This window comes from Bubalus bubalis, chromosome 6 (assembly GCF_019923935.1).
Source record: "Bubalus bubalis isolate 160015118507 breed Murrah chromosome 6, NDDB_SH_1, whole genome shotgun sequence".
Taxonomy (NCBI): domain Eukaryota; kingdom Metazoa; phylum Chordata; class Mammalia; order Artiodactyla; family Bovidae; genus Bubalus; species Bubalus bubalis.
Genome location: NC_059162.1, coordinates 117664573 through 117807287, shown reverse-complemented (window position 1 = coordinate 117807287; position 142715 = coordinate 117664573). Strand labels below are relative to the sequence as shown.

The 142715-nt window shown below is 51.4% G+C and overlaps 1 protein-coding gene and 2 long non-coding RNA genes across 4 annotated transcripts; 2 read left to right on the top strand and 1 right to left on the bottom strand.

The window, feature by feature from the left end:
• Positions 1-57984: 57984 nt before the first annotated feature.
• LOC123334187 lies at positions 57985-62242 on the top strand. Its single transcript, XR_006552022.2, has 4 exons — positions 57985-59217; positions 59597-59698; positions 61515-61600; positions 61841-62242. It is a non-coding gene; the product is annotated as an uncharacterized LOC123334187 (long non-coding RNA).
• A 16-nt stretch (positions 62243-62258) lies between these two features.
• Positions 62259-65165, top strand: LOC102407924. Of its 2 annotated transcripts, none has more exons than XR_003110322.3 (5): positions 62259-62691; positions 62849-62939; positions 63030-63114; positions 63879-64814; positions 65037-65165. It is a non-coding gene; the product is annotated as an uncharacterized LOC102407924 (long non-coding RNA). The 2 variants fall into 2 exon arrangements; XR_003110319.3 differs by having other exon boundaries at positions 63879-64018; positions 65037-65154.
• Positions 65083-117752, bottom strand: TWIST2 (twist family bHLH transcription factor 2). The gene is made up of 2 exons (XM_006066772.4): positions 117042-117752; positions 65083-65847 (listed from the first exon to the last, which is right to left on the bottom strand). The coding sequence occupies exon 1, from the start codon at positions 117557-117559 to the stop codon at positions 117077-117079; it is 483 nt and encodes a 160-aa protein (XP_006066834.1). The 5' UTR covers positions 117560-117752; the 3' UTR covers positions 65083-65847; positions 117042-117076.
• Positions 117753-142715: the final 24963 nt, after the last annotated feature.

Sequence of the window (142715 nt, the reverse complement as noted above, 5' to 3'; positions counted from 1 at the left end):
CTGCCACCCCATAGGGTGGGGCTCAAAATTGGGCTTAAGCTGACATAAGAAGATAAAGAAATGAACTTTCTGGATTTCTGGACAACATGGCACTGTAAGTTAACGCTCTGTGGCTTCTTCTCTGCTCCAAATCCATGGCAACTGCACACAGAAGTTACAGCCACACTGCGGAACATGCCGAGCGCCTCAGACTCAGGAACAGAAGACAGGAAGCAGTGATAGGTGCGGGCTGGAGGCGTGCTGGGCTCCGGGTCCAGAGGCATGAAGGTGGCAACAGTAACAGTGACTGAAAGAGCCCCACCTGCGGGTGAGGACAGGACGACAGAGGCGGCCCCTGCGTACAGCCCCCCACCCACGAGAGGGAGTGGAAAGTTCCAGCTGAGTGCCTTCTACAGATGTGAGGACCAGTGTGGGGAAGCAGCCGCATATCTAGAACCTGGGTGGAGAACACCTGCTCGGTGACTGTGGCCAGCGTACCCAGTGGGCCCCTCCAATCCTTTGGCCTCCTGATGCAAAGAGCTGACGCATTGGAAAAGAGCCTGATGCTGGGAAAGATTGAGGGCAGGGGGAGAAGGGGACGACAGAGGACGAGATGGTTGGATGGCATCACCGACTCGATGGACATGAGTTTGAGCAAGCTCTGGGAGTTGGTGATGGGCAGGGAAGCCTGGCATGCTGCAGTCCATGGGGTCACAAATAGACATAATTGAGCGACTGAACTGAACTGAACCAGAAACCTGGAGACAAAAAAGATGATCACTGAAGTAGAAATAGCCAGTAGACAGGATAAAATCAAGCCAAGTGCAGTCAGAGAGATAGTAGATGAATCGGAAGGTAGATGGAAGGAATTCACCAAGAATGCATCCGAGAAAAACAGAGATTCAGAGGTCACCCAACGTGAAACAGCGACTTAGAGACACTTGGGTGTGGCTGGGCAACTCTGGCAGGAGGAGAGGAGCTCCGGAGAACAGGAAGAGGGGAGAGGTCATATTTGAACAGACACCAAGAGGGACCCCAGACTGAAAGGAAACACAAATCCTCAGACCGCAGCCACCTCTGACAATCAAGCAGGAGGATAAAATGAACCCTTGGTCATCTCTGTCATAGATTATAGGGGAAACCCCAAAATGAATTGCTCAGTGTAATACTATTCCATATTTTTTGCATTGCGTAAATAATAAAAATAACAAAGATGCAATAAAAGATATCAAATCTCTTTTCTGGTTCAGAGAGAAGATGTAAATACTTTAGACTTCATCTGAGAAGACTTGGAGTTTGGAATGTCGACTGAAAACAAAGCCTAGCCAGCACAAGACTGGAAATAAAACCTGTAGCCTCCCCAGCATTGTGGAGAAGAGAAGGACTTCAAAGAATTCCATCATGCCAGGAAAGGGCAGACAAGATCAAAGGAAGCAAAGGAAATTCACAGTATGTGAACTATCAGACAAAATAGGAAAAATCATCCCACTATTTCAGTATCCAATGTACATAAAAGGGATTAAATTCAAGTGTAAAGGCTGGAGACTGTAGGACTGAACCTCTATCCCCCAAATTCAACTAAATGCCGCTTCAAAGATACACATAAAATGGATGGCAGAGACAGGTTTAAAAAAAAAAGAACGAAAGAAGCAAAGTGAACACAAAGAAAAGAAAGTCATTAGAATAAAAAGTTAGATTTAAGACCAAGCCTTCACAGCGCCATGGACAGGATGGGCTGATTACGCTGAGCGCCCACTTGGGTAGCTGGCAGCCTGTACCCTGTCATTCTGGCTCTGCGATCAGGACCCGGGCGGTCGGAGGGGCCTCTACCTGGGCCGTCACTGGACAGAGACCCCCCCAGAGCCACGGGCTGGCTCTGAGCACTTCTGCCTGAAAGCGTCCCGCTGCTGCCCAGAGCTCACTGGCCAGAGCAGGTGGCCCACGCTCCTGAGCTCAGCAGGGGGGGCACTCAAACTCACCTTGGAGAAGGTAAACAAAATACTGCATATGGTGACGATCACACCCGCCCCACCCCCAGTGACCACGTGCGAAGAGGGTCCAGCCGGCCTGAAGGTTGAACACATACCTAAGAACATGCATTCATGCACAAGCAAGATTTTTCACCCTGTGGGGCCTGGCAGTTTGGGAGGGGTGCCCTTTCTTTCCATTTCCTCTGCTGACTGCTGAAGGTCACCCTCAGGGAACGTCAGAGCACCCACTTGTTTTCCTTCTGGGGGCCCACCCTGCACAAAGCTTCCTCCCAGGCATGTGGACCCCCAGACAGAATGACACAGGCTCTGCCACGTGGGTCAGGATGAGCGCCGACCTCCCCTGAGAGCTCTGCTCCATGGGGACATCCCACAGAGGGTCACGACAATGAGACCAGCAGCCATCCATGGGGGCAGGGTGGGTAAGACCCCAAGACACGAGTTGGAAGCTGGAAGCTGGGCAGAGGCCGTGTGCGGAGACCGCAAGCCGTGGAGAAGGGTGGTCCGTGGTGGTCAGGGCCTGGCCGGGGAACCCCCACAGTGAGCAACAAGCAGGCATGGCCATCCAGTCCTGAGAGGTCTTCCCCGACCTGTGTCCCGTCTCTGCTCTCCCTCCCTGGGTCCCGCCAGCATCAACCCTCCTTACCTCGTACCTGGAGCTCGTCTTGTTCCCAGACACCACCGAGGGCTGCAGATAGCAAGCTCGGTCTCTTCATGATCCTAATATTACACTTCAGGGCCTTCCGGTGGGAAGATTTTTCTTAGATTGTATTGAAGCAGAGTTGGGTTACAAGGTTGTGTTAATTTCTGTGGTACAGCAAAGAGTCAATTATACACACACAGATACTCTTTTCCACTAGGGTTTACCCCAGGTCATTGAGTGTATTAATCGTCCCCTGGGCTGTGCAGCAGTACCTGTTGTTGACCCATCCTGCACACACTAGTTTGCACCTGCTGGTCCCAAACTCCCAGTCCTTCCCTCCCCCACGCCCCTCCCCCGTGGCAGGCAGCAGTCTGTTCTCTGCGTCTGTGAGTCTGTTTCTGCTTTGGAGGTATGGCGGGAAGATACTTTTGCGGTGGCTCAGGGGACTTCACTCTCAGCTTCTCGGTCAGACATCAGTGTGCAGGGTTTCTGGAAGCCCCGGGGGTGCAGCAGGAGCCCAGGGCTTGGAGTTGCCCAACTTGACTACTCCAGTTCCTCCAGCTTTTAGCTCATGACCTCGATCAAGATTTAAACTTCCAGCTTCATTTTCTCTTGTAAAGAGAACACCTTCCCCGCCTGCTTGAGGGCCCTCAGAGTGGCAATACCGGGCAGACGCAGGTGCGATGGGGCTGTTTGGGGATGGCGAAGCTGGGGCCACCAAGCCTGCCACTTCCCTGCTTGCCTGTCGCACAGAGTATTTCTCTCCAGGGCTCCCCCTTCTCAGAACCCACTCCAGATTCTTCTCCTCACCCTTAAACTGCACTTAGAGGATATATAATGCTTAGAAAGTATTAGAATATTTTAAAATACCCATTTTAAAAACATAAACCCACATCTTTACTATGCATCACGGACTCGATGGATGTGAGTTTGAGCAAGCTCCGGGAGTTGCTGATGGACAGGGAGGCCTGGCGTGCTGCAGTCCATGGGGTCGCCAAGAGTCAGACACGACTGAGCAACTGAACTGAACTTAGGAAGCACAGGTAGGCCCCCGCAGGGGTTTGGGGTGGGTTTTGCCTGGTTTGTGGGGGGCGCACACATGCATGTGGAGCCTGGCTCTTCCGTGGGGACAGGGACATGCCGCCGGGGTGACCAGGCTCTGCTCCCCCCATCCCACCCAGCGACACTGAGTCCAGTCCTGGGGGAGTTAAAGAGAGTGGGCGGCCGGGACCCCAGCATGCAGGGGTTGGCTCCCCCGACCTCCTTCCTTAATTTTTATGGAACTGGCCTCCCCTCCCAGGCTCTTGCCTTCATGGGAGGTTTTGCCATTTTATTGCTCAAAGTTTGCGAAATGTTTCAGCCTTTGACTTAAGAGCCTGGAGAACCCCTTCCCGCGCCTCTGCAGCGGGCCTCTGGAACAGTCACATCCTGTGGGGAGCCAGGGGGTGGGCGCCACGCCCCCAGTGAAGGGTCCACTGGGCTTTATTTCACCAGCGCTTGTTTACCTACATCTCCTGCCTCCATTAACGACTCTCACTTTGTGGTTCTGCAGCCAGGAGCAGCAGTTTCGGGTCCAGGACGGGATTAACAGTTTTAATCTCCTTGGTGTTCCTAGAGAATTCCAAAAGCAAGGCGCTGGGTGTATCTGGGGGATGTGCTTCCCTACAGGGCCATCCAGGGAACCCAGTCTTCGTGGGATCCAGGCTTTGGCCGAGAGGACCACCAAGGTTTCAGGGTTGGAGGAGAAAGGTAAAATTTTCAAGAGCTTCTGATCTCTCTGAGTGTTAATTTGAAGTCATAGAAAGGTCAAGAGGGCCCTTTCCAAAACAATAAAGATGTTACGAAACCTCCTTGCTCGGCATGCTGAGCACAGGAGCTAGCTGTGGAACGTCGTCTGTAGGCCTCAGACGACGTTCTGTGAGTCCAGAAAGTTTTCCTATTAAACGTGGTGGGGCCTTGAGCCTCCAGGCCTGGGCGAGGCTGCCAAGAGGCTGGCACGGTTTTTACAAGGCGGCCAGCAAGCCGCTGGGGACCAGCACTTTGTCATCTTCTATTCTTACATCACATGTTCCCCCCTTTCATCGTGGAAAGGAATTCAGCCCAACGGCCAGGAAGATGCTCTCGGTGGAGTGTGGATGCGAAGCCCTGAAGCAGAGCACCCGGGGCTGGTGCTGAGTCTCCTGAGAACAGACGGGGATGGTGGGTGAGGGGCTCAGGGGGTGCTCTCTGGCCCTGACGGGGCGGGGACCACAGAGCAGGGCACACGTGATCAGGTGATGGCTTTCCCAGCATGGTGCTGTTCCTGAGTCCAAACTCACTCTGCTCACCGCATCACAGGCCAGTAAATCGGGAGACGAGCTGTTGGGCAGGAATAGCGACTCTACTGGGAAAGCCAGTAGGTGAGAAGATGGTGGATTCGTGCCCCATAGACTATTTTACCTGAGTTAGAATTGAGGCTTCTTTTATACTTAAAGGACTTCCCTGGTGACTCAGCTGGTAAAGAATCCACCTGCAACGCGGGAGACCTGGGTTCAATCCCTGGGTTGGGAAGATCCCCTGGAGAAGGCAAAGGCTACCCACTCCAGTATTGTGGGCTGGAGAATTCCATGGACTGTATAGTCCATGGGGTCGCAAAGAGTCAGACATGACTGACCGACTTCCGCTTCGCTTTTGTACTTACAGAGGGGAGGGTGTGGTTGACGTCGCAGATCCTTTGGTGTTGGTATCCTCCGTTCTTGCAGCTGCCCTTGTAGGTCAGGTCTCCTTTCTGTTCTCTGTTCTGAAGCTTTTTATCTCCCTATGAATGGAACAGAGTTATACTCTTAAAGGTCAGAGCCTTGAGAATAGGTTCTTCGGTATATTTCAGGCTCTAGGCAACATTGAGCTTCCCCGGTGGCTCAGAAGGAAAAAAAAAAATCTGCCTACAATGCAGGAGACCTGGGTTCAATCCCTGGGTCGGGAAGATTCCCTGGAGAAGGGAATGGCAACCCACTCCAGTACTCTTGCCTGGCGAATCCCATGGACAGAGGAGCCTGGCAGGCTACAGTCCATGAAGTCACAAAGAGCCAAACGTGACTGAGCAGCTAACACACACACCGGAAACATTCTTTTGCAAAACGTGCGGAGCCAGCATGACTACACACGTGCAGCAGAGCACAAGGTCACAGTAAAGGGACAGACCCCACACGGAGCTGGATTCGTTCCTCCCCATCACCGTGCTTTCAGGAAAAGAAACTCAAGGTACATCCTGCTCCCCATGCACCCGGGCCACTCACTCCCTATGTGGTTTCTGAGCAGCCCCCATAGAAGCCTCAGCAATATTCAAGCTGCCCGGAGATCTTTGGAAGGGCTGACGTTGGCCAGGCCCAGCAGGATGTGGGCTCTGGCAGCACCCAGGAGCCCCGCTCCCCTCTCCAGGCTGCCTCCCTGCCTTCCTGGCCTAGAGTAGCCCAGGGTCTCTGCTCAGACTCCACCTCTGATCTTCAGCGTGGAGGGAGGGGGTGGGGAGGAGATTTGGGTGTTTCAGAGACTGAGTGCAAAGTCAGCGCTGTTGCTCACTGGGTAGGTGTCTCAACCTTGAGCAGACCCCCTCCTCTGAAATTCAGCCTCACTGTTCTATTCCTCCCTGGGGGCTGTGAAGACACCACAGTTCTAGGATGTGAAGCTCTAAACAGACCCACAGGGTGCTCATCCACGAGGGAAGGAGCTGAGACCTGTGGGCCTGCTTCTAAAGCTGGAAGCCCCCATCAGCCTCCGAGGGCTGCAAAGAGCTAGGTGGGACCATCTGGGGGCTTCCACCCTGTGGTTGCTAGGAATGATGGCGCTGTGAACATGTCCTTTATTTCCTATGACTTTGACTTTTCTTTTTGGCTGCCCCATGAGACATGCAGGATCTTAGTTCCCTGACCAGGAATCAGACTGATGCCTCCTGCAGTGGAAGCACAGAGTTTTAACCACTGAACCACCAAGGAGTCCCAATACTGACATTTTTGAAGAGTGCAGATCAACCATTTTGTAGCATGTCCTTCAGCCTGGGTTTGTCTAATGTTTTCTTTGTGATTCAGTGTATGTTCCGCATTTCTGGCCGGGATATAATAGGATTGGTTTGTCCTCGGCGTGTCACTTAAGGAGGGCTGTGAAGTCACCTCGTCCCGTGGTTAGTGATGGACCTCAGTCACATGGTGAAAGGGTGTTTCCAGGTTTCCCCACTATAAAAAGACCCATTCCCCCTAGCAGTTCATAGTCTGTGGGGGGTACATTGAAACTCGGGGATGACCCGTTTCCTAACACACTTTGACTCACTGACCTTAGCATCCATTGATGATTCTTGCATGAATCATTTTTTCCATGCCATATTGATGGCAAAATTATGATTTCCTAACTCTTGTCATTCCTTCCACATTTACTGGTTGATATTCTACTATAATATGAGGCTTCCCAGGTGGCACAGTGGTAAAGAATTCGGCTGCTGATGCAGGAGATGCAAGAGCCTTGGGTTAAATCCCTGGGTCGGGAAGATCCCCAGTATTCTTGCCTGGAAAATTCCATGGACAGAGGAAGCTGGCAGGCTACAGTCCATGGGATTACAAAGAGTCAGACACATCTGAGTGACTGAGCACACACACACACATTCTACTACAAAAGGGAAATTTCCTTCTCTTGCTTGCTTTCTACAATTTATATGGAAACACGGTCTCTCTCTCTTGCTTTAAAAAATGTCATGCATTATAGCCCATCGCTGTCAATAATTAATCTCTCTGCTCAAATTGTCTTAGACTCAACACTGAGGGTACCTTCCTCCTATTCTGCTTTCATCATATCCTGAGCATTTTTTAACCTTCGGGCGGAACAAGACACTCTAGGCTCATCGTGTTTGCTTCAGTCCTAGAATCAACCATTTTCTCAGGGAAACCTGGTTTCTTTCAGTGGAGAAAGGTTGATATTTAAGGACCAAATCTGACCCTAGCATGTGCATTGCTGATAGGCATCACTGTTTCTAGGCCCTTTCCATGGACAGAGCCAAGACATCCATACAAAAAAGAAAACACAGATATTTTAAAGTCATGATCTGACTCTGACATGTCTATGTAAGCCCAACACCACAGAACTCTTCCTTGCCTCCTACTGGTCTACATTTATTCCTCCCCTTCTCCGCAATATCAGTGTGATTATTCATTTACACAAATAGAATACATATGATTCAACGATAAACGTACTGAGTAATGTTCAAGATTTATACCCAGCAAAAATATCTTTTTTCTCTTTAGACTGAAGTTATCGTCAAAAGTTTACTTAAATAAATTCCTATTTCCCTGCTATATGGTTATTGTTATGCTGCTATGTAACAGACCAGGCTTCCCAGGTAGTGCTTGTGGTAAAGAACCCACCTTCCAATGCAAAAGACATAAAAGAAACGGGTTCAATCCATGGGTTGGGAAGATCCCCTGGAGGAGGACTTGGTAACCCACTCCAGTGTTCTTGCCTGGAAAATCCTATGGACAGAGGAGCCTGGTGGGCTACTGTCCACTGGGTTGCAGAGTCAGACATGACTGAAGCGACTTAGCATGCAGGCACATGTAAAGAGACCACACAAAAATGTAGAGGCTTAGCAGTTTGTTATTATTATCCCTAACAGTTGTGTGAATTGCCAGTGTTCAGCTGAGTGATTCTGTCTTGAGGCTTCTCCTGTGGATGGCCAGATAGAAGCTGAGGTTGGTGTCATCCACTCAACAGGGCTGTTCGTTCAAGACGGCTTCTGTGGTTTGGGTGAACATGTGCACACCCTCTGCTGGCCTCTCTCCCAGAGCGGCTCAGCCCTGCAAGAGGGAGAAGCTGACAGCTGCCAGGTGAGCTCTCAGTTACGGATGGAGCCGGCCCAGCATCACTTCTGCCAGATTAGGGCTGAAGCTGGGTTCCCTGTGGGCTGGATGTCCAAGATGGCTTTATCACTCACACATTTGGGGCCTGCCTCTCTAGCACGGGAGCCTAGATTTCTTACATGGAGGCTCGGGCCTCCAAGAGAGGAAGTGGAGGCTGCCAAGCCAATTAAGGCATATTCCAGAGCTGGCTCAGCATCACTTCTGCCATATTCTATTCATCCAAGTAGTTACAGGAATCTCCCCGATTCAAGGGGGTAGACAGATAGATGCCACCTCTTGACAGGGGCCATATCAGGGAATATTAGGCCATTATCTGCGAAATGTGTTGCAAACATTTCCCTCCATTGATTATCTTTTATTTATTTTATTTTTTAAGTTTTTTTTAATTCTCTCTTTTATTTTTTGATTATATCTGTTTTTGTCTTTTTTTTTTAACTTTACAATATTGTATTGGTTTTGCCATACATCAACATGAATCTGCCACAGGTATACACGTGTCCCCCATCCTGAACCCTCCTCCCTCCTCCCTCCCCGTACCATCCCTCTGGGTCGTCCCAGTGCACCAGCCCCAAGCATCCAGTATTTGATTATCTTTTAAATTCCTCTTTGCCTTGATTGCATGCTCTCCCTAACTGGGTCTGGATTTTTTAGTCATGGCTAGAAAGCATTTCCCCACCCACACTTATAAAGAAAGCCACATGTATTCTTTTTTAGGGCATTTAGATCTCTGCTGACTTCACTCCCTCTTCTCCATCCCTCCCTCCTACAGTGAGGAAGGAAGCCTAAGGACACCTCACCCAGCTGGAATGCTAATGAACCAGGAAAGGCCCTTGGGGAGACAGAAGGAAGTCCAGGCAGCAACAGCCCACCCCTCCTTCAGCCAGAACCTGTAAGATGCTCACAGGTGTGAATTCCAAGTTGCTGCCTCCTGATTGAAGAGAAGAAGCAAGTTTGCCTGAAGCAGCAACAAGTGACATCTGAGGAGCGTGACCTCATGGTTTTCCCCAGAAGTCAGGAAAAACTGTACAAAACATGCTCAGTCTTGTCTGAGTCTTTGTGACCCCAAGAACTGTAGGCCGTCAGGCTCCTCTGTCCATGGAATTCTCCAGGCAAGTATATTGGAGTGGGTTCCCATTCCCTTCTCTAGGGGATCTTCCCAACTCAGGGATCAAACCTGGGTCTCCTGCACTGCAGGCAGATTCTTTACCACCTGAGCCACCAGGGAAGCATACAAAATAGGAAAACAATTACATTTTTTATTATGAAAAACTCCAAATGTATAAAAGTAGAGAATATCATAAACCCCCCACATACTCATTACCCAACTTCAACACACATCTCTAGTTTGGGATACTGATTCACAGAAAAGGATTCAGGAAGCTCCCAGCCAGGCCTCCCAGTGCCCAGCGTGTCCTGAGGTCTTGGGCAAATCGCCATCTACCGAACCCTGAGAACTTGCTGGGTCTCAGTCCAATGGAGGGCCTGTCTTCATGCTGGCAACCTTGAGTCCTTGGAGGGAAGGATCCTGGTTAGTCTTCTTCCCTTAAGAGGCGGGAGAAGTGGGTATTCCCTTTGAAAAGAAAGATTCCTACCGAAATGCATCACAGTTTTGATGCTGAAAGTGACGGGTGCCCAGCCGTATGGAATCCGTCTCACCGCAGAGAGCTCAGCATCACTGACGTTCCCCTGTTCTGTTTCCCCGCAGACCTGGGGTCCTCTACAGCTTCTTCCACTCTTCCTGCCCTTACAGGTTTTGGAGTTAATGCTGGTTTTCTGGGTTATCCTCTGACAAGCCTGAGGTTTCTACTGAAAAAACTAACAAAACCAAAAAACAAACAGAAAATAAACATGTGCCAGCTGCTCAGTGTTGATATATGAGAGAGCAACGCCCACCAGCCCCAGGTCGGGAAAACGCTGCCTTATCCATTCTGGGGGCTATGACAAATGCCTCTGCTGGACGGCTTGTGGTGGTGATGGCGGTTTAGTCACTAAGTTGTGTCCGACTCTCGCAACCCAGTGGACTGTAGCCCTCCAAGTTCCTCTGTCCATGGAATTTTCCAGGCAAGGATACTGGAGTGGGTTGTCATTTCCTTCTCCAGGGGAATCTTCCAGACCCAGGGATCAAACCTCTGTCTCCTGCACTGCAGGCAGATTCTCATAGACCACGGGAATTCATCGCTCACCATCCTGGAGGCTGGGAAGCCTGAGACTAAGGGGCCAGCAAGGTCAGGTTCTGGTGGGGCCTGATTGCTCGGTCAGCCAGCACTTTCTCACTGTGCCTTCTCACGTCGGAAGGGGCCGGGGAGCCCTGGGAACCACTGTGATAAGAGTACCAATCCCATTCAGGAGGGCTTCACCCCTTATGACCTAATCACCTCCTAAAGGCCCCACCTCCTAACACCATTGCCCTGGACTTTAGGCCTTCAACATATCCATCTTGGGAGGAAACAAACGTTAAGATCATAGCAGCTTCACTTAGCTGTCTTCATGTTTTCTCTTGATTTCTCTCCACAGGAGGACGTGACTTCCACGTATCTTGGGCATCGGGCTTCCCAGGTGGCTCTGTGGTAAAGAATCTGCCTGCCAGCACAGGAAGTGCAGGCGACGCAGGCTTGATCCTGGGATTGGGAAGATCCCCTGGAGGAGGAAATGAAAACCCACTCCTGTATTCGTGCCTGGAAAATCCCATGGAGAGAGGAGCCTGGCGGGCTACACGGGGTCGCAGAGTCGGACACGACTGAGCAACTACACAAGAAGAGTGCAGCCCCTCCCAGGGAGCACTGCTGGAGAGAAGACGGCAAGGCACCACCAATCGCCATCCGGGGAGGGCAGCTCGAAGGGGAGCGGAGAATGGGGAGAGGCTGTGTCCCTGGGGAGACGTCCTTCCCTCTCAGGTGGGTGGGGGCAGACCCAGGATGCCGGGTGGAGTGGATGGCGAGAGCCAGAGAAATAGATCCCCAAAGTCAGAGTCCACACGCGCCTGCTCAAAAGACACACGCGCGGGGGCACCACCACGGCAGTGGGCAGAGGGTAGCAAGACAGAGGAAGGGTGAGGTCAACCTTCAATCGTCTCTGGGGAGTGTGGCTGGGGACAGCAGGGTGTGCGAGCCAGCCTAAGGCTGAATAGGGACCTTGGGTGGTGGGGATTCCCAGGGAAAGGGAAAGAAAGACCCAGAAGAGCAGAGGAGCGCTGGGCCTGGAGTAACCCTGGGCCTGGAGTAGCCCTGGAGGCGGCACTCCTGGGCAGCTGGCTGGCTGCGGCTTCCCTGGGGCTGTGCTGTGCCCGCCTCCCCTGCACCCCTGGCCGTCTGTGTGACCCGGGACGGGCCGGGGCCATCTGCGTCCACAGCAGAGTCTCACTGCCCCGGGGTCTGAACGCATTGCCAAGGTGGGGAGCGCAGTAAGGCCCGTCACAGGACCATCAGGTTTTCTGGCTTGAACTGGTCACAGGGCTCGGGTGCTTCCAGCCTAAAGCCTCTGTGCCCTTGCGGGTTCTCGGGCCTCTGACGGCGGCCTGGGGCTGATGCTGGGTGTATCAGATTCTGATACAGGCAGCCTGAGGCCTGCCCCAGAGCAGCCCCATGTGCAAGTGGGCTGAGGTTGGAGATGAGGCTGGAAATGAGGGACAGACGTGTTTGCAGGACCCTCGGGGTGCTGGGAAGCGGCTTATCACTGCTGAGGGAGGGCAAGGCTACCCTCTGGGGACCAGCGCAGGCTCTGCAACCCCGGGGGGTCCAATCAGCCAGTGGTCCCCACCCCTTTCATGCCACGAGTCTGCAGCCTCGTATCGTAAAGAAACAGACCCTTAATTTCCAATCAGACGGCTGCCGGTGCGGGCAAGGAAGATGCGGTCAGTCGACCTTCATTTTGGTTAGTTTCGTAACAGCTGTGTCGCTTACTTGGTTGTAAATCTGGCAACTCCAGGGTCTGCCTCTGATGGGAGCAGAGGCTTTGGTTTCTTCTTTGAGCCTCTGCAACTCCTGGAGTCCTGACTGAGCGAGCAGAGCATCCTTAAATCAGAGGAAACGGGGTGGGGGGGGGTGAGGCATGAAGGACGATTCCACAGCTTTCCCTTTTAAACAGCTGGCATCGCTGGTCCATACTGGGGGCCAGCCCCGCAGGGGCCCACGGGGTGCCGCTCCCCCACCCACCCACCCGGGGGGAGAGGACTGGCCTCACTCCTCGCTTTCTGCTTGATGACAGACCTCAGAGAATTTCTGGAGCAGAGGAAAAGAGTATAATAAGCTTAATTTTGGAATTGCAAAGGTTATTATTATAATCATTTCCCTCTGAAGAATTGTAAATAATTCATTTGCAAAGCTCCAGTTGAAGTCTCTAATTAGCCTCTCGTTGGGCACTTACAAAGCTGCTTCCTCCTGCAGTTGCGAAATCTATTCTGTTTGGGGTTTTTGCTTTCTTATGACCCTCTCCATGCAGCAGGCTAAGGAATCAGCCTCACATTCTACTTTATGATTGCAAATTGTGCTTCCACAGCGCCCGGCCTCACCCAACACTCAGGCGGCCCTCCTGATGGCAGAGCCCGCATAGGATGGTGGGGCGGCCTGGTTGCTGGGTGATCTTTGGGGTCTTCTTGCACATAAAGCAGACCCAGTTCACAGGATCAGAGGGGCGCCAGGTCTCTCAGAGATCAGCTACTGTGTGGCCCCTGCTTGCCCCCAGCTCCACCCCAGAATCCAGGCAGATGAGAGCCCTAGGTGGCCAGACAGAGACTCCCCAAAGGTGGTCAAAGCGCTGGCTCTAAAGTCCAGTGGGGGTGAAGGGGGGCGGCGCGGGCCTCTGGGGCATCACAAATAGCCTGCCTCCCTCTTTCTGGTCCCACACAGGTGATGGGCCCCGGGTACACCTGGAAGATGGCTCAGGTGCCAGCCTGCAGCTGGAGGAGGGACAAGAGGGTTTCTCAGGGTTGTGCCCGACTCCACCCAGCTAGATTCTGAACCTCATCTGCCCGGAACCTGGGACGGAGGGGTCAGGGAGGCGCAGGGCGTGGGGCCGAGGCGACAGAGTAGTCGGCTTCCAGCCCAGAAGGACAAACGTAGAGCCCGTCCTGCTGACCTAGCAGCACCCGAGTCCAGAAGGGGCCTCTGGGGCAGTCCCCTGGAAACATCACCCCTGTTGGGGGTCTAGTGCCCCGTGTATAGGGTTGCCTCCTGTGCGGGTGCAGGGCCCGCTCCCCAGGCCCCCGCTGACCACGCCCCCACCCCACCCCACCCACCTGAGGCCCCGCCCCTCTTCCTGACCCGCCCAGTGCACTCCCCAGGGAATGCATCTCAGGCCAGGGCAAGCGTTTCTCCCTAAATTACCCGAGGCTGTTTTTAACTGGGGGCTTTAGGGGTTACCTGACCCGTCTGGACTGCGGAGATACACGTGTACCTCCGAGTCTGGACCCGGCATGCAGTCTACCTGGGCCGGGGCTCTGCCGGACCACCGTCCCGGGTGGGAGGGCCTGGTGTCAGGAGAGGCCAGCTGAGGACGACCCTGGTGGGCTAACTCAACGACCCCTTCCCACACCTCCTGCCAACCGGGCAGGCAGAGCACCGCCAGACTCCCGCAGCCCACCACCCCAGCCCCGCCACCCCCAACGCTCCCACCAGCTGTTTTAATGGGGGGAGCTCCTGTGTATTTACATCTGGAGGGGAAAGGCCCCAGGGGGGTGAGATGGGACATGGTGGAAGAGGCGGGAGGTGGTAATGGAAGAGGTGAGCGAGGGAGGGACAGCGGGAAGGGCCAGGGGGCACTGGCATTTCTAGGGGGTCCCACATGCCAGGCTGTGGACTGTGTCCTGGGTCCTAGAAGCCTCCTGGGAACTTTGTCCAGGATGGCCCCCTTGGGCTGGCATTCCATCGGGCCTGGGGCAGGCAGCCTTCCCCACACCCTGGGCGGGCACCCTGACCCCCTCCCCTCCCCGCAGACTGTGCCCAGGGAAGCCCCTGCAGGTCTGCTGGTAGAGCTTAAGGCCCCGCCCCTGCACTGCAGGCGGGGAGCACACTTGGGAGGAGGGGCCCTTTCTCTCGCTGCTCTCCTGGGAGACACCCGCCTCTGGACCCCCACCTGAGCTCCCCGTGGGACCCAGGCGGCATCAGATGGTGACCCACACGCCATCCAGAGGAGGGCCGCTCTCTTCCAGAAACGCACAGGCCGTGTGGGCCCCTGGACTGTGACACCTGGTGGGCATGGCAGAGGAGAATTAAGTTAGGAAGTTCGTATATGACAACAGCCTCGCAGTCTCTTGAAGCAGCATCAGGATAAAATGCAATACTTTCTGGAGCATCAGTTCTCCAGGAGCCCAGACCTGGGCGGGCCCCAGCACGCCCTTTGGGAACAGGCCCCAGGGTCCCTGCACTTGGTGGGTGAGGCGGAGAAGCCCTAGAGCTGGCTCCCACAGGGAAGACGAGAGCAGGAGGGGCGAGACCCTCCACCAGGGACCACGTGGGCTGGGAGCACCAGGCTTCCCCAGCCCATGGGACTTCTGGGCCCAGACTCCAGGTGGGGCCTCGTGCCCAAAGGTCTGGGACAGGCTGCCCGGCTGACCCCAACCCTGCTTGCTTTCCGCACGGAAAGCTTCCATCTGTCTGTTTCTCACGAGGCCTGCCCCACTTGAAATGCCTGGGTCTGGGGAGGCAGAAGCTCAGAAGCTGACTGTTTCTTTCCCGAGTGAAGGTAGCTGGCATTGTGAGGCGCTGAATTCATAAACTTGGCCTTGGAAACACTGAGCACTCCAGATGTGATTTCACCTCTATGGACAGACACCTTCTTAAACTCACACACGCAGAACTGACTCCTGAGCAACTGCCACACAGACGGGATCAGCTGGGACCGTGTTCATCTGCCGTAAGACGGGGCGAAGGTGCCCTCTCTGGGTGCCCCTCCCTCTAATTACGCTTACCCCTGATTACTGCTCTGGAGGGACCTCTGAAGAACCCTAGAGCGGCCTTCTCTGGGCTGATAGACTCCAGGAAAGTTGGATGAAAGCTGAAGTGAATGAGCTCAATCCAGATTTGTAGAAAAATGCTGTGTGATGTTTAGAAAAGAATAGAAGATGTTTGCGCAAATCGAAATATGTATTTTAAAATCATAGTTAAGTACCTACTCATTTACCTGAATTGTACCAGTCTCAGTGATTCCTGCACTTTTGTTTTTAGGAAAAGCAGCTTCCCCCTCCCCTCCCCACAGAAGTGAATGCTGGAGTCAACGCTGGAGATTTACCACACTGCAGCTTACTTCAGTTAAGTGAGAGACCTTGAATATTTGACTGCCTCAAACTTCAATCTGTATTATTTTGAAATATTTCACTAAACAAAGAGCCTATCTTCAAATCACTCAGACCCTTTCTTGGAAATCATGTGAAAAACATTTAAATGAATTTGGATCAATTAGTCATTATCTTCCCCATCTCTGAGTCAGATGCCTGATCCTAACTTAATTTTATAGCTAAGAACACATGAACCAAGCTGAACGCCAAGGGGGCTTCACGCTTTCTTTCGTTACCTGCTAAGAAGTGACAGGCTGATCACACAAGCCGGCGATAGCTTGGCCACCCATATACGAAAAGAGGACTCTGGTTCATGACTTGCAGCAACCAGCCCAGGAAACCGACCCTTTCTCTGAAGTAGCCATCCCAGGAAGCTGGTTGCTGCCCACTATTGTTTTAGGAAGGCAGACCTCTGTCTCTAGAGACAATTCAGAAAGTGAAACATCCACGCCTGTAACAACTGGCCCCAAATGACCGGGATGGGATTAGTAACTGACAGCTTCCCCCACGTTTGCCCTGCAAATCACGACCAACCAGAGAAAGCCAGCGATGCACCTCAGCCAATGACATGGGTGCCCCACCTGTAGTTGGTCCACCCCCGGCTTCCCCGGGGCCCCAGCCTCTGAGCGGGGTGCTCCGGAGCTCTCCCTCTGCCCACCACAAAGCTCCCCAGTCCTCTGCCTGCCCCGAGTCTCCACTGATCACTGGTGGTGGTGGCTGACTCTCTGGCTCGAGCCAGACTTTGCTTTTTCACTTGGGTGGCCTTTGTTTATTTCCACAGGAGGAAGTTCTCCGAGGAAACTGGGGGACACATTTGCTAAAAATAGCAACATTTTGGGGGCTCATCTAAGAGCAGAATTGATGGGTCAGGAAATAACTGCAATGAAATGACTCCCCTTCGTGTGACGTTTACCTTTGTGCCAACTTGACTAGGCTATGGTGCCCCCACATATTTGACCAGGCGTTATTTTGGGTGTTTCTGTGAGAGTGTTTTCAGTGAGCTTAACATTTAAACCAGCAGACTGAGTAAAGCAGATTGCACTCCCTTAATGTGGGTGGGCCTTATCCAATCAGTTGAAGACACTAACAGGAGGAAAAAATGGATGAGCCTCTCCCCAAAAGATGGAATTTCTCTTGCTTGATTGTTTGCAAACTGGAGCATCATTTTTGAAATAGGGAAGAATAAATCTAAATTCATATTTGATCTGTTTCTTTTACTTTAGCCTTTAACTGCTTTTGGTATGTTAAGAATGTTGCCTATAGCTTGAAATAAACAGGAAAACCCAGTCCCAAGGTTCTGACCTTTAAAAGTATAACACTTTCCCATTCATATAGAGATAAAAAATTGCAGAACAGAAAATAACATTTGTCCCATTGGAGGTTTACAGGAACATCATGACCTGACCTACATGGACAGCTGCAAGGACAAAGGATTCCAATACCAAGAAGTTTGTAACCCAACCATACTCCACCCCCTCCTTTTAATATAAAAGAAGCCTGAAGCCTAACTTGGGTAAGATGGTTCTTTGGGACACTAGTCTGCCATCTTTTTGGTCTGCTTGCTTTCTGAATAAAGTCATTATTCCTTGGCCCCCCAAAATCTCTCGATTTATTGGCCTATTGTGTGGCAAGCTGTACAAGTTTGGACATGGAATTAGAAACAGTTTTCTCCATACTTTTGGCTTTTCCTGGGACTTGAACATACTGGCCTTTGGGGGAGGACTTGCATCTTTGCCTCTCCTGGGTCTCCAGCTTGCCTTGCAGATCTAGGGACTAGTCAGCCTCTACAGTTGCATGATCCAACTCCTTATAATAAATCTCTTTTATAAAAGCATATGTAAATACACACATACACAAGACAAGGTATAAAATTTTCAGAGGATGATAGTGACATTATCTTCATGACCTTGGAGTAAGACAGAGAAAGAATTAACCATTAAGGAAAAGATAGTTATATTGCTCTACAATAAATGTAGGACCTTCTACTTGATCCTAAGATATTACAAAGGGAATGAAAAGAAAAGCCAAAAAGTGCGACAGCCTGTGCCACATACATAAGTTTTTAATTGAAGTATACTTGAGTTATGTTTCAGATGTACAGCAAGGTGATTCAATTACACATATCTATCTACTTATTCTTTTTCAGATTATTTTACATTATAGGTTATTATAAGATATTGAATAGTTCCCTGTGCTTTACAGTAGGTCCTTGTTGGTTATCTATTAATATTTTATATATCGTAGTGTGCATCTGTTAACCCAAAATTCCCAGTTTATTCCTCCTCTCCTTTCCCCTTTGGTGACCATAAGTTTTCTCTCTGTGTCTGTGAGTCTATTTCTGCATTGTAAATAAGTTCATTTGTATCATTTTTGTTTAAATTCCACATACAAATACTATATAATATTTGTCTTTGTCTGACTTCCCTGGGTATGATAATGTAAATCCATCCATGTTGCTGCAGATGTTGTTATCTCATTCTTTTTTTAAGGCTGAGAACTATTCCATCGTGTGTATACACACATACATACACACAAACACACACACATACACACACACTGCATCTTCTTTATCCATTCACCAGTCAGAACATTTTGTTTTCTTCTGTGTCTTGACTATTGTAAATAGTGCTGAAATGAGCATTGGGGTGCATGTGACTTTTTGAATTTGAGTTGTCTTCAGATATATGCCTAGGAGCCACACACATAATTTCCAAGGGGCTCATACCTAGGCTACACAAAGAATTTCTATGAAGTATTAATAGTAAAACCCAGAAAACCCATGAGACAAAAATGGGCAAAATTCTTAAGAGGCACTTCATTAAGGAAGACATTCAAATGCCAATAAATGAATGAGAATGTGCTCCACTTCCTCAGTGGTCAGAGAAATCCAAGTTAAACCACAATGAGATACCATCACACACCCACCAGATGGACAGAAATAAACAAGGAAGATAGTGCCGGATGTCGCTGAGGGTGTGGGCCACTAGGAACTCTCGCACGGGGCTGAGGGAGTGCACGCTGTTTCAGCCACTTCTGAAATAGTAGCATTTTCTAGTAAGATTGAGTCTATACATCTCGGGGAACTGCTTTGCACTTCATGTGCCCTAGAGAAACATGTGCCCCTGGGTACTAAAAGGAAGTTCCAGAATCTTCAGAGCAGTACTCATAAATACCCCAAATATCCTTCAGCATATACAGGATAGATAAACAAACTGTGGTTTAAACTGTGACATATTTATTCAATGGGTGAAGGACTCAGTGAACTCCAGTGACCTGCAGCAATACAGAGGAACTCAGAAACATCATGAGCCAAAGAGGCAAGAACCAAGTAAGTACCTGAGGTACAATTCCATTAACACAGAGTTCAAAACCAGATTAAACTGTGCATGTTTGGGGATAAACAGAAAAGCAAGGGATGCTCTTTGCAAAAGTTAGGACAGTGGCCACCCTAACAGGAGGGTGGATGGAGGAGGTTGGAATTTAAAAAGGCTTCTGGGGGCTGACAATGCTCTATTTTTTTGGTTACATAGGAATTAGCTTTGCAATTTTTTTGCAATTACATTTGTTTTTTATTAGAACTAATCTCTCTCTTTTAAAAATAAAAGCAGTGTATTCCTTTTGTAGAAAATTAGCAAACAAAAATAAATAAATGGAAACCTTATATTCCCATAACCTAGAAATTGCCACTGTTAGTAATTTATTACATATCCTTTCACATTTTTTCTAAACGTGTATAAGACACAGATGCATTTTCTACCCATATGAGATCATACTGTTACGTAACGTGTTCAGTCACTGATTGCAAAATTCTGTGGGGTTTTAATACATTCAGAAAGTTGTACAACCATCACCCCTACCTAGTTCCAGAACTTTTTCGAGATTCTGCAGGGAAACCTCATGCCCAATAGTAAGTACACTTGCCTTCTCCCTCCCCCAGCCCCTGGTAATCATTAATCTAATTTCTGCCTCTGTGGATTTTTCTATTCCAGATGTTTCATATACACAGCATCACAATGCTATGCTATGCTATGCTAAGTCACTTCAGTCGTGTCTGACTCTGTGCGACCCCATAGACGGCAGCCCATCAGGCTCCTCCGTCCCTGGGATTCTCCAGGCAAGAACACTGGAGTGGGTTGCCATTTCCTTCTCCAAGGCATGAAAGTGAAAAGAGAAAGTGAAGTCGCTCAGTCGTGTCCAACCCTCAGCGACCCCATGGACTGCAGCCCACCAGGCTCCTCCGTCCCTGGGAGTTTCCAGGCAAGAGTCCTGGAGTGGGTGCCATCACCTTCTCTGAGCATCACAATACGTGGCCTTTAATGTATGGCTTGCTTCATTTTGTGTAATGTTTTCAAGGCTCATCCATGTGGTAGTATGTATCCATTTTTACTTCATTCTTTTTAAGGCTGAATAATATCCTGTTGCTACAGTCCTTGGGATTGCAAGAGTCAGACACGACTTAATGACTAAACCCCCACCAGTGATGGCAGCAGAAAGCCTGGCAGAATATCCTGTCATATGGATAGACCGCATTTCATATTCCTGTTCCTCACTCCTTGGAAGAAAAGCTATGACACACCTAGACAGTGTATTAAGAAGTAGAGACATCACTTTGCCAACAAAGGGCCATATTGTCAAAGCTATGGTTTTTCCAGTAGTCATGTATGGATGTGAGAGTTGGACCATAAAGAAGGCTGAAAGTGAAAGTCGCTCAGTTGTGTCCAACTCTTTGCAACCCCATGGAAGCCCAACCCTTCTTTGCAGCCACCAGGGAAGCCCAAGAAAACTGGAGAGGATAGCCTATCCCTTCTCCAGTGGATCTTCCTGACCCAGGAATTGAACTGGGGTCTCCTGTGTTGCAGGAGGATTCAGCACTCAAGAAATGATTCTTCTGAAGTGTGGTGCTGGAGAAGACTCTTGAAAGTCCCTTGGACAGCAAGGAGATCAAGCCAGTCAATCCTAAATGAAATAAACCCTGAATATTCATTGGAAGGACTGATGCTGAAGCTGAAACTCCAATACTTTGGCCAGTCCACCTGATATGAGGAGCTGTCTCTCTGGAGAAGACCCTGAAGATGGGAAAGACTGAGGGCAGGAGAAGTGGGCAACAGAGGATGAGATGGTTGGATGACATCATCAACTCAATGGACATGAGTTTGAGAAAACTCCAGGAGATGGTGAAGGACAAGGAAGCCTGGCATGCTGCAGTCCATGAAGTCACCAAGAGTCAGCCACCACTTAGTTACTGAATAACAACACTATGAACATATATGTGCAAATTTTTATAAGTACATGTTTTCATTTCTATTCAGTATATACCTGAGTGAAATTTGTCTGAGTTGTATGGTAACTATATGTTTAACATTTTAACTGTTTTTTGAAGTACCTGCATCATTTTACATTCCCACCAGCACAATATGAAGGTTCTAATTACTTCACATCCTTATCAATACTTGCTATTGTCCATCATTTCCATATAGATACCTTAGTAGGTATGATATCTCACTGTGATTTTAATTGCATTTTCAGAGTGACTTATGATGTTGAACATCTTTTCACATGCTTATTGGCCATTTGTATACCTTCTTTGGAGGAATGTTTATTCAGATCTGTTAACTATTTATAATTGGATTGTTTGTACTTTTATTGTTGAGTAATAAGAATCCCTTATCTATTCTAGATACTGGTCCTTTATCAGATAGATGACTTGTTACTATTTTCTTCTATTCTGTGGGGTTTTAAACTTTATTAACAGTGTGCTTTAGATCACAACAGTTTTACAGGTTGATGAGTTCAATGTATCTATTATTTTCTTTAGCTACTTCTGCTTTTGGGGTCATAGCTGAGAAACCATTGCTTAATCCAAAGTCACGAAGATTTGCAGGTGTATTTTCTTCCACATGTTTTATAGTTTTAGCTCCTACATTTAGGTTTTTTAGGTTAACTTTTAAATAACATTTTTAGTTAAGTTTTTGTATATGACATGAGGTAGGGCTACAATCTTATTCTTCTGTGTGTGACTATCCAGCTGTCCCTGTATCCCTTGTTGCAATGACTATACGTTTCCCACTAACTTATTTGGGAACCTTCTCTATACATCTTATGTCTTTTTGGTTTCCCTATTTCTGCCTTCTTTCATGTAGTAAAGAGGTGTTTTTCCATACAGCATGTTAATTCTCTTGTCATTTCTTTTTCCATATATTTTTGAGATATTTTGCTAGTGGTTGCCCTGAGGATTACAATTAACATCTTAATGTATAGCAATCCAGTTCTGATTACTGCAAAGTTAATTTTAACAGTAAGCAAAACTTTGCTCTTATGTAGAACCATGGTTTTCTTGTTCTTTGTGCTACACAGTTCTCATACAAATTACCTGTGTATACAGTAACACTTTTTTATTGTTATTGTTGCATGCTGTTATATATTTTTAAAATAAGATAGAAAAAATAAACCAGTTCCAAGATACATGCATACCATCTTTATATTTATTGATGTGATTGCCTTTATGAGTGTTCTCTATTTTTTCATGGGGATTTTGGATACTGTATGTTGCCCTATAATTTTAACCTGAAGAATTTCCTGTAGTGTTTCTTGTAGGGCGTTATATCACTGAAAAATTCTCTTAATTTTTTTCTATCTAGGAATGTCTTAATTTTTTCTCATTTTTTGAAGGACAGTTTTGCTGGATATAGAATTCTTGGTTGACAGCCTTTTCCTTTCATCACACTGAGTACGTCATCCAAATACCTTCTGACTTCTATGGTATTTGATGTGAAATTAGCTGTCAGTCTTGTTGAGGATCCCATATACAGGATGAATTGATTCCTTAGGACTGTTTTCGAGGTTTCTTTTTGGCTTTGAGATTTTGATTATGATGAGTCTATGTGTGGATCTTTTTATTCCAATCTACTTCAAGTTAATTAAGCTTCTTGAAAGTGTAGACTAAGGGTTGTCATCAGGTTTAGAAGTTAGACATGTTTTTCAAATGTTCTTTCTGTCCCCTTTTCTATCTCCTTCCTTCCTGGGACTACCTTTAAGTAAATGTTATGCTTGATGATGCCACTTAGGTCTCTGAGGCTCTGTTCATTTTTCTTCATACATTTTTCTTTCTGTCCCTGAACTGGAAAAACTTTATTGACCCATCTCCAAGCTGGTTTATTCTTTCTGCGTATACCCTGAATGCGCTGCTGTGTTCTTCTAGTGAAATTTTTCAGTTGTGCTTTTTGACGTCATAATTTTTACATGGCTCTCCTTCTTTTAAAATAATATGAGCTCTTCATTGGTCTCCTGTATTTGGTGAGACAAAGTTCTTTACTTTCTTTTAGTTCTTAGGTTTCCTTTAGTTCTTTAAACACATTTAAAACAGCTGACTTAAATTTTTTGTCTAGTAAGTCCAACGTCTGGGCTTCCTCAGAGACAATTTCTATCAGCTGCTTTTACTCCTCTGTATTGGTTATACTTATTTATTTACTTGCCTCATACTTTTTTTTTTAACTGAACTTTTGAATAATATAATATGGCAGCTCTGGAAATCAAATTCTCCTCAGGATTTGTGTTGCTATTTGCCTATTTATTGATTCTTCTGAGTGAATTCTGTTTTCTTTATCATGTGTGAACACCCAAGTCTGTGTTTAGTTAGCTTAGAGGGCAGCTTGTGATTAGACAGAAGTTTTCTCAAATTCCTGGAACCAACAAGTCTCACAGCCTTCTCTGATGGACTCTGTCTGTGTTTTAGGGGCAATTGTTCAATTCTTAGGCAAACAGACTGCAACTCTGCATAAGATTTCACTCCCTGCTTGCACAGAGCCTCAGTCCAGCCATGGGTGAGACCTAAGTCCTTATCAGGTCTCTCTTGGGCGTGTGCCCAGGTCTGAGTGTGCACACATCCCTGCACACTCATGTGGACTTCCAGAGTCCCAAGAACATGTCAGAGTTTTTCAAAACCCCATTCTGAACAACTCTTTTTCTCTAGTTTTTACTTTTAATTTTTTTGGGGGGGGTCATCTTATCGTTTGCCCTAATGGTTATCACCACCTCAGGCTGCTGTGTTGCTAAATAATCGCCCTTTTCTGGGAAACCGGAGCAAACAGGCTGAGGGATGGCAGTTCTCAGAGACTGGGGCCCTGGAGGGGCTCCGGCTCAGCTTTGCCACCTGCAGTGGCTGCCAAGTGGCCAGTTTTCACTGGACAGGGGGGCTGTTGGCTCTCAAGGTTGCCACCGAGCTGGGGTGAAGAAGCTAGGAACAGGGCAACTGAAAACACCACCACATCTCTGTTTTTACTGAGCCTCACCCATTTTATTGAATAAATGCCCCCCCCACCCCAGATTGCTGCACATCTTTGATTAATTTCCAGAGCTCTGAAAAAATTGATTTTGATACATTTGCCAGGGTTTTCATAGCTTGTACAGAGAAGATTTTTCAGAGGTCCTTGCACTGATGTTCCCACTGACATCACCCTGCAATTATTCTTAATTTTATGTATGGCTTATGTAGTCATCTGTGTTTATAAGAAGAAGAACAAAAACAAAATCTGTGTGATGTCTTCTTGCGCCCAGACACAATAATAAATAGTGTCTTTCTATCTTTGGGGTGTTCAAAGGAATCTGCAGTGCTGTAGGATAGCTAATCCAAGTTTCATTGTTAGATACTGATGCCAGCAAATAATCCGGACACAGGAAAGCCTGGATGTACAATGACGCTCATTGCGACCTGAGTCATAAACTGAAAAACTAGAATCAATCTCAAAGTCTGAATTAAGAGAAAGGGTAGGTAAATGACCCTGTATTTTCTCACTAGATAGAATGGCGTGTCCCATTTTCTGAAGTAATTATGAAGACAAAGTAACATGGAGGACTTTTGAGAATGTCTTTATTTTTTTAAAAAAGGGAACACTCCTAATTGCACCATATTTATAACTCTGGAACAATTATATATGTGTATGCACAATGGCCAGAAGGCAAGAGAGAAAAATGAACACAATTTGTTAGGGTGGAGAGAACTGTGGGTGTTTTTAAATTAGATGTTTTTCCATCTTATTCTTATGCTGTGAGTGCAATAAATGTGAAGTTTGAAAAATAGGTCAGCATGTCTACTAGGAAAAAACGATTTTCCCACAGCCCTTCCCTGCTGGATGGGGCACAGGTCAAAGGCATCCTTGACAGGGTCTGTGAGAGGCCCAGGTGATTCCTCCGCGACACGACCCAGGGACAGAACGCTGCCTCCTCAGCCATGGTGATGGGCCCCGGGGACCTGGGATGGGATGGAATGCAGTTCCTGGCCAAGCTGCCGGGAGGAGGGGAGGGGGAGGTGGGGACAGGGAGGAGGGGAGGAGGAGGAGGGAAGAGAGTGTTCTCTTCCTCCCCTCCTGGAAGAGATGTTTTTCCAATAAATAACTGTGAAGTCCCAAATGAAATATAAGCCTTGAATTATTTGGCCTTTGAGGGATCCAGGAATCTCTCAGTGTCTGCACAGGGTCACCGAGGAGGCTTCTGAGAGACGCCCATGTCTCCCCTGGGGAGGGGGCGCTCCCTTCCTGATGATAATGGGTGACCAGCCCATTCCACCTCTCCTCCCATCCCACTCCTTCCCCCTGAATCTAGCGGCTTCCAGCTTCGCTCAGTAGTCCAGAGCTGTCCTCCTGCGTTTCTGTCCTGTTATTTATTTATTTGTGTCCAAAGGGGAAGGAAGAATCAAACAGAATGAGCTGCGGAAATAATTTGTCAGAGCATTTTTCCCAAAGAGGGTTCCATGTAGGCTGACCAACCATCGTGGTTTGCCTGGGCTCAGGTGTTTCCAGGACACAGAGGTTTTCCTGCTGAAATCAGCAGGTCCTGGGCCAAGTTCTGGGATGAACTAGTCTCCCTGGTTCCATGAATCTCTAGTTTAGTGGGAGACTCATAAGTAGTATTTGAAAATGGTTCCAGGATCACACTGGTTGGCAAAATACTGGCCTGAACAAAGTCGCACAATGTCTTTGCTACAGGACTTATCAGAGCCTTACGTTGTGTGCTATACGCCTATACACATCGTGGCTTGGTGTGAAGGATCCGCTTGCTAATGCAGAAGGTGCAGGTTCGGCCTCAGGCTTGGGAAGAACCCCTGGGGGAGGAAATGGCTACCCACTCCAGTATTCTTGCCTGGCAAATCCCGTGGACAGAGGAGCCTGGTGGGCTACAGTCCTTGGGGTCGTGAAGAGTTGGACACGACTGAGTGTGCGCACACGCGCATTCGAGGTAGGTGCCCCTGGTGTAGCGGGTGGGGAGCCTGAGACGTGCCAAGATGCTCGGTAGGACGGGGCGCCCAGGGCCGAGCAACATGTGGGAAGAGTGGGCACCTTCTGGGGCAGAGAGGACAGCGTTAACATCAGGCGCAAGAGAGTCCCTGTCCACCATCTGAACCCCAGGGGCTTCGGGCCAGCCACAGAAGAGTGACTCAGCTTCTGTTGGCGGCTGGGGGCAATGCTGCCCAGGCTGGGGTGAGCAGGGGAGCCCTGGGTCAGAGTCACTGACCTGGAAGTGGACCACAGGGTCAGCGCTTGGGGCAGTGCAAGGCTGTTGCAGTTGCAGATGGCAGCCGCCAGGTGGCACAGGAGCATCCAGCTCGGACAGCTGTGGCCGAGTGCCCTGCGAGCTGCCCAGAAGGACTCCGGAGCCCGGGGCTCCAGACCTAGCCCCTCCCTGCCTCCAGCCCACCCCACGCCATCTCCAGGTGAGGCGAGCCCTTCTGTGTGTTCCGGTGGCATCTGATTGACTGTGGGTCCTGGCATGATGCGATGCTAAAGGGAGTGGGACCGAAAGCCCCCTCCTCTCACTGGCACCAGAGGCTGAGGCAGGAGGCCCAGGAGCAAAATGGAAAAGCCCCGAAACTGCAGGAGAAGGAGGGACAGGAGCGGGGACAAGTAGGGACCTTCGTCCCGGATGTCCAAGTTCATGTCGAGCTCCAGTCACGGAAACGAACCCTGCAGAACCCTGTTCTGATTTTCCACATTATTGGACATTTTTATCAAGGATAGGTGGCACCTGTCAGTGCAAATCGCTCATTCTTGGAGCAGTCTTCCCTCGGGTCCGGAGGGCCCTTCTTTCACCAGGACCCTGCGTGTGTGTGTGTGTCTGTGTGTGTGGTGTGTGTCTGTGTGTGTGGTGTGTGTCTGTCTACACCCACGTATGTGTCTGTGTGTGCATGTGTCTGTGTGTGTATGTATCTCTGTCTGTGTCTGTGTGTATCTGTATGTGTGTGTCTGTGGTGTGTCTATGTCTGCGTGTGTTCCTGCATGTGTGTGTGTCTGTATCGTGTGTATATCTCTGTCTGTGTCTGTCTGTGTATGTATCTCTGTGTGTGTCAGGGTGTGTGTATCTGTGTGTGTCTGTATGTGTCTCTGTGTGTCTGTGTGTGTGTGTCTGTATCGTGTGTATATCTCTGTATGTGCCTGTGTGTGTGTCTGTGTGTGAGTGTCTGTGTGTGTGTGTCTCTGTGTGTACTTATGTGTCTGTATCTGGTCTCTGTGTGTATCTGTGTGTGCCTGTGTGTTTGTTCCTGTATGTGTCTATGTGTATGTATGTTTGTGTGTCTGTGTCTCTGTGTGTGTGTGTGTCTCTCTGCGTGTGTCTGTGTGTGTGTCTCTGTGTGTCTTTGTGTGTACTTACTTGTCTGTGTCTGGTCTGTGTGTATATCTGTGTATGTTTGTATGTCTGTGTCTCTGTGTCTGTGTGTGTCTGTGTACGTCTGTGTATGTTTGTATGTGTCTCTGTGTGTGTGTCTCTCTCTCTGCGTGTGTTTGTGTGTGTGTGTGTGCATGTGTGTGCCCTCAGCTCCATGCGGGTCACAAACTCAAGTACAGTTTATAGGACGTACTTCTCTCTCTTCAGGTCCAGAGTCCCTTGCGTGAGCCACTCTGCACGTGGTTTCTGGGAGGTGCTTCACGGTCCTGTAAAGTCGCCGAGAGCTGGTCACAAGGTGAGGAGCGCCTTCTGGAGCTGCGGCACCTCCGGGGGGCTCGATGCGCCGGCTGCCCTTCCCAGCAGAGGTCCCCGGGCAGACATGCCTGAGGGGGCTGTGTCTGTAGGGAAGGCCTGGGGGAAGGCCGGGAGGAAGCTGGACCCACCCCGGGGTGGGGGACCCGGAGCCTCGAGGGGACCCGGGGAGCCGGGGCCTGTGGCCGCGGCCCCATCTGCCCTCCCCAGGGCCAGGGTGGCAGAGGTGGCCAGGCTGGCCCCAGCTCGATGAATTCACTTTTAAACAAACTCGCCACAGCCCCGGTTCTTTCCTGGAAGGCCTCGTCACATAAATTTTCATTTAGTGCCATTGCGTTCTCATCCAGGGAGCTGTCAGGGGTATTTTGAGAAGGAACTGGGAGGTCAGCTGGTCGGGCTTCAGCGGCGGCGCGGATTATGGCTCGGGCTGGGTGCCAGACTTGGGGAAGACTAGGGGGGCTGAGCCGCAGGCTGTGACTCCTGTGGGGTCCTCAGGACGGCGCTTCCAGGGAGCTGACCCTGCAGACAGAGAAGCGGCTGCTGGGGTTTTACGTCAGAGGGCCGGGGCTGTCCCCCTTTCTCCTGGGTGTGGGACCTACAGAGGGGAGGCTGGCGAGGCCTTCAGAACGTCCTCCTTCTCCCTCAGGGCTGTGGATGGTGGCCTGGACGTGCGAGGGTCCGTCTGTGCGGAGTTCCGTCTTGCCAAAGCGCTCTCGTGTACATCACCTCACTCGGCTCTCACGCGCACCTGGAGTGACGCAGGCCAGGAGCTCGGCCTTCTGTACAGGACTGAGGCCCCACAGGGCTGGCAGAGGCCCCAGGATCACTCAGGCAGAGGAGTCTACAGGGACCAGCCACCCCCTGCCTATCTGAGAAGCACCTGCTCACCCCAAGTCACTGTTTTATGTGCATATGAAACCTTACAATACATGCAGAAAGGAATGACTCCTCCCCTCACCAGAACTGAGGCAGATGGGGCTGGGGGAGGGGGAGGTTGTCTGACATCCTCCCCGCAGGACCCACAGCCACTTAACTAACAAGAGAGCCTTCAAGCCCCCAGGTGTCAGCTCTCTCTACCACATCAAACAACTCCTAAAGATCTGGGCCTCACCTTGAACATTGAATCTGCTCTAGAATTTTCAACCTAGAAGAAAAGAGGCATTAGGATTTCCCTGGTCAGCTGGGCCTCTCCAACATAAGACATTATATTCACCAAATATTTATGGGGATGAACAGGTACCGCAGGCTTGGGGCAGAGCTGGGTGCAGTGGGGAAATGGAGGCAGTCTCCCAGCAGAAACCCAGGAGGGCCTCACAGAGCTGGTGTCCCGGGAGCCCAGCCTCAGAGGAGCCTGGCTGTGCTGGCAGAGACGGGCGAAGGCTGGGCAGAGCCCGCAGTGCGAGGGCAGAGCGGGCGCCCCAGGAATCATGTTTTTATTGGCAGCCCTGCTGCTAGAGGCATTCTGCATTTGGATGGCTGTGAGATAGGAGAATGTAGGTCAGTGGGTTTAAAAAAACACGTCTCCGGACGTAGAGTGCATGTGAGTGTGTGTGCAGAGAGGCTGAGCCACTTGCCTGAGAGTCAGTGCGTATAAACAGTGGGATATCCCAGTGGTCCTGGCAGGGGACGGGAGGCAGACGAGGGCGAGAGACGCTCGCGCCTTCATGAGAGAGTCACGGGCGCAGAGCGTCCCCCGTGAACACGTCCGCCTGTGTGCCACAGATACCAGTTCAGGAAGCTGCAGAGGAAAGAAAACGCCAACTGGTGAGAAAGTACAGAGACTGGTGCACCTGGATGGTGGAGAAGGGGGCAGGGGCGTGGAGGGGACCCTGGGACCACAGACCCCAGACCCGACGGGTGAGGGAGGGAACTGGGAAGGGGAACAGCAGGGCACGTGGGCCGCGCCCGAGGAGCTGACGCCTCCAGCCTAAGGTGGAACCGAGATGTTTGAACACTGACCACAATCACGATCTCAGGGATGAAGTACGGGACACTTTATCTCGGTTCGGGTGGATTTTCTAATCATCTCCTGGCAATAGCTGTGGTTCTGGGAGGTGCACACCAGCGCTGAGGGCTCGAAGCACCCTGGGTGGCCTCAGGAACACTTAATTAAACGGAGAGCCAGTCACCAAGGGCCGATGACAACCCCCTGCTGGTTCCAGGACTCAGGACACTGCTGATGCTGGCAGAGGTGGTCTTGACCGCAGAAGCCCCAAAGACCCTGGAGGGTGGAAACAAGTGGGGGTCGTGGGGGGCTCACCGGGGCTGCAGATGGCCCAGAGCACTCCCCTCGGCAGGGGCATGCCCTGGGGTCACTGTAGGAACTGGGAGCCACGTCCTGGGTTGACCACTTAGCATGCAGGTCTCGGCCTCTGCAAGCCTGTCTCCTAACTTCGGGTTGGGGCCATTGCAGTCCTCTGCCTTGGCCCCTGCAGGAGGACTAGGTCCCGGCTCCATGGGCCCCCTTCCTGATGTTAGCATGGAGCTCCCTCCCAGGAGCTCGGAGGGACAGGCTTTGCTCCCGGGCACCTGGGCGCTTTGCCTGCCTGTGGGACTCCAAAGCAGCTCCCCAGCCTCCCCCTTCTGAGGAATTTCTTGGCTGCAGAGGGGAGATGCTGAGGATAAGAAAAACACCTTCCCGAATACCAAGAAGCAGCCCTGAGAGTTAAATCACCTTGGTGGGAGTCCTGAGCCGGCTTCCTCCGCTGAAGTAATTAATGGCATGGAGAGAGCAGCGGGGCGAGCCCGCCCTAGCTACAGTGAGCACCAAAAATTTACAACACGTTATTTTAGCTGTAAAGAGCCCTTGGGGCCCTTCCACTTGCAGGTCAGCTGGCATGGACGCCTGTCCCAGCCCCGATCGGTATTTACTGAGAAAACATCGCAAGCCTCCCCATCTGCTCTTACACTTAATATATGAAACGGATCCACACAAAAACAAGGGGATATTTGGGAAGGGGGCAGGCTTTCCCTTGCACACACAGAACATCTGATCTGAGTGCGTCTGCGGGTCCAGGAACCTCACGCAGGCTGGTTCCTCCTCCTCCCACCGGGAAGCAGCGGTGATAACCCTCGGGGCATCGGAGAGCGAGGCAGGGCCAGAGAGCCAGCGTGGCCGGGGGCTTCAGCCCTGACCTCTAGCCTGCCCTTCCTTTCTCTGGGCTCTCCCAGGAGAGCCTGCTTTTCTGCCCTCGAAGGTCTCATTTGTTCGTTCACCAGTATATGGTGTGTACCTCCTAGGAGCCAGGTTTTGTTCCAGGAATACATCAGTGAAGAAAGGAAACCATATCAAGGTCTCTGGCCTGGTAGACTGTGTTCCGGTGGGTGGAGGGGGTCGGCTCACAGGCAAAGGGCAGCAGTGAGCTGGACGGTGGCCACTGTGGGGACGGAGGTGGGGTGGAGCTGCTGAGGGGTGCAGGTGGTCTGCATTTTGGCCAGGGCGGGCCAGGTGGACCTTGGTGCGAAGGCAGCCACTGTACAGAAATCTGGGTGGGGCACTGGGGTTGGACGTGGGCCCCTCGTGGTGGAGGAAGGCGGCCGTCAGGGTGGGAGAAGAGGTGGTGGGCCAGGACCACCAGGGTCCATGTATCAGTGTCCTGGCGCCGCTGCGACAGGTGACCACAAACGGGCTGGCCTGAGACAACAGACATGTCCTTCCTCGCTGTTCTGGGCCAGGAGTTTGAAATCAAAGGTTCCACAGGGCCATGACCCTCCAGAGGCCTCGGGGGAAGACGCTTGCTCATCTCTCACCAGCTCCTGGTACATGGACAGTCCTCAGATGCATTGCTCCATCTCTGCCTCTGGGTTTCTCTTCTGTTTCTTTCCTGATCTAGTCTCTTGTCGTTGGATTTGGGGCCCATCCAGTGAAACCAGGATAGGCTCATCTCAAGACTTTTAACTTAATCCCATCTTGTTATCATTGAGTCGCTAAATCGTGTCCGACTCTCTGCAACCCCATGGACTGTAGCCCACCAGGCTCCTCTGTCCATGGGATTTCCCAGGCAAGAAGACTGGAGTGGGTTGCCATTTCCTTTTCAAGGGATCTTCTGAACCCGGGGATCAAATCCACATCTCCTGAATTGGCAGGTGGGTTCTTTACCACTGAGCCACCAGGGAAGCCCATCCCATCCACAAAGACCTTTCCCCAAACATGCTCACATCCACACGAATCAGGGGTTAAGACCTGGATGTATTTTGGGGTCCCCATTCAATGCAGTGCACCTGTAGGGCAGGCTCATGGGACGAGTGGGATTGGAAATCTGGGCGTCCTGGTTGGGGGAATCATGGTGCAGTGTGGAAACCCAGATTCTCAGCACAAGAGAAGGGCCAGGAAGGTTCTAGACCAGGCTGCTCCAAGGCCCACACCCCGGCGTGAGCTGGTGGTTAGCAGGCCTGCCTTGGGCTGGTCCCCCTCCTGGACGGGCACAGTCAGGATACAGGGTGGGCGGGGGTGGACTGTGCTGCTCACCAGAGGATCTGTGCAGTGAGAGTACTTAGGAACATGCTCAACAGGCATCAGAAACTCCACCGCGTGTGGGCACTGTGGTTGGAACAGAGGGTGGACAAGCCCCGCGCAGCCGGAGATGCACCCACAGCTCACTGGTGGTGGCGAGGGAGAGGCCCCGGGGCAAGGAGGGGAGGGGCTGAGCCTGCAGGAGGCTCGAAGGGGGCTCAGCATCAGAGCCCCACAGAAATCCCCAGGGTCGAAGCCAGCTCTGCAGGGGCCAGCACGTTGGCAGGGCGGGTGGGGAGGGAGTGACGGGGGGGATGCGGATGCAGGCGGTGGGGACAGAGCATGGAGCTGGAGGTGGGCTGGAGAGACAGGCAGGGCTGATTTGGGGAGACTGACTGGCAGGGCTGGGATGGGCTCCTCGCTGGGGAGCGATGTGCGGGTCCGCTGTGTCATAACCGGGTCCCCAAGAAGGGGTGTCAGGATGCATTCGAGGTTAAAGGCACCTGAGGTTGGTGGTCCCATCAGTGTTTAGTATCAGAGCACAGACGCAGCACAGCTGATGTCCGAAGCACTCCCCCCACCGTGGTCTGACTTAACCTCCTGAGCCATGCTGCTGGGCGGTGGGGAGGCCTCCCTGCCTGCTGTGGGAAGTGAAGGCAGGAGGCGACGCATCGCAGGAATAGTTTAAACTTTTCTTTCTCAGACACCTGGGTGTTCCAGTCGTGGCTGGAAGGTTGAAAAGGTTCGAAGTCCCATCCCTGGTTCCGGCCAATTGCTGAGGTCAGGAGGCTGCCAGCAGGGGCCCGGGGCCTAGACGGGAATGTCTGGCGCGTATTCTGTGCTGAGAAAGCAGCGGACTGCCTTCCTAATGGCGAGAAGAGGAAACCTGAAAAGAAACAGAGAAGAAAAGGTTACAGGTTGCAAAACAGGGCTGAGAAAGGAAATATTACTGTATTATTTGAAGCCAGGACAGAAGAGAAGAGACACCTCTGTGCCCTTTCCATTTTAAGTGGGGAAAGAATCGGTTAAATAATTGCAAGATAAAATAACATGTTCTCATAAGAACACCCAGAGCCAAGGACGTGCAAACGCATTTGCTGACTCATTAAATATCAGAACAGGTAGGATTTAAGCCTGCATCCCAGCTTTCCCACTTACTGGGCGACCCCCAGCTCTGAACCTTGGTGATGTCATCTGTAAAACGGGGCTGAAAGAGTGCTGACTTCTCAGGGCTCTTTTGAGACGTAAATGAGATCATGTGCAAGAACGTCTTAGCATGTCGCCTGGTAAGCACTGAATAAAGGTTATGGTTATTACTCTTATCACAGTTGCTTAAATACCAGTCACTGTATCAGGGGATTTATGTCTAATCATTATAAGAGCTTCCTTCTACAGTGTGACATTTGGTGGGGTACACAGACAGGAAAAAGTCAATACAGTTGCATATAAGTTACTCTGTGCTTTAAGATAGGGAAACAATGGATGCTTTTGGAGAGGGCAAGAAAGGGCTCTAGGGCAGGCCATTTGTTGTTGCTCAGTCGCTCAGTCGTGTCCGACTCTTTGCGACCCCGTGGACTGCAGCACGCCAGGCCTCCCTGTCCATCACTATCTCCTAGAGTTAGCTCAAGCTCATGTCCATTGAGTTGGTGATGCCATCCACCGTCTCATCCTCTTTCGTCCCCTTCTCCTCCTGCCCTCAGGCTTTCCCAGCATCAGGGTCTTTTCCAACGAGTCAACTCTTTGCATCAGGCGGCCAAAGTATTGGAGCTTCAACTTCAGCACCAGTCCTTCCAATGAATGTTCAGAGTTGATTTCCTTTAGGATGGACAGGTTTGATCTCCTTGCAGTCCAAGAGACTCTCAAGAGTCTCCACAATTCAAAAGTATCAATTCTTGGGCACTCAGCCTTCATTATGGTCCAACTCTCACATCTGTACATGACTCCAGGGAAAACTATACAGACTTTGTCAGTAAATTGATGTCCCTGCTTTTTAATATGCTGTCTAGTTTTGTCATAGCAGGCTGTGTAGAGAAAAATAAAGTTACAGTAGACATGGCGATTTCAGTGTGTTATCTAAACGAGCCAAAGACGGCCCTTTATCCTAAAACTCACTACGAGGTGCTGAGGTCAAAGCTTCACCCACAGAACAATCCTGGGGTTAAACAACTTAAATATCAAATAAAGAAGACCTTGCACAAAGAAATTGAACATAGAAAACACGAAAACTAGAAAGGAAAAGAATAAAAGAATTTAGAAATTCCAATTTGAAAAATGTAATGGAATTGAAAACAAAATCGAGAGCTGGTTCTTTTTAATAAGATTAAAAAATGGACAAAATCACTGGCTAGTCTAACTTTTTAAGAAAGAGAAAAAAGAGAAAATTAGGAATGGAGAAAACAAATTATGATACATGGTGGAAAATGACGTAAAAATTTTTAAGTCTTAATGAAATGGATAAATTAAAAACATACAAATCACAACATTAGTTTCACAAACACTAAAATCTAAATAAACCAAAAGCATTAAGATTTGAAAACATTGTGAGGGTGTTATTTCCAAAATAGGCACCGAGTTTAAATAAACTGGGTTGAATTATTTCAAGCATCAGTAAGACATATGATTCCTGTGTGTTCCACAATGATGTAAGATATGGAAAAAGATCAAACATTTCTAATATATTTTATAAACATATCTATATAACTTTAATTCTCAAAATTAACAAGAATAATGCAAAAAAACACATACTGTGTTGTTTAGGAAGGGAGGCCCAAGAATACAAAATAAAATACTTGCTAGTCAACCTCTTTGTCTACTAAACGAATACTGCATCCACAGCAGGAGGGATGTATTGCAGAAATGCAGGATGATTTTCTATTAGAAAACCTGTCTGTTCCATTTTATTTAACAAGTCAAAAAAGGAAAAGAATGTAGTAAAAGTCTGTGCAGCATGGTCAGGAAAAGCCAGGAGTACAATAATACGGAACGTACAAAACCTTCTCAAATAGAGTCTCAGGACTTTGTTAGGAGCCGGCAGGACCCTGCAGGACCACAGAGCAGCCCTGCCCTGAGCGGGGAGATTCCAACTGAAGACACAAAACTCACCTACGTTGAGTGCGGGGAGAGCGGATACGTGTATGTGTGTGGCTCAGTCCCTCCACTGTTGACCTAAAACTACCACAGCATTAGTTGTTGATCGGTTATACTCCAATACAAAATGGAAACTTAAAAAATTTCCCCAAATTAACCAGTAGATTTTCTATTATTTGAATTTAGGTTGCAGTGCGCTCGAGAGAAAGACAGAAGGAGAAATTTGATGATTCTGGAGTTCATTACTCTCTCTCTCTCTCATATATATATATATATATATATGAACACTTCTCATATATATATATATATATGAACACTTCCTGCAGTGTTCATATATATATATTTGTAGGAAGTGTTCATTTCCCATCAGGACTGGAGATTTTGTTTAAGGCATATGTGAGGAAGAACCTCAGCGCTCCTGGGACACTGATGGGCAGATAGGAAGCTGTGAAGGGATGGAGCCAGGAGGCACCATGAGGCCCTGGGGCTGCGGCGGTGGTGTCCTTCTCTGACCCTCCGCCCTCGGGGACCCAGCCCATGCGCGTCCTTGCCTGCACTGCCCCTCGGTTCCCGTCAGCCCCTACCGCACCCTCTAGGCCATGCTTCTCCCCTTTCCCCATGGCCTTTGCTGACTCCTACAGTCCGCTCTGAAGGTCAGCTACATGAGGTGGTGGGAAACAAGGCATTAGGGATATGCAAAATACAGTCAGAAGGGGTTGGGTCCAAGCTTAGGAACGTACCTCCATCAGGAGAGCGAGGGGAAAACTGGGAAGAGCTTCAGACAAGGAAAGGACATCAGATGATGCAGGTAGAGGATGGGGAAGAAGGGCTGGGGCCTGCCATGGCTCCAGGAGATGGGATGGTCCCCAGGGATGCTTCCAGCGGGAAGGATGGTCCCCAGGGATGCTGAGACCTCCTCTGGGAGCCCTCTTTCTGCCTCTCAGCACATTTCATCATTCCTGAGGGTTCGGGGCCAGATTCCAGGACTGTGACTCATGGGGTCAAGCTTTCCAAGGGTTAAAGGTTGGGTCACTGGGGCCTTTCCCGCTGACACAGACAGGCAAGCTGTGGGTCTGTGATCCTCGCTTCCTCTGAAAGATTTTGGAGAAAGTGGGTAGACCTCACACATTTTAAGTTTACATATAAACATTTTAGTCATGTTTTCAAAAGTTGCCAAGTCTATAATTTCCAGGATATTATAAATAATAAATTTAAACTAAACTGTTACTTCTATATTCCAAAAGTGTTTGTTAGACTGTAAATATCATAATGAATCCCTTACTAATATTAACTTAGAAAGTACATCATAAGCATTACCTGTCAGAAAATGTGCACGTTCCCTTTCTTCCTTTTAACTCCTAATTCTTTTCCATTTCCTCCACCTACGTCTGTCTTAATGTAATATATTTTCATGCTGAAAAGCGTCTTATGGATCACCCTGTTATTATTCTCTCCTACTAATCCTATCACAAATGACAATATTTACATATATTAAAATTAAAAAATACATTTTTCCCAATAACCATGAGTATTAAACCTCTAGTATTAAAACATTTTTCTTTCTTTTTTTAATATTAAAAAAAATTGACCACACCCAGGGACCAAACCTGAGCCCCCTGCACTGGAAACTGGAGCCTTAACCACTGGACTGCTGGGGAAGTCCCTAAAACTTTTTGATTAAAACAATTAAATTAAATGATTATTGACTAAATTAATTAATTATTAAAATATTATTGCTGTTAATATTAATTATTAATGATCATAATTATATAAATATGTTTTAAATTTGGTAACTATTAAGCAAAAAAGCAACATTTTCTCACAAATTGCGCTCAAACTTTTTCTATGCATTTAATAAAGGAAAGATATATGTTGCCAAAATGAGTTGGCCAGACAGCTGGACTATTCTTTTATCCTTTTGCTAATACAAGACAGAAAATCTGAACAATTTTCTAAAACAGACAGGGTGAAGAGTAACTGATGCAGAATACATATTTAATAAAATGTTATGAAAAGTATGTTTTAAATATCTGATTAAGGAGCAAACATCCCATCTGAAAAAAATAACATGAAACATTTACCCATGGTGTTCCAGAAGTTGTATTTGTCAGCTTTTGCTGGGTTAGGCTGCATAACAAATGAGCTCAAAATGCCCAGGGCCCACAGCTCTCATTTCTTGCTCAGGCTCCTGGGGGCTGGATCTCTGCTCTGTGGATCTTCACTGCCCAGGACCCAGGCTGGGTGAATCAGTCACTTTTCAGGATACCCATCCTCCTGGCTTAGGACCTGGAGCAGGAGACCTGGTTTGAGGAGGCTGGGGGGGGCACAGCTCAGACGACTCACACCTGAGGTGGGCAGCGTCTCTGCGAGGAAGGAGCTGATCACACCTGATGACATAAGCTGCCATAGACGCAGCTTGAACAAGTGGGTCACCCTGGACCAGGCACCAGGTACATTTGGGAGAATCAGCACGTCTCATCCACACTCCGTAACTGCTTGAAGATGCTTTTTCCCCAGCTGGGGACACATCCTAGCCAATTGCTTTTGCTTAATCGGGTGGCATAAGACCTGTGTTCAGTACCCAGTGTTCCTAGTGATGCTTCCTCTGCTTTGCCTAGATGCTTTCTCAGCAAGAACACATTATTTGATATTGATCGAGGGATGAAAGAAGGAAGTCAGGAAACAAGAGCCATCATTGTTTCTGCCCCCAAAAGCACATCTCTACCCACACCTCACATTTTACAGAAGTGTGTGCCCGGCGGGAAAAGGCTTGGTGCCTGAGGGCTGATGGTTCCCAGAGTCATCATTAAAATAGGCTTCCTTGGGGGGATGGGTCCAGACATCTTCCCACTATGGATGGGTGAGCACCTTGGTTTTATTTGCAAAAGGGGAAAACAGCTCCCCGGGGCTCAGGTAGGGTCCAGGCAGGTCCCTTTCAGTCTGGAGGCTCTGCTTTGAGGGACTCGGTAGTCAGGCTTTCTTCCTGTTGCCCTCAAGGTGAATCTATCAGGGGCCGCACCTGCCCACAGCCTGGGACAGGTCTATTCTGAAGAGTCTTCCCTGGCAAGTGCCCCCACCCCGGGAAATGTGGGCCCTCACCCAAGTCCAGCTTCAATGGGTCAGACAATTGCCCACATCACACAGACCCCTCCAACCAAATCTGGGCAGGAGAGGGAGTGGCAAGTTAGTTGGGGAGGGTGCCAGGAAAGACATATCAAAGTCACATCTCAGTAGATGCAGAGAAAGCCTTGACAAAGTTCAGCATCTCTTTATGATTAAAAAAAAAATCTCGGAGAAAGCTAAGATTAGTAAAGAACTTTTCAGCTCAGCAAATGAGGCTTACTAAAAACTGTGGCAGGTGTAAATTTATGGTAAAAGTAAACAAGATACTTTCTTCCTGTGATTGGGAACCAGGCAAGAATGTCTGTGTTCACACTTCCATTTAACATGGTGCTGGAGGCTTCACTGTGGCAAAAAGGCAGCGAAAAGAAATGAAACTCACACCGATGGAAAGAACGAAGAAAGCCATCTGAACGCACAGGTGACAGGTTGTCTGTAAGGAAAATCCTGAAAGATCTATAAGAGAGCTATCTGAAGAGTGATTAATTTTGGCAGGTTGAAAAATAGATCAATGTTCAAAAATCAACTGCATTTCTATACACCAATAAGAATCAAATGATAATCGAATTTTTTTTTAAAGTAGTAACCATTGACAATGAAATACTGTAAATACATTTAACAGAAGACAGGTGTGCTGAAAAGCAAAAAAAAAAAAAAAAAAATCAGAAATTAAAGGTGGCCCTCTTAGTGGAACATTATATCATGTTCCTGAGTCAGCAGACTCAACACTGCTTCAGATGACAGTTCCCAAATTGATCCAGGTTTTAAATGCAACCCCAATAAAAATTCTAGCAGCTTTGGACTTCCCTGGTGGTCTAGTGGTTAAGAATCTGCCTGCCAATGCAAGGAACACAGGTTCAATCCCTGACCAGGAAAGATCCCACATGCCGAGGGGCAACTAAGCCCACGATCCCCAGTAAGAGAAGCCACCGTAAGGAGGCTAGAGAGTAGCCCTGATCGCCACAGCCAGAGCAAGCCTGCGTGCGGCAACGAAGTCCCAGTGCAGCCAAAACTGCCTAAGTGAGTAATTCTAGCAACTTTTCTGGGGGTAGAAACCACAAAGCTGATTTTCAGTTTATATGAAAGTACAAAAGGCCTGCTGCTGCTGCTAAGTCGCTTCAGTCGTGTCCGACTCTGTGTGACCCCATAGACAGCAGCCCACCAGGCTACCCTGTCCTTGGGATTCTCCAGGCAAGAACACTGGAGTGGGTTGCCATTTCCTTCTCCAAAGGGCCTACGATAACCCAAATAATTAAAAAAAAAAAAACATTAAAAGAACAGGGTTGGAGAATTTAGACCACCTGATTTCAAGGCTTTCTATAAAATCACAGAAATCAAGACTTTGACACTGTCATACAGATGACCATACAGAGGTATAGAATAGAACAGAGAGTCTAGAAAAAGGCTCAAGCAGATATGGCCTCTTAACTGAGATGAGAGCAGATCATGTTCCAGCAAGAGGTTGGTGCCTTCTCCCTGGTGGGAATTTAGGACCGATTCTTATTTTCGATTTTTTTATTTTTAAAGGAAGGTCCTTTTTTTTTTTTTTTTTTTTTACTGTGTTCTTTGAACATCACTGGAAACAAAAGAAACAAAGTTTGTTCTGAACAGGAATGTCTTTTACGACAGGAAAAGGCCCCGAAAGAAGGAGCCGCCAGGATTCTGGCCGCAGGGCTGACCTGAGAGGAAAGAAAAACAGAGTGAGTCAGGCTGCGGGGGAGCTGGGGAGAGGGGGGCTCTGCCCTCGCAGCCACCTGGGAGGTGGGGACCCGTCCTGCCGATGGAGGCAGAGCCGGGCGGGGACACTGGCCAGACGCCCCCCACCTGGTGCTCAGCCCCGAGTGGGTACTGCCCGCAGATGGCCATGAGAAATCACCCGGTCCCAGGGACAACTGGCCCTTCTGAGGGGCCTCTCGTTTCCAAAGACCTGTAAGTAGCCACAGAGAGAGAGAACGAAACCCTCACTGCAAATCTCCCGGAGGCTGCCTGCCGGGTGGGGAGGAGGGCGGCCGTGGGAGGCCGGGTCAAAGCCCCCAGGAAGTTACGACTGAGGGGCTGATGCTGGGTGATCTGGAAGGTTCTCTGGGGCAGAGCTGGACTGCGAGTTTTGTTGTCCTTACCTCGGGCCAGGAAACTGTCCTGGCTTGCAGAGGGGCAGAGCCTCTGGGCACCGACCCTTGCTCAGGCCGGGGGCACCTGCTGGGCGTGGCCTGGGCTGGTTGCCAGGGACCCGGAGTTAAATCTTCAGACATTTGGGTGACAATGAGAACTGACCGGTCATGGAGGGAGGAGGAGCTCTTTCCTGTGTCACCCACCGGGAGACAGTCTGGGTCCAAGGGGGTCAGGAGTGCAGGGGCGAAGCTGAGACATCGCCGAGGGGACCCTCACGGGAAAGTGGATCGGATCTCAGCAGCACCGTCTTTGTTCCCTCGTCTTCAGGGATGTTCATTTCCTGGGGCTGCTGTAACCAGTCGCCACACCAGAGACTCAAAGCAACAGAAATGCGTTGTCTCACAGCTTGGAGGCCAGAGCCCCCAGATCCAGGGGTCGGCAGGCCACTCTCCCTCCTGCGGCCCCAGGGGAGGGTCCTTCCCTCCTGCCTCTCCCAGCTTCTCGCGGCTCCAGCCATTCATCCCTTGGCTCGGGGCTGCAGCCTCCAGTTTCTGCCTTTTCTTCGCGTGGCCTTCTCTCTCTGTCTGGATCCCCGCCTCCCCTGCTAAGGACCCTGTTTACTGGATTGAGGACCCAACCTACATCAAGGAGGGGCTTCCCCAGTGGCTCAGCAGGCAAAGAATCTGCCTGCAATGTAGGAAATGGGAGATGCGGGTTCGATCAGGAAGATGCCCTGGAGGGGAAATGGCAACCACTCTAGTCTTCTTATCTGGGAAATCCCACGGACAGAAGAGGAGCCTGGCAGGCTGCAGTCCATGGGGTCACAAAGAGTCAGACATGACAGAGCATGCATTCCCTGCATCTAGGGTGTTGCCATCCCAAGATTCTCACTTAACCGTGTCTGTGAAGACGCTCTTGCACTCTGGTTCTCGGAGGACGTGAATCTGGGGGAGGGGGTACTATTCAACCTGCAGCACCAGGTACCTAAGTTTGTTTGCATCTGTTTCCCCATTTCTGTATCAAGATGGGGAAAGTGATATCTGCACAACATTTTCTCAGGGACACAGTTCACGTAGCTGGTGGGGACACATTGAAACCAACTTGGGCAGACAGTGAGAAACGGGGCAAATTCAGCATCAGCAACCAGTAATAATAAGCTGCTGGTTCAGGGGGCTGGGGAGATTTCCTTCAGGGTGTTTCAGGGCTGGGACCAGGGTCTAGGAAGCAGCCGATCTCAGGCTCCAGGAGGGAGCAGAGGGGAGGGGAGAGGCCCGCCTCATGGTGGTGCAGGAGAGCGAGGCAGGAAGGGGATCTTCGGGACTCGCACCTGGAGACACTGGCGAGTCCTCTCCTCTGCCTTTCCCTACAAAATGCTCAATGAGAAAAACGATCAACAAAATTCACCCCTGATGCTTGGTGGCGAGTGCTGTTTCTGGAGAATTCTCTGAGGGAGCTGCAGGACAAGAACGAGGTTTGCATGGAGGGAAAACCAACATCCCGGACATAGCTCCTCTCTCCCAAAAGGAGGTGGGAGCTTGCAGCCTGCACCCAGGGTGCAGAGGAGGTCAGCTACTGACCGACAGCACCCCTCACCTTAGAAGAAAACACGTGGACGAAGCTCTTGGTCTCTGGGAAGACGAGGCCCAGGGCCATTTGTAGTCGGGACTGTGGGGAGCGTGGACGGCAGTGGCCACGTCCTTCAGCTCTCGGAGGGACAGGCCCTCCTGACTGCTCTCCAAACCCCACTCACCACACGTTTGTGTCCCAGCTTCTGACCCCCAGGACTCTTCTATCCCTATTGCTGTCTGGGAGCCCAGCCCTGGAACAGCTCTCCCCACCCCCAGACCCCCAGAGGTCAGCCCCCAGCCCGAGCCCGGTGACACAGGGCACCCTGCAGCGGGTGCATGTGGCTCCCCCCGGGGTGGGGGGAGGTCGCTGGCCTCAAGCTCCTTTGCTGTCCGCGCCAGTCCCCACAGCAGCCCCTGCCTGTCTCCGTCACTCGTGAGGACCGGGGCTTCTCCGAGTTTCTGGAAGAACGCAGCCTCGAGGGTCTTCTCCTGAGCACTCCCGTCACTAAGCTCGCTCTCCCTAGGACACTCCCCCATCTACCTCGTGGTCCAGCTGCCCCGGAGCCTCCCGGCCCCTGGGGTCATGTTGGCCGAGTTCCATGGCCCCTGTCGGGTGCCACTGAGACTTAAACCTACTTATTGCTTTGATGACCAAGGGGGACAGTGTGGGCCCAGGGCTTGTGCTGTGTCAGGAAGCAGGGGACCCTGTGTCCTCTCAGGCAGGGGGAGCACTCGTGGTTCACAGGCTGGAGGGGGCTCGTTGGCAGGAATTGGGGGGCTGGACGCTTTCTAGGGTATCAACTTGGCGGTCCCCATCCTGTATCTCAGGGTCCCGGTCTTTGCTCCCTGCAGGGCCCTGACCTGGGCTGAGAATGGAGCGCTGGCCTGGGTCTAGGTCCTGGTGGACAGGGCCTGTGGTGGGCCTGCAGGAGGGGTACGCATGACCTGGGTGGGACTGGGTCACAGCGAGCGCTTGGCAGAGGGAGAGGAGAGGAGGCCGGAAACCCTGTCTCCACCCACGACACGCAGTCTCGTAAGGGCTACGTCAGGGTAACTGCTGGAGAAGGAAGAACAGCGGTTCAGAGAAGATGAAATAGGATGAGGCCTCCCCCAGCTGATGGACACAAGTGCACACACGTTCCTACCCTCTCCCCTCCTAGATGGACCACAGGCAGAGGCTGGAGCCACCCTTCCTTCTCTGGACACAGACAGTAAGACACGAATGAGGCCAGGAACGTAACCAGAGACGGCGGGTCCACGAGGAAGTGAAGAGTACAATGAAACTATAAACATAACGAGAATGCAATCTGACTTCTTACATGAGAAGATACTGAAAAAAATTACACATAAAATTCGAAGGATTATGGTCACGGCAGCACCTGATAAAGAAATGATTTCTTTATCAAAATAAGAATATGAGCATACTGAGTCTGCAGTGTATGATCCCAAGAAGGTCTAAGGAAATAGGAGAGAAAATAGTAAAAATGGAAATAGATCACATTAGCAGAAACATACATGGCGTGAAGAGTAGAAATAAATGTATTTAAAATATGGAAAAAGCTAAAATCAGTTACAAAAACCAAGGGCTCATCCAAACAAAACAGATGAGAGGATATTTGGATAAAACCTAGAAGGGGGTTTCTCAGCCTCTGTTATTGACATTTTGAAGCAAGTCATTCTTTGCTGGGGGTAGGGTATGCACCACCTAGGGTGTTTAGCAGCATCTTCTACTGGAAACACCCCCAAGATGTGACAGCCTAACATATGTCCAGATATCACCAGATGTTCCTGGGGGGTGGAGGGGAATGGCCCCTGGTGGAGAACCGTGGCTCTAGAATAAGATCAGAAGCCCCCAGACCCTTCTGATGGGCTTTAAGATTATTATTTAGATAGAGTGTGAGAATCAGCAAGTGATGAAGGGAGAGCAGAGACCGACCAACTGGTAAATTTTGCTTCCTTTTTCAAGAAAAATTGGGAAAAGACCCAAGGTTTTGAAACGAGGTGACAGAGGAACGTCTCTTGTTGATGAGTGATGACAAGAGATGTCTGACAACACAGCGTCTCCTAGATGGACCACTTTTTGGAAGAGAAGGCTAAGAACTTGTCACCCAGATGAGGCCAAGAACCAGTAGGTCGCGGATGCCAGCTGAGCCACGTTAGTGTCAGGAGCGCCAAGTTCCAGACACGCGCCTGCTCTGCAGGGACCTACTACCCCTCCCAGGCCTTGCAGGGCAGAGTCTCTGGTCACGAAGACCCTCACCGGCTGCTGATGCACCTGGGGTCTGTCCCCATGGCTGCCCCGTGCCCTGGATGGCGCTCACCTCCTTCCCCAGGACCCGGAGAGGTCTCCCCTTCAGCCTCAACCCCTGGGTCCCGGGGGCTCCAAGTGCCCAGGCCTCCAGGCATCAGGGCCAGGCTACGCCCCAGCAGATGTGGGCAAAGGGGCGCCTCCCCACCCAGCTTGAGCGGCTGCACCTCTGGGGCCCTGGTCGGCGGAGTTCCTTCAGGGGGAACCTGACTGGCAAGGGCACCAGCAGGGAGGCCAGCTTCCCATCCTAGTCTTCCCGGTCACTGTTGCACCTGTTAGCAGCCCACAGGTGTCTCCCTGCTTCTGCACGAAGGCTGCAGCCAAGCTCAGGGACCCTTTACAAAATAGAGTTCATTTTCAAACCATTCCCATAGTTAACTGCACAGAGAGCGGCTCACCTGTCTACTCAGGTGGCCAAATAGGTGAGTGGCCACGATTGCGGTCTTTGTCCTTTGGCCCCGTGGGATCCTTACTACCCCCAAGTCGTGCACACACAGAAATGGCACCGGATCCCAGAAATCCTAATCGAGACGCCTGGCAGACTTTATCCTTTGGAGTAGCAGGCCACGAGGACATTTTAGGGCCATTGTGTGCAGAAAGCCGGAGGTCACCTGGAGTCTGTCTTCTGAAAGGGGATCAGGAACTGAACAACTCAGGATTCCCCGCCCTCCCCCTCCCTCCTCCCCCTCCCCCTCCCCCACCCTTCCCCCGCCCTCCCCTGCCCTGCGCCAGCCCCTGGACTCACCAGTATTTCTTCCAGCGCTTCTACAGCTCCATCTCTCCATCTACCACCCACCACACTGCCCACCTGAGTTGTGTCTGTAGGGTGAATCCCGGCACATCCCCTGTCTAAAAGCTGCACCGCCAGCTGGACGGGGGGTGCCTTTGACCCCCACGGGTGGATGCCTGCTGTCCCAGCTCAGACGGGGCTGAAGGTGCCGGCGTGGTGTAGGCCGTGTGATCCTCACCTGGAGGTGGACAAGGGCTTCAGGAATGGAGTCCTGGCCCAGACACGGGAGCATGCGGGGGCTGTGGACACATGCAAGGCAGGGGTCCCGCTGAGCTCAAGCACGTTTCCTGGAGGAGGGGGTGCCCAGGCTGAGTCTGCTAGGGTGTAAGGAGTATCCGGGGAAAGACATGGGGCCCTCCCTGCAGAGGGGCCAGACTGAGAGCCAGCACGTGGCAGGCAGGTGTGCTGAGCCCGTGCGACCTGGGAGGGCTGGGCCCGGGTGGACCTGGTCACACGTGGGCACACGCGCTGTGCAGGGGGCTGGGGAGGCCCGAGCTGCCTGAGAACTCAGTCTGGGGAGCCGGAATCCCCTCTTTCTGGCCCCGTTCCACCAAGAAAGGTCTACTACAAAGTCACAGCTTGCCTTCCAGAAACATTAGCTACCAGGTTAGGAGAACCCCACAGGACAGGGGAGCAGAGACCCCACAATACAGGGGAGCAGTCCAGCCTGGGACATACAATGGCTCCTGAGAGGGGCCCCTGGCAAGTGCGGAGCGCCAGGCATGCTGCCTGGGACTCTTGTGGACCAGAGTGTGTGGACTGAATGAAGACCACCCAGATGGGGACAAAGCCTGCCCCAGTAGAGCTGGCTCTAGCGAGGGACTCGGCCAGCACAACCTGGTCTGGCAGAGACGCTGGGCAGGCAGAGGCCAGGGGAGCTGCCCGGTGGACAGAGAGATGGCTCCCCAGTGCCCCGCTTGGAGGTGGGGGCCCGGGGAAGTGGGGGTGGGCTGACTAGCAGTGGGGCACCCCCATCGTTCGTTAGGGTGCAGATCCAGATCTGGCTTTCTCTGGGAAACTGGAAAAGGGGACAGAAATTAGAGATGCTGTTGGTTATTAATCAAGTCCCTGTTGTTTGGGGCCAGTTGTTACAAGGGTTATTGTCTCACTTCCTGGACCGGTTCCTAGAGATAGTTGTCTGACTTCCTACATAAGACAGCCTGACTCAGAGCAGCTGCCTGCTGGCTGGTTAGTGCAGGGATGGGGTTGGTGGTCCGGCTGGTTAGTGCAGGGAAGGGGTTGGTGGTCTGGCTGGTTAGTGCAGGGAAGGGGTTGGTGGTCCAGCTGGTTAGTGCAGAGAAGGGGTTGGCCTCCTGGCTGGTTAGTGCAGGGAAGGGGTTGGCCTCATTGGCTGGTTAGTGCAGAGAAGGGTTGGTGGTCCGGCTGGTTAGTGCAGAGAGGGGGTTGGCCTCCTGGCTGGTTAGTGCAGAGAAGGGTCTGGCCTCCTGGCTGGTTGCTGCAGGCTGTGGGTCAGAGTTCTGTTTCAATACATGGTCTTGCCATCCTTTGCTCTCATTTCAGTCTCTCCGGTGAAACGGGGGTTTGGGACGTGGGCGTTGGTCATCACACTAGAAGCACCCCATGTGCTGACACCTGCCAGGCTGGAGCGCGGTTGGGTACAAGTGCAGCCAGCGGTTCATGGGGCCTCTTGTGTCTCGGGTCTGACGTGGCCACAAAGCAGGGCAGTCCTGGAGCGCGTGGACACGGCGGGGCAGCGTCAAAGGAGAGGCATGTACCCAGCTCCTCCTGGGCCTGGCTTCCGTGAGAACCATTTTATTGAGACGGATGGTATGCAGCGGTTGAGAAACTGCCGGTGGTTGGGAAAACAATGAAAAAACCTCCCAGAACAAAATACTGAAGAGGAAAGTGCCCAGACTGAGGGAGGAAGGTGAGGAGGAGCATGTGGGAAATTGCAAACTAATATAAAAAAAGGGAGCGGAGGGAAGCACAAGCTGACTGTGTGCCAGTGCTGGGGAATTTGGCCGGACAGCGGTTCTGACTGCGTTTCGAGTGTAAGATACACTTTGATTAATTTCTCTGGACTTCACCAGAGTTACACCAGCAACTCCCAGAACACTAATTACGGAGAAGAGGCGGACAGTGACTCATGCTGGAAAGAACCCAACTGACGAAACCCTCCCAGCCCTCGGAAAGCATCCGCAGTCCTTATGCGATGGGAACCGCCTTGATCAGGCAGCTTTGGCGGGAGGTCAGGGAGATAATGGAGACAGAGCTCTGATTAATGTGGGTGTGCGAGTGCGTGTGTGTGTGCGTGCACGTGCATGGGCTCTGGGTGTGTGTTCCCTAGGAAAGCTGGCAGGGACATCTGGCTGGCATGCTTCCTGCAGGGGTCACCCTGCGGGAGACGGATGGACCTGCCAGCGTTCTGGGGTTTCGATTCCCGAGAAAACAGCAGAAGCCAGGGCCGCGGAGGCTGCCAGGCCCTGCGACCCACCACCACCGCGGCCTGGACGTCGCCTCTCCCAACTGGACCCAACCACGCAAGGCCGCGTTGGCTGACCCAGCTTTGGCTTGAAAGCCTGGGGGACAAAGAACAGAGCCATTCATCCCCCAAATGCAGTGGGGATGGGATGGGGCAGAACCGTCTGCCTCCCGCCTCCGACCTGGAGCACGTGAGAGCCCAGGAGGATGCAGAGATGTGCATTTTCTCTCCAAGTGCCAAGCGGCCCCAGGCCCTGCCGTGACAGGACACCCCGGCTCAGAGCTGACAGCCTCTTGGTTGGTCCTTGGAGGGCCCACAACATGGGGCTCCTTTGTGAGTCATATGGACTTCCCTCCACGCAGGGACCGGATGGACCCTCGTCGTGGTTGATGGACCCCCCTCCACAGTTCTCAGTTCAGAGCTGGGAGCATCCCTCCCACCTACAGACATCCCAGGGCACAGGCCCTCCTGGGCCTCCTGTGGGAGATGGGAAACATCACACTCCACAAGGCCCCTTCACCCTTGACCCCTGGGCACAGACTGAGGACAGATGAGAACTAGCAGAGGTGATATTAACGGTGGCTGTATCTTTCATAACTGCCAGAGAAGGCAAGGCACCCCGCTCCGGTACTCTTGGCTGGAAAATCCCATGGATGGAGGGGCCTGGTGGGCTGCAGTCCATAGGGCTGTGAACAGTCGGACATGACTGAGTGACTTCACTTTCACTTTTCACTTTCATGCATTGGAGAAGGGAATGGCAACCCACTGCAGTGTTCTTGCCTGGAGAATCCCGGGGACGGGGGAGCCTGGTGGGCTACCATCTATGGGTCGCACAGCGTCAGACACGACTGAAGCGTCTTATTAGCAGCAGCAGCAGTATCTTTCATAACTGTAGGGTGTGTGTGTGTGAATGTGTGTGTGTGTGAGAGCGTGCGTGTGTGTGTGTATGTGTGTGAGAGAAAGAGAAACAGACTGGGAAACAGGGAGGTCAAGAGCAAGGACTCTGCCTCCCGATTCTGCCCATCCTGGCGGGTAAATAACCTGTGTGGGTTCAGCTGTCCTACCTGTAGGCAGGGACCGTGAGACCTCCTGGCCCACAGAAGCCCGTTCAGGCAGCAGACGGGAGAAGTCACAGCCTCTGGGAAGTGCTGGGTTGTCGTGCCAGGGAGCATCTAGGCGGGCCGGGCTTGGGGTCTCCAGGCAGTGGTGTGGACGGCAGGGGGCTGCACGCCTCACGTCACAGGGTGGGGCATGAGAACCCGCAGCGAAGCGTGCTCCATTTGATGAAACCTTTATGAGTCTGTAACCAAAGCACCAGCATAGGAATGATTGTCATAATTTTTAAAATCATAATTAAAACGCAGAGGAAGTGCAATGTAGGGGCAGGGGAGTAAGAGGCACAAACTGCTGCTGCTGCTGAGTCGCTTCAGTCGTGTCCGACTCTGTGCGACCCCATAGACAGCAGCCCACCAGGATCCCCCGTCCCTGGGATTCTCCAGGCAAGAACACCCAATGCGTGAAAGGGAAAAGGGAAAGTGAAGTCGCTCAGTCGTATCCAACTCTTAGCAACTCCATGGACTGCAGCCCACCAGGCTCCTCCATCCATGGGATTTTCCAGGCAAGAGTACCCGAGTGGGGTTGCAATCGCCTTCTCCGGAGGTACAAACTATTAGGTATAAAATAAGCAGCAAGGATTTATTTACATCACGGGGAATACAGCTAACATGGCTTCAATGTTTTTAGAAATATATTTGTCTTGAATTGGAGGATAGTTGCTTTATGATGTTGGGTTGGTTTCTGCCACATATCAGCATGAATCAGCCACAGGTACACACATGTCCCCTCCCTCTTGAACCTCCCTCCACCTCCCACCCCGTCCCGCCCCTCTAGGTCATCACAGAGCACCAGACTGAGTCCCCTGGGTTATACAGCTATCTCTGTAGCTGTTCGCCATCTATCTGTACAGCTATGCCCCCAGCCCTCTGTCGTGCACGCGGCGATGTATACATTCCAATGCTGCTCTCTCAGTTCACGCCACCCTCTCCTGCCCCCGCCATGTCCGTAAGTCAGTTCTCTATGTCTGAGTCTCCATTCCTGCCCTGCAAATATGTTCATCAGTACCAGTGCTCTAGATTCCATATATGTGATATTTGTTTTTCTCTTTCTGACTTACTGCACTCTGTATAACACAGCCAACATTTTATAGTAACTGTCAATGGAGTATAACCTTTAAAATCCTGAATCACTCTATTGTACACCTGAGACTCTTATGGTACAGCAACTAAACTTCAATTAAAAAAAGAAATGTATGTCAAGACTGAAAAAAACTAACAGTCCCAAGACATTTAAATGCTCAATATATAATGAAACTGTGACGGATAATCTTTTATTTCAATTTGATTGGGCTAAGGGATGCTCAGATAGCTGGTAAGATGTGTTTCTGGACTTGTCTGGGAGGGTGCTTCCCAAAAAGATAAGCCTTTGGAGTGGTGAACTGGGTAAAGACCACCCTCCCAGTGGAGGTGGGTGTCACTCAAGTTCTTGAGACTCGGATGAAGCAAACAGGTGGAGGGAGGGTGAAGCTGCTCTTTGCTTGAGCTGAGACCCCATCCTCTGCCACCTCAGAAATCAGCTGCCTGGGTTGTCTGTCCTTCTTGGTCTGCATTATATCACCTGCTTTTCTGGTTCTCCAGCTTGCAGATGGCAAATGATGGACTTCACAGCCTCTGAGAATTCATGGGAGCTAATTCCTGTAAATTGTTGTTTAATCGTTAAGTTGTGATTCTTTTGTGACCCCGTGGACTGGAGCCCGCCAGGCTCCTCTGTCCATGGAACTCTCCAGGTAAGAATACTGGGGTGGGTTGCCATTTCCTTCTCCAGGGGATCTTCCTGATCCAGGGATTGAACCTGTGTCTCCTGCTTGGCTGGTAGATTCTTTACCACTGAGTCACCTGGGAAGCCCAATTCCTATAATAGATCTCCTCTTATATATCTCTGTGTCTGTCTGTCTGCCTATCTATCTATCTGCTGTTGGAACCATTTCTCTGGAGAACCTTAACTAACACAGAAACACTACGGTAAGTATCAGACTTTGCCTTAGAAGGAGGGGGCAGCTTGATGGGCAGCGTGAGAAGGGCTGACACGGCAGAAGCAAGGGGACAAGGAAGGATGTGGGGAACACAGAAAGTACTTCTCAGAGGACCCTGCGCCTCGCGGGGGACCCTGGGGAGAAACCGCGTGACCAGAACTGCTCTGTGCGTCCCAGGACTTGTGTTTACCTGTGTGTGTGCACTTTTCACTCAGCTGTGATTTGCTAGAGCAAATACTCACTGTCTCGTGCTGGGAGAAATTAAACAGGAATCAGTCACCTGATTTGGGCTTCCCAGGTGGTACGAGTGCTAAAGAACCCGCCTGCCAGTGCAGGAGACATAAAAGACGCGGGTTCGATCCCTGGGTTGGGAAGATCCCCTGGAGGTGGGCATGGCAGCCCACTCCATATTCCTGCCTGGAGAATCCCATGGACAGAGGAGCCTGGCAGGCAACAGTCCATGGGGTCGCAGAGAGTCGGACACAGCTGAGTGACTTAGCACAATCAGCAAGTGGAGTGAGTATTCACACAGGTGCAGGGAGGCTCTCCCATGAGGGGCTGAGCCCTCTGCTTTGGATCAGCAGTCCTGGCTGGCACGCCAGACCAAAACCAAAACAGGCTTGCCACTCAATCGGTTCAATACTTCACTGAGCAGACCCTGTAGGCTGAGCCCCATGGTAGGGCCTGGAGAGCCAGCAGGGAACAAGATAGAGAACGATCAGACCCTCCTGGGGCTTACGCTGCAGTTAATGAGCAGACAGACAGACAGTAAAGGCAGAAGAAAGATGCAGGCTCTGACCATTGTCCTCTCGGGCATCACAAAGGAGCCTAAATGAAGACTCATAGCTTGGCACATTGGAAATACAGACCTCGAGGCAGATACCACCATGAAATCAGCAAGCACAGACCGTGCTTCCAACTTGGAAGGAAAACTTTTGGAAGATCATGGGGGCTTTTGAAAACATCCCTTCTTTCATCTCTCGCATGAGGAGGGGGGGACACCCAAAGCAAGGCAGCGACCAGCTGAAGGTGCCCTGTGACCCACACAAGGTCCCCACACTCACCCAAGTCAATCACCACTCTTTCCAACACCACAACATGCCTTCTTCACAGTGGAGAGTATCCACTTCATTCCATTTTACTTTGATGTATTTTTATTTTTAATTAAAATGTTTATTTCGAGACAACTGTTGATTCCCATGCAGTTGGAAGGAATGATACAGAGATCCCACGTAAGCGTCACCGAGTCTCCTCCAATGGTGAAAGTGAAAGTCACTCACTCGTGTCTGACTCTTTGCGACCCCAGGGACTAAACAGTCCATGGAATGCTCCAGGCCAGAATACTGGAGTGGGCAGCCTTCCCAACCCAGGGATCAAACCCAGGTCTCCCGCAGTGCAGGCAGAATCTTTACCAGCTGAGCCACAAGGGAAGCCCAACAATACTGGAGTGGGTAGCCTATCCCTTCTCCAGGGGATCTTCCCGAACCAGGAAGCGAACTGGGGTCTCCTGCACTGCAGGTGGATTCTTTACCAACTGAGCTTAAAGCTTCAGTGCAGCATCACATCCAGGGAACAAACATTGACACGGGCATGATACAGAGCCTCTCATCCCTCGGTCAGTCCACACGCCATCACCATGAGGGCCCCTCACCTTGCCGCCTTACATAAAGCTACACCCACTTCCTTTCTGCCTCCTCTTCCTAATCCCTGGCAACTGCTATTCTGTTCTCCATTTCCATAATATTGTCATTTCAAGTATGTTACATCAATAGAATTGTACAGCATGTCATCTTTTGGAACTGGCTATTTCACTGACCATGATTCCCTGGAGATCCATCCAGGCTATTGTGTGTTTCGGTAGTTCATTCCTATGTGTTGCTGAGTGATGTTCCACGGTGTGGGTGGACCACAGCTTAACTACGCACCTGTTGAAGGAAATCCAGGTTGGTGCCAGTTTGGGGCTATTTTCAGTTAAACTGCTGTAAACATTGGTGTGCAGGTTTTGTGTGAGCCTGTTTTCCTTTTCCGGGATAAATGCCCAGGAGTGAGACTGCTGGGTCATATAGTAGTTGCATGTTTAATGTTCTGAGAAACTTCCCAAGTGCTTTTCCAGAGCAGCTGTGTCATTTTACATTCCCACGAGCCATGAATAATTCAATTTCCCCACATCTTCATCAGCATTGGGTGTCACCAGTGTGTATTTTAGACCTTCTGGTAGGTGTGTGGTTATACTTTGGATTGTAATCTGCATTTCTCTGGTGGCTAATGAGGTTGAGCATTTTCCAGGTGCTTATTTCTGTTCTGTGTGTTCTCTCTGGTGAAATGTCTGTCCACGTCTTTTGTTCATTTCCCAGTTGAACTGCTTGCTTTTTCCTTACTGCTGAGACTTAGAAGTTCTTTACATATTCTGGATGCCAGTCCTCTGTCAGGTAAGGGGTTTATAACTGTTCTTCTGGTCTGTCATCTGTTTTTGTTATTCTCTTAACTCAGTCTTTCACAGCAAATGTTTTTAAATTTTGAGGAAATTCAGCTTATTAATTTTCCTTTTTTAGGTTGCATTTGAGGTATCAACTCTAAGAACTTTTTGCCAAGCCTAAGATATAAAGTCTTTCTCTCCACCCCCCCCCAAAGTTTACAGTTTTAGATTTTATGTTTAGTGTGTGATCTGTTTTGTGTTAATATTGTATAAAGAGAAATACTTAAGCTGAAGTTCATTTTTTTTTTTGCCTTTTAATGTCCAGTTGCTACATTGGTTAAAAAGTCTATCTTTCCTCCACTGAATTGTTTTTGTCCTTTATCAAAAACCAGCTGAGAATATTTGCATGGGTCTATTTCTGTGTTCTCCATTCTATTCCATTGACCTATATGTCTGTCTCTTTGCCAAAATCATATAATATTGATTACTGTAGCTAAACAGTGAGTCTTGGAGTAGGATTGATTGATTCCTTCTACTTTCTTCTGCTGCAAATGATTTTAGCTATTGGTTACTTTGCTTTCCACATAAATTTTAGAATAATTTTGTCTCTAGCTATAAAAATTCCTGCTGGGGTTTTTGTGGGAGTTGCTTTCAACCTGTATACTGATTTGGGGAGGATTAGGATCTCAGCTGTGTTGATTCTTGCAACACACAAACCTGGTGTGTCTCTCCATTTATTTAGATCAGCTTTGATTTCTTTCACCCACATTGTGTGGTTTTCAGCATGCAAGTCCTGTACATGTGTTGTTAGATTTATATACCCAAGAATTTCCATTTTAGAGATTAATTGTAAATGGTGTTGTGTTTTAAATTGGGGAGTTTGTGTGTTCATTGCTAATATATATAAATGCAATTGATTTCTGTGTGTTCATCTTGTATCCTGTTGCCTTGCTGAAGGCACACACAAGTCTGCGAAATTTAAATAGACTCCTTAGGATTTTCTATGTAGAAAACCGGGTCATCTGCAAATAGCAACAATTTTATTTATTCTTTTCAATTCTATGCACTTTATTTCCTTTTCTTGACCTACTGAACTCGCTAAAATTTCCAGCTGTATGTTAAATTAGAGTGGTAAGTGGCACCCCTCCAGTACCCCTGCCTGGAAAATCCCATGGACAGAGGAGCCTGGTGGGCTGCAGTCCATGGGGTCGCTAAGAGTTGGGCACAACTGAGCGACTTCACTTTCACTTTTCACTTTCATGCCTTGGAGAAGGAAATGGCAACCCACTCCACTGTTCCTGCCTGGAGAATCCCAGGGACGGGGAGCCAGGTGGGCTACCGTCTATGGGGTCACACAGAGTCGGACACGACTGAAGTGACTTAGCAGAGTGGTAAGAGTGGGCATGTTCTCTATTAAGTTGAGAAAGTCCCCCTTTCTGAGAAATTTATTTACTTTTTATAATGAACTTTTTATCATGGATTTTGAATACTTTAAATGCTTTTTTGTGCATCAGGTAAAATCATTTGATTTTTCCTTTTTAGTCTTTTAACATGATGGGTTATATTGATTAAATTCCTTGCATATCCAGAATAGATCCTACTTGGTCATCAGTTCAGTTCAGTTGCTCAGTTGTGTCCAACTTTTGTGACCCCATGGACTGCAGCAGGTCAAGCTTCCCTGTCCATCACCAACTCCCAGAGCTTGCTCAAACTCATGTCCATCAAGTAGGTGATACCATACAACCATCTTGTTCTCTGTCATCCCCTTCTCCTCCTGCCCTCAATCTTTCCCAGCATCAGGGTCTTTTTCAATGAGTCAGCTCTTCCTGTCAGGTGGCCAAAGTATTAGAATTTCAGCTTCAGCTGAATTTCAGCTGAAATTCATTCCTTCCAATGAATATTCAGGACTGATATCCTTTAGGATTGGCAGGTTGGATCTCCTTGCAGTCCAAGGGACTCTCAAGAGTCTTCTCCAACACCACAGTTCTAAAGCATCAATTCTTCAGTGCTCAGCTTTCTCTATAGTCCAACTCTCACACCCATACGTGACTAATGGAAAAACCTTGACTAGATGGACCTTTGTCAGCAAAGTAATGTCTCTGCTTTTTAATATGCTGTCTAGGTTGATCATAGCTTTTCTTCCAATGAGCAAGTGTCTTTTAATTTCATGGCTGCAGTCACCATCTGCAGTGATTGTGGAGCCCAAGAAAACAAAGTCTGTCACTGTTTCCGTTGTTTCCCCATTTGCTATGAAGTGATGGAACCAGATGTCCTATCTTAGTTTTTTGAATGTTGAGTTTTAAGCCAGCTTTTTCACTCTCCACTTCAACTTTCATCAATAGGCTCTTTAGTTCCTCTTCACTTTCTGTCATAAGGTTGGTGTCATCTGCATGCTATTGCTGCTAAGTCACTTCAGTCATGTCTGACTCTGTGTGACCCCATAGACGGCAGCCCACCAGGCTCCCCTGTCCCTGGGATTCTCCAGGCAAGAACAGTGGAGTGGGTTGCCATTTCCTTCTCCAATGCATGAAAGTGAAAAGTGAAAGTGAAGTTGCTCAGTCGTGTCCGACTCTTAATGACCCCATGGACTGTAGCCCACCAGGCTCCTCCGTCCATGGGATTTTCCAGGCAGGGGTACTGGAGTGGGGTGCCATTGCCTTCTCCGGTGTCATCTGCACATCTGAGGTTATTGATATTTCTCCCGGCAATCTTGATTCCAGCTATAGTGTATATTTGTTTTTATATGCTGTTGAACTTATTTGCCAACATTTTGTTAAGGATTTCTGCATCTATATTCATGAGAGATATTGGTCTATAGTTTTCTATTTTTTGTAATGTCTTTCTCCAGTTTTGGCATCAGGGTGTTACTAGCTTCATAGAATGAACTGGGAAGTTTTCCTCCTCTTCTGTTTTCTGGAAGAGATGGTGTAAAATTGGTGATAATTCTTTTTAAACAGTAGAATCCTCAGTGAAGCCTCCTGGGCCAGAGAGTTCTATTTCCTATTAGGTGAATTGCAGGACATTTTTTGTCTGAGGAATTTGTCCTTTTCATCTAAGCTGGCAAATGTACGTAGAGGTGTTTGTAGTATTTGCTCAGTCGTGTCCGACTCTTTGTGACCCCATGGACTGTTGCCTGACAGGCTGATTGGTCCGAGAATACTGGAGTGGGTCGCCATTCCCTTCTCCAGGGGATCTTCCCAATCCAGGGATCAAACCTGGATCACCTGCACTGTAGGCGGATTCTTCACCATCTGAGCTATCAGGGAAGCCCAGGATTTGCTTACTACCCTCTTAATGTTTAAAGTCTCTAGAATAAAATCCTTTGTTTCCTTATTAGCAATTTTTGTCTTTTTTTTCTTTGCTAGTATTTCTGGAGGAGTGCCAATTTTACCAATTATTTCAGAGCACCATCCCTCCTTTATTTACGAGTTTCTCTACTGCTATGTTTTGAATGATGCTGATTTATCCTATCTTTATTAATTTCTTACTTCTGCTTGTTCTGAATTCTTTTGTTGTTTTTATGGGTTTTTCAGGTGGGAGTTCAGATGCTGATTTGAGGTTTTTCTTCTTTTCATACCTAAGCCCTTAGTGCTATAAATTTTCCTCTCAACACTGCTTTACCTTTAAATCTGCATTTGGGGGCAGTTTCTGTTTGTTCTCACTGGTCTTCCTTTCCCTGTTATCTTTCTCCTGCTGCCTGTGGGTTACTTGGACATGTTTTCAGAATTTCATTTTCATTTTGTTCTGGCCACAGAGTAATACAAATTTAAGGTACACACACATCAGGGTTGGCTCATGTTTACCGCTTCTCACGGGTGTGTCTCCCTCTCTACTCAGCTCCAAGTCACCTTAAAGCCCCTCAGCGTGATCTGGGAAAACAGGGGTCCATCTGGGGGTCTCAGATCCATGAAGACAGGCTCTTTTATTCAACTGCCCATTTTTAGAGGTTTCTGCATCACATAAACCCACACAGCCCACGTCGTCCTGAGTCTCCAAATACCCTCAGGCCGCAAGCCGCTGCCTCGCTGTGTGTCTTGGGGCCCCTTTTCCGCCTCCATTTTAGGCTGTCAATTTCTCAGCATCTCGTTCGCTCTTCCCTGCTTTTAAGAAGATTTTAAAAGACTTTTTTCCCATCCCACTGGTTATCAGCAGGAATTTGGTTTGAGTCACCAAGTTCGCCACATTCCTGGAAGTCAAAGTGTCAGACTGCCTTGTAAAGCACCTTCCGGATGGTGGCTTGTATAGCCAGGAAGAGAGACTCATTTACATCGCCTCTGGAGAAGGGTTGTCCTTGCTTGGCTTCCCCTGCAAAGCAGAGTCTGAGTCGACACTTTTTTGCCCAAGTGGCTTATTCTATAAAGTTTCCAGGGAACGAGAGACGAGGGTCCTGGGACAACGAAGCTGGGGAGGAGGGGAAACTGAGCCAAGGGTGCCCGGCTGTGCTGGGGGAGTGGTGGACGGGGGCTGCATGCTGCCGAGGGCCTGCTGAGCAGAGCTGTCCTCCCGAGCCGCGGAAGGGGAATGTTTCTCCTCCAGCTTGCGTCCTGTGGGTCGAGTGTTGTCCGGGGGGTGTGAACTCCCTCCCGTGCATTTGAAAGCACGAACCAGAGGGCACCAGGGGTCCAGGACAAGTGGCTGGGAGCCCCGGGGCAGAGGCTGAGAATTTCTGAGCCCCGAGGTCACGCAGTCAGGACAGGGTTCCACACAGCTCATCTCTCCACAGGACTGGAGAAGAGCTGGGTCAGGAGGATGCGGGCTTCCCAGGTGGTAAAGAACTCTCCCCTGCCAATGCAGGAGACATAAGAGAGGCAGGTTTGATCCTTGGGTCTGGAAGATCCCCCTGGACAAGGGCAACCCACTCCAGTGTTCTTGCCTGGAGACTCCTATGGATGGAGGAGCCTGGCGGGCTGCGGCTCAAAGCGTCGCCAAGAGTCAGACACGACAGAAGCGACTTATCCTGCACGCAGGAGGAAGTGAGCAAGGCCCTGAGAGACATCTGGACCACAGGGCACACGGTCTGGAAGGTGAGGACATCGAGGATCAGATGGCCCCTCTCTCTACTTGCTCCTGGGGTGGGGCAGTCGTCCCCGCTTCTCTCCAGGGCTCCCCTGCTGGCCAGCTCTCTCTCCTCCCTCATAGGTCCGGCCCCTTTCTCTCTCCGGCTTCTTTGGGGGTCGAAGTCACCCCACCTTCATCCCAGCTGTGACTCTAGAGATGCAGGCTTATGGCCTCAGCTCCCGCTGCCACCAAGACCCGCCTGCATCCCAGTTCCCAGGAGGATGCTGCTTGGCCCATCTTCTTGACCACGGCCACCCAGGCCACATGCCCTTGGCATCCGAGCAGCCGGCTGCACTTGGTCCAACATCCACCCTGTTCCAGATGGCCTGGGCAGGGGACGGGGGTTGGGACCGCGGTGGCTGCACAGAGGGATGGCTGTTTGCCCGGAGGAGCTGTGGGCAGGAAGGCGCTATCAACACAGAGGACAGCAAGGCGAAGGCAGGGAGCTTTCATTTTGGTTTTTATTAATTCTCACAACTCCCCACGCGGACAGTGGGAGGAACCGGGTCTGCAGGGTCAGCAGATCCTCTGATGAACAGAATGTGCAACTCTTTCCAGCGTGATTAGTTTCACTTTTTTTTTTTTTAATCTGTGAATTGTTGGGTCAATTCCCAACATCATGAAGAGCCAGGTTTTGTTCATCTTGGCGTCCAAATGATGTTTTCGAAATCGGAACTAAAATAAAGCAGTAACAAGACGAAAGAAGCAACATCCTGTTTTATGGAGGGTCTGATTAAAAAAAAATACGTGAGAAAAAACACTCTGTGTGCCGAGTAAACATTTACCCCCCCAACCCCCCACACTGTTGGGAGATGGAGTATCTGACCAGGACACGAGAAGACGAGTCTCAGGATGGGCACATCACCCCTCCCCCTCCCCGAGGCCTTGGCATGACTCATTGGTCACGTTGCCTGGTACCATGCAGTCCCCGCCCTCCTGAGGGCTGCGGCAGACGGAATGTCACCACAGATGGAGAAGAGCTCAATCAAGCACAGGTTCTGGGACCTTGACCCCGAGAGGATGTGCATTTTTAGCAGGTCAGGCGGAGGTGAGTCGTCCGCCTTCCCATTCGCAGACCCGGGTTCATGACCTGGTCCTGAGATCAGGATGCTGGAGGCTGGACTCAGCTCCTGACGCCCTCCTGGAGGTTCTTCCAGTCTCTGGGTGTTGAGAAGGTGGGTGTCGACACAGCCCCCCACAGCCCGCAGCGAGAGCACACGTCTGGGCTGCCCTTCCCAGGAGACAGGCTCCCGTGTTGTCACATTTATGTCCCCTAGAGGTCTGCGGATCGCAGCTGGTCTCCAGGACCCCTGCCTCACAGATGCGGAAACGGGGGAAACAGGCTATTTGCTGTCGTCGTTTTTTTGTGTTATGTTTCATCAAATCAGAGACAGGTCTCCTGGTTCTTTCTGCTTCTATGCACGCAGGCCCCTCCCGGCGTGGGCAGGCGTGAGGGTGCCCCTCGCACTCCCCTGCATCCCCACCCGTCACCCTGGCTGCGGCGCTCTTCCCCGGGGGTCATTGTGAAGGTCAGTATTTGGCAGTGGGTTATGATGAATGATGCCAGTATGTCCAAAAGGTTTTTTTTTCTTTTTTTCACCTCGTAAAATTCTGAAATCGTGACAATTGTGAAGGGGGAAACGACACGGCCCGTGCCCTGGTCTCACTCTGGGGGGAAGGATGGGGTTGTGGCGAGGTTGGATCAGCATTCAGGCACGCTGCTCCTCTGTCATAGCTGGTGGATCTTCGGGTCCCCTCTCTGCACCCCGCACTCTGCCCTGAAGGACGACTGTCCCCAGCAGGGTGTCCCCAGCAGGAGTCTCAGGCTTCACTGAGCCTCCTTCCTGTCTCTTCCGGGACCCACGGGTGTTTTCCTGAAGCATCCAGGTTACCAGGTGATGGGGCCCTGCAGGGACCGTGCACTGGGGGTCACTCATCTAGGGGGCCGTTTGCTGAAGGGCTCCCCTTAGAAGCTCAAGGCTTGGAACCTGACGGGGTAGGGCGGCTCAGAGGAGGCCCACCCTGCCGGCACCTTCTCTGGGAGCTGCCACGAGCACCTGCTCCAATCACCTGCCGCTCAGAGCCAGGGGAGACGGGCGGCCACGTGGCTACCTCCCCCGTGGCGTTCCTGGGCCCTGAGGCCAGGCACCATCCCGGCCGCCCTGAGGACCTGGCCCTCCCGGGCACAGCGCTGTTCCTGGAGCCACTCTCCCGCGGTTTCTTTGACCTTCTTGAGATTAGCCGGGGCTCCTCCAGGAAAGCACCCCTCCTCCAAAGCACCTTCTTCCAGGGCTCTTATTCTGAGCTCATTCAGATGTCTGACTAAGCCAAGGGTCTCTCGGCCTCTGCCTGCCCCCAGCACCCACGAGTCACTCTGCATGACCTCCTGAGGGGACCAGGCGGGTGGAGGAGGGGCAGGAAAGTGGGGGGCGGGCTGTCTCTCCCGGCCCGTCCCCTCCCCGGCTGAAACTTCACTCTCAGCTGGTTTGAGAACCGGGGACGCAGCCCACTGGCTCAGCTGAGCTTCTGACCATGCACAGAAACTAAAGAGCTGTGGGGAGCTGGGGTTGTGCAGAGAAAACCTTCTCCCTGACTTTCTCCACGGAGTGGGTGGGAATAGGCACATGTGAAGGGAGACCCAGCCTCCCTCCTGCTTGGTCCCTGCCCCAAAGCCAATCACCTGGTTAAAAGATAAACCGGAGAGACACACAAACACTCCGTGGGGTCAGCAGAGCGTGGCGGTGCCCCGTGTCTGCTCACTCCGGGACCCTGTGGGCAACCTACAGACAGTGAGCCGAGGCTAGAGACGGTTTTACACAGATGGCCTGGCCGGTTGTCACAAAGCCCCACGAGAAAGGCAGCAGTGGGGTTTTATCCCCATTTCACAGCTGGGGAGACTGAGACCTCAAAGCCAGTTCCCGACGGTGACTGTCCCTGCTTGCTCTGGGGACGTGGTATCACACACGCTGCAAACAACAGCTGTGGACCAACCGAGAGGAGAGAGAAGGCACCAGAGAAAATGGAACCAGAACCACCCCGTCTCTCTGGGGCCCCAGCTGTTCACGGCTTGGTGGGCAGGCTGTCTCCTTCGGGGCTCGGGGCAGGGGACCTTATTCAGGCTGGGGAGGGTCGGGGCCTCCGCGCCCTCCTCTGTCCTCGTCTCAAGCCTGGAGCACGAGGGCCAACGGCCAGCCCCTGGCCTGGGCCGGCTGCACCCTACGGGGAGCACAGACAGCCCCCCACTTCCTGGGTCAGGACGTCTATCCACCTGATGGCAGCCGCCTCCCAGGGCTGGGCGCTCAGAGCTCCAGTCACCTCTCACTCAACCTGCCGCCTTCCTGGCAGGTGATGTGGGTTGCGTGGCGATGCCGGGAAAAACTCACACACCTGGGTGAAGCACGCAGACTGATGCTGACGCCGGACAGCGAGAAGTGAGTGCTGAGCGCAGCTGGGCACCCGAAGCCCACTAAGGAACCCAAGATGGGTCCCTGTCCACTCAAGGGGGGACACTGTCGCCCAGGCCACACCAAGGGGTGCTCTGGGAGGAGCCTGCCCCTTGAGTGTGACAGGAGGAGTCCGGAAGGTGTGGAGCGGGGAGGGGCTGGGTGCTCGGCCACCCCCGTGGTCAGAACACCTGCTGACCTTTTCTCTTTACGTATTCATGGGTGCAGCAGCCGAAGTCTTATCAGAGGAGTCCCCAGCCCAAGTCCACCTGGTGCCAATTCTGAGCCTCTTTTCCCATGAATGATGTCTGGAGACCTCTCGGCCTGGAACGTCTCAGTGAGCAGAGCTGGACCACGGCGTGGGAAGCAAGACATATCCGACATCCAGCCCAGAGAGAAGGCTGGGAGCGTCGCAGCTCAGCTCTTCCAGCAACACCGAGGAGTCAGAGTCCCTAGAAACTCATCACCGGCCAGCTCTGTTCACGCATGCGCAAGAGCGAAAGTGTCCACTGAAGGGGGCACGTTTTACAGCAAAATCTAGAACAGCAGGGATGTCGGGACTTCAAAGCTCCCATCTCCTCCTTGCTCCTCTGATATGGTGTCTCAGGATTCTGGTAAGCTCATCTCTAAATGCCCTTGGGTTTTATCGTTGCCCGAGAAGACATGGCCAATCCGCCACATCCCAGCTGGAAACATCTTGTGTAGAAACACCCAAAGGTGGCTTCAGATCTGGCGGTAAGGGACCTGCAGTTGCAGCGGGCCACTTCCCTCGCACCCCCTGGGCGTGCTGGGCCCTGGGGAACACCTCCCGCTCCCTGGGCGTGCTGGGCCCTGGGGAACACTGAGTTTCTACGGCTCCTACAATCCCGTAGTTTTCTCCCTTGAATCAAACCTTGACCTTTGAAGCCCTGAGTTTTGTAGATTTAAACTGACCTGAAGGGACCGAGAAAGGACTCAGTGAGGCCGGGAGTCTCCCCGGCAGCTCTGAACACAGCAGGGAAGGATCGGATTGCTCACCCCTCTGGCTGCCCCTTGGAAGGGACTCCCACACCGCAGCGAACTTTGCAAAGACTCCTGAGGTCAGAAGGGCTATAGGGTGAGCCAGGGCTGGGAGTGGGGTCACGGCTTCTGCCCCCTCCCTACCGCCCAAGGGGGCATTGTAAAGTAGGGGCTCAGATTGTGAAGGATTTGTGCCTGTATTCAGGTTTTTTTTTTTTTTTTTTTCACTCTAAGCAGGACATTTTGCTTTGAAGGGAGAGGTGACCGCGAAACTAGAGGCCAGAGAGGCAGGACACATACCTGCAGTGGAGTGGACACTCACTAAGAGGTAGAGGGCCTCTCTTTTGGTCAATGATCCTGCTGTCAGCCAGGCGGCCTGGCTCAACTGCTAATGGTGACGTTTACTTTCCTTCGGGAGGAGTCAGTCCAGCGGGTTCTCCTTGCACAAGACCTGAAGTGGTGCTGGGAGAATGAGCTGCCTAGACGGCCTCCTCCAGCTGTTGGTAAGTGGAACCCGGAAGTGTAGCAGTTTTATCCAGAGCCTTTTCTGTGATGTGTGTTCAGGGCCCCCTGGAATGGTCCCCTTGGCTTTGTCAGTTCCAGAGACCCAGATGGACACCACCTGTGTTATTGAAAGATGCTTCTCATGGCCTAGGTATTACTACCTCTTTCCACATTTCCATGGAAAACTTGTGGATGGCGATGTTAATTTAAGAAACTACCTGATTAGGTAGAGGGAGGGAGACATAGATAGGTGAGCCCTCAGATAACACAGTAGGTAGAGAGTGGCTATCAAACCGCTAACTGGGGATCACTATTCTCATCACTGGACCTGGAGGCCTGGACCTGGAGAAGTGGGCTTCCTCTGAGCATGTGTCTACACAGGGGAGGGATCCAGGGGCAAAGAGTCAAGTTTCGTGGGTCCCCAGATATGACCTGGGTTCTTTCCTTGGACTTTGGCCTTGGGGTCTCCTGACTCTCTGGTGTGGGTACCTGTGTGCCCACCTGTACCGGCACCCCTTGTTCCTTGCCCCCTCTGTGGTCACCCCTGGCCAGGCCCTCTGCTTTGGGCTTGTGCATGGGAGGCTCACAGGGCCTGGTCACCGGAAGTAGAGACCGAGGGGCTGGTCAGTCTGCAGGGATGAAAGATACCCCTCCAGCTCTAGGAGGAGGGGGCGTGGACTCTGCGGTTCGGAAATCAAGAACGTTCTCTGTGGCCACCCCACCCGTAAGTTTCCGATGATTTGATCTGGCATGTCTCTATCAGCCCCCGGGGAACGACCGTGACCTTCGCAGTCTTCATGACCTCCAAAGGCCTCAAGGACCCTGCAGGACAGCACAGGACAGGGCGGGACTTCACTGCCAAGACAGCAGCTCTGCCTTCCAAGGCCTCAGCAAGGAGTCCAGGTGCGTGTGTATGTGTATGCAGCTGTCTGTGTTTGCTGTATGCAGCGGCCCCTGGGGCTCGGGCTGCAGGGCGCCACACCAAGGTCACTTCTAGGAGCCAGCAAAGTGATGGAAGTTGAGGACAGGCGGGCATCTCTGGAGCGCCTTCCTTTCTTGTGGGAACAGGAGTAAAGACTGGGGTGAGAAGGTTCAGGGTCCACCATGTTCTGGCCCAGACCCCAGTCTCCAGAACCCTGTCTGCATGGCCTCTCACCCATGGACAGCTCCATCCAGCTGAGCCAGGTACCAGCTGTCCCCCACGAGCCATGCTTCTGGAGCCTCAGGGTGGTGAGCAGGTGACTTGCAGCTCCCCAGCCAGAAACCCTTTACCTGGGCGTCACCCCAGCTCCTACTGATGCCCGCGGACACAGTAAGGAGGCCAGCAGGTGGGGAGTGGGACTTCCTGCCCAACGTGGAGCGTGTCTGCACCGTCCCCCTGCCTGCCCGGGCCACAGTCTCCTTCTTGGCTGCAGACCGTGGCCTCCGTGGGGCCTCTGCCCCAAGGCTCCCTCCTTACCTGAACTCACAGGCATAGTACCCTCACCCTCACCCAGCCGCACGGACCGGGCTGCAGGGGGCGGGACAGCTGCCGTGGAATTCGTCATCAGGGAAACCGAAGGCACACAGAGTAGACAGTGACCCACCAGGAGATAAACGTTAAGTGGGCACGGAGGTCGTGTCCAGGGCAGGCAAGGAATTCCACCTGGGGAGGCTCTGCAGGGCTGGCCTTGGCTGGCAATGACCTCGGACCGCGGAGGTAGGACATAGGATGGGTGGCTGACGGGGGTTGGGGGTAGCAGACAGGCACATGGAGGGGCTGAGGCCAGCTTTCCCAGACCTGGGCGTGCTGAACACGCTCAGCCACATCAGCACCGGTGGTTCTAGAAAGTTCTACGGTCACACACAGCCTAACACGTCTCACATCCCTGCTGGTCCCCTTTAAAGTGACGCGACTGTTATTTTTGCAACTGGTTCCAAGGTTCTCAGGCCGTGCTCAGGCTGCAGTGTAGAGAAGAGACGGAAGACGGGGGCTGCAGGGACGTCTTTATTGTTCCTGGGAGGGAGCAGTATACACAGCCACGCTGCAGTCACTGAGCTCGTTAAAGACATCTCAATAAATAAAACAAATAAGCAACATATACACTGAAACAGAAAATATTAAAAAAAAAAAATGATTAGCTGAGCGAATCATGGAGGAAGAGAAAGGGGAGAGGTGAGAATTCCAGGCTAACTTGAGACAGTCATGCAGAGGCTGGGGTCGGGGGTGGGGAGTGTAGCTCGAGGTTCCTTTGTTAAGAGCCTTGGTCCAGTTGAAACAGAATGTACAGGAAGGCATTTCTGGTTTATTTTTGTAAAAATATACACTAAAAAAAAAAGGCACTTAGAGGGAAATACAAAATCAAAATCCTTGTAAATGTGTTCCTGAATTCAGCAATCTTCAGAATCAATCCCCGCCCCCTTAAAAAATAAAAATAAAAAAAACCAGAACCCAGGTTTGGGTCTATGAACACTCTCAAACAGCGGCGAGGATGGCACCATGAGCTATCCGGTGAGATGGACCGTGAGAGATGGACCGGCGAGACGGACCATGAGCGCCACTTCCTGGGCAGGGGCGTCTCGGGGGCGGAGGCCGCGTGGTCCAGGGGGGCTGCCGCTGGGCCCTTGTCTGGACGCCGTGCGGAAGCGCCGAGATGATGGGGCAGGGGGGCTTCCTGGAGGTCGTTCGGGTTTCAGAAGTTGCAGACTCGGACGTTCCCAGATGCCAGTTGCGCTCAGCCCCGCAAGCGAGTCTGGAAGACAAGGTACAGGGAGGTTGAGAAGCCGCCGCAGCCCTCGCGTCCCGGGGCTGCGTGGCCGTTTCACCCCGTGGCCTTCCCGCGACGGGACGTGACTGCTGCGAGCTGCTCTGATACTTGCCTGCCCCATCCTCCCGGCAGGAGCTGGACAGGCGGCCGTGGTCAGGGCCACCAGGCACCTGCAGGCCGCTGCCCCCAGGGACCCAGGCCCGGCCCAGAGGGCTCCCTCTCTCCCCACCTCCACCCTCTGCTGCCACTCCCAGACCCCAAGGGCCGGATGCCCTGTCTCCTGCGCCCACCAGAGCCTCGTCCTGCACGGTGCCCCGCAGGCTGCTGCCGCCCCATGGAGGAGCTGCCCCTAGGCGGGCTCCTGTGGACAAAAACAGTGCCCCCCTGGAAAGGGAAGGGGGTTACGGTGAGGTGACTGTTGGGCCTGCGAGGTCACGGTGAGAGCAAAGCCAGCCGTGGTGGGGGCGGGGAGTGAGGATGCAGAGCAACGGGGCGGCCGTGGAGTCGGGGCTGGCAGAGGGAGATGACTGTTGAAACCCGAGCTTTTTAAAAAAATGCGCTTCTTTACTTACACTGCTTGGATCTGAGCTGCAGCGCACGGGCTCAGCAGCAGTGGTGGGTGGGCTTAGTTGCCCGACCAGGGACCGAACCTGAGTCCCCTGCATTGCAAGGCAGATTCTAAACCAGTGGACCACCAGGTCAGTCCTTAAACCTGTGCTTTTGAAATAACCATACATTCACAGACAGCTGCAAAAAGAATGTATAGGGAGGTCCCACATGTATCTCACTGAGTTCCCCCACTCTTATCACCTTGCACTAGTCAAGTGAGGCGTCTCAACCAGAAGAGGGGCCTGGGCGTGGCTGGCGGGCTTACTCACACTTCACTCGTGCGTGTGTGTGTGTGTGTGTGTGTGTGTGTGGTCTGACCCTGCTGGGCAGTAGGCAGCAGCAGCAGGGATGTGCCCCGCCCTCCGCTGGAGCCTGGGCTCCACACTGAGGTCCTGTAGCTCAGGGGGCTCTGGGACCCTTGACTGTATCCGGACAAACCCCTGCAAGCGTTAAGACCCTGCCTCCCTGAGCCCCAGCACCTGGAGACACACACGCACTCCTTTTTTCCAAGTTCTGAGCACTCCAAGTATGTCAGTCGTTTAAAGTGGTCCTGGGCAGAAAGTCAAAGGCTGCTCTCTCGGACAATGTGGTTGTAATTAGATAATTAATAAGGGGGGCAGCTAGAGAAAGCTAAATGGAAGCCTTCCTCCGCGGGAGGAAGTCATTACAACAGGTTTTGATATATGAGCCTCACCAGCCCTCCAAGGGGAACAGCATCATCCGTGGAAGCCAGGACGGCAGGGCCGCCCTGAGCAGTGTGGGTTTCGGGGTTCACGCCACACGCCCGTGGGGCCTGGGGCTCAGGCGGGAGCAAGCGGCAGGTTCATTAGTTTTCCTGGCTGAGGGCCCCCGGGCCCGCCCCCTTGATGTCACCCTGACCCTGGCTGGGTCTGCTCACGTGGGCGGCGCTCTCAGCCACAAATGTGAGGCAGCTGGGGCCCCGACTGCCTCCTACGTGGGACAGCCACCCAAAACCGTGCGTGCATCCTGTGCACAGCTCAGCCAGCCTCAGTCTGCCCGGTCCAGAAGGGGGGCAGGTGGAGAGGCCAGGCGGCAGCTGGACTGAGAGGGTGGGCGCCCTCCTCTCTCACCCAGGCCAGACCACAGGGCACTGAGAAGCAGCAGAGGGTCTTACTCCAATCTGTGTCCCGAGGGCCTGACATGGGGAGGGGCACGCCAAAAGTTCTCCAGAAAGAGACGCAGGTGGGCTTAAGGGGGAAGCACTCATTCTAGGGTCTTCCGTTCATTCATTGATCCCCACCCACCCATCCCTCCACCCAGGTTCTTCCCTTCCTTCCTCCCTCTCTCCCTCCCTTCCTTTCTTCCTTCTTTCTATCCACCCATCCATCCACCCACCATCCACCCACCATCCATCCATTCATCCAACCATCCACCCACCATCCATCCACTCATCCAACCATCCACCATCCATCCACTCATCCATCTATCATCCATCCATCCATCCATTCATCCAACCATCCACCATCCATCCACCCATCCATCCACCCACCATCCATCCATCCAACCATTCATCCATCCACCCACCATCCACCCACCATCCATCCATCCACCCACCCACCATCCATCCACTATCCATCCATCCATCCATCCATCCACCATCCATCCATCCACCATCCATCCACCCACCATCCATCCATCCATCATCCTTCTCTCCTCCCTTCCATCCACTCTCCCTTCCATCTATCTCCCCAACCACCCACCATCCATCATCCACCCTTCCTCCCATCCATCCATCCACCCACCCATCCATCTATCCAGCCCTCTTTCCAACAGGCATTGAGCACCTTTCATGTGCCAAGAATGCTGCTAGTTGTTTAAAAAGCCCAGGCATGGATCCGAGAAGTGCATCAAGGGAGGATAAACGTGCTGATAAACAACTAGAGCTCAACCTAGACAATGGCAACTTTTTTACAGGAAGTGTAGCTAAGACTCTGCAACCAGAAGGAAAAGGACAAAATACCCTGACTTTTGTCAGAGCTGCCAAAAAAGGCTGCCAGCGGGACACTGAAGGCTAGAAAGGGGGTCAGGAGGCCAGGAGCTGCTCTCCGAAGTCCAGGGCTGTGGCTGTGGGCCGTGTCACTGAGAAGACCTCCAGGGCACTGCTCCAGCTCTCACTGCCCCTTCCGAGTAAAAAGTAGAGGCCTCTTCACCTCCATGGACCCCGGCACCCACGGAAGGGGCCAGGCTGCTCCCACTGCCACAACTCTTCCCTCCTCCCACTCACTGCACCTAAAACAAAGACCCTCAACTCCTGGGCTCCCACGGACGCTGGGGTGGGGGTGGGAGGTGCCAGGGGAGACAGGCAGGAATAGGCCCAATGGTGGAAAGGCTGACAGCTGCCCCCCACCCTGGCGGGTCTCACCCAGTCTGCGCAGGTTGGTCCTCCTGCCTCTGGGGGTCTGTCTAGCACTGTCCTTCAGCTGGGGCCCTCTGGCCCCTCACCGAGCCTGGACCCAGCCTCCTGACCACCTGAACACAGCTCCCAAGAGCGGTTTGGAAGGAGAGAACCAACAAAATGTGCCATCAATACGGGTAGAAAACAAATGATGATTCACAATAGGGGACTGAGGGCCACAGATCAGAAACGGCCTTGCTGAGCAACACACACACACACATGCACACACACACACGCATGTGCACGCACACACACACACACATGCACGCACACACACACACGCACACACACGCACGCACACACACGGCCCCATGAACAGGGACCAAACCCTCAAACAAGCGGAAATTACCATCTCGGGAGAAGCCAGGGGAGCGTGTGAAGATGAAACAGGGACACTCTGCTTTGAAAGAGAAGGAGCAACAGGAAACAAGGGAAGAGCTCCAGGAAATCACGGACAGAATAGAAGCAAAATAGCAAGACAGACACTGACGAGAAACCATTCCTAAATTGGAGACTGACCCCTGGAGTCTCCCAGCATCTCAGCCAAAAGACAAGGCATGTGCAAAGGAGGGAGCGTACGCTATCACACACGAGATCCAGAGGGGAGGGTCCCGCGCTCAGGAAAGACCGGGGCTTCAGGTTAGAAGGAACACCCAGCTCTGGAAAGGACACCCAACGAGACGGGCAACCGAGCCACAGCACACAGAAAGTTCTGGATCCTAAGGCTGGAGAGAAATTCCCACAGGCCTCCAGGCATAAGAAGACCCGGCCGGACTGGGGTCATGGGCCCCGTGCTCACACCACTTGCTAACTGACCATCCCAGGCCCCCCCAGAGGTTCGACGGAGAAGGGTGGTGTCCCTGGAGCGCTGCTCCCCAAGAATCTGCAGACCCCCAGAAAGGAGAAGAAAGGTGAGGCACTGAAGTCCTCAGAAAGTGCCCCTCTCCAACGCCATTTCTGGGAAACACTGCTAGGAAACGTCCCCCATCTGGATGAAAAGCAGTCTGGGCTCTGTCTCTGCAGGCACGGTGACGACTGACCTAACAGTCTCCCCGCTGCAAATCAGACAAGCAGACAAGATGCTGTGCTCAACGCTCTTGTAATTCCGAGGGGGCTGGGCACCGTCTTTTCCCCAGCCAGGTCCCTAGGGTCTACTGTGGCACCTGGCATACAGTAGGTGCTCAATAAATACCTGCTGAAAAAGGGACTCCAGTGAAGAAATCAGACCGACAGCAGAGGAGACGGTCAGCCAGGTGTGGTGTTGTTGAGTCGCTCAGTCGTGTCCAACTCTTTGCAACCCCACGGACTGCAGCACGCCAGGCCTCCCTGTCCATCACCAACTCCCAGAGTTTACCCAACCTCATGTCCATTGAGTCGGTGATCCCATCCAACCATCTCATCCTCTATCGTCCCCTTCTGTTTCCACCTTCAATCTTTCCCAGCATCAGGGTCTTTTCCAATGAGTTGGTTCTTTGCATCAGGTGGCCAAAGTATTGGAGTTTCTGCTTCATCATCAGTTCTTCTAATAAATATTCAGGACTGACTTCCTTTCAGATGGACTGGTTTGATCTCCTTCCTGTCCAAGAGACTCTCAAGAGTCTTCCCCAGTGCCACAGTTTGAAAGCCCAGGTGTGTCGGTCACCCGGGTGTGACATTCGTGCTCCCTGCAGTGCCCTCCTGACATAAAGTGCTCGGACTCCCGAGCATCCTAAGCATCTCTCCTCGAGACCAGCCGCGGTGGCACCAGCACACAGAAGCCTGCGAGAAGTGCAGAGGGCAGGCCTTGCCCCACACCGAGGACTCAGCACCTGCACTCAGGCAAAATCGCTGCTCTTTGGAGAGCTCCTCGAGCAGGGAGAACTGGATGGGGGTGCCCAGCCTGTATCACCTGCATCCCTGTTCAGAGATTAGACCGCAGTTGGGATGGGCAGAGGCTTGCCAGGGGCACATGGCTGGGTGGAGAGCAAGAACTTGGGCATCGTGATGCTCCCTGTTGGGGGCAGGGCCCACCGTGGGCAGCCAGGCCTCAAGGTTGTGCCCACCGCTGAAATCCTGCCTGAGAGTTCCAGACCCAGAGACCCCTGGGGCCCAGCCGCGACACAGCCATGCAGCCAACCCATGTCCAGCTGTGCTTGTACTTCGATGATCACCCACCTGAACAGGCAGGCAGCAGGGTGCCAGTGACGGGCCCCGGGGGGTCTGAGGGCCACCCACTGATCTGGCCGGGTTCTGTTCTTCCTGCTGGGTAAGGCCTCTAAGAGACCACGGGGACCTGGGTGCAGCAGGCTCTGCACGCCTCCTTGCCTGCTCCTGGCCAGACTGGGATGGGCAGGGTCAGTGGGCGGCCAGAGCAAAGCTCAGCCCTAGGGCCGCGTGCCTGCCCCAAGGCCGTCTCTGTGATACATTTGTCCAGGGATGAGAGGAGATAGGTGCTCTGCTTCCACGGGAGAGAATGGGAAGCCCGGGCTCCTGGCATCAAGCTCCGATCTGGCCTCCCTAACAGGAAAGCGGGCAGGCGGTAAACAGCACCGCCCCTTTGGGGCCGGGACCGGGGTGGGCTCCCCTGGGCCATCAAAGAGGCCGGGGGTCCGGCTGCCCTTGTTGGGTGCTGGGCGGGCAAGGGTGGCTCAGAGGTGGGGCGTCCTGCCTTTCGGGCCCCCTCCTCCCTGCGACCTCTGGGCACCTCTCCTGGCTGGAAGGCCAGAGGGGCGGAAGCGTAGAGAAACGGCCATGCCGAATGACAAAACGGAACTAATCCCGCTACTGCTTGAGAACCCACGCCTAGCAGGGCAGAAGCAGGCCGTAAGCCACTCTCTGCAGGTCCGACTTGGTTCTCAGAGATGTTTAAGGACACATTCCTGTGAGATGATGGTGGGCCAAGGAGGGACAAAAGCAAAGCCTGCTTCCTCTTCCAGCAAATGGAAATCAAAAAGCACCCGGCCTGTAAGAACACTGCCTCACTCCCTCTCCCTGTCCTCCCTACCCTTGAAGGGGCTGCAAGTGGCCCCTGAACCAGGCAGTGGCTTTAAGAGGCAGGACACCCCGGTCTCTCTCTGCAGGCCCCTGTCAGAGAGGGGGACGAGGCCATGGCCACGTGAGTCTCCTTAGCCCAGCCATCAGCCAGTTGGCAGCATACGGGGCCAGAGCTAAGACCCCAAGTTTCTGGGCCGGGGGCCGGCCCATCCCCTCTGGACAGGCCTGCTCACTCAGGATTGGCTGGGTTGGTGGGATCCCCTGACCACACCTCGAAGCTCTTAGGACTCCTGGCAGGAGTAAGGGCTTCTGCTCCTCTGCAGAGAAGCTCGGGCCCTGGCCACTCTGCTCAGCTCTGCTGGGGCCACAAAGATTCCAGGATCTGTGTGTCCAGCTCCAGGGTGACACTCAGGACCACCACTCCGACCCCAGCGCAGGCTGTGGGCTCCAGAGGGACCTTGCCCGTCTGTGCTGGTGACCTCGGACCCCCCAGGGGTTCTCTGTCCCCTCTCAGCCTCCCAGACAAGCCCCCAGCTTGCAGGCCCTATTTGCCTGGGGCCCCTGCCCTGCTCAGGGTCTGGGGTCAGTGGGAGGGTGAAGGGGGCTGAGGACCCCTCTGTGCAAACTCTGGGACTCAGACGACTGAGCCCAGCCCGTCCACCACCTGTGAGAAAGAGGATTCCCCTCTGGAATGGCCGTGTTTATGATGCCAGGGAACTTCTATGGCTCCCTGGTGCTCGCAGGCGAGCTGCTGGCCTTGCTCTTGCAGGCAGTGAGAACTTCACATCCACTTAGAACCGGAGCTGCGTATGCTCTCTCTCTCTGTCTCTCCCCCTCATCCTCTCCCTGGACTTGGCCTCAGTGACTCAGGCTGACTGCGTCTGCAGTGGCCTGTCTGCCAAGGGGAGATCACCCTGAGAACAGGCTGGGGAGGGGGCGAGCTTGCCTCTGGGCGCCCCAGCAGCTCCCTCCCGCTGGCTGCTTCCCAGCGTCCAGGCCTGGAGAGGCCCACCCTGTGGAGCCCACCCCGGCGGCCCGTGCCTCCTCAAGGCCAGCCCAGCTCCCCCGGGAGCTGCAGCAAGAAGGCCCCGGGTCCCCGCCGACCCACCCTCAGCACTACCCCGTGCAGCCTGCCTCCGAGGGAGGCCGTCCCATTTCTTCTCCATGAGTCACAAGACGCTGCCAAGGGTCCTCCCACATTTCAGAGACAGAGAGGGAGTAAGTCAGCAGACAAGGAGGGCGCAGTCTCTTCCTGGTACACGGCCTTCCGACCTGGAACTACTTTAACCAGTAAACCAGCATTTCTTCAGATGCCACTGCATCCAGCTTCTGCATAAAACTCCCAAGTGGAAGAGAGGGGAACAGACACCCACCCTGCAGGTGCCCCCTTTCAGCCTGGAGGTGCAGCAAGTGCCTTTAGAGGCGGTCATCCAGGGGCATCGTTTCAGAGGTGACCAGAAGGATCCTGGGGGTGACTTACCCCAGGTCACCGGGCGGGGCGGGTGTGGAATCACCCGCAGAACTCGGGTCAGCTAAGCCCTGGGTCAGAAACCCTCCCCCACCCACTGCCAACTTCATTCCCATGACACCCTTCACTCGGGTCCAAACCTGGGGGTACCGACTTAATAAATGTCTTTGCGTGTTTGACAAGTGAGAGTGCGGAAGCACAAGCGTCCTCGTGACAGCGGCACCCGCTCGAGAGAACATTAACGGAAGGTTCTGACGCCACGCGTTCTGCTGACACTGCCGTGTGACGGTCAGCGGCTCCTGGTCCCTGCTTCCAGCCAGCTCACGGTTCACTTGGGGACGGACAGACATCATCACAAACTGCAGTGTGTTCTAATGAAGGTATAATAAAGGTACATCAAGGTCTCCGATTATGTCAGTGAAAGTCACTCAGTCGTGTCCGACTCTTTGCGACCCCAAGGACTGTAGCCCGCCAGGCTCCTCTGTCCATGGGATTCTCCAGGCAAGAATACTGGAGTGGTTGCCACACCCTCTTCCAGGGGATCTTCCTGACCAGGTGATCAAACCCAGATCTCCTGCCTCGCAGGCAGATTCTTTACTGTTTGAGCTACCCGTGAAGCCCTCACTTAAAAAATACAAACATATAAATATCAATGATTATACAAAAATATATGAAATGTTGGGGTTTCCCAGGTGGCGCTAGTGGTAAAGAACTCACCTACCAGTGCAGGCGACGTAACAGACCTAGGTTCGATCCCTGGAAGGGAAGATCCCCTGGAGGAGGGCGTGGCAACCACTCCAGTGTTCTTGCCCGGAGAATCCCATGGACAGAGGAGCCTGGCGGGCTGCAGTCCACGGGGGCACAAAGAGTTGGACACGACTGAGGTCACTGAACACATATGCCCATGGGAAATGTTATAACACAAGTAAACCTATAATGGCACAGAGTGAAAGCAGAGAGGAAGCAAAGCTCAAGTTTCCAGGCTTTGGGAGCTCTTCAGAGAGTCAGGGGCTGGTGCTGGGTCTTCAGGAAGCCTGGTCTTGAGCAGGAAGGGGGAGGGTCTTGTGGGTGGAGGCGAGGGCACACAGGCACGGACAGGTGGGCTGGAGCGTGGGGAGGACTGGGGGTGACGGAAAGGCAGCTCTGGGGGGTCAGAGGTGGGCAGGACCCCACGGGGCAGTGGGGAGGGAGTGGACAGGGAGGAGCGCCCCACAAGACGAGTTGGGCTTTCCAGAGATTGTGGTGGGGAGGCCCCAAGGAGGCCTGATGGGGAAGGAGCCCAGCAGGGCCCCTGCTGCTGTCCAGCAGGAAGGGGCCAAGGACTCCAGGGAGACCCAGCAGCTGCAGAGAGTCGGCCAGAGGTGAGGCGGCCGGGGCTACAGACTGGGCCCCAGGAGGGGCCGTGATGCCAGGAACTAAACGGGGGTCAGGGGAGAAGAAGCCTAAGACTAGGTCTGTTTCCTAGTCTTGTGAGCAGCGGGTGGTCTCAGGATTCCCTGAAGGTCAAGTTCAGCCTGCAGGATGCGCGGCTCCGGCCCCAGGAGAGGGCTGGGGGCCTCAGACTTGGGAGAAAGACCCTCCCCTTGGAAGTGATGAGGGCACCTTGCTTTGCCAGGATTTGAACCAGGCCTCTGGATCCCAAACCAGGCGCCCTTCTCCATTCCTGTGCACCCTGTCGGGGACAGAACCAGGGGACACGGGCTTTTAGGGTCACATGTTCAGGGAACACGTGGGGCTGAGCTTGAATCTTCTGTAAGAAGTCTTCTCAAGAAGACTCTTCGAGTCCCTTGGACTGCAAAGAGATCCAACTGGTCCATCCTAAAGGAAATCGGCCCTGAATATTCATTGGAAGGACTGACACTGAAGCTGAAGCTCCAATACTTTGGCCACCTGATGGAAAGAACTGACTCATTTGAAAAGACCCTGATACTGGGAAAAATTGAAGGCGGGAGGAGAAGCGGGCAACAGAGGATGAGATGGTTGGATGGCATCACCAACTCAATGGACATGAGTTTGGGTGGACTCCGGGAGCTGGTGATGGATAGGGAGGCCTGGCATGTTGCAGTTCATGGGGTCGTAAAGAGTCGGACTCGACTGAGCGACTGAACAAGTGTGCGCAGCTGGCCAGCAGTGCCCCCTCCTGGCGGGAGGACCACATCACAGCAGAGAGCTACGATTTTCACCTGGCCCTCGGAGTCCCCAGGTGAGCGGGGCTGGCTAGGAGCAGTCTTCTGCATGTTGGAAGGAACAGGGCGTGCCAGGACCTGGCTCTCCACAGGCGATTCTGCTCTTGTTCCCACATCGTCCACGTAAACACACCGTGTGACCCGCTGGGGTCAGAGCAGAGGAGCCAGAGCTGGGAAGGAAACCGAGACCCCCGCTGTTTGAAGAGGCCGCTGCCCCATCGCTTTCAGGGGAGCTCAGCCTGGAAAACGCTGAAGAACATTTCCCATGAATGATGAAAATGGGGGACAGAAAACTGTTTCCAGGAACACGTCGGCTGTGATGACAACCTCTCCCTGACTACTGCAGGCCTTCAGTTCCCAGACGAATCTCAGAAGAGCAGGCAATTTTTAAAATGCAAAATGGTTTACAGAAATAGCTTCACCTTGATTTATTTTACTGGACACTCTTTCTTCCAACCACCAAGAAAAAACCTGCTACGTTTGAAACATTATGTGCAAAGGCGTGCAAACCCAGGAAAAAAACAAAACCCAGGAAAGCAGCAGGAAGACTCCTAATGTGACCCAGTCCCCAGTCGGCCCCGTCTCTGGGAGCCCTGAGTCTGGCGATGGATGTGGACAAACCAATAGCACACAGGGGCTCCTGGCAGGAGGGTGTCCTTCTGGGCATGGGGATACCCCAGGTGCTGGGGAGAAGTCGGGGGCTTGGCCAACCCACCCCTTCTGCTTCCCAAGCTCCGGACTCGGGTGCTCTGAGCCCATTTCCTATTCTCAAGCTTTAGCACCACCTGAATACAACTGATCTCTGCTGGGAAACATCATACTTAGAAATCGACCAAGGATTTTCCTGGTAATCCTACGGTTAAGACACCTCGCTTCCACTGCAGGGACCAGGGGGCACAGGTTCAGTTCCTGGTCGAGGAACTAAGATCCTGCATGCCTCTGGGCACGGCCATAAAAGACAGAGAGAAAGACAGGACAGAAGTGAACGGGTCCTCACTTAATCGCGAAAGGCCCTCAGGCGTTTGGGCAAGATGAGCTCAGAGAAGCAGGGCAGGGTGAGTGAGTGACCCCGGGCCGGACCGGCCAGGCGGCTGTGAGCAGCCAGCCCTGCCCCTCCGGGTGGAGGCCAGGCCTGGGTCCAGAGGAAAGGTGTGCATGGTGACAGCCCCTCCTGCACAGCCCGGTCCCTGCCCCCGGTGGTCACTAACTCTGACCGAAAGACACCTACCTGGTGGGCCTGCAGGACAGGTGTTCATGTGTCTCAGGGCAAACGCAGAGAGCCAGAGCAGTGCAGACACTGAGAACTGGGGGTTCTGGACTGGCCACTCTTCCCTGGCAGCCGCCAGCCCCCCAGCGAGAGGGTGACCCCAGGCCCATGGCTCCCACCCTGTCTTATCCCTTGGCTTCCACATGCTGCTCATGACCGTGGCCTCCTGCTGGTGGGGAAGCCAACACCCTCGCTTGTACAGACACTCGAGTTCCTGGCAGCAAGGAAGTGGGGTCCTCGGGGCGTTAACAGGGGGCTCTGTTGTTGGCTGAGGAGCACCAGCCGGGGGTCCCAGCCCTCCAGATACGTGTGTGTGTGTGTGTGCGTGTGATTGTGAAAGTCGCTCAGTCCTGTCCAACTCTTTGAGCGTCCATGGAATTCTCCAGGCCAGAATACTGGAGTGGGTAACCTATCCCTTCTCCAGGGGATCTTCCCAACCCAGGGATTGAACCCAGGTCTCCCGCATTGCAGGAGGATTCTTCACCAGCTGGGCCACAAGTGAAGCCCAAGAATACTGGAGTGGGTAGCCTATCCCTTCTCCAGGGGATCTTCCCAACCCAGGGATTGAACCCAGGTCTCCTGCCTTGCAGGCAGATTCTTTACCAGCTGAGCTATCAGTCACGGTTACTCTGCTGATCTTCAAAGAACCTGGAGCTGCTGCTGCCTCTGGGAAATGTGTTAGATAATTTCTCCAAAACAAAGTCATCCATCACTCTCCTTCCAACAAACAGCCCAATTCCCAACGATTAGATTTTGAGATTCAAACTTCTAATTTCACAATACACAAATTTAAGGGCTCTTCTGTCTGCTGAACAGACAAAGGTCCACGGAACCTGGAAGGGCTTGTGCATGTGGGCGACAGACTCTTTAAACTGAGTGGTTGCTGACATGCCATGCTGCGGTAATTTCAGTTGACCAGCAAAGTGATTCAGCGATACACAGATATATTCGGTCTTTCTCCGATTCTTTTCCATTACAGGTTCTCACAAGATACTGAGTATAGTTCCCTGTGCTATCCAGTGTGTCCTGGTGGGCTGTGGGTTTCACGTACACATGTTAATATATGTCTGTGTGTGTCTGTGAATCCCAAACGCCTAACTTACCCCGCCCTACTTTCCCCTTTGGCAACCATAAGGTGGCTTTCCCTAAGAGCCTGCTTCTCTTCTGGAAATAAGTTCATTTCTATCACTTTTTCAGATTCCACAGTAAGCGCCATCATGCGGTCCTAGTCTTTGTCTGAATTGCTTCCCTGAGTGTGAGACTCTTACCAGGCCACTGGTAACTGCCCGCTGCTGACTGTCACTGCGGGGCTCAGCAGTCCGGTCTGGGAAGGGTGGGTTCTGGGGGACCGATGCCGGGAGGGGGGCCTTCTCAGCCTTGGCTTCCACGAGATAGTTCTGGGTCACGCCCTTGTCCCGGACAGCTCGCGGCCCCTGGGGCCAAGGATGGAGACACAGAAATATGCTCATTATTGCTCAATTTTTAAAAATTCAATTTTCCTGGACTGAAATCCCACATTTATAAATTATAGAAGACTCAAATCCTACGGAATAGACTGTGTTTTTAAAATATTTTGGAATAGAAAAAAAAGAAAACCCTGAATTATTCTGTATTTTCCTACCCAGCGTCTTTCCACAGAAAGTGACAGGAATGAGAAGTGACCGCCGGGCACACACGCTTCTGCCATCAGACCTCAGCGGTACAGCCCATCCTAGGCTGTGCAGTGACCCAGGGGCGCCTCTATTTTAAAGGCTTTGTGGAACAGCTGGTTCTTCGGAGCCTCTTCCTAAGCTGAGGGCTCTTGCAGTGAAGCATTTGAAAATAAACGAACCCCCTCCCTGGATGCCCTGACGGGAGGCACTGACCTCTGCCCGGGGGTGTGACCAGGCCTGACCTGGGGACGTCCTGCAAGGCTGGGGCCTGGGGTCTGTGAGCCTGCAGCCTGGTCCTGTCTCTCTCATCTATAGCACGGGCTGCTTCTATCTGCCCAGGTGAGTGCACACTTGCTATATGACAGATGCCCACTTTGTGTCTGCGGGGAACGTTAATGAATGAGCCGGCTGGCATTCCAGGGACAGAACCCCGTTTCAGGTCACATGCTCCGGCTCCCCCGGATTCGGGATGACCGTACAGCATGGGCTGAGCAACTCGAGTGGCCGGATTGGATGGTACAAATACAAATAGACGTTTCTCTGAAATGCAACCGCGTATAACAAAGGTCTATTGTGCACAGAGCGTGTGTGGGGCTCTGCTGCAGACCCAGCAGGTGGAGTGGACAGGGGCGGGGAGCAGGGCCGGGGGGCTTCCAGGCCTTCGGTACTTGGATCGTATGTGCATTTGTGTGTACACACATGCCACCATAGTCCACCTACCTATGTGTATATGCACTGGGTACACATATCCCAACATCACATACAAACATGCATGCATACTGCCACACTCCCCTCTGAGAGGGCTCACCTCTGTCCCCAGTTTGCTGCTGACTTAATGGTTTGGGGGTTGAGATCATGCACTCACGTTGCTCCTAACGGCCCACCACACAGATGTTGGCAGGAATTCAGGGCCGGCTTCAATCACACCCAGCCACTCCCCTGGGCGTGATGGCTCAGGGTGCCTCCACGGCTCCTCCGCTGAGGCCAGGAGCCCTGGGGTGGCCGGGCGTGGACAGCAGATGGAGAAGGGGCAACTCTGCGCCCTGGAGTCTGCCCAAGGAGGACACGGGATGCCCTCTTCTTAAAAGTACCTTTCTGGTCACTCATGCTAACACTTCCCATCTCTTCCTTTCTGGTCGAGTCAGCCTGACAGTCACTCGTGGAAATCACAGATGTCCACGTGCCACACAGACCTGTGTACTCACCAAATACTCCTCTGTAGTCTTTCATTGATTGCAACCGTATTCCTCAGTTTGCAAGTCGGAAAAGACTACTTTTATTAGAAAGACAGCAGTGCCAAGACCCAGAGATAGGAGATGAGACTGCAGAGTTAGGGTCAAAGCAAAGTAGGTCAGTCTCTGAAAGTCTGATCTCATGCTTCTGAACAAACCAAAGGCTACTGCTCCTTAAAGGGAATCACCCTTCCATAGTCAGCCCACTTTAAACGCGTTTATTTGCCATTCGGACTCCAGCCTAATATCCTACAGTAATTTCTGCTGCCGAGACAGACCCATGAATAAGGAAAGCAGTGTGTGTGTCAGTGTTTATAAAGGAATTCAGCTTCTACTTTGAGTCTTAGGCCCAGCAATCCACCTTCCCCTCTAGACGCTCTTTAATCAAGCTTTGTCAATAAATAGATGTGATGCAGATGTTCTGTGCAGTTTTAAAGAATTCAGGTTGAATCCACTTTAAAATAAAACACTACCCAGCCATCACGTACAGAGAAGGAAAGTTAAGAGACTGAAGAAAGCTTTAACAAAACCCGAAATGGAGGCAGGATTTCGAAAATCAGTGAATACACCTTGAACCAGAAACAAGAATTTGAATAATGCTTAGCGAAAGCACAGAAAAGACCGAAACACTTTCAACATCTAACAGGAGTCACTTCAAGGAAATCTGGGGTCTCACATTTGGTAAACAAAGAAAGGAAGCCATGGTTACACTCTGAAAAAGTTTTATGATTTGTTAAGAACTTGAGTGAAAAGTGCCCTCTTTAGAAATGGAGCTGCGCTCCCAAATGAATCTGAAATGAGTTCATTTAGACAGTTTTATCAGGCACACTGGAGAACGCAATGGCACCCCACTCCAGTACTCCTGCCTGGAAAATCCCATGGACGGAGGAGCCTGGTGGGCTGCAGTCCATGGGGTCGCTGAGAGTCGGACACGACTGAGCGACTTCACTTTCACTTTTCACTTTCATGCACTGGAGAAGGAAATGGCAACCCACTCCAGTGTTTTTGCCTGGAGAACCCCAGGGACGGGCGGGCTGCTGTCTCTGGGGTCGCACAGAGTCGGACACGACTGAAGCGACTTAGCAGCAGCAGCAGCATCAGGCACACACCCACTTCACAAAGTACAGTGACCACGTCTGAGGCTTCAGGACATGAGCGAGCCCGACCCCTGCCCTGTCCGACTGTCTTCCCTCGCGTCACGGGGCAGCTCCGGTCGCGGCGAGGGTGGTGAGGCTGCAGCCACAGGCACGCGCCGTCTTTCCTGGGGCGACGCCGGGTCTCGGTCTGGTCTTCCTGCTCCTCCAGGCCAGCTGGGACTCAACTCCACACGGCCACTGAGACTCAGGCTGGTCGAGTCTCTGCTGTCTTGTAGCTGCCCTGTGGGGGCACACAGCCCCCCAGCCACTCGGGACGGTGGGACACAGACCCTAAGCTGTCCACACTGACTCCTGCACACATCCACCCGACACACCGCTCCCACTTCCGCCAGGAGCCCCCCGGCTGGTGCCAGTCACCTGGCCCGGCCCAACTACAGGGTCTGAGGAGTGGAGCAGGGACAGCCAAGCTTTGGGGGTGCCACTGAGTCCACCCCAGGGGCCAAGGCAAGGTTTTAAACAAAGGCTTCTCCAAAACACAAACAGTAATTTGCAGACAGTCACTTGGGAGACCATCTGATCATCTGATTACACCGCCCGTGTGTGTGTCAGTCACTCAGTCGTGTCCAACTCTTTGTGACCCCACGGACTGTAGCCCACCAGGGCTCCTCTGTCCACGGGATTCTCCAGGCAAGAATACCAGAGTGGATTGCCATTTCCTTCTCCAGGGGTTCTTCCTGATCCAGGGATTGAACCCAGGTCTCCTGCATAGCAGACAGATTCTCTACCATCTGAGCTACAGGGCAGTCCCTGATTATACAACTTTCTCTAAATGTGGGCCTCAGAGTCCTGAAGGTCCACAAGTGGCAGAATCATGCCCAAATCATGCCTTTGAGGGCAAAGGTGCAGAGAGCCAGATACTGGATGAATGTGTGCAAGAATGCAACTTTTAGAAAATAGTCACTGAGGTCAGCCAAGCTGGAATCAAGATTGCAGGGAAAAATATAGACAACCTCCAATATGCAAATGATACCACCCTCATGGCAGAAAGCAAAGAGGAAGTAAAGAGCCTCTTGATGAAGGTGAAAGAGGAGAGTGAAAAAACTGACTTAAAACTCAACGTTCAAAAAACTAAGATTGTTGCATCTGGTCCCATCATTTCATGGCAAATAGATGGGAAAAAAAATGGAAACAGTGACAGACTTTATTTTCTTGGGCTCCAAAATCACTGCAGATGGTGACTGCAGCCATGAAATTAAAAGATGCTTGCTTCTTGGAAGAAAAGCTATGATAAACCTAGACAGTGTATTAAAAGACAGAGATATTGCCAACAAAGGTCCATCTAGTCAAAGCTATGGTTTTTTGCCTGGAGAATACCAGGGACTGAGGAGCCTGGTGGGCTGCAGTCCATGGGGTCGCGAAGAGCTGGACACGACTGAGCGGCTAAGCATCACAGCACATGGTTTTCCAGTGGTCATGTACGGATGTGAGAGCTGGACCATAAAAAAAGCTGAGCACTGAAGAACTGATGCTTTCGAACTGTGGTGTTGGAGAAGACTCTTGAGAGTCCCTTGGACTGCAAGGAGAACAAACCAGTCAGTCCTAAAGGAGACCAATCCTGAATATTCATTGGAAGGACTGATGCTGAAGCTGAAGCTCCAATACTTTGGCCACCTGATGGGAAGAGTCGACTCATTGGAAAAGACCCTGATGCTGGGAAAAACTGAAGGCAAAGAGAGAAGGGGCAACAGAGGATGAGATGCTTGGATGGCGTCACGGACTCAATGGGCAAGTTTGAGCAAAGTCATGGAGACAGCGAAGGACAGGGAAGCCTGGTGTGCTTCAGTCCTCGGGGTTGCGAAGAGTCAGACACGACTGAGCGACCGAACCACCACCACCACCACCACGATCAGCCGTAATAGCAAAACACCAAGGTAAACACGATGAAGCAAACCCCGCCTTAGCGGGGCCTCACTCACGGACTCACACCCTGTTTAACTGAGAGGATGTGGCGGCTGGAAGGGAGGTGAGGAGGGTGAGCACTGGGCTCCCAGGTGCCGCCCCCACCTTCCTCTCCCGCTCCAAGAGACAGGCCACCTGGCTCTCAGGATGGGGGCGGGTGTGCTGCCGGGACAGCCCCACCGTTACTTCAGGAGGCTCGTCATGGCAGAGGGAACAGCCGTCCCTGCTTGATGCCCCAGGGTTTTGTGAAGGCTCCTTGTTGAGCTCGGAAGACAGCTCCACGGGGCACTGCTAACTCATTAATTCTAAATCCAGTATCCCAGGGCTCTGGAATGTCTCCCCGCTTCTTCCTGGTTGTTGCCCTGCTCATTTCACTCCCATCATAACCAGGAGCTGTGGCTGGGCAGCTCACTCAGGATGTCCTTCCTGGTGAAGCTTCTCTGTGCTGGAGACAGAGCTCCCATTGACCCAGCATTCAACTCCCCCACCTCCCCTGCCCGCTAGCCCCATTCAGCTCAGGGGGACCTCCGAGAGCCCTGCACAAAACCACAGCCTGGGTGCCTCACACACACCCAACATCCCCCTGGCTCCAGAAAACAACCTGAAAGCCAGCTCTCTGACCTTCTGAGTGAGGGGAAGTCGGGGCTGAACGAGGGGTCACCATGCACACCGCACTCATCTAGCTTCAAAGACCCGGGAACCCTACAGCATACTCTGGGAGGGAACTCGGTTCTCTCTCATACCTTGTCCTGGAGACTAGAGAAGCATAAAGGAAAGCTTTTTCAGTGAACCAAAAGGATGTGGAAGGAAACCAGTTCCTCCCCCACAATATAGTTCAGTCTGAGTTTCAAGAATTTTAATCATTGAGTTGAAGACAGAATTAACAGTAAGTAAAGCTGTGACCTGGGATATTTACAGGGCTTCAGAGGTTAATGTCATTTCACTAGCAGCTGGGGACTGAGATCCCAGAAGAGGCTCTAGGCAGCTGGGAAGCATGGGGCTGTTCTGTTGGTCTTTAGAATAAAATTCACGACACAGTGGCTGTCTTAGTGGGGATTTACAAAAGCTAATGGTTTTCCCAATAAGACGTCCAATCAAGGTCCGTCTAGTCAAGACTATGGTTTTTCCACTGGTCATGTATGGATGAGAGAGTTGGACCGTAAAGAAAGCTGAGCACCGAAGAATTAATGCTTTTGAACTGTGGTGTTGGAGAAGACTCTTGAAAGTCCCTTGGACTGCAAGGAGATTCAACCAGTCCATCCTAAAGGAGATCAGTCCTGGGTGTTCATTAGAAGGACTGATGATGAAGTTGAAGCTCCAATACATTGGCCACCTGATGCGAAGAACTGACTCATTGGAAAAGACCCTGATGCTGGGAAAGATTGAGGGCAGGAGAAGGGGACAACAGAGGATGAGATGGTTGGATGGCATCACTGACTCTATGGACATGAGTTTGAGTAAATTCTGGGAGTTGGTGATGGACAGGGAAGCCTGGTGTGCTGCGGTTCATGGAGTCTCAAAGAGTCGGACACGACTGAGCAACGGACTGAACTGAAGTTCAGAGAGTGAATATCACAAACATAGAAAATGTAAAATCACCTTGGTTTCCTCAGGAAGTGATCCTACAGCATTCAGTAACATTCCCTCCGCCGCCCCAGGGCCACAAGGGTCACTGATGACCTGGTCTGCAGGATTCTCGGAGATCTCCCTGGTGAAATCTTCTCACCACCCTCAAGCTCTTCAAACAGAACCTCACCTGCTGACTGGCACCAACATACGGGGCAGCCGGGAGGCACCGCCCCCAGACCCTGACATCCCTGCTGGGCTGGGGGCTGACACAGTGGACCCCGAGGGCGCCATACAGCCACACGGGAAGAGTCATCAATAAACCTCCCGCCTGAATTCGTCCCCTGGTCAACTGTGCAAAGTAAACTCAGCTTTTCACCTTCTATCACTTTGTCTGGATGAAACAGACCCGGCCACGCCAGGCAGCAGGTGTCAGGGCCTTGGCAGAGCACCCCGTGGGCCCCTGAAGCTCAGGGAGACGAGTGGACACCACGTGCAGAGCGGGCGACCTGCCAGCCCTGCAGACAACTGGGGAGCAAGGAGGGGGTGCTGGGGACCAGACCTCGAGGGCTCTGAGAAGGAGACGGCACAGCTGCCCATCACCACCCCGTCTCCCCGGTTTGGGAGGCTCTGGGCACTGGGGGCACGAGAAGCCGCCCCAAACCACTCCGAGCATCTCAGGGGTGCAGCTTCACGTGTACCCTAGGCCTCCATGTCTTTTTTCATGGGGGAAACTCAATGGATGACGCCGCAGCCCCTCTGCCCCTTTATCCGCCCCGCTCAAGGGAGGTGGATGTGGGGAGGGAAGCCAAGTGCTCAGCGCAGGTCCCTGGGAGCTGGCTGCAGGGAGCACATCCCCACCCCCTCACCAGCAGTTCCCCCCCCCCGACACCCCAGCCCCGCGGGGAGGCCCCGCTTGGCCCAACTCTGCCGACACAGAGCTGCGTCTGCCTGACCCCGAGCCCTCCATCTTAGCCATCATCTGTAAAAAGCGGGGGCAGTCCAGTCCAGGAGGAGCTGCAGAGTCTCGGAGCTGGGGCTGCCCTCGGAGATCAGGCAGCTTCACAGGGGAGCGTCCATCCGCTGAGCCCGCCCGCCTCCCGGCCATCTGATGATCTTGGTCACGGCTCATACCCAGGCTGGACCTCACGTCTCCCGGCTGGAAGCGGGCACCTGGCTTGAGGTCTCCATGGCCCCGGGGGTCTGCTGATTTTTGAGAATCTCAAGGGAGATGTGAGAGCTCACTCGCCTGTCCCTGTGGGGGCACAGCTTGTCACTGTTTAGTCCCTAAGTCGTGTTCAATTCTTTGTGACCCCATGGACTGTAGCCATCCAGGCTCCTCTGTCTGTGGAACTCTCCAGGCAAGGAATACTGGAGGGGGTTGCCATTCCTTTCTCCAGGGGATCTTCCCAACCCAGGGATCGAATCCACATCTCCAGCACTGGCAGGTGGATTTTTCACCTCTGAGCCAGCAGGGAAGCCCTGGGGGCACAGGTAGCCTTTGATAAACCTGTTTGAAGACCTGGTTATAGCTGCGGAATTCTCAATTTTCCCGGAAGACGCTCAGCACTAAAAGCACACACACACACCCTTCTTGAGGAGGAGGCTGGTTTAAACAGCAGATTTCTGAAGGGAAGCAAGAGGCTAGAAGGAACCCAGATAAACACTGCGGGGTCGGGGAGGCCAGGAGCAGCTGAAGCTGTGGGTCCAGATGGACTGAAGCCAGATGTGCCGCCCACAGTCCTGGCTTTGCGCAGCGGCCCTTATCGGCCATCGCTTCCTGACGCTTCGCAGATGCACAAGCAGAGAAAAGCTGGTTCCGTCCACCTCACAGCCGGGAGACCAGCCACACGCAGCCCTCAGCCATCCACTCCTGAGAGCCAGTGCCCTCCGCCCTGGCCCCCCTCTGGAGGCCCCAGGAGCTGGGGTGCTGTTGACCCCTCTCCTGCCTTGCATCAGAGCTCCTCCCTTGCCAAGCCTCTAGAAAACTCTTCTGCTCCAGTGCTGAACGGCTTCCCCACTCTGTCTTCAAAACCCCGGCCTTTTCTTTCTGCTGGAACGGAAGGCGGGTGCGTGGTGACGATGAGCCGGCCTCACTCCACCCTGTCTCCATCCTCCCCCTTGGCTCCTGGTTTTTCTCTCCTTATTTCTCCTGTTTAACTCAGGAGAGCCAGCCCAGCCCCTCAGAGACGTGCTGCTGCAGGAGGGGGCGGGAGGCGGATTTAAATCACAGAGAATTTAAGAAGAGGGACGTGGTCACCGTCCGTGCTCCCCTACTTCTGGGCGAGGATGGACAGGCACAGGGCAACTTCAGGGGTCGAGGAAGCAGCCCCCAGCTCCATCTTCACAGTAAAGCAGGATTCTCAGCAACGCGACACTCTCCTCCAAGGGACAGCAGGCATCAGAGGCAGAAAATGGAGCCCAAGGAACCCGAGGTCTCTCAAATTAGCAGAAAAATAGATGCTCGAAAGAAAGAATCATCAAAGCGCCTTTCAGGTCCATCTCGTCCCAGACCTCCCCTGGGCTGAGTCCCCAGGGGCCACGCTGAACACCCCTGGGTTCGGGGTCTGAGGACAGGGCAGACTCCCGCACTTGGGGGGCAGCTCCAACTGTCTCAGGTTCTGAGACTTGGGCCACACTGCACGATGGCCTTGGCCCATCACAAGAGGCTCTGCCGTTAAACCTCAAGGTCCCTGGACACAAATCTCCCTGGGCGCACACCTGGACCGGTCTACCTGTCCCCCCGGCCGTCACCTGCCCTGGCTCTCGGCAGCTGGAGCTGTCCCCAATGCCCCAGTTTCTGAAGGGCTCCTCAGAAGCATATTCTACTTGCTAAAAGAAGCTCTGTCCTTTGGAGAACTCTAAAAACTGAGTTATCACTTCTCAGTGATTCAAACAGACTCTCTCCCCAAAAGCTCCCTCACACAAAACAAAGTGAATCCGTGAGCTACAAACAAATGTGCTCCTCCCAAGGAGTTCTCGTCCTGAACTTAAGTGCTTTTACAGGTCATTGACTCCCTGGCCGAGGGGCTGGAGCAGGGAGAGAGCTAAGCTGGGGTCCTGGGGGCTGCCGCCCCGAAGGCCAATCAGAGTCGGCCTAAGAAGCTCTGAAATCATAGTAACATGAGTCAACATTCAGCCAAATGAAATTTGCACATGCTTCTGAGCGCTGTCTGTTTTCTGAGGCCGGGCACCCTGGCACAGGGAGGGCCTCGGGGCTTCTGCATTTCTGTTTGGGCCACGGCACAAAAGTGGAAAAACGTCCTGATCTGTTTTCCAGCCATTATCTGGTTTCAGGTCCCAGCAGTTCGGAGAAGGTCAGTCAGTGCAGGCGGACGACGTTGCTGGTGCCAAGGGGCCCCGGGCTCCCAGGAGAGCTCGAAGCAGGGGTGTGTCCCGCCCCGGGCTTGCGGGACCCGGGCTGCTGCTGGGGCAGCAGGAGACAGCCCTCGGAGGAAGAGGAGAGGGGGCCCAGTGCAGACAGGGGTCAAGGCCAGGGGGGCCTGAACCTGAATCCTCACCCTGTGTGCTCGTGAGCAGACGGTGTGCGTCTGTGTGTGTGTGAGAGAGAGAGTGTGTGTGTGTAAGTGTAAGAGAGTGTATGTGTGTGTCTCTGTGTGTGTGTATGAAAGAGTGTGTGTGTCTGTGTGTATGAGAGAGTGTGTCTGTGTAAGTGTGTGCATGTACATGAGAGTCCGTGTATGTGTATGAGAGAATGTCTGTATAAGCGTGCGTGTGTGTATAAGAGAATCTGTGTGTGTGTATGAGAGAGTGTGTCTGTGTGAGCGTGTGTGTGTGTGTGTCTGTGTGTGTATGAGCATGTGTGTGTGTGAGCATGTGTGTATGAGCATGTGTGTGTAAAAGTATGATTGTGTGTGCATGTGCGTGTATATGAGAATGTGTGTGTATCTGTGTGTGTATGAGTGTGTAACAATGTGTGTGTATATGAGAGTGTGTGTGTCTGTGTCTCTGTGTGTGTCTGTGTGAGTGGGTGTCTGTGTATGTGTGAACATGTGTATGTGTCTGTGTGAGCATGTCTGTGTGTATGAGAGTGTGCATGTATGTGCATATGTGAGTGTGTGTGTGTATGAGAGAGAGAGACAGGATACTTGATTCATGAGTTGGAGTGGGGCTGGTGGTGCACATGGACAGGAAGCCCAGCTCCGCTCGGGTGGGCACTGTCCCCTCCTCCAGCCCTGTGATGCCCAGCGTCCCCATCGAAGGCTGAGCAGCCCCCAGAAAGCGCACAGACGCAGGATCCCACTGGATCTGCACAGAACTGCAGGCACAGGTGATGCGCAGGAGACACTTGCTGCACGGAGCTGAGCGTATTGGGGACCGGAGCTCGTGGCCAGGGAGGCGAGCCCAACCCTGCCCTGGGCAGCAGCCCTGTGCCAGGTGGGCACGTCCTCCCAGCCCAGCCCAGGTAGGATCCCGGGAATCCTCCCTACGACAGAGGCAGGCTGTGGGCACTGGTGAGTGAGGGCATGGATGAGTGAGGAGCAGAGAGGCAGGGGTCCTGACTGCCCTCTGCACACCCGACCCCCACTGGGGGATGTGCATGCTCTGGGCTCACTGGAGTGAGCACCCACCGCTCACTCAACAGTGGTAACAAGTGATAGCAATGCCCCATTGCTGCCCCTGCCCTAAGGCATCGGCTGCCCCAGACTGCCGAGGTCTTTCTCTGCCCACAGGGCACACACTCTGCCTGGGGCTTCCCTCCCTCTGGGCCTCCAGTCACTCCCCACCTGGTCGCCGTCCCTCACCCCACCTTGACCTTCCACGTGGAGACCCACACTGTCTTGAGCAGACGACTGCAAACAAGAGCCCTGTGAAAGAAGGTGACGGATCTCTGCTCCCCCTCGTGGGAGTGGAGTGCCCTCTGTCCTGGCTGCCTGTCCTGACCCCCAGCCCAGCCCTCCCTCCACGTGTCCAGCAGGCTTCCCACCAGGGCAGCCTGACCGGGGGCTCGGTCAGTGTGGCTGTGATGAGCACAGCCGGGATGGGGTCTTGCTAACACCGGGCCTGACGCTATTCGGGGTGGGGGCAGCACTAGGCTCGGGGGCGGGCTGGGGTTTCAGCGCACGCCTCTAGCTGGGCAGGACGGGACGGGGCAGGGAGCAGGGCAGAGAGAGGACAGATGCTGCAGAAAGGGAGAAGCTGGGCAGGACGGGACGGGGCAGGGGGCAGGGCAGAGAGAGGACAGATGCTGTAGAAAGGGAGAAGCTGGGCAGGAAGGGACGGGGCAGGGGGCAGGGCAGAGAGAGGACAGATGCTGCAGAAAGGGAGAAGCTGGGCAGGAAGGGACGGGGCAGGGGGCAGGGCAGAGAGAGGACAGATGCTGCAGAAAGGGAGAAGCTGGGCAGGAAGGGACGGGGCAGGGAGCAGGGCAGAGAGAGGACAGATGCTGTAAAAAGGGAGAAGCTCGGCAGGACGGGACGGAGCAGGGAGCAGGGCAGAGAGAGGACAGATGCTGTAGAAAGGGAGAAGCTGGGCAGGACGGGACGGGGCAGGGGGCAGGCCAGAGAGAGGACAGATGCTGCAGAAAGGGAGAAGCTGGGCAGGAAGGGATGAGGCAGGGGAGCAGGGCAGAGAGAGGACAGATGCTGTAGAAAGGGAGAGACATTCTAGCCAACATCCCCGGGAGCGGCAAGCATCAGAGAACAGCTTGGCAGCCATGGAAGGAGGCTGTGTGTGTGCGTGTTCGTGTGTGTGTGTGTGCACATTTGTGCATGTGTGCGTTTGTGTGTGTGTATTTGTGTCTGTGCCCGTTTGTGTGTTTGTATGTGTGTGTACACATTTGTGTGTTTGTATGTGCGTGTGTGCACGTGTATGTACATTTGTGTTTGTGTGTATGTTTGTATGTGTGTGTGAATGCATGTGTGTGTGCATTTGTGTGTGTGTGAATTTGTGTCTGTGTCCGTTTGTGTGTATGTTTGTGTGTGCGTGCACATTTGTGTGTGTGCACACATGTGTGTACATGCATGTGCGCGTGTACATTTGTGTTTGTGTGTATGTTTGTATGTGTATTGTGTGTGCACATTTGTGTTTGTGTGTGTGCGTGCACATGTGTTTGTGTGCATGCACATGTGTGTATGCATGTGTGCACACACATGCATTTGTGTGCATGCGTGTACACACGTGTGTGCATTTGTGTTTGTGTGTGGTTGTGCATGTGTGTGCGTGCACATTTGTGTCTGTGTGTGCATGCGTGTACACTCATGTGTATGTACATTTGTGTTTGTGTGTTTGTGTGCACGCACGTGCGCACATGTGTGCGCATTTGTGTGTGTGCACATTTGTGTGTTTGTGTGTTTGTATGTGCATGTGTGCACGCACATGTGTGTGCATGTGTGTTTTCACGTGTGTGTGCACATGCACTCACTGACAGGATGGCCACAGGGCACATCAGCTAAACTGAGACACTCCTGAGAGTGACAGGCACTGCCACTGACCAGGGCTGAGCCAGGGTGACCTCAGGCAGATGGGCAGGGACAGTCATCCTATTGACAGGGCATCCATTTCTTAGCTCCCCCTGGCCACAGCCTCGCCTCAGCCCAGAGGAGCCTGCTGGTCGACTTCATCATGGGCACACCAGCCCCGCGCCTCCCTAAGATGCTCGATTCCCAGCAAGACACACAGTCCCAGCGGGCACACGCCCGTGCAAGTGCACCCACAACGGTGACCCCCTCCTGCCTCTCTGCAGAGCACCCAGTGCCCCTGGTATTACACAATTAGAATTCTTTTCACAATCATGGCCTCAGGTTTATGCTGGGTGTCGCAGTCCTTCCGGCGACAACATGCCCTCCCTGGGTATGTGTCATCGACAAATGCTCGCTGCGGCCTCCAGCACTAACATTTCATGAAGCGTGCAGAGGAAAAGTGGCTCCTCCAGGGGTGGGCGCGTGGGGTTACCAGCTGAAAGCACAGACCCCCCACACTGCGAATCCGAGCGCACGAATGGGCTGGCGCAGGGCTTCCAGACAGGGCCTGATAAAGGCCGGCCGTGGGGCCTGCGTCCTGCAGACGCCCAGGCCTTCACTGCTGAGCCGCCAGCTTGTGTACGAGGTGGGGTGCAGCTGGGGAGCATGGTCGCCTAGAGCTGGGGGCCGTGCTCTCTGGCAGAGAATCTGGCTCTGCACAACCCCATGGCTATTCCTACCTGGCAAGCCCCACCTTTCTGGAATCACACTCTGAATAGTGGCCCCTCTGCCTGCACCGGGGGACCACAGATACTGGGGTGCTCCTGAGCTTTCCCTAGGGCTCTGCTTCATGCCGTTTCTTTCTGGTCTTCAACCCCTCCTGTGATTCCAGTCCAGGGCTGTCTCGGAGACCCTAGCCCGGACCACACCAGCCCATCCTCCACACTCTCCCTCATCAAAAATCTCTTGGCTGTGTCTACCGTCTTCATCGTCTGTGTTTCCCTGAAAACAACTTTCTTGAATTAAAAATTATATTAAAAATATTAATTACATTGGGAAAGAAAAGGCACCTTCACTATCGTATGTGTTTCCAAACAGCCTCACAGTAAGCGGGGCTTCTCATTCAAAAAAATTTTGTGTTGGATTCCCAAGGTGAGAGATGTGCCTTATCAAGACATAATCTACACACAGCACAAAAGAAAGAGAGACAAAGAATTGGGGAAGGACTAGCACAGAGCCACTGATCCATCAGAATGGGTGTGGAGAAAAAAATCTACGCGTGTGTGTTAACTGGTGAGGTGCTGTGCTCAGCTGCACTCCACTCTTTGAAACCCCATGGTCTGCAGCCCTCCAGGCTCCTCTCTCCATGGGATTCTCCAGGCAAGGATACTGGAGTGGGTTGTCATTTCCTCCTCCAGAGGATCTTCTCAGGCCAGGGATCGAATCTATGTCTCCTGGATCTCCTGCATTGCAGGCAGATTCTTTATTGCTGAGCCGAGCCACCAGGGAAGCCCATGTTAAGTACCAAGAGTTTTTTTTTTTTTTTTTTTTAATGCAGCAAACAGATGCAGCACAAGTTTAAAAAAAAAAAAATGCAACAAACACGCAGCATAGTCGTGGTTCTTACCATCAAGGCACACACAGCAAATTTCTCAGCTCTTGTTCAAAAAAGTCCTTCACTTTTCTCATTAAGGATATGGGCAGTATTGTCTAGTTTTTGTTTCTCTAAATGGAATCTTTTTGTTTCATTATATAATCTGATTGTTTATCCCTAGTGTGTATGAGGACATTCTTAACATTTATCTTCCCTTAGTAACTGGCCTCCATTCTAAATGTTTGTTTAGTTCTAAAGGTTCTGAATTGGTTTCTTTTTTTGTTGCTGGGGGCAGAGGGGTGGGGCAAGGTCCCAGGTAGATCATTGTATCTTCTCTGAATAGTAACACTGTTGCTGTTCCGCTTTCCAATCCTCCTGTCTCTATTTCTTTTTCCGGTTTTGCAGGTCCGTGTCCATGTTCCAGGCAGTGCTGCCGTACAGAACGCTGCTGAGGATGCTCTTGACCCTCATGCCAAGGCAGTGACGGCCACAGCAGCTTCTGGAATAAGTACACTTGGTGAGGGTGAGGACGAATCTTATTGTCGCTTCTGGAGACTTGAAATACCAGAAAAAGAGATTTGAATATCAGAAATGCATAACATTTTCCCAGATGCATCTTCAGCATCTATTGAGATGATTGTATTTATTTTCCTTTTTGACTATGGGTGGACTGGAAGGCGTGATTCAGGGGAGAATTAGGAACAATGCCAGTGCTTCTGATACATTTTGACAGTATGTCCAGAAACCTGGCGTGCGTGTGTGCTCAGCTGCTTCAGGCATATCTGAATGTGACCCCATGGACTGTAGTCTGCCAGGCTCTTCTGCCTATGGGATTTTCCTGGCAAGAATACTGAGTTGTCATTTCTTCCTCCAAGGGACCTTCCTGACCCAGGGATCGAACCAATGTCTCCTGCATTGCAGGTGGATTCTTTAACCACTGAGCCACTGGGGAAGCCCCAAAACCTGGCCAAGAGACCCAAATGTTCAACTGGCCTTCTAGTCCATAAATGAAACCTCCTTCTAGCGGGCCTTAATCTTTGGAAATACTGCTGAATTTATTTTTCCTATACTTTATATGGAATGTGATCTAAAAGGAGGTGGGTCTGTTTGTTTTTTAAATCTCCAACAGGTTTTGTTTATAGATATGACAAACACTGAGATGATTTTTCTTTTTCTTAACTAGTTTCTGGGTGATGGAGGTGGTCCCCAGAGGGGGACTCTTCCTCAGTCCCCAGGGGAAGTGGGTACACTGGGGTGCCCACTTACTGCCCGAAGGATGCTTCAAAGTAGAAGGAGTCACCTGAACAGAGCTCGCCTGGAGCCTGACGTCTCCGGAGGCTCTTCATGAAACATCTGACAGCCATTCTTTTCTCTGCTCCTCTCAATTTTGAAATTCTTTAGGAGGAAGTTAAGAGCCACTCAGAGCCTCCTGGTCCCCAGCACAGAGCTGCCTGTATGTCCACTGCTCAGCAGCTGCTGTGTCTCCGGAGGGACCCCCGGTCATCTCACAGTCACCCAAGGCACCGAGGTGGGGCGGGCGGCTGGGGCTAAGTTCTGCCGGCCCCCTCGCCACAGGCAGTGAGTAATTTTGGACTTGAGCCCTGGCCTGTGGGCCTCGGGAGCCCCCCTACCTCCTGCGATCCTGGCGCCTCCCTCCAGCCTTGCCAGACAGGGGAGCCCCACGAGAGATGGGTCCCCTTATCTTTTCCTGCCTTTTCTCTGTTGCATCAGAATCTTCTGAAGCAAATGCACGCTTGGGACGGAGCTTTGCGATTCCAGGAGTCTTTGCCAAAGATCTGTGAGGTGACGTTTGCATCTGTTTATTTATTGTTTGGTGCTTGGGGACAGGGTAGAAATGTGCAGACACCCATGACCCCCAGAAAGCGGGCCGAGGGAGTCACCATGGGAATTGGTCTGGCTGATTTACGGCACTCCCGTGACCCAGGTCAGGAAGCTCAAGTTCACAGCATTTTCTTGGCGCCCCTCTACTCCTAAATGTCCAGCTCACTGCAAGCCAGTCCCCATCTCAAGGTGATGTGCAATTCTTCAATTTCCTAACAAGGAACAAGTGCCGGCCATGTGAAAATAGAGCACCCAGGTAGCACCCTGGGTTGGAAGGCTTGGCTGCCATCACACAAATTTTTCATTGCTCTTCTTTGATCTTTTGAGTCCATTTGTTCTCCCCTCCAGGGAGGAGGCTGTTGGAGTCTGTCCCACGGGGTCGCACCGCTGGAGGAGTCTGGGAAGTGGCCTTCTGAGCCTCGGCTAAGCCCTGCAACTGGACCTTCCCTCTCATCTGTCACCAGGGCTCCTTGAAGGGCCAAGTGTCAGCCGTGTCCCACCCCAGAAGGAAGACAGAGTTGGCTCCACTGTGGCCTGAGACCGTGACAGCTTCCAGATGTCCCCTGTCCGCGGCTGGGGTCTGCCCACTTGAAATAAGCCATGGAAGAGGCGGGAAAGCCAAGGACAGTTCTGAGTTGTTTCCCGAGTCCTCTGGTTGTAAGACAGGAGATAGTGTGAGGTTGCAGACACCCTGCCATCCTTCACTCATTTCTGCGCTTTCATGCATTCAGCACCAAGTCACGGGCAGAGCTTACATGAGCACAGGCGCTCCGCAGGGAGGGGTGTGGCAGTGTGGCAGAGAGAGGGAGCACGTCCCAGTGACAGAGGGGCACGTGCCCCTGCACTTGGACGGCTCAGGTGCACGGGAGCCCAGGGCAGATACCTCTCTACCTGACCACAGCAAGCATCCAAACGATGCCCACCCTGACCTTGCCGGGGAGGCGGCGCCTGCTGGTGCTCCAGGAGTGGAGCAAAGGGCCGGAATGTATGATTTTTTTAGTGAACTACCTCGAGGCAGTGGGAAATGGGCTGCAGTGGCAGCTGGTGGAGACTGGCATCCACCAGGGAGAAAGTCAGTGGGCCGGGGTCCAACCAGGACACAAATCACTGCAAAAGTTCAGCCTTCTGTTTGGAGGCGAGGGACATTGCAATGTCTCGTTGGGCTGTATCCTAACATTTTTTCCATTCTTTTGCAAAAGGCGAACATTAAATAACTAAATTGGACACTTTAAGCCCCAGTAACATGGGACTGAAGAGGAACGCTGTGCTTGCAATTAAGATAACCACAAGGGGAAAGGCGGGAGCTTTGAGCAAATGAGGTTTCCATTCTACTGGGCTCAGTAACGCAGGAGGAGTCCACCAAGGGCCTGCAGAGACAGCCGTGTCCCCATATCCTTGCTTCCCTTGAACAACAGAGGGCACTAACCGTCCCCGTCCCCACCAGGTTGCCGTCTCGGCCTGCCATGCCACAGGAAACTCGCCTTCTGGGAAGATGATGCCACCCCTCACCAGCCTGCCCAGCCCCCTTGTCTCCCAGAAGGGCTCCTAAGTTCTCCAAGACAGAGATCATGTCTCAGCCGGGTGGAGAACGGCCAGTGATTATCAGCAAGGTTAGAGCGAGTCACAGCCCAGCTTTGGGGTGACAGAGCATCCCTGTTTTCAGGGCAGGTTTGGGGGCAGGGACCGTAGACCAGAGAAGCCTAGGCTTCCAGGCGCATCCGAGTGAGATGTGAAAAAAACACATTTCATTATTTTGTTTTTGGCACTGAGACGTTCCAGAACATTCCTTACAGGCTCACTTATCAAGTCTTTCAAAGACAAATGGGACTCCGGGTAGAGTTTGGCTTCTGTCCTCCCGGGAGGCGGGGTTGGGGGAGGGCGGACTTGGTAGCACATAGCTGAGGTGGGGGGACGTGCAGGTGTGGATTCCAGCCGGCTCTGCAGCCCGCCCCGCCCCCACACGCACCCCACACCTTGGATGCTCACACCCATGCCTGCCATCCCCTGCACCCAGGCCCCTCCGGCGACGCCCGAGCAGCTCTGCTAACTCTCGACCTTGGCGGGACCCCCTTGCTCCGGCCAACCGTCTGCTCAAGCCTCCTCTTCAGAGAAGCCACGAGCGGCCAGGGTGACGCCAGCCTCCTGTCACCGCTCCCTGGGACCCCAGTTCTGCCTTCCTGCACAGGCCCCGCTGACAACAACTTGAAGTCTACTTCCTGGTGTGTGTCCTGCCTGCTCATGAGCGGCCAGGGTGACGCCAGCCTCCTGTCACTGCTCCCTGCACCCCCAGCTCTGCCGTCCTGCACAGCCCCCGACAACGACTTGAAGTCTCATGGTGTGTGCCCTGCCTGCTGCCCCCTGCCCATCGGACCAAGGTCCATGGAAGCGGAAACTGCCTTCCTCTGCCCTGAATCCCAGCCTCTAATAGGAGCCCAGCACACAGATGGAGCTCAACCAGTTTCTGCCCCAATGAAGGGCCGAGTCCACAGAGTGCCACACCTCTGTCTGGCCTTCCCAGGAGACAAACCCACTGCTCCCTTGTTTGCAAACCACTCTCACACCACGCTGACGTCCAGCATCACAAGTGGGGGCTCGCACGTCTGTCTCCCTAACTGGGTGGGGGGTCCTCCACAGGAGAAACTCTATCACGATCGCCTTTAGTCTCCAAACAGCCAGGGCTCAATAAACGTGTGCATGATGTGGAGACAGGGCTCCGAACGCCAGCGCCTCTGGACTAGCCCAAGAACGTGTGCTCCAGGCCGCACGTCCCAGACCTCACTCCTGCACCTGCAGGAAGGTGAACCGGCGCCTGCTGGGCCCAACGCACCCGCCGCCTCGGCGAGGCCGCCTGCCCCCAGGCATGTCCCAGCACCCAGGATCTGTTCCTCTTGCTGAAAGTCTTTCTTTAGATTGTAAGAAAAATACACACCATTACACATTACCATGTATAAAACAGGTAACCAACAAGGACCTATGGTATGGCACAGAGAATTATACTCAACGTTTTACAATAACTTATAAGGGAAGAAACTCTGAAGGATATATTGGTGTTGTTCACTCACTAAGTCATCTCTGACTCTTTGCGACCCAATGGACTGCACACGCCAGGCTCCCCTGTCCTCCACTGTCTCCCGGAGTTCACTCAAACTCATGTCCATTGAGTCGGTGATGCCATCCAACTGTCTCATCCTCTGCCTCCCTCTTCTCCTTTTGCCTTCAATCTTTCCCAGCATCAGGGTCTTTTCCCACTGAGTTGGCTCTTCGCATCAGGTGGCCAAAGTACTGGAGCTTCCACTCCAAGGATATACAAATGCATACTCCAAGGATATATGTGTGTGTATCTACAATATCTTGCTAGCTTGGGCATACACCACAGTGATTCAGCTTTATATATGAATACAGACTGCGTGTTGTTTACTCACTAACTTGTGTCCAGCTCTTTTGCTACTGCATGGATTGGAGCCAGTCAGGGTCCTCTGTCCATGTGATTTCCCAGTCAAGAATACTGGAGTGGGTTGCCATTTCCTTTTCCAATAGATTACACACACACACACACGTATGTGCATAGTTGAATCTATGCTCTATACCTGAAACTAACATACTGTAAATAAACTATACTTCAATGTTTTAAATAAATGCGGGAAAAATGCAGCATAAAACTTAGCATCTTTACCATTTTAGGTGTATAGTTCAGTAACATTTAAATATCACACAGTTGTGCAACCAACCTCTGGAACTTTCTCATCTTGAAAAACTGAAGCTTTGTACCCATGAAGCGGCATCTCTCCTATTTCCTCCTCTGCCCAGCGTCTGTCTCTAGGACTCCGACCATGCCCGAGACCTCACATGAGCGGAATCGCACAATATTTGTCTTTTGTGTCCGGCTTATTCCTCTTGGCCTAAGATCCTCAAAGTCCATCCACAGTGGAGCCCGCGTCAGCAGGTCCTCCCCTCTCAAGGCCGAGCGACATTCCACCCCAGGGATAAACTCCGTTTTGCTCATCCATTTAGCCCTCAGCGAATTCTCAGGTGGCCCCCGCCGCTTCACTGTCCTTCGGGAGATTTACTCAGAAAAGGAGCTGCTGGATCGCACGGCCATCCTGCAAGCTTCTGAAGAACCTCTGTGTCCACAGCCGCTGCACCATAGTACGTGCCGCTGACGGGGCACGCTTCCCCACGGCCTCGCCAACGCTTGCTGCTCTCCTGCTTCCCGAAAGCAGGCGCCGTAACAGGGGTGAGGCGGTATCTTACTGTGGGTTTAATTTACATTTATGTCATGACGAGTATGTTAGTATCTTTTCCTGTACTTGTCAGCCATTTGTATATCATCTTTTCAGTTCTACTTTTTTATGTTTTTTGATGCAGACAGTTTTTAAAGTCTTTATTGAGTTTGTTACAACATTACTTCTGTTTTATGATTTTTTGTTTGTTTGTTTTTTTGTTTTTTGACCCTGAGGCGTGTGAGATCTTGGCTCCCCTATCAGGGATCAAACCCGCACGCCCTGCATTGGAAGGTGAAGCCTTAACCACGGGACCGCCAGGGGAGTCCCTGAGTATCAACTTTGGAGAAACGTCTGTTCAGGTATTTTGCCCATTTTTAAATCAGATCTCAGTCGTTGCTGTTAAGGTCAGAAGTCCTTCACGTATCCTGGACTTGCACGGATTTTCTCAAACACACGATTGGCACATGTTGTCTCCCATCTGTAGTTCCCTTTTCACTCTGTTTGTTGAGTCCTGTCCTGCACAGAAGTCCTTCCAGTGGATGGGGGCCCGTCAGCCTATTTTTGCCTGCCTTGCCTGTCTCCTGAAAGTTTTACTGCCAGAGCCCAGATTGTTCTTTTTGGAAGGAGAAGATTCCGTCTCCACAGGGTAAACAAGCCGCGGCAACAGCAGCCGGTGCCAGCGCTTCTCGCAAACGCCCTTCCTCCAGAGAGCTCCTCGCACACTTGCCTGGCTTCCGTCCTGTGCCTTCGACCCATGATGCCCCTCTTCCGTGAGCTGTGCCCACCTAGCCACTTCTACATGGAGTCCTCCCTGGCCTCTGCAGGAGACAACGCAACCTTCAGGCATCTGCATCCCCCAGTCCACGCCATCTGACTGCCCACAGTCAGCATGGTCCACCCCGCCCCCCGGCCTGACCGCACGGCACCCCCATCACCAGCGTCAGAGCGGGCAGAGACCAGGGTGTGGGGCATCCCACCGCGGCCATGCTGAGCCACTGCCTCTGATCCTTTTTCATCCCCACGTCCCCCCTAACCCTGCCCAGAGGTTGGACTGTCGTGGGGACTGGTGGGTGCAGGACCGGGCAGGCAGGGGCTCGCCGAGCCTGTGTCCCGTCCACGCTGAGCCCAGCTAGCCACATCTGCACGTGTGAGCTACAGAGGATGGCGTGGGGGTCTGGGACCCAGAGACTCAGCCAGCTCAGAACACGGCTCGCCTCGCAGACCAAGCCACGGCCCATCCCAGAGGACAGCACCTTCTGTCCTGGGGGCACCGGCCAGGGGCTCCCGTGGGCCAGCCAGCGATGGCAGAACGGAGTAACATCATTGAGGGGAGGGGACCCCAGGCCGGGCTGGTCCTGCCCCCAGGTGCTGTGTGACTCGGTCCCCTCCCCTCCGTTGGCTGAGACCTGCAGCGTCATCTCTGCCCCAAAACCTACTGGACTGGAGCTTTGCCCCACGTGTGCTGGGGTGAGGGGTCAGCTCTAGGCAGATGGCAGTTTGGGGGCTTGGCGCCCACCAGCTCTCGGCTCCACCGAGCCCCACTCTAAACAGGACGATGTGTCAGATGATGCCCAGGCCCCTGAGTCCCCCGGGAGCCCCGCGCTGGTGCAGCCAGCGGAGCCCCGGCACCCGGGCTTGCATCTCAGGGACGCAGACCACGCCAGGCTGTGCCGGGGCGTGCTTGTCAGGGAGGTGGTCCAGGGGTGCCAGCTGCTGCCCAGGGCTTCTGCTACCTCCGTTCCTTCTTTCAGCCATCCTCTCATTCCACGTAAAGAGCCTCACTCAGGCGGGAAGCGAGCCCGTCTCCTGCCTCAGTCCTGCAGGGCAGTATGTCATTTCTGGCTCCTCCTCCTTTTGGCTGCCACCTGGCACACCCCACCCTCTGGGTCCCACTGGCCCTCCTTCCCACATCATCCAGGCCCTTGGGGACATGCCCAGAGACCTCAGAGGAGGGGGCGTGCCATCCCACCCCAGGCTGCCCAGCCTGCTCATCAGCTTCTTTCTGGTGAGGATGCTACTGCGTTTCAGCCCTGGGTTCGAGGCACATTCCAGGTGCGGCAGGATGACCCGGAGCCCACGCCTGGCGGCCAGTCTGTCCACCCTGGCCTCCATCTCTGGAGGCTGTTTGCTGGTGGCTTGCCCAGTGCCCACCCCGTGCACCTGGGCACACAGGGCGCCCTGCAGCCTCTGCAGCAAATGCGTCTTCTGTCTTCTCCACGGCTACCCAGACTCACCTCCCTCCTATTGCAGCTGCCCCACTCCAGGAGCCGGATTGGGTTCCCCTTGCTGTGCCCTGACCCTCAAAGCCACTGCAGAGAGCCTGGTGAGTGTGTGTGTGTGTGAGACAGTGTATTGAGGTCAGAGGAGATATCACACAGTGTAGAGCATTTCAGTTCTCGAAAATCACCAGTCACACCCAAAATTCACCAATTACCCACCCCCAGGTCCGGATGTGTGTCTTCTGAATATCATCAAAAATCACCACTCACACCCCAAAATCACCAGGTGCCCCCCAGATCAGAATGTGTGTCTTCCCCTGCCCCCCACCCCGGCTAGGACGCACTGTGGCAGCTCTCTGTCCCTCCCCCTCTGCAGAGAGCGGCTCAGGAGCTGTGTCCCCTCCAACATCACAGCCCACCCCCATCCCTGCAAACCATCACCGGCTCCTAGGATGGACGAGGCCAGCGCTCTGTCGTCCACAAGCCCGAGGGCCCCAGCCAGCAGCCAGAGAACTGCACATCATCAGCACTTTACCCCGTTGCACGGAACCTGCGCTTTTGTGTCACAGACGCAGCGTGATTTCTTTGTGCACTTGGTAGGAAACAGAGGGCCCTCCCGCGACCCCCTCGCCTGTATTCTCGCATCATGCAGACACGCCCCATGTGCAAGCCACAGGCCAGGCCTTAGGCTGGGCCAGGCGGGTGCACACCTAAGCAAGCCGTGGTCCCCAAGGCGCTCAGGCCATCCTGAGGGTCAGGCTGGAGAGGGTCCCAGTGCCAGGGCCAGTGCGGGGAGCACGGGGCGTGGGGTGCGCCACACACACCACAGCCGGCGGGCCTCTGCCAAAGCCCAAAAGGAAGAGTGCCCACTCACCGGCGGCTGCAGCAGGAGAAGAAACGCTGCTCGTCAAGTGCTGGACCTGGAGGGGAGTGCTGCCCTCACGGCCGTGGCGGGCCCTCGCTGGTCTCCCTGGCTCCCTGTGCTTCTCCTGAGCTGTGTGGTTCTGCCCCTGACATCAATCTGGAGGGGGGCCCTCACACCCCCATGCAGCCGGGACTGTGGGTGGGAGGCACCCCCCCGAGCCACACCCAAGCCTGGTCTCACTCAGCTGCTCCCTGGGGGCCTCTGACCCCCATGGACCCATCCCTTAGAGCACAGGAGTCCAGAGAAGGGACTGCTCAAGGGGAGGTGCCCAGAAGGCAGTTCTGAAGGGTGGGGTGCAGGGCATGGAGCAGTGTTCCATCTGGGCCCGAGCAGGCTAGGCCGGAGGCACCCAGGGGTGGGTGGACCCCAGGCAGGGTGGGCCCTGGGCCCTGCATCTCTGCAAAGCAGCCCAGGCCAGCGCCCACCTCCCCCAGACCTCCCTGACACATCCCATGCAGTCCTGGCCCCAGCCTGGGTCCTGGGTCCCTCAACCCCTTGCCCAGGCTGACCCTCAGGAGCTGGGTGCTGCCTCCTGCCCCAGGCTCCTGGCGCCCCATTCAAGCCTTCCTGCTCTGTTTATTTGCACAGCCAGAAGACAAAAAGCCATCGCTCTGAGTCACTCCTGTTCCCCAGTCGGCTCTGATTCATGCAGGAGGCCCACGGCGGGGACTAACCCGGCCGTTAACCTCTTGGTTTCTTTATGTCTCTACAGCAAAGGCATGTGTAGTTTCAGATTGAGAATTCAGCAGCACGGCCCGCTGCATCCGCGTGCTCGTGGGCGAGCTGCTGAGGATGGGCGGCCCGCAGGAGAGGGCCTGCCCCGGGCTTCCCCTCCTGGACACCTCAGAGCCACCTCACCCAGCGGTGATGGAAACTTACAAACATTTCAATCATCGTCCTGCAAAGGATTGGGCCATCTGACAAGGGTGGTTCCAGGATGTGCCAGAAGTATGCACCAACACAACCCCGGGTGTGAAAGAAGACAGGCTCAGAGAAAATTCAATTACGGTTCAGAATCGGAAAGGAAACGTGAGGCTCAGAGCCGGGCTCAGCCTGGGGACCCTTGGTTGGGAGGTTGCAGGTACAATTCAGACCCTAGAGAAGGCCATAAACAACCAGGATCCAAGGTTCCAGAGAATCTGACTTGCCCAGATGGGAGGGGGTGGAAACCCACCAGCAGCACCAACCTCTCCTTGGCTCCTGAATGTGTGAGGTTCGTCCCCGAAGGCCAGGAGCAAGGGGTGAGTGATTTCTGTCTCGAGTCCCAGTGATCGGTGAACATAAGCGCCCCCAGAAGGGAAAGTGGTCCTCTCTGGGTCCCTCTGAGTCTGGATTAGGGGGACCGCCTGTTCACTAGTATCTTCTCCACTTGCTTCTATTAACACAAATCTGAAGCGGTTCATGATTAAGAGCAGATATCTCCCAGAACAGAGAGACGAACAGAAAAGAAAGCCGAATGAGGAGGCTGAACCCAAACCGAGGGCGGGGGCGACCATGGGGGCAGAGGATGAGCTAAGCACCTGTGCTGATCTGCCCGGGAGATAAAGGGCGGAAAACGGAAAGATGCCCACCCCCTGCTCCCCACAAGCCGGTCCAGGGTTCTGCTAGGGAGCCCAGCTGGGCCAGGTTGGCCGGTTCCAGGAGAAGACATTGGATAATCACGGCATTAAAGGCACTGCAGTGTGAATACAGAGGACCAGGGACAGGATGGGGAGCAGGGATCACAGAAGATGCAGAAACTATCTCGGAGTTATTTCCAGAGGAACTGAAGCTGTGACTCGGAGAGGAAGCTCCAGAGAGGGCAGGTCTGTGGGAGGGCAGAGGGCTTCACCCGGGGGACTGGGGTGGGAGGGCGAAGAGTCTGGAGGAAGGGGCGCTTGGGATGAGCCCTCCACTCTCTCTCTCTCAAAAAGTCCCAGTGGCTTTTCTCAATCCACATAAGTGATACACGGCATTTGCGGAAAATTTGGAAAATAAAGGAAAGCAATACAAATAAGGAGAGTTCGAGGTTCTTCCGTTGATTCTAGTCCACAGACATCTGTCCTTAACCTTTCTCTGGACAAGGATACCCAGGCGAGCACACACATGGACTCTCGAACCTGCGATCGTATCGGGTCGTATGCCTGTTTCCCTCCCGTTGTTACATCTCTGCTGAGAGGTGAAGCCAAGTGAAAGCCGCTCAGTTGTGCCCAACTCTTTGCGACCCCATGGACTGTATAGTCCATGGAATTCTCCAGGCCAGGATACTGGAGTGGGTGGCCGTTTCCTTCTCCAGGGGATCGTCCTAACCCAGGGATTGAACCCAGGCCTCCTCCATTGCAGGCGGATTCTTTACCAGCTGAACCACCAGGGAAGCCCTACATATCTGCTGACGCCACAAAATTTGCTGACTGTATAGTGTTCCAGCATAGGGATAAACCACTTATTCAACAGCTTCCCAGGATACTCCCTAGTGTTAGCAAAGCTGATAAGAGTGTCTTTATTGCAAGACAGAGCCGCAGTGATTCACTCAAGATAACTCCTGAAAGTGGATTTGCTCCATGCAAGCCGCTTTCCAATTTTTCAGTCTTTTTTACCTACTGTCAAAACCTCTTAGAAAGATTTTACAATTTATCTTCTCCCTGGCAGGGACAGAGGCCCTGGCTCCTCACAGTTCCCTCAATAATGGGAATTATCATCATATATTATATGTATTATTATATAATAAATAAATAATAAATTATATAATGCATAAAATATATAATAAAATGTATAAAAAGTGGAAAATCCACTTTAATATAAAGTCATGTCCTCTTATTTTATTTTGAGTTTCTTGGCTACTGTTGAGGTTCAACACTTTTTTATGTGTACTGGCCAACTGAATTTCCTCTTTTATAAATTCATATATTTTGCCCTTATTTTCTGCTGGGTAATTATCTTTTCTCTTATGGATCTTTAAGGGTTCTTTGTCTTGTTAAGAATATTGATTCATTATGAAACAGATTGTAAATACTTCCCAGTTCCTTTCAAAACTCTGGATATCCTAGTCCTTTGGTGCTTGGAAGTTTAATTTTTTAGACTTTTTCTCTGTAACTTGTTTGCTCTTCCCGGATGAAGCTCTGAACGCAGGAGCCAGGCTGTGAAGGCTCCATCAGCAGCGCCTTCAGCTCCCTCCGTGTCCCGTCAGACTCGGGCGGGTGCACCCGGGGTGGGGGGCATGCGTGTCAGGGATTCCTGCCGAACAGAACCATGGACCTTGACGGGACAAACCACACTCACTGTGTCCCCGCAGATTCACCGGGAGGCCCGATTTGGTGGCAGACATTTTCACGGAGAGGTTGGGTGATGCCTGACCAGCTCTGGGCACAGTGGGAGGACGAGGTGGATAGAGGGTGCTCCCCGCTGTGGGCATCCAAGGGTGCCAGCTTAGCGCCCATCCCCCTGACGGTACAGGGCTAGCCAAAAATTTCATTCGGGTTTTTCTGCAACATCTTGTGGAAAAACCCAAATGAACGCTTTGGCCAACCTGATATCTCTGACTCGATGGGATCACCGACGAGATGGACATGGGTTTGGGTGAACTCCAGGAGTTGGTGATGGACAGGGAGTCCTGGCACGCTGCGGTCCATGGGGTCACAAAGAGTCAGACACGACCGAGCGACTGAACTGAACTGATATTTCTGAACCCAGCTGGAGGAAGGATGGAGACCCGCCCCACCCAACCCTGGATAGTGCCCTCCCTGGAATGTTGGCCCACTGTCCACAGAGTGGTCCCAGGGGAACACGGCGCGCCCCCAGCTCAGTCGTCCGGGGCAGAGGTGGTGGGACAGCAGAGCAGTGGCCCCAGGCACCATGGTGCTGGACCGCGTGTGTGCACACTGCCCTCGGGAATCAACGCCCACGCCCTCTGCATCCGGGCTCCGTGCTCGCACCTGTGGGAGGAAACGCACTGCAGGGAGGCATCAGGGTCCCCGGATGTGTCTGGCTTGTGGGGGGCCCCCAGGTTCTGGTCAGGGAACCAAACCACTTAGCTTAGGGAGCCGGCGGGCAGCCGGGGTCCTGCCTTGTGTCTCCATGTGAGTCCTCGCGGAGCAGCTCGGGGGAATCTGTCTGCCTCCCTTCTTCCCCTCCTGGTGGCTTTCTTTTCTGGGGCGGAGGGTGTAGGGGACCAGGGAGAGGGGAACAGCAGCAGTATCTCTGCTTGCACCCCTCCTGGGAAGAGTCCGCTCCCTCAGCTTCCAGCTCTCCTGGGCCCTCTCGTCTGGATTCTCCAAACACTGCCCATGAGCAGAGCCCCACCTGTGGGGTTTCTGCAAGCAAGGCAATGTGCGGACTGGGAGACACCACGAAGGCGGTGGTGTCTTTAGAAATGGACCCGAACCCCGGCAGAGGAAGCCCCAGGTGAGCATGCGTCCTCCAGCCCTCTCAGCGGGTCCCTGGGGCGGTGGCCAGGAAGCAGGTGAGGGGTGAACGCATTCACGAGGGCACCATGCCCGTTGGCAGCCCGGCACTGCTGTGCCCGGGGACAGTGCTCTGCTGTCCGAGCGCCTCTGTTCAGAGCAATTGAACCAGGGTCTCACCGCATTCCCCTGGGCTCCGTACCCTGTGGACACTAGGGCAACACTCCAGGGAGGACAGCGGACACACATCAGCGAGGGAAGGAGAGACAACCCCCCAGCTGGCCCTGAACGATGCCCTGCCCCTCCTCCCCTTGTCCCTCTCTCTGCGGGCAGCCCCCAGGAGGCTGGTCACACGTCCACTCTGCACTGGGCCAGGGTCCTGGCCCTGAGAAAGGCGACTTTGGAGAAAGAGAGGGATTCACCCACAAGAGCAGCTCAGGGCCTGAGGCCCCCTTCTCAGGAATCGCCACATCAAGGCGGCCACAGAATCCGTCCCCTTTGAGCCTGCGAACTGGACTGAAATGGTCTGATGAGTGGGTGGGCCCTGGGCTTTGGGGAGCCCAGTGTTGGATGCAACGGGCTCCAGGGATTCCGGGCCAGCACTCACATGGGTGTGGAAGATGCTTCTGCTCTGGTCCATTGGGCCGCCGGCCAGCAGGGCAGAACCCTGGGGCCACTCACACCCCTGCCCCCTGCCCCCCAACCCCAGCGCCCGGCCCCCAAGCAGAGGTTCTAGAGGTACAATCGACAGGCTGCCAAGTGTGCTGTCAGAATTGTTAGAGGAGCCTTTCTGATGAAGATGTAAGAGAGAGATTTCGAAAGGAAAACACTTTTAGGCTGCACAGCTGAGGAGATGAGAAGCCTCTGATAAGGCCTGAACCACGTGGACCAGCAGATAACATCTCGGGAAAGTGGACGAAAGCGGACAGTCTAGCCCACCTCCACCCTCGAGGCCTATTGGTCACCAGAGAGGCCCATGGTCTGACTCATAGGGGTTTTTTTGGTGCTAAAATACATATAATATACAATTTATCATTTCAACCATTTTAAAGTATACAATCCAATAGAATTTCACTCAGTTGTGCAAACATCACCACAATCGAGTTCCAGACCTTTTCCATCACCCCAAACAGCAATCCCACACCCGTGAAGCGGTCCCATCCCAGTCCGCCCCCACCCAGCCCTGGTCCCCGGCAACCACGGATCGGCTTTTGCTTATTCCAGATATTTCATACAAATGGAGTCACACACTTTCCGGTCATTTGTGTCTGAGTTCTTTAACTCAGCATAAAATGTTTCCAAGGTCTGCCTGTGTTGTATGAACAGCCTGAGTCAGAGCACCGTTCCCTCGGCCGAGTAATACTCCATTCGACAGACAGAGCGCAGCACCCTGACCCCCCTCAGCTGGTGGACGTCTGTATCGCCTCCCCCTCTGGCCGCTGCACGCAGTACTGCTGTGAACATTAGTGAACGCTTCTGTCTGAACACCTGCTTTCCATTCTTTGGTGTATACACCCAGGAGGAAACGGCTGGATCCTACTGGCTCTTGGAATGTTGATAACCACAGAGCTATCTGCACCTTACTCTGCCTTTTTAGAGACAAGACTGAGTCCCAGCGAGGCTATGACATGCCTCAGCCCAGAACTGTAGGGCTGAGAGCAGGAAAGCGGTGCCCACTGCATGGCCACTTCTGAGGAAGTCCTACTCAGACGCCCCCTCCCTTAGACACAAGACAATAGGCTTCCCCCAACAGATTCACTCGGAGACCTAACCTGCTCCCACAAGAGCAAAGCCTTTGCTTTCTAATTATAGTCTCCCCAAATAGAAAAAGGCCATGTCAGAGGAGTTCTTTCTAAGGGAAAGAATTACAGATGGTTTAGTCCAGAAACAGTATTTTCACTGAAGAGCAAAACACATTGTGGAGAGACACGGTGACCACATACAGTCGCGGACATTTAAAACCCTCAGAATTCATGAATTACTGCTTCACCCTGTGAAGCGTCAGGCGGAAGAGAGCTCAGCGCGTGAAGGAGACACACCAGCTTTGCCTTCTGTGTCCTCACGTCCCCTTTGCCTCTTTCTGGTTAGAAAAAGTGAAATTATGTGATTAACACTGAATGACACTCGCCGTCACTTTCAAAAAATACACCACACAAGCAGATGGTCTAAGAGCGTGCTTCATAGACTCTGCCCATGGACATGCTGCCGAGGACAAGCCAGGAGGGTGCGCTCCGTCGTCCATGCAAATAACACTTCTCACCATCAGAAGCCTGGCCACTCCAGCAGAAGGACACTTCACGAGACGGACAGTGTGGTCGCTCGGCTTCTCTCGGCAAAGCCAGGCTCATCTGTTTCCCCCGCAACCCTTGGAGGTGGGCAAGTTTCTTTAGATGAGGGGGAGCTTGAAAGTGAAATTTGACGGAGGGGCTGGATCCCCAGGAGAAGGAAATAAATGCTGAGTTCCCGCTGCCTCCGGTTAACCTTGGCAAAGACCGAGCCACACTGGGCTCACGCTCAGGCATCCGTCCGCGTGACCTGAGGGTGGATCAGGAGCAGGTCCAAGACCCGTACAGTCCAGCTGAGCACTGCGGAGATCCGCATTGTGGAGACCGCCACCTGGGGTCCCCACCCCTAGGCGGAGGGACCACCCTGGCCACAGAGCTCTCAGGGACCTCTGCTTTCTCGGGCACCAGAGGCACCCAGGGACGGGGGCAGGGTCCTGCAGTCAGGGGCCACCTCTGGGACACCTCTGATGCCGTCTGGGGTGATGCTGAGCTCTGGGGGCACGTGGCAGGTGAAGACTGTTCAGGTCTTCATTTAGAGGCCCCGCAACCTCCCGCCCGGGGTGTCATCCCAGCAGGGCTGAGGGGGCCCTACTGGATTTTACAAAGTGCCACCTTCTGGGAAGACCAGGAGGGTGTGGCTCTGATAAACCACTCTTTTCTAGGTTCCTGAGGGAGCCTGGGGGGTGGGGGGGGGCGATGGGTCTGCAGGAACCAGCAGAGGGAGGTCCAGCTTCTGTTTCCTTCCTAAGGGGCCTCAATTCCCTCGATCGCCCTATTTTCGTGTGAAATTCTCCACACACCGCTTTTCCTATTCACACCTTCACCTTCTCTTTTATTTTGCCACTCCTGAAGAAGTTACCTTTGCCGTATTATAAAGCTCTAAGTGACTGACTCATGTTTACAGCATCACTGGAGATGCGTACAAACACTGAATTACTCAGATACAATTGTTCAATGTAATCAAACAAAAGTGGATATAGATAATAGTGATCTTTGAAATAAGCGGATAAATATATCATAGTCCCTGCTTTTTGCTTACTGTTTAATTAAAAAAGAATCTCTATCCTCAAAAAATTGTCTTAAAGAGACTTCTGGAACTGGCAATAATTCAACATCTAGCAAAACAGCCTTGACGTAATTCCGCCCTTAGATACCTGACTGTGTGGACTCTTGACATGAGAGGGAGGTACGTGGAGATCCCGTGCGGCGCTGATACGGGCTCCACGGAATCCCAGCCCCGCACGCTCCCACTGGTGGGATCACCATGTGCTCCATGCAGTTCTGGCTGGCTGAAGCAGGTCATTTTACACGAGAGAAATCAACAAAACAGGACACAGCATGCTTCCTGGGGTACAGATCTCCACTGGGGGACTTCCAGTATCAGTGAAGCAATTTTCCTAGAAAATGTGAGCAACAATCACTAAGAAGGAGTCGCCAAGCACAGGGGTGTGTGTGGCGGGGGCGGGGGGATCTGGCTGCAGATCTACGGCTGAGCCCACTGGACTTTCAGAACACCCAGGACCGCTCAACTTGGAGAACCTGAGGTGTGCGCTTATTCCCTGTGCCCAAGCGTGAGACTGTGGGGACGTGATGATGGCCTTCGCGCTCCTCCTGTCTCACCTGCTATGATACAAAACCTTATGTGGACTCCAGTCAATAATCGTGATAGATTTCAGCTAAAGAATAAGCACAAGAAAGGGTGTGGGGTTGTGGGGGTCGGGGAGGGGGAGAAGCTGAAGAAGAAATGCTCACGAGACAAAGAAAAAATGTACAAAGGACCAAGTCTGTCTCGGTTCCACCTGCGCACACAGATACCATGAAAGAGGACAGCCGCTTGGCTGTGTGCATCCTGAAGACTTTGAACAGTTTAGGCCCCCGCGTATAGTATGCAGTTTGGAATGATTTAAATTTAGGAAAATTAATCTTCAGGGAAGACATTATTTGTCAGTTGAACCAAATTATGTGAACAGAGTGGTTCCATCCCTGAGTCGGGAAGATCCCCTGGAGGAGGGCACGGCAACCCACTGCAGTATCCCTGCCTGGAGAATCCCACAGACAGAAGAGCCTGGCGCGGCAGTCCACTGAGCTGCCAAGAGTCAGACACGACTGAAGCAACTTAGCACGCACAGATGCATGTGAACAGAGATGTGTTGATGCTCAACCTGAGACAGAAAATAAAGACTCTTCCTCCCTCCTTTCCTCTCCAATTTGCAGTGAGGCAGGCATTTCCCAAAGAAACAGTAAGCACCTGTGTATTGGTCAAGGTGGTCTCATTAAGAACAGGGCTTTCAATGTGCCCGGCCCTCCGGAAGTGACCCAGTAAGGATCGATCCTGCTAACACTGCAGCAAGCTCGCCTTGTTCTTCCTCCATGGACTTGAGTGTCCGAGATTGGAAAAGCACATGAGCAGGGAGCAGGCACTTCTGCACCCACGGGGCCAGCAAGTCAAACAAAGCAGACGGCTTTTGACTTCTGATCCCACTGCACTCCCTGCAAACGAATCTACTTCAGGGACTGAGATTAATGAAAGGAAATAGCAGCTCAACGTTCATTTCTGGGTCTCCTGATTGAAAGAGCACGCTGCCTGCTTGCGTTCTGACTTCCAGGATGCTAAATCAACGCGGAACACACAAAGAAACCCACCGCAGCAGCCGAGTCAGAGACGGTAAACCACAGGCCTGTGTTTTCTTTCAGGGAGTTTGTTTATTTTACAAGCTGTCCCTTACGAAGCCCTCACTTGTCTCTGGAGCAGGCAAACGTCTCCTGACTCTCTAAGGAGAGGGAGACTCTCAGAGAGACTGTAACAGAAAGGCCACTGTGACCTTTTATTTGTACAGCCACAGAAGACTACAGGAACAACAAAAGCTGGGGCATCTGTTCTCCATGGGGAGTCGGAAAAAGGCTGCCCACGCCTCCCTTCTCCAAGCACAAGGCGAAACGCCCACCCTCAGGTTTCCTTCTGAGTTGCTCTGCCTGACTCTCCAGACAGGCTCTGGCTGTGACCCCGCCAGAAACCTCAGCCCCCGAGGTTGGGGTTGGATGTTTGGTCACCATCAAAGGGTTAATACGAATTAAGGTCTTTGCCCAAATCTTTCCTGCCAGTCACACGCCAGATCTGCATGTCCAGAAAACCAAATGCAAACTCTCCATCATAAACAGCAAGAAAAAGGAATTTAATGTAAGACGACTCAGGTGACCATTCCTCCCACCCCAAAGATGCAGGTGGCTATTTTCAAGGCTGAATATAAGCTAGAAAGAAAGGAGTATTTTTCAGAATAACCGAATTTGATGACTTAAAGCTCGTTGGATTCAACCCCGCCCTTCATTCAACCGACGGGAAATTCTGATCTAAAGAAAGGAGAGACGTGCCCAGTTTTAGAGGCACTGCTCTTAGGATGGGAAAAGTGAAATGACCATTCCACAGGAGCCGTCACGAGAAGCTGGGTCATCTTAGTCTTTCCCTGATCAAGTAACAGGAAAACAAAATGATGGGAAGAAACTGAGCAATAAATAACAGCCTCCACCGACACCATGCCTCAACTCTCCCAGTCAGGTCCCTTCTTATACATAATCTCAGGATCATATTATTCTGAACGAGAGAGTTGTGGATAAAATAATACAGATATTCAAAGCACGAAAGACATTGTTTTGATTCAAAATGACTGTCTTTTCAACTAACCGTGAAACATTTCTCTTATGTCGGAATAAAGTTACATGTTGACTTTTCCAATTTCTGATTTGCGTCTGCTCTTAGCGTGACAACCGCTAGCAATCACGGGAGAAAAACCCCACCGTGCCTTAGTTGACATCAGCATGAAAATCATAGTGTTAATGTCACCGCGTCTCACTCCAAAACAAACATTAAATTAAAGCTCACTTAATATAACTAAATTGCATTCAAAGACTTACTACTGAACCTACACACAAAATACGTCCCTATTAACAACAAACAAACCCTAATGTAAAATAAACATGACTGAGTTTAGGATTTGATACCTGTCTGTCTTTCTCTTTCTCTGTCTGTCTGTCTCTCTGGGTCTCTCTGTTTCTCTCTCTCTCTCTCCCCACCCCTCAACTGTGTATGACTCCAAATACTAACATTTCAATCTCTCCACTTCCTGGATGAATAATTTTGATAAATCATTGCCTTTAGAACAGTTGTGTGCGTGAGAGAGAAATGTAAGTCAATGTAGACAGTTATCTTACAAGCAAATGTCGTCAGTTTCAGACTTAGTATCTTTCAGGGAAATGTGTCAGTTTTGATGAATATTTCCTAAAATTCCTCTGAAAAATATATTCTTGATTAGCATAGGAATAAATATATGGATTGGTATTTCTCCTTCAGATTTCTAGGATTTTACTCTTTGTTTCTGAATGATAAGGAACCACTTCTAAATAGTTACATGTTGAAAATATGAGCAGTCCCCTTATATTCTGAAAAGTACAATAAGGCTAATGACATCAGGAAAAAAGCTCAAAGCGTATTTTTGGCTTATTACTCTGAGATCCGTATAATCCTTCCTTATATAATTTGCTCACTTGAAAGAAACTTTTAAAATTCTTGTGGAATATCTTTTCTTCTGTTTTAAAGTGCTTTTAATTGGGGCATTTTTTACAGTCTTAATTGAACTTGTTACAATATTGCTTCTGTTGTTACACTTGGTGTTTTGACCATGAAGCACATGGGATCTTAACTCCCGGACCAGGAGTGGAACCTACACCCCCCTGCATTGGAAGGCAAAGTGTTAACCACTGGACTGCCAGGGAAGTCCCCTGGAATATCTTTTCTTTCAAACTTTTTATTTTGAGACAGTATTAGATTCACATGATGTTGTAAGAAATAATACACAGAGATTCTTTTACATTCTTCATTTCCTTTCCCCCAGTGGTAACATCTCAAAAAACTATATACAATATCACAATTAGGAGACTCACACTGATACACTCTCCAGATCTTATACAGATTTCGCCAGTTTTACATGTACCCGTGTGTGTGTGTGTGTGTGTGTGCACACGTGTGTGCATATTTCATTCTACACAGTTTTATCACATATGTAGACTCAGGTGACCATGTAAAATATGCTTTTAAGCAGTTTCTGCTTTTAGTATTCCATCTTGGCTTTACTTTTGAGTGCATCCATGTCCGTCTCCCTCAGATTCTACGTCTACTTTATGGCTCTCTCTGTATCTTGGCTACGCTAACTTAGTCATCTCTTCTTTGAATTTTATTGCCTCATCCATGAACTCTTTCTCGCAGAAGGCTTTGTTTTTGGTTTGCTTTTTGCAGCACATTTATCCTTTCCCAAGACAAGACACAAACATAAACAGACATTCCAGCATACATTCACAGGGTTTTTAAAGACACCAGTGAGAATAGATTAATATAAATACTAAGCTTAAAAACTGTCATAAAAGTTCAGCCTTTAAAATTGGCTTATTAAAATATTTGTTTTTTTAAAGCCCAGATTTAAACTGCAGTTATGAGTTATAGTACTCCGCTCAGAAAGAGTTTACTTTATGATCTTTCTGCCAGGCGAAAGGGATCTGGCATCTCTGCCGTCTGTCCAAAATATAAAGAAGCAACGAGCATGAAAACTCAATTCTTTCAGGCTCAAGACTTGTCTGAAAAGAGTACAGCCCTCAGAAAACCTCAATAAAGTACTATATTTCAAATGACCTCAAACAGCCACTCTCAAAGTCCCAAGCTTCCAGCCCCCACTCTGGCCAGATGGGCAGCGAGATCTGCTTCCTGCAAGATGGAAAGAGTAACTACAGACATTTAAGGGAACGATATCCAGAAAGGTAGGTCAGCCCTACATCGGATCTTTTCAGTGGGTGTTTTATAACAAAGTGTTGCCTATATTTCAAGTAGCTGGGTCATTCAATCTACTTCTTCCCGTGACCAAGCAAAAGGTCGATTAGGGTTCTGCATTTCCATTCTCCACAGGCAATTCATTTTCTTTCGAGACCAGCTAGCATTCCGAATGTAGCTGTTGACAGGTACCTCCAAGAAGTCAGTTTTCTGAAGAGAGGAAAAGGCTTACACGTATTGGATGGTTAGAGGGTCACCCTCTGTTCTCCAAAGTAACTAAAAGTTCTTAGGGAAACAAAGCTAGTATGTTGAGAGTAGGGACCTATGGGAAACCTGCACACAGTGCTGAAGTTAGAGAGATGTCTTCTTTATCCACAAAGCAGGGAACAGGAAAAATGTCCAGTAAGTAGCCACCTCACCCAGGTGCCTCTGACCATGCACTGGGACTCTGGCATTTATTGAGAAAACAGAAAACTCCTTTAGAGATTTTCTGCTTAGATAAACGCAGATGACTGTCCAAAGACACCTGATTTATTGTGTATTTGCATTTTTAAATACCAGGCCAAAGAAGAAGGTCAGGATAAACGTTAGCACCAGCCAAACTCAACATTTCCTGTGTCTCTTTGTACTAAGGGACAGTTTTGGCTTTTAATAGCATTGCTGCTCATCTCAACACAGACTTTCTCATGTATCTCAGCAGACACTAAAATCGCATACCACTGATGGGAAGGTCTAGAAATTCTTTACTAATACATACGCTTATGTTTTAACATTAACATAACCTATGTAGCAACATTTGCAGGAAATCAAACCAATTATGCCTGTATCTACACTCATACAGACGAACGGGTTAAAAACGGAAAGAAAGCAAAAGTTGGTCGAACACGCCTGATAGTAAAAACACGGCAAGTCCAGAATCATCCGTGTGTCAGCAATTCGCACATTTCCCTTCTCGTCCTGTACACTGTGGGCATCTGTCTACTAAGGAAACTGCTTTATCAGACCTAGTCAGTTACACTCACGTATATAAAAGTAAATAGTGGGTAACACAAAGATCATTTGCTCTCCAGCTAAATGTGTTTCTCTCTTACATTTTGCAGATTTTTTCCCCCAAGCAAACTCTTTAACGCTTTTCGTTTATTCATTACAAATAATACCTTTCATTGCATATATTGTTCAGTTGTGATCTATGTCTGATAAGTTTCGGGAATGCAATTCTTTTTAAGTGAATTTTAAATGATCCTAAGAAATTCTTGCATTAAAGTAATACCTCTTGCTTTTGCTTTCAATAATTTTCTGGAGGGAAGCCTTAATGATAATTGTGTTGACATTTTCCTTAAACAAGGCTATATATGTGTACATTTTAAAAAGATGACCTTCCTCATCTGTTTGTTCTTATTTCACATGTGCTATAAACTATGCATGGTGGAAAGGGTAAATGGAATTAACTAATGGACGCTCATAATTTAGGCAGCAAAAACCAGAATTAATGTATTATCCCACTGTAGCATTTTAGTACTCGCCAATCCAAACTTTCTTTCCTGGGAAAATATGTGATTGAGACATTTTCCATCTGCTTTCGACAGAGATCGGAGAAGATCCCCATAAGTGACTCTCTACTAAAAATTCTTCCAAAAAAAAAAAGCCTATAAAATAATTATTATCTTAGGGGCCTATTTCACAAATGAATGTTCAGTGGCACAGAAATAAAAACTAAAAAAAAGAAGAAGAAGAAGAAATAAAATCCACCTGTGCTAGAGGAGCCTTTCCTCCCCACAGCAAAAACATGTGCAGATATCATAGAGCACATAGGAAAGAAGTGGATATGCTTGGGAGAGTGGGCGGCTGCACGCCCGTGATTAATCTAAATTCCTTCTGTGTGAAGTGGAGACGCGAAGAAAAACCCTGCAAGATGAGCAGGGAAGTCCAACAGACCAAGGAGGGAGGGATTTTTAACTGGGCCCTCTCCCCACCAAAAATCGTGAGCCCTTCCTTCCATCGCCCGAGAGAAAGCCACGGTCACAGAGCCTTCTGGAAGAGACAGAACAGCATCTCCGCGGTTAGGGAAGGTCTGAGGGTCTCCAGAAGTGTCTGGTGAAAGGGGGCCGGCGCGGGACACCCCGAGCGCTCCCCTAGAGAAAGCGGGGACTCACCGGGCTCCGCGGCTGCACTCCTTCGCCGGCTCCCGCGCAGGCTCCCGCGCAGGCCCCCGCTGCACTGCCTCGCCTCCCTTTCCCCTAGCAAACCTGTTTCCCAGCCTGGACCCTTCGGACCGAATGCTCGGCCCCCACCCAGACTCTCGAGGGTCAAAGCTGGGGCCAGAGCCCGCCAGCTCCGAGGTCCACTCCACCTGCCTGCTGGCAGCCGGGGTTCCCCGTGGCGATGTCTGCCTCCGGCCTCCACGCTCGGGTCTCCGCGCCTCCGCCTCGGCCCTGTCCTCCGCCTTTCCGATGCGGACGGTCCTCAGCTCCCGTGCTGCACCGGCCCCGGCGCCGCCCGCGCGGGGCAGGGTCCTCCGGCTTTCCCCAGGCCAACAGAGGCGCCGCCGGTCCGCGCCTCTGCGCCTACCCGGGCAGCCAGGGCGCCGACGGCCGGGTCCCCGAGGCGCGGGCCGGGGTACCTGCACGAGCAGCCAAGGAGAACCGGGTGTCCGCACGACGAAAGCGCGCTGCCTCTCCCCGGGAACCGGGCAAAGCACCGTCAGGCCCGGCAACTTCGCGGGCGGCCTCCGCTCCGAGGGACGCAAAGAACAACTGGTCCTCAGCCCTTTGCCCCCGGCCGGCTCCAGGCAGTTCTGATGACCACTCCCCCGACGGTCAACCACAGACCTTTACCCACCACTCCCACAGCACCAAGGATGGAAAATAACGACTGTCACCAGTCCGCCCGTTCCCGACCGATACCCTGCCTGGGACCTTGCCCCAAACCACAGGGGTGCCCCTGGGACCTGGCAGCTTCCCGACCGACCCCCATCTCTGGCTAGGACGAAAGGCGCACCCCATCCTCGCAGCCGCGGCCCGCGGGCCTGCGCCCACCGCGCGCGCAGCACCTACCCTGGCGCGCCGGTCCGGACGTGGGTGGCGCGGCGCTAGTGGGAGGCGGACATGGACCACGCGCCCTCCATGCGCCACACGGAGAAGGCGTAGCTGAGGCGCTCATGGGCCACGTAGCTGCAGCTGGTCATCTTATTGTCCATCTCGTCGCTCTGCAGGACCTGGTAGAGGAAGTCTATGTACCTGGCGGCCAGCTTGAGCGTCTGGATCTTGCTGAGCTTGTCCGAGGGCAGCGTGGGGATGATCTTGCGCAGCGCGGCGAAGGCCTCGTTGAGCGACTGAGTGCGCTGGCGCTCGCGCACGTTGGCCAGGATGCGCTGGCTCTGCAGCTCCTCGAAGGACTGCGCGCTTGGGCTGCCCTTTTTGCCGCGCTTGCCGGGGGTCGGGCTGCCATCTTCGCTCGACTTCTTGCTGTAGCGCCGTTTCCGGCCGAAGCGCTTGGGCTGCCGCTCGAGCTCCTCCTCGCTGGTGCCCAGGCTGTCCACGGGGGACACGGGCGAGCTGGAGCCCTCCTCCATGGCGCCCGCCCGGCGCGCGAGGGGCTGGGGGCGCCGGGCGCAGAGCGCGCGCCGCTGGCCAAGCCCGCGGTCGCCGAGCACACGCTCCCCGAGTTGCTCGAAAGGCTCTGATTTCAAGGCCGGCTTGTGCAAAACCGAGGTCTCCGGGAGAGGAAGTTATTCTAACTTTTTTGGAAACCCTAGCCGGGCTGGGTTGCTAAATAGTTGTCAGTAGCGAGGGCGGCGCGCTGATTGGTCGCCGCGACCGGGGGCAGGACGAGTTCTGGGGCCTCCGCCGGCCGCCCCCGCCCCCCGGCGCGGCACTTTCAGTTTTGCCTCCCCCTTCGGCCCCGGCCGCGGCGGGCACCCGGGACTGCCCGGCCTTCGCGCGCGCCGCCCGCGCCTCCGCCCCGGGCTCTGACCGCTCTCCGGCCGCGCCGCGGGCTCAGCCGATCCCGCTTTGTCTGCTCCTTAACTGGAGATCGGGCCCCGCCGGGCTGCGGGGTCTCTCCTGCGGCGCGAGGGGTGCGGGAGGCAAGTCCTACCCTAGATGCGCTCCCAGGAGGTGAGGACGCGGCGGGGAGCCCCCGGGGACGCCCGGGCCAGTGTGAGCCTTTCCTGTCCCCGGGCGCACAGAGAGTTGGCGAGGTGGCCCGCACGTTCGGCCAGGGGAGGGGGACGTGCGGGACCAGTGGCCCCGTCCGCGGGCGGGCTGACACTCGGGTGCCCTCGGAGACGCGGCTACCTACGGCCGCGCCGCGGGGATCCTTGGAGGCGCGCGGCCCGCTTTGCCCAGCTGTTATATGGGAGGGGGGTGTCTCACCCCAACTTGCTGAGGAGCCCCGGCCCCCGACGCCCTTCGCAGGCGGTCCTTCTAAGTGGATTAAAACCTCAGCACCAGCACGCGCGCCTCCGCTGGAGCGCCCAGTGCCCACAGAGCCCACCTGCCTGGCCCAGCCTGGGGTACGAGAGCCCGGCGAAGGCGCTGGCTAGGCCGCGGGGCCAGGGCTCCCCCTCTGCGAATCGGCCGGGGACGGAGGGAGGTCTGGGGAGGCGCCCGGCCTCCCCTACGCTGGGCGCCTGCGGGCAGCCCTAGCGGCCGCGGCGCGGGGCCCGGCCCGGCTTCAGCGGGCGACCTCGGGCGGGGGCCGCCGGCCCCGCGCCATCTGGACGCAGAGCGCGGGCGCGTTTGAAGTGGTTCGGGGGCTCTTTGTTCGCCAGGCCGCTCTGGCTCGGGGCCTGGAGGTGGTTTACGGCCTGGATGCCTTTGAACCTATTCCCAGGTGAGCCGGGCTCAATTAGGCCCGGGCCTGAGCGGGCTGTCAGGCGAGCCGCGTGATCAAGAGCGCGCTGGGCCCTTTTATTGCAGTTGAACTCGGGGCCGGGGGAGCTCGGCCTCGGCTGCTCCTAGGCGGGCCGCGACCCCCGCGTTAGGAAACCCGAGGGCGAGGGCTGTGCTTGCGGCCGGACGGCTCAGGGCGGCCCCACAGCCGGCGATTGCGGGGCAGAGCAGCGGGGCGAGGCCCAGCACAACGCGGCCGCGTCCCGGCTCTTTGGGCTTGCAGTTTCTCCCGGGCGGGCCCGCGGGCCGCAGGGTCCTAGGACTGCAGCGTCCTGGGAGTCGCCGCGCCCCGTCCGCCCCGCCTGACCGCCCGCCCTCTTTTCCATCTCTGCTATAGTCCTCACATTATCCAGAGCAGCGCTTTCCCTGTCTCTTTAAAAAAAAAAAAGTCTAAAATAAAAACTTAAGGAACAAAAGAGAGGGCGAGAAAGGCCCAGGGAGCGATCTGGCCTCCAAGGGCCCCAGCCTCCCCGAGGCTTGGCTCCTCTAAGGACGGACGTTCGCCTTCCGGAGACATTAAGAACTTGCTGCTCTTAACCTCCTCTGTGTCACTCAGTGTGGGGAGCCAGCTCCCAGAGCACCGCTTCCGCCCAGCTTAAATAAGTCCAGAGACATCCCTCCGCCCTCCGCGTGCCCTTGAACCCTGTGGTCTAAAGAGCAGAGGACTGGTAGCCTGCTCCACCGGGCTGTCTGTCTCACTGCACTTGGGCCTAAGAATAGTGTCTGGCAGTTGAGGTCTAAGAGCCAGTCATGTACCTCAGCTGCTGCAGTAGGTGGAGTGGGCTTGTGAGGGGCTGACAACTGGTGTCCAAGTAACACTGTTGTGTACAGGTAAGATTCTCCTGTAGGAAAATCCGCTTTAAAAATTTCTCCTTGAAAAGTTGCTCAGGAGGGCACAGGACAAGCCCTCATCATGCCACTTGCGCCCTTGCCTTGTACACGCGCGTGCTAAGTCGCTAAGTCATGTCCGACTCTTTGTGACCCTGTGGACAGCAGCCCGCCAGGCTCCTCTGTCCATGGGATTCTCCAAGCAAGAATCCTGGAGTGGGGTGCCATTTCCTCCTCCAGGGGATCTTCCCAGTCATAGCACAACAAGGCTTAAAAGCATGGTTCCCGCTGTACACGGTGGGTATGGTGGACAAGTAGGTGCTCACTCTCCTTTGCACCCTTGTTCTACTGTTCCTTCCTGAATTGCAGGGGATGACAGGCTGCGAATGACCTCGCTCGGCCTTTGGCAGCCCTGGTCTGCAAGATGTCATCTCATGGGGTGTGGGAGGGAAGAGGGCCGCGGCCCTGCCTACCCTGTCCTTGGTGAGCCCAGGGTGGAGGTGCTTGATTGCTCCTGGTAATGCAGTGTCTGGTCATATCTAGAGGGGAGGGAAGGCGTCACTTTTCTGGTGCGGAACCCAGCAGCCCGGGGGGCTGGCAGAGGTGGCAGTGGCAGTCGCTCCCCGATTCCAGCCCGGTTCTGGAGCCAGTTTTCCTGATACGGTGAGTTAAGGGCTGCACTTCTGCACCGCAGTTTGCAAGTCAGTCTGAACCACTCTACCTAGAATCTGTCATCAGTCCCACTGCAATTATGTCATAGTCCTAATAAGTTGTTTCCCACAGAAACCAGCCACAGTGTGGGCCCTGTTCTCTGCCAAAGAACCCCAAGTCACCCCCACTATGGACTGGGGTGTGGAAGACAAACACCAGGACTCTCCCCGAGGGGCCTTGTTTTCTTGACAATACTCACTGATAATGTGAGATAACCCGGGCCTTTGCCACACATTTAGGAATGCCTTTAAGATCAAATCAACAACTAACTCACGCTCTGACTTTTTTTTTTTTTTTTTTCGCGTGGAATATATATACCAAATTTCAATTTAAAAACAACACTGGAAAGATCAACAGTGGCCTAAAAAGAATGGAAAGGGAGAAGAGAGTGTAGGACTCTGGGACAGAAGCCAGTCTCCTCTGCATAAACCTTGTTTTGTAGATTTGACTTTGGAACCATGTAAGTGTTATGCATTAATTATTTAAAAATTGAAGCAAAATGAGGAAAAAGAGAAATCCCTAAAAAGTCAAAAGCAAAATCAGACAGATGTACCTAATTTTGTATCATCTTGGTGGCTTAGCCAAGCAGGCAGGAATAATTGAAGGTCACTTTAAACACTGTGATTTGACTGCACGCATCCCTGGAGGGGTACACTGCAAAGGAGAGAGGAAAGAAGCGAATCAAGTCTGAATCTGTTTTCGGTATTCATATTCCTAGGAACGGGATTGCTGCTGTCATTCTGAAACTGTGAGCTGAAGCAAGGTATTATGTTTACATCTTTGAGAGTCAAGATTTCCAGCCTAAAAGAAGAGAGATACAAATATACAATGAAAGAAGTAAGAGCGTGTCTTGCTAAATTTGCTGGAAATATCAGTGTGAGCTCACTTAGTACTTCCTCTTAAATCATGCATCTGCTGACCCTGGCCATTGAAAAGTCACAGAAGCATTGAGTGACCCAGGGACAGAGACCACCACTGGTGTCCAGTTGATGGTCTCTCCTTGAATAAATAGCTGAACTAAGGGCTGGAGCAAGACATGGACAAAGTGGACAGGGTGCATCTGTTTCACCAGAGAGCAAGGGAGCTTTCGGTGACTCCTGGTCTTGCTAGGATCTTGTCACTCACTGCACAAGAGCTTCCCAACCATGGTGGACTGGGAGAAGCTATCAACCAATGTGGTTCTAGGAGGTGTTGTTCAGTCGCTAAGTCGTGTCCAACTCTTTGCAACCCCATGAACTGCAGCACACCAGCCTGAGTTTGCTCAAACTCATGTCCATTGAGTTGTTGATGCCATGCAACCATCTCATCTTCTGTTACCCCCTTCTCCTCTTGCCCTCAATCTTTCCCAGCATCAGGGTCTTTTCCAATGAGCTGGCTCTTTGCATCAGGTGGCCAGAGGATTGGAGCTTTAGCTTCAGCACCAGTCCTTCCAATGAATGTTCAGGACTGATCTCTTTTAGGATTGACTGGTTTGATCTCCTTGCAGTCCAAGGGACTCTCAGGAGTCTTCTCCAACACCACAGTTTGAAAGCACGAAACTTTAATGAGCTTCACTTTAATTCATGACTCAGGAAGGCTTGTTTTCTCTCCCCGTCCCCACCCTTTTTAAATAGTTCCTTTGAGTTCTCATTGCCCTGTCTTGTTGGTTTTTAATCTTAAAATCTGTTACATACATCTTCTGCCCTCTCCTTCCCCCTCACCATCAAGCCCTGCTCTTCAGACTTTGCCTTTTCCAGTGGAGCCCAGCAGATCCTGTTGACTCTGATGGGTGCAGAGATAAAATGATTTGTGGTCACACTCTAATAAAAACATGCACTTTGTTGTACACTGCAGAGAGAAATGAACAGAAGACAGAAGAGCATCAGTACAGGCCTTTTAACTATCACTGACTGTGTGCTTAGCACCGAAGCTAGGAAGGGGAGTAGGAACCCCATAACAGAGACTTCACGATGCAGCACATCGAGGGGTGTGGTGGAGTGGTGAACCCAGGCTGAGAAGGGAGAGCACGGCAGGTCAGGGAGGCTGGGAAAGACATCAGCAAAGGGTGAGCAAGTCCACCAGGAGAGGTGAGGCTGTGAAAGAGCCATGGGTGCCCCCACTGTGGGTGGGCTCCTGCAGTTGGGAGCTCAGAAGATCAGTGGCTGCCACTCCTGGTTACAGGTGATACACATATAGCCTGTACCTGCTTAACCGAAAAAGAATTTGCTCACTCCTCGGGGAGCTCAGGCTCCAGCGGGCTTCAGGTTTAGCTGGACCCAGAGGTTTCAGTGATGTTGTGTCTCTCTGTTCCCTCTGCACCCTGCAGCTGTGCTTCCCTCTGTGTGTGGGCCTCACTCTGTCTTGGTGCAAGGGGGCCTCCCCCTTCTGCCTGAGGGTGACAGGCATCACTCTCCAGGGTCGTATCCCCCTGGGGTTGCATCGCTGATTCGACACAGTTTTCTCCTCCTGCTTCAGCATAAAAGGTGAGCATGGAACCCAATCTGGCTGGACTCCACCACGTGGCTAAGGGCCCTGAGAGTGGGTAGGTTCCCCTGGAAGAGACATTGGGCCCATGAGCAAGGTGGGATGCAGCAGCACCATGGATGAAGTTTGGGCCCAGGCTCTCCAGAGTCTCAGAAGAGCAGTTACCAAGGTTGGATTTCCTTCTGAAGGTGATGGAGAGCAAAACAGGGTTCTAAGGAAAGATGTGATGACCAACGTTTACTTTGAGAGAAGTTGACAGCCAAGTGGGAGGCTGTTGAAAAAGCCCAACCAGCTGACCCAGGAACAAAGAAACCGGGGAACCAATGGACCAGGGAAGCAAGGGACTAGAGAACCAAGAGACTGGGAACCAATGGACCAGAGGACCAAGGGACTAGAGGACCAAGGGACCGGAGGACCAAGGGACCGGAGGACCAAGGGACCAGGGAAACAAGGGACCAGAGGACCAAGGGACTAGAGGACCAAAGGACTAGAGAACCAAGGGACTGGGAACCAAGGGACCGGAGGACCAAGGGACCGGGGAACCCAGGGACCAGGGAACCAATGTAACCAGGGAACTGAGGGACTGGGAACTGAAGGAACAGGGAACCCAGGGACCAGGGAACCCAGGGACCAGGGGACCAAGAGACCCAGAACCAAAGGACCAGGAACCAAGGGTCCAAGAACCAAGGGACCAGGGACTCAAGAGACCCGGAACCAAAGGATCACGGAACCAAGGGACCAGGGAACCAGGAAAAGGCAAGGCATGAGGTGGGGAGGATGAGGAGGGATTTAAGAGAGAGAGGCTGCAGGATTTGATTCTGAGGAGGAGTCAGGATTCGATGTCCTGCCATTGACCAGGGTTAGGGCCAAGGTTAGTCCTTGGATTAGGGACTTGGCTTAGTTTCTTCCTCTCAGTGGGACTCAGTTTCCCCTCTGTGAAATAATAGGTTGGGGTGAAAGATTCCTGAGGTTCCCTGAACATGACAGTGTCTAGGCTTTGTTTTCAGAAACTGAAATCCAAGTTTGGTAACATAAGCTTCTTGTCACACTTGGATGCATTGTGGAGTTTTAGAAAGGCAGGGGCAGGGTGGATACTTCCAGAACCTAGGGACTCTGATTTTCTTTAAGTAATGTGCAGGGGAGCCTTGGTGACCACACATGCCCTGACCCCTCATAAAGCCCTTGCCCTCCTGTGGCCTGGTCATAAACTTTCCTGAAAAGGTCATGTGAATTTATCGTCCCCAATGCTTTATAATTAGAAACTACGGTCTCCCTTCCACATGACACTTTTGAGTTCTAGCAGATCTTAAATTAAAACTGTATACATGTTTCAAAATGTTCTTTGGGAAACTTGAAATGCGCAAGTTGAAAATTCGATAAGGTCCTGAACGCTTATCTAAATAAACATACAAATTCGACCTCAAATGTTTTAGAGAACACATGTGGAATTAAATGTGTGCGTTAAAACTCTGATTATATCTTAAATATAAAAACTCATCAAAGAAGTCTTCTAGGGGAAACACTTCAGGGTGTATGGCAAATTTCTCTTTTATAGAGGTCACCAGAGCGGTGAGGAAGTGGGTTGCAGGGCTCTCCCAAGTGACCGGGAGACGGAGCGATTGGCTGCCCTTGTTTAAAGAAGAAAATGTGTGTTTGTGTGTGTGTGTTTACGTAGGGATAAAGGGCAAGATGAACTTCCCCAGGCTACACATTTTTTTAAGCGTTTTTAATTATTTTACTTGACTTTATGTTCCTGCTTCATTTCTTTATCTTGTACTTTAGGGAAGATGGGTAAATAACAACCAAGAATGCCTCCGTTTCCCCTCCTTTTGGGTGGAAGTCTGGTCGGAAGCTGGTAGGGGCCTGAGTCCCACCCCAGGTTTCCCCCTCTAATTTGCCTTCCCCCTCCTTGGCTCTGCTGACTTTCCCTTCCTCCTCTTCAAAGAGGCCCTCACACCTAACTCCAAGGAGATGCTCTCTGAACTCTGAATATAAAGGAAAGCTGGTTTTGTTTTATTTTTCTGATGGATGCTCCCCCCTCTCCCCACTGAGGAACAATTCATGAACGATGATATCAAAGGATGGAGGTGTGTCACCTTTATTTCCCTGGGCCACACAGGAAGTATTTTGCCCATACATTGTACATCTTTTGAGTGTTACTTCTATACTCTGGATCCATTCTGAAATCTGTGGCTTGCTGGCTCATGGCTAAACAGCTTGGATCATAATCGATTATATTTTTGGCTGTACAGAGGTTTGCAGTTGAAGAGGAAAATGTTTGCACTCATTTTCCATTTTTACAGTCTTCATGTAAAAACTGTGGACTATTGTGTTTTTTAAATCCCACAGGAAAAGTTTTTGGATATACTAATATTCAAATGACAGCAATGTGAATGCAGATCCTCAAGTAATTAGGTTTTCTTACTGATCAGACTGATGAAGAGCAAGGTGAAGGAGGAGGAGAGAAGAGGATGAAGGTGCTGGCTACGTTAATTAAGAAAGAAAACAAAATGAGAAACAGAAGCCAGCCTGCCAGCTCTCGTCGCTGGGGTGGGTGGAGAATGGTCCAGCTTCCCTCCCCACGTCCTTCTCTGGCTCCTTTGTGTGTTTGAGACACTGAGACCCCCAGTCAGTAAGCAGGTATATTTCATATACTCAAGCAGGAAAGTGGTTCTAAGTTACGGCATGAAGAACTGGGTCTTTATCCTTTTTTGAAGGCATGTGTGTAAGCTTAGTCGCTCAGATGTGTCCGACTCTGCGACCTCATGGACTATATATAGCCCACCAATCACCTACCCCAGTAAACTGCACCCATTTTGAATTTAAAATGTGATGCCTTTTGACGAATGCAGAACCATCTCTTCAATGCAAACATTTTCATCACTCTGGAAAGTTCCCTTATGCCCCTTGCAGTCAATCACCTCCTCCTCCCCAGCCACCAGCACCCACAGATCTAATTTATGTGCCTGTTTTGCTTTTTCCAGAAAGTCATAAAAAGGAAGTTGTACAGGACACAGCCCTTTGTGTCTGGCTTTTTACGCTTAGAACACTGCTTTTTAGATCCATCCACACGGTGCATGCACGCTGAGTGTTCTGTCGTATGGAGACACTACAGTCTGTTCATCCATCTGTCAGCTGATGGACGTGGTGGTTGTATCTGGCTTTTGGTGATATGAATAAAGCTGCCTTTAAGTCCGTTTTCTTCTCTCTCAGGTAAATACCTAGGAGTGGGATTCTTGAATCCTATGTAAGTAGATACTTAAGAAGAAACTGCTCAACTTTTTTCCAAAATGGCAGGACCATTTTGCATTCCCACCAACAATGTATGAAATTTCAGCTGTGGATGGCTATAAACAACAAACCCCAAAAAATAGCAAGAGTGGGCAAGGGTGTGGAGACATTGGAAGTCTCACAGCTTGCTGATTGGGGTGTAAAATGGCTCAGCTATGCAGAATGACAGTTTGGTGATTCCTCAATAGGTTAAATATAGAATGATCGGTGACCCAGCAATGCCGCCCTTGGGTACTAAATACCCCAGATAATTGAAAACAGGTGTTCAGCAAAGCCTGTACACAAATGTTTATAACAGAGTTATTCGAAATTGCCAAAACATGGAAACAGCAGAACTGTCCACTGATGGATGGACGGGTTTACCAAGCGTGGTGCAGCCACGCAACGGGATATTATTCAGTCTTTAAAAAGAATGAAGTACTTGTTGGGCATCACTCATATAACATGCTAGTGACAATAAGAAAAAAGCAGACTCACAGAGCCAGAGAACAAGCCAGCGCTCGCCCGTGCGGGTGGTGACGGGAGAGTTAGCGTTGGCGGAGTGGGAGGCACAAACTGCTGGGTGTAAGATGGGCTCAAGGATGTATTGTACAGCTTGGGAAATACAGCCAATATTTGGTAATAACTGTAAATGGAAAGTAACCTTTCAACATCATGTAACAGAATTCTTAAAAATAAGGAATGATATACTGATCTACAAAGTGGATGGACCTTAATAACATTATATCAAATGAAATAAGCCAGGGGAAAAAAAAATCACGTATTGTATGGTTCCATTTATATGAAATGTCCAGAAAAGGCAAATCCATAGAGACAGAAATCAGATTAGTAGTTGCCAGGGGTTAGGAGGAGGGGATGTATTAATCATGTTTTCCATTTTCTGTATTTTATAATGCTTTGACATCTTGAGGCCTCTTGGGCGCAGAGAGGGACTGCCCCTCCCAGAGTCAGCCGATTCCTGGAGATAGCAAACAGCTTGCCTGAGGACATCCCTTTGATATGTAAACCAACCCAGATCATCTGTCTGGAACGCGGTTCCTTCTCTAAAGCACCCCAGGACCAGTTACCAACAACTTGGGACCGTCTTCAAGATCCAGCTGCTCAAAGCGTTTCACTCTCCAACCCGAAGTCTGCTCAACTTGCTACCCCACCGTGCCTTGCCAGTCCCGCACAGACCATGACACAGGCTCCCACCCACACGTCCCCCTCTCACCTACCCCATGACCACCCTGGCATTTTCTCCAGTGGCTCTGCTGTCTCTTCCCTTGAATCTGGGAGTATAAAAAGTTCCTGCTTCCTGACAGTCACATCTGTTTCTACGCACCTCAGCTCACCTAATTAAAACAAACCCCAGGAACATTTAAAACGGGGCAATAGGAAGTGACTTTAATGTGTATAGGTTTACCGTTTGGATTGATAAAAATATTCTGGAATTAGGTAGTGGTAATGGCTGCTCAGCATTGTGAATGTGCTAATTGTTTCTAAGGGTAAATTTTATTCTGTATTTTGCATTTCTACATAGACAGTCATGTTGTCTCTGAATAAAATGTTTTGTATTCATTCTTTCTTATTATGTGCCCTTTTTTTTTTTTTCTTGTCTTATTGCACTGGGCAGGACCTCCATACAATTCTGAAAAGAAAAAAAAAAAAATGTGAGCAGAAACCCTTGCCTTTTTCCCAAAAGCAGGAGGGAAATATTCAGATTCTTGCCATCAAATATGATATTAGATGTAGGCTTTTCATAGGTTCTCTTTATCAGGTTGAGTAAATTCCCTCCCATTTTTTGTTTTCTTAAAGTTTTTGTAATGAATAGGTGTTGGATTTTGCCAAATTCTCTTTCTACATCTCTTGAGTTGATCATTTTGTTTTCTCTTTTTCAGTCTGTTGATACAGCAAATTACATTCACTGATTTTATATGTTGAACCAATTTTGCATCTCTCAGGTGAAGTCTGCTTAGACATGATTGATCATTCTTTTTATATATTGTTGGATTTAATTTGCTAACATTTTGTTAAGAGTTTTTATGTCTAATGTGGCTGTTTTCCTTTGTAGCATCTTTCCTTGGTTTGGACATGGAGATAATATCGGCCACCCAAAATAAGTTGGCAGGCGTCCCCTCCACTCGTATTTTCTGGGAAAGGTTGTGGAGAATGGATATTATTTCTTTCTTGCTGTACTCAGTCATGTCCAACTCTTCCTGCCAGGCTTTTCTACCCATGGAATTTCCCAGGCAAGAATACTGGAGTGGGGTAGCATTTCCTACTCCAGGGGGGATTGCACCCGCGCTCTTGCATCTCCCAGGGAAGAATACTGGAGTGGGGTGGCATTTCCTACTCCAGGGGGGATTGCACCCGCGCTCCTGCATCTCCCAGGCAAGAATACTGGAGTGGGGTGGCATTTCCTACTCCAGGGGTCTTCTCAGCCCAGGGATTGCACCCGCGCTCCTGCATCTCCCAGGGAAGAATACTGGAGTGGGGTGGCATTTCCTACTCCAGGGGGGATTGCACCCGCGCTCCTGCATCTCCTGCACTGAGAGATTCTTTGCGACTAGTGCCACCTGGGAAGCCCCGCTTCCTTCTTAAATGTTTGGAAATATAAGCTCATGAGGACATCTAAGTCTGTACTTTTCTTTGTAGAATCTGAAGAAATTCAATTCACCATGAATTTAATTTCTCTAACAGATGTAAGATTATTCAGATTATCTGTTTCTTCTTGGGAGAATTTTGGCAGCTGTGCCTTTAAAGAAATTGTTTCATTTCGTCTACCTTGTAAAATTTGTGAAGTTGTTAATAACATTCTCTAATCGTTCCTTCAATTTCTGTGCTATCTGCCTTATCCTTAACATTGGTACCTTGTGTATACTCTTTTTTCTTCTTTGCTCTGTACAAGTGGTTATCAGTTTAATGCTTCTGTGGATTTTTTCCTATTGTTTCTCTGTTTCTGTGTTGTTTACTTCTGGTCCTGTCTCTGTTTTTCCTTCTGTTTGCTATGGCTTTAATGTGCTCTTCTTTTTATAGTTTTCTAAGTTGGAAGCTTGGGGAGTTGGTTCGAAGAGTTTCCTCTTTTCAGTATTTATTTGTGTTTTTGTTTATTTAGCTGCCCGGTCTTGGTTGCAGCAAGGAAGGTCCTCAATTCCTGCAGCTCTTGGTTGGGACATGTAGGACCTAGTTCCTTCACCGGGAATTGAGCCTAGGCCCCCTGCAAGGGGATTGTGGAGTCTTAGCCACTGGACCACCAGGGAACCTCCCCCACTCTTTTCTAATATAAGTAATTAATGATATAAGTTTCCCTGAAGCATTGCTGTACCTTCATCCTACAAATTTTAACATATTTTCCTTTCTGAGTATTCAAATTATTTTCTAATTTCTCATGTGTATCTTCTTTGACTGGATTATTTGTTGCTTAACAGTCAAATATTGGGATATCCAGATGTTGTTCTGTTGCTGGTTTCTGGGTTAGGTACATTACAGTTAAGAACATATATATATTTTGTACAACTTCAATCTTTTAAATTTTGTTGTGACTGGTTTTATGGCTGTATGTTCTATTTTGGTGAATATTCAGTAGACACTTGAAAATAATGTTGGGTGCAGTGTACTAAAGCATGTCAGTTAGTTCAAATTGATTGATCTTTTCAAATCTTCTACAGCCTTATTAATTTTTTGTATATTTTGTTGGTATCAGCTCCTGAGGGAGGAGTGTTGAAATCTCTTGCTATCTTTGTGGGTTTGTCCATTTTTCACTTTAGTTCTCTCAGCTTTTGCTGAATATATTTTGAGGCTCAGTTAGTAGGGAGAGACACAATTAAGATTATGTCTTCTTGATGGATTGGCTGTGTCCATTTATAAGGTCCCCCTCTTTCTTTGTAATAGTCCTTGTTCTAAATTTTAGTCTTTCTAATATTCATGTAGCCACTTCAGCTTTCTTTTGACTGGTGTTCACATGGTATATATATTTTTCTCTCTTTATTTTTAACCTTTCTGTGGCAATATACTTAAAAGGTTGTTGTTTTTTTTTTAAGTATATAGTTGTCTTGTTTTCTTTCCACTTTTACAATCTCTGTCTTTTAAATGGAGAATCTACATTTAATGTAACCATTCGCATAGCTGAATTTAAATCCATATCGTGCATCTTGTTTTCTATTCTGTTGCTGCTAAGTCTGCTAAGTCATTTCAGTCGTGTCCAACTCTGTGCGACCCCATGGACTGCAGCCTACCAGGCTTCTCCGTCCATGGGATTCTTCAGGCAAGAACACTGGAGTGGGTTGCCATTTCCTTCTCCAGTGCATGAAAGTGAGAAGTAAAAGTGAAGTCGCTCAGTTGTGTCTGACTCTTAGCGACCCCATGGACTGCAGCCTACCAGGCTCCTCCATCCACGGGATTTTCCAGGCAACAGTACTGGAGTGGGGTGCCATTGCCTTCTCCTTCTATTCTGTTACTTCGTTCCTTTTTTCCTGTTTTTGAGTCTTCTTTCAGATTAATTAAATATTGGTGTGTATTCAGTTCTGCTTTACAATTGGCTTGTTTTCCTCTCCCCAGCTCTCTGTTGTTGTCCTAGGCTTCACAACACGCACCTTTAACTTACCATAGTCTGTCTCCAAATACCGTTTTCCGCTTCACACACCACTGCATGAAACTTACAATGGTTTCTCTCCACTTTTCCCTCTCACTCCCTGTGCTTTCGTCGTCATACCTTTTACCCCCACGTGTGTGAAAAGCGCTGCCATATCACTCCCGTTTTTTGTTTTAGACAGTTGTTCACCTTTGAAAGAGATTAAAATATAATTTTACATTTACTCATTTGTACTAGTTCTGGCATTCCTCATTCATCGTGTAGACTCAGATATATATCTGGCATCATTGATATCACACTTTCTGCCTGAAGAACTTTCTTTAATATTTTTTTTTTGTAGTGAAAGAAGATGAGGAAAGAATTGACTCAGTTGTAATTGGTCTTAAAAAGTGTCTGTTTTGCTTTCTCTTTTGAAAGGTATTCAATATTTCCAGTTTATAAAATCCTGGGTGGACAGCAGCTTTGCCTTTCATCTTTCAAAGATGTCACTCCACTGTCATTTGGCTTTAAAGTCTCTGACAAGGCAACTTCTGTAATTCCTATCTTCGTTCCTCTGTATACAGAGTATATTTTTTTCCCTCCAGTTTCTTTTAAGATCTTGTCTTTATCTTTGGTTTTTAAATATTCAGCTATGACTGGAAAAGGTCAGTCCTCATCTCAGTTCCCAAGAAGGGCAGTGCTAAAGAGTGTTCAAACCACCGGACACCTGCACTCATCTCCCACCCTAGTAAGGTTATGCTTAAAATCCTCCAAGCTAGGCTTCAGCATTACATGAACCGAGAACTTCCAGATGTTCAAGCTGGGTTTAGAAAAGGCAGAGGAGCCAGAGATCAAATTTTCAACATTTGCTGGATCATAGAGAAAGCAAGGGAATTACAGAAAAACATCTACCTCTGTTTCATTGGCTATGGTAAAGCTTTGACTGTATGGATCATAACAAACTGTGGAAAACTCCTAAGTGATGGAAATACCAGACCATCTTACCTCTCCTGAGAAACGTGTGTATGGATCAAGAAGCAACAGTTAGAACCCTGTATGGAACAACTGACTGGTTCAGGATTGAGAAAGGAGTACAATAAGGCTGTTTATTGTCACCTTGTTTATTTAACTTATTTGCAGAGCACATCACGTGAAAACCTGAGTTGGATGACTTACAAGATGGAATCAAGATTTCCAGGAAAATATCAATAACCTCAGATACACGGATGCTGCTGCTGCTGCTGCTAAGTTGCTTCAGTCATGTCCAACTCTGTGCGAGCCCATAGATGGCAGCCCACCAGGCTCCCCCATCCCTGGGATTCTCCAGGCAAGAACATCCAATGCATGAAAGGGAAAAGGGAAAGTGAAGTTGCTCAGTCGTGTCTATCTCTCAGCAAACCCATGGACTGCAGCCCACCAGGCTCCCCCGTCCATGGGAGTTTCCAGGCAAGAGTACTGGAGTGGGGTGCCATTGCCTTCTCCAGCAATGCAGTCCAAGGAATTGCAAAGAGTCAGACATGACTTAACAACAATCTGATAATTCTAACATCTAGATCATCTCTGGGTCTGGTTTTCTGATTATTTACCTTTTGACAGTGAGTCATCTCTTTTAATCTTTCTATGTCAAAAAAGGTTTTTCTAATAAATAACAAATTTTAAGACATGCTTTTAAATTTGGGACATTGTATGAGAAGGAACAGTAGAGACTGAACTTAATAGTATTTACGATAAGGGGGCAACAGAGGATGAGATGGTTGGAGTCTGAGCACACTCAAGGAGATGGTGAAGGACAGGGAGGCCTGGCAGCCTGCAGGTCACGGGATCACGAAGAGCTGGACGCTATTCAGTGACTGAAGAACAGCAGCTCTGCCTAGGAATGGGCATGCATCTCCTTAGAGACTTGCTGGGAGGGGATTTGAGTCTTTCTGTTCAGTAGTTGAGTTAGGCGTGGAGTCTTTGTTGCTAAACTCCCTTCCCTGAAGGGTGCCTCTTTCCTCTCTTTACTTCAGGCCTGCAGTGTTGTGGAATCTTCTTCCATCTTCACACTGCACCCCCAGCTCCGTTCTCCCTGTACTTCTGCTCCGCAAAGAGGAGCTTTCTTGACCTTCTCCCCGTGGTGGTCTGTGGTTGCAGACCCTGCAGGCAGGATTCAGAGAGGTTTCTCTTCCCTTGCTTGGGTCTGTCTTACGTCTACACCGAGGTCTCAGGCATGAGGCTTTCTCAGCACTCCTGCCCTTCCCTCCTGACTGCCAGATCCTCCCTTGTTGGCATGGGGGAGGCTTTTGGGTTGGAGAGCTTCCTGACCCTCTTCCTACTGAGCTGATCTAGCCCCTTCTACAGGGCAGACAGCTTTTGCTTCTTTCCCGTCTCTGAGGCAGAGCATCTTCTCCTGGGCCCTGGGAGCTGACCCTCCCCCCAGCTTGTCTTTTGCTTCATCATAGAAAAGGAAGCAGGAAGGGTTTCATGCCTCTGCACCACTGAGAGACCCTCCAAGGTCTCCTTCTATGCCCCTGACCTTTCTTTTAATATTTATTTTTAAATTGGGAAGGTTGAAATTGTAATTTACATGTTATTTATTTATTGGCCACATAATATGTGGGATCCTAGTTCCCCGTTCAGTTCAGTTTAGTTCAGTCACTCAGTCGTGTCCAACTCTTTGTGACCCCATGAACTGCAGCACTCCAGGCTTCCCTGTCCATCACCAACTCCTGGAGTTTACTCAAACTCAGGTCCATTGAGTCAGTGATGCCACTGAACCATTTCATCCTCTGTCATCCCTTTCTCCTCCCATCTTCAATCTTTCCCGGCATCAGGGTCTTTTCAAATGAGTCAGCTCTTCGCATCAGGTGGCCAAAGTATTGGAACTTCAACTTCAACATCAGTCCTTCCAATGAACACCCATGACTGATTTCCTTTAGGATGGACTGGTTGGATCTCCTTGCAGTCCAAGGAACTCTCAAGAGTCTTCTCCAACACCACAGTTCAAAAGCATCCATTCTTCCACGCTCAGCTTTCTTTATAGTCCAACTCTCAAATCCATACATGACTATTGGAAAAACCAACAGAGATCAAACCCACGCCCCCTCCACATTGGGAGCATGGAGTCTTAACCACTGGACTGCCAGGGAATTGCCCCCTCCCTCCTTCCCCCGACCTTTCTAGAAAGAACTTGGTAAAGGCTCCTAGGAAAATGCTGGGGAGCGAATGCAGACTCCCCTTGTGTCCGGAATTACCAGGGATGCTGAGCTGCCTGGTGAGCCATTGTATTAGCTGATTAGCGCTGCTTTAAGGAATTACCACGCTTGTTGGTTTAAAACAACAGAAATATCATGTATGAAACGAGTTGCCAGTCCAGGTTTGATGCACGATACTGGATGCTTGGGGCTGGTGCACTGGGACGACCCAGAGGGATGGAATGGGGAGGGAGGAGGGAGGAGGGTTCAGGATGGGGGACACATGTATACCTGTGGCGGATTCATTTTGATATTTGGCAAAACTAATACAATTATGTAAAGTTTAAAAATAAAATAAAATTAAAAATAAAATAAAACAGCAGAAATTTGTTCTCGGGCAGTCCTACAGGACAGACGTCCTCCTTAGGCCCTAGGGGAGACCTTGCTTCTTTGCCTCCTGGAGCTTCTAGCCGCTGCTGGAATCCTCCATTCATGGCTGCCGCACTCCAGCAACTGCCTTCACACCGCCTCTGTGTCTCTGTGTCTGTCTTCTCTGTGTGTCTCTTAGAGGGTAACTTGCCATCTGATCTAAGACTCATTGAATAATCTGGGGTGACTTCATCTCAAGATCCTCAACTCACATCTGCAAAAACCCCTTTTCTGAGTAAGGAAACAGGTTCCAGGAATCAGGACATGGACATAGCTTTTGGGGACCACCACTGGGGCTTCCCAAGTGGCTCAGCAGGTAAAGAATCTGCCTGCCAATGTGGGAGATGCAAGAGATGAGGGGTCGATCCCTGTGCCGGAAAGATCTCCTGGAGGAGGAAATGGCAACCCCCTGCAGTATTCTTGCCTGGGAAAGAGGAGCCTGGCTGGCTATAGTCCATGGGGGTCACACAGTTGGGCATGACGGAGTGACTGAGTACACACATTCAACCTAATGCACCCATGTTCTGAGTTTAAGAAATCATTAACTTTCATTAACTGTTTCTTTTTGCCTGTTGTATCACTTCATGGCAAATAGATGGGGAAACAGTGGAAACAGTGTCAGACTTTATTTTTCTGGGCTCCAAAATCACTGCAGATGATGATTGCAGCCATGAAATTAAAAGACGCTTACTCCTTGGAAGGAAAGTTATGACCAACCTGGAGAGCATATTAAAAAGCAGAGATATTACTTTGCCAACAAAGGTCCATCTAGTCAAGGCTATGGTTTTTCCAGTCGTCATGTATGGATGTGAGAGTTGGACTGTGAAGAAAGCTGAGCACCCGAAGAATTGATGCTTTTGAACTGTGGTATTGGAGAAGACTCTTGAGAGTCCCTTGGACTGCAAGGAGATCCAACCAGTCCATTCTCAAGGAGATCAGTCCTGGGTGTTCTTTGGAAGGAATGATGCTAAAGCTGAAACTCCAGTACTTTGGCCACCTGATGTGAAGAGTTGACTCATTGGAAAAGACTCTGATGCTGGAAGGGATTGGGGGCAGGAGGAGAAGGGGACGACAGAGGATGAGATGGCTGGATGGCATCACCGACTTGATGGACGTGAGTTTGAGTGAACTCCGGGAGTTGGTGATGGACAGGGAGGCCTGGCATGTTGCGATTCATGGGGTCGAAAAGAGTCAGACACGACTGAGTGACTGAACTGAACTGAACTGATGCTGACTACCTCTTTTTATGCTCTGTCAAACACAGGGTAATCCATGTGGCCCACCTCTCCTCACACTTGGGATTTAGTTTCTCTGTGGCCTTTTGAATTCAATTCACTAGGGACTAAAGGAACACGATGATCTTGTAGATTATCCAACTTCTCACTGTCAGAGTAAGAGTAGTAGTCCCCAGCAACTTTTTACAACCCAAGTAGAAACAGTTCATACAAGCTCAGTCGCCCCATCGCTCAGTTGTGTCTGATTCTTTGCGACCTACGGACTGTAGCCCAGCAGACTCCTCTCTCCGTGGAACTTTCCAGGCAAGAATACTGAAGTGAGTTGCCATGTCCTATTCCAGGGGATCTTCCTGATCCAGGAATCAAACTCACAACTCTTGGGTCTCCTACGTCTCCAGCACTGGGCGGCGGATTCTTTACCCCTGAGTCTCCTGGGAAGCTCCAGATGGAAGCAGATTCCACTGAAAGCTCTCCCCAGCCATGTCTCACTGCCACTGTCCCCCTGCTGGTCACCGTTGCAGGCATACATGAGACATGCCGTGCGGTGGCCTCACCCACTCATGGCTGTTTGTGGTCAACAGAAGCATCTAGCTTGCCTTTTACATCACTTGTTACCAGAGCTTATATTCAACTTGCATCTCATGAGTCTCTTTGTCAACGTAATTTTGTTAGTCTTCCAAGGCTTAGGGGAAACTAATTTGTAAATTTTCAAAGGTGGGAGCTCTCCAAGCGAGAGTTCTTTCCCGTGTGAAATCTAGTATCAGGAAGTGCATTGTATCCACGCACCCCTCGTCCTATCCAGGACCCAGATGGATGAGTTGTGTCTCTCTCTGCCTGTGTCTGCCCATCTCTGACTCAGATGGGCACATCCAGAGAGGTCCCTAGTCTCTGCCTTCCCCCTTCCACCCAGAACACTCATCCGGGGCTACCACCTCGCAGGAGGTGTGAATCACAGATCCCAGTGCAACTATTAGAACACTCCCGTTTGCTCTCAGAAGTGTCACTTTTTGGACAATATATTAAGCAGGCACCCTCCTCCTCAGGGATCAGGTGGCCCCGCTCAGCCAGAACACCTTGGCGCTCGGTGCATCTTGCCCCTTGAACTGCTCCTGTGTTCTCCCAACCCCCAACCTGTTGCTTGGTCCCATTCTCACCCTGAGTGATGACTGCTCAGGGCAGACCCTCACTCTTCTTGGCCATGACACTTCTTTTGGAGGCAGCCTTAGGGAAGGGTCCTATTTGTCCCCCTCTGCCTCGAGGTCCCTTCCCAGGTGCTGACTCAAGTGACCCAGGCTTCTCCTGCACAGGGACAGGGTTGGCTCAGCGCTGCCATGATGAATCCAGAGCCCAGAGAGGCAGAACTCTCACATGCAGAGTCTGCATTGAGTGAGACAGCTGGCCCACACATTTGTGGATTTATCCTGAAATCCAAGCTTGTCGGATGCTGAGGGCGGCTCTGAGCTGGGGATCTGTACAGACCCAGGAGCCATGAAGCATCTTCCCTTCTTTCCGGATGAACAGAGAGAGGCGCCTGATGCTAGTCACATGGCAACTCACACTCATCCTTTGGCACCTTTCTTCTCTTCGTTCTGACATTCCTTATCTTTTGGGTCATAAAGATATTTTATATGATGTACATTTTCCTTTGAGTCTTTCTCCTTTGTTCAGAGGAGCTGTCTCCCCCCTCCTCTTCTCCATAGGGAAGGGAGCCCCCAAGCTCTGGACTTTTGGAAGGACATCCTATCATATTAGAGCACGCACACACACAACCTTTGATCCTTTCTCTGACACATGGCGCATTGATCATCCTTCACAGACTTGCATTGTCTGTGGCTTACATCATGAAGCATGGTCCTGTGAAGAGACTGGATCTGAAGAACACATGAGACAGAGAATGCGTATTGTCAAATTGATTTAAACTTAGAGGAATCAGCAGGAAATTGTTGGCATCATGAATCATGGGTGAAAGATCTTTGCATCACAGGCAAAATGCTTCATTCCAGACTCTGACGGTCTTACCCTGATGGCTCCTTCCAGTAAGGACTGCCCCTTGGAAAGCATCACGAAAAATGAAAGGGTACTTTCCCAATTCTTTTATTTTTTAAAGTTTATTTTTAGAGCAGTTTTAGGTTCACAATAAAATAGAGAGGAAGAGAATTTCCATATACATTTTGCCCCCCACCCCAAGTACAGCCTCTCGCCCAACCACAGCCCCCACTGGAGGGTGGTGCGTGTGTTACAGCTGATGGACTCATGCTTCGTGGGCTTGTTCAGTCACTCAGTCGTGTCCGACTCTTTGCGACCCCATGAATCACAGCACACTAGGCCTCCCTGTCCATCACCAGTTCCCGAAGTTCACTCAGACTCATGTCCATTGAGTCAGTGATGCCATCCAGCCATCTCATCTTGTGTCACCCCCTTTTCCTCCTGCCCCCAATCCCTCCCAGCATCAGAGTCTTTTCCAGTGAGTCAGCTCTTCACATCAGGTGGCCAAAGGATTGGAGCTTCAGCTTCAGCATCAGTCCTTCCAATGAATATCCAGGACTGATTTCCATTAGGATTGACTGGTTTGATCTTCTTGCTGTTGAAGGGACTCTCAAGAGTCTTCTCCAACACCACAGTTCAAAAGCATCAATTCTTCATCACTCAGCCTTGTTTACGGTTCAACTCTCACATCCATACACGACTATTGGAAAAACCATAGCTTCGGCTATACAGCTTCCCTGGTAAAAGAACCTGCCTGCAGTGCAGGAGACCTGGGTTTGATCCCTGGGTCAGGAAGATGCCCTGGAGGAGGAAATGGCAACCCACTCCAGTATTCTTGCCTGGAGAACCCCATGGACAGAGGAGCCTGGTGAGTTACAGTCCACATGGAGGCAAGAGTCAGACACGACTGAGTGACTCACCCACCAATGACTATACAGACCTTTGTCAGCAAAGTGATGTCCCTGCTTTTGAATATGCTGTCTAGGTTTGCCATAGCTTTCTGTCTAAGGAGCAAGCGTCTCTTAATTTCATGCCTGCAGACACCATCTTCAGTGGACCTATGCTGGTACATTGCAATTACCCAAGGTCCATACTTTATATAAGGTTCACTTTTGGTGTTGCGTATTCTGTGGGTTTGGACAAGTATCATCGTTATATGCATGATATCATACAAAGCATTTTCACTGCCCTAAAGATCATCTGTGTTCCTCCCATTCATGCCTCCTCCACCCACTGGCAGCTGCTGGTCCTTTAATCATCTCCACAGTTTTGCTTTTTCCAGAACAACATAAAGTTGGAATCCTACAGTGTGTAGTTTTCTCAGATTAACTTCCTCTGTTTAGTAATAAGCATTCAAGTTTCCTCCATGTCACTTTGTTGTTTGAAGGCTCATTTCTTTTTAGAACTGAATAATATTTCATTGTCTGGATGTACCACTGTGTATTTATCATTCACCTACTAGGGAACATTTTGACAATTATGAATAAAGCTGCTATATATATCTGTGCTAATTTTTGTCTGAACATGAGTTTTCAACTCCTTTGAGTAAATATCAAGGTGAATGTTGGCTGAATCCTATGGCTAGAGTATGCTTAGGTTTGTAAGAAAATAAACTGTCTTCAAGGTGGCTGTATCACTCTGCATTCCCACCAGCAGTAAATCAGAGTTCTTGCTGTTCCGTATTCTCGGCAACATTTGCTGTTGCCAGGGTTCCGATTTTGCCTTTCTGACCGGTACGTGGTAGTATCTCGTTGTTTGCATTTACCTGGTGGCCCATGGTGGGGGTATCTCTACTTACTTGTCATCAGCACATCTTTAGTGAGGTGTCTGTTAACATCTTGGTCCATTTTTTAATTAGGCTGACTGCGTTTTTAGTGCTGCATTCTAAGAGTTCTTTGTACATTTTGGAAAACAATCCTGTATGTTTCTTTTGCAAGTATTTTCCTCTTGTCCACAGTTTGTCTTCTCATTCCTTTAACATTGTCCTTGAGTTTCCCTGGTGGCTCAGCCAGCAGAGAATCCGCCTGCAATGCAGGAAACCCAGCTTCAATCCCTGCGTTGAAGATCTCCTGGAGAAGGGAATGGCAGTCCACTCCAGTATTCTTGCCTGGAGAACCCCGTAGACCAAAGAGCCTGGCGGGTTACAGTCCATGGGGTCACAGAGTCAGACACGACCAAGTGACTAACACACTTGCAGGGCTGAAGTTTTAACTTTAATGAAGTCCAGCATGTCAATTCTTTTTTTCATGAATGGTGCTTTTAGTATTGTGCCTAAAAAGTCATCACCATACCTAAGGTCATCTAAGTTTTCTCTTATTTTATCTCCCAGGAGTTTCAAAGTTTTCCATTTTATGTGTAGGTCTACGATCCATTCTGAGTTGGTTTTTGTGAAGGGTGTAAGGTCTGTGCCTCACACAGACCTTAGATTCAGTTTTTTGTGGATGTCCGATTGGTCCAGTGCCATTTGTTGACAAGATCATCTTTGCTCCATCCTATTGCCTCTACCCCTTGATTGAAGATCAATGACTATATTTGTGGAGCCTATCTGTGTTCTTTATTCCATTCCATTGATCTATTTGTCTTTTCTTTCACCAATTAGACACTGTCTTGATTCGTAGGACTTACACTTTCCTGATTCTGAAAATCTTCCAATAAGTCTTGAAATTTAGTCATGTTAGCCCTCTGACTTAGTCCTTCTTCTGTATTGTACTGACTATTCTGGGTTTTTTGTCTCTGTGTATAAGAGGAACTAAAAAGCCTCTTGATGAAAGTGAAAGAGGAGAGTGAAAAAGTTGGCTTAAAGCTCAACATTCAGAAAACAAATATGGCATCTGGTCCCATCACTTCATGGGAAATAGATGGAGAAACAGTGGAAATAGTGTCAGACTTTATTTTGGGGGGCTCCAAAATCACTGCAGATGGTGAAATTAAAAGACGCTTACTCCTTGGAAGGAAAGTTATGACCAACCTAGAGAGCATATTGAAAAGCAGAGACATTACTTTGCCAACAAAGGTCCATCTAGTCAAAGCTATGGTTTTTCCAGTGCTCATGTATGGATGTGAGAGTTGGACTGTGAAGAAAGCTGAGTGCCGAAGAATTGATGCTTTTGAGCTGTGATGTTGGAGAAGACTCTTGAGAGTCCCTTGGACTGCAAGGAGATCCAACCAGTCCATTCTGAAGGAGATCAGCCCTGGGATTTCTTTGGAGGGAATGATGCTGAAGCTGAAACTCCAGTACTTTGGCCACCTCATGTGTAGAGTTGACTCATTGGAAAAGACTCTGATGCTGGGAGGGATTGGGGGCAGGAGGAGAAGGGGACGACAGAGGATGAGATGGCTGGATGGCATCACTGACTCAATGGACGTGAGTCTAAGTGAACTCCAGGAGTTGGTGATGAACAGGGAGGCCTGGCGTGCTGCGATTCATGGGGTCGCAGAGTCGGACACAACTGAGCGACTGAACTGACTGACTGACTGATAAACTTTAAAATCAGTTCTTAATGTCCACCAAATAACTTGCCAAGATTTTCATTAAGATGGCTTTGAACTCATAGATTTACTTGGAAAGAATTGACGTCATCACAATACTGAGTCTTCCTGTTCGTGAACATGGACTTTCTCTCCATTTATTTAGTTCTTTGATTTCTGTCGTCAAGTTTTATTCATATAGATCGTGTACATGTTGTGTTAGTTTTATACCTAAGTATTTCGTATTTGGGGAGTGCTAATATGAATGGTACTATGCTTTCAATTCCACTTGATCGTTGGTGGGTTTATAGGAAAGAAACTGACTTCCTTGTATCCTTCAACCTTGTTGTAATTAATACCTTACTAGTTCCAGGAGGCTCCACTTTTTTGTAGGTATATTTGTATTTTCTACATTGACAGTCATGTTATCTACAAAGTAAGAGAGGTGTATTTCATTTTCCTATCCTGTATACCTTTATTTCTTTTTCTTGTCTTATTGCATTAGATAGAACTTCTGCTCTCATGATTCTGAAAATCTAACCACATCATGAGAGAGGAAACTGAGTATCCACGCCTCATTTTGTGTTCAGACTCTGCCCCTTATGATGGAGGCACAGAGTTGTGATCTTGGGCGAGTAACTTATTGTTTTGTAGCCTCAATTTCTTCTTCAGTAAATTAGGATGTGATGGTATGTACACCAACAAACTGTTGCAATGAGTAAGAAAAGAAAGCAGAAGAGTGAAGCCTAAAGCAGGCATTAGATATTGTTCTCATTTTCATTCTCTCATGTGCTGCCTTAAGATTTTCAGGCTTTTTCTTTACTGACCTTGTTCCCTCTTCACAGGTGATCCCAACTGGGCCCCACAGCCAATACAGACCATCATTTCCCATGATTCTCCTCCCAGAAGGAGTATCATCATCCTCTGATTTAGACCGCCATTCCAACAAAGCAGAATTGTTGTTCAGTCACCAGGTTGTGTCCAACTCTTTGCAAACCTATGGACTGCAGCACGCCAGGCTTCCCTGTCCTTTACCATCTGCCAGAGCTTGCAAAAACTCATGTCCATTGAGTTGGTGACATCTCACCCTTGTTGTCCCCTTCTCCTCCTGCCTTCTATCTTTCCCAGCATCAGGGTCTTTTCCAGTGAGTCAGCTCTTCACATTAGACAGCCAAAGTATTGGAGCTTCAGCTTCAGCATCAGTCCTTCCAATGAATATTCAGGACTGATTTCCTTTAGGATGGACTGGTTGGATCTCCTTGCAGTCCAAGAGACTCTGAAGAGTCTTCTCCAACACCACAACTCAAAAGGATCAATTCTTCAGTGCTCAGCCTTCTTTATGCTCCAGCTCTCATATCCATACATGACTACTGGAAAAACCATAGCTTTGGACATTTGTTGGCAAAGTAATATCTCTGCTTTTTAATACCTTGTCTAGGTTTGTCAAAGCTTTCCTTCCAAGGAGCAAGCATCTTTTAATTTCATGGCTGCAGTCACCATCTTCAGTGATTTTGGAGCCCCCAAAAATAAAGTCTTTCACTGTTTCCACTATTTCCCCATCTCTTTGCCATGAAGTGATAGGACCAGATGCCATGATCCTAGTATTTTAAATGTTGAGTTTTAAGCCAGCTTTTTCATTCTCCTCTTTCACCTTCATCAAGAAGCTCTTTAATTCCTCTTCACTTTCTTCCATAAGGGT

What these genes read in the sequence shown, in the direction of transcription:
- TWIST2 (XM_006066772.4), bottom strand. Translation starts at nt 117,559, where the DNA reads ATGGAGGAGGGCTCCAGCTCGCCCGTGTCCCCCGTGGACAGCCTGGGC.